Source organism: Rhinoderma darwinii, chromosome 4, assembly GCF_050947455.1.
Source record: "Rhinoderma darwinii isolate aRhiDar2 chromosome 4, aRhiDar2.hap1, whole genome shotgun sequence".
Taxonomy (NCBI): domain Eukaryota; kingdom Metazoa; phylum Chordata; class Amphibia; order Anura; family Rhinodermatidae; genus Rhinoderma; species Rhinoderma darwinii.
Genome location: NC_134690.1, coordinates 103,356,683 through 103,492,749, shown reverse-complemented (window position 1 = coordinate 103,492,749; position 136,067 = coordinate 103,356,683). Strand labels below are relative to the sequence as shown.

At 44.2% G+C, this 136,067-nt stretch overlaps 2 protein-coding genes and 1 long non-coding RNA gene across 3 annotated transcripts; 2 read left to right on the top strand and 1 right to left on the bottom strand.

The window, feature by feature from the left end:
* Positions 1-23,635: 23,635 nt before the first annotated feature.
* On the top strand, positions 23,636-37,946 carry LOC142759352 (transmembrane 4 L6 family member 4-like). The gene is made up of 5 exons (XM_075861438.1): positions 23,636-23,903; positions 28,169-28,258; positions 30,465-30,613; positions 32,673-32,892; positions 36,568-37,946. The coding sequence occupies exons 1-5, from the start codon at positions 23,730-23,732 to the stop codon at positions 36,583-36,585; spliced, it is 651 nt and encodes a 216-aa protein (XP_075717553.1). The 5' UTR covers positions 23,636-23,729; the 3' UTR covers positions 36,586-37,946.
* On the bottom strand, positions 37,772-81,162 carry LOC142759354 (uncharacterized). Its single transcript, XR_012883126.1, has 3 exons — positions 81,072-81,162; positions 39,204-39,266; positions 37,772-38,093 (listed from the first exon to the last, which is right to left on the bottom strand). It is a non-coding gene; the product is annotated as an uncharacterized LOC142759354 (long non-coding RNA).
* On the top strand, positions 49,409-72,289 carry LOC142759353 (transmembrane 4 L6 family member 4-like). Its single transcript, XM_075861439.1, has 5 exons — positions 49,409-49,846; positions 53,801-53,890; positions 55,129-55,265; positions 65,943-66,132; positions 68,888-72,289. The coding sequence occupies exons 1-5, from the start codon at positions 49,673-49,675 to the stop codon at positions 68,903-68,905; spliced, it is 609 nt and encodes a 202-aa protein (XP_075717554.1). The 5' UTR covers positions 49,409-49,672; the 3' UTR covers positions 68,906-72,289.
* Positions 81,163-136,067: the final 54,905 nt, after the last annotated feature.

The window sequence follows — 136,067 nt, the reverse complement described above, 5'->3', positions numbered from 1 at the left end:
AAAAGTGACCCCATTTTGGAAACTACATCGCTCAAGGAATTTTTCTAGGGGTATAGTGAGCATTTTGACCCCACAGGATCTTTTTTCGAGCTAAGGTGACCAAAAAACAGCGATTTTGGCACTTTAAATTCTTTACTTCTTACAGCGTTCACCGTGCGCAATAAATTACGTTTTACTTTATTTTGCGGGTCGGTACGATTACAGCGATACTATTTTTTTTAAACGTTTTCATTTTTTCCCTATAAAAAATGACTTATTATAGGAAAACAAAAACTTTTATTTTTACACTTTTCTAAAACATTTTTATTAACTTTTTTTAAAATTTTTTACACTTTATTTTTTTGACCTGAAGCTCTGATCGCTGCTAGAATACATTACACTACCTAGGTAGTGTAACGTATTCCAACTGTCATTGTGACGTCACAGTCACTCTGACAGTTAGTCTACGAGGATCAGCCAGAGGCTGGTCCTCATAGGCTTCCATACATGGCAGACCTGGAGGCCGTTGCCTGGCCTCCGGATGCCATCACAAGCATCAGCAGCCCCCACGATTGCATGGGGGCTACCGCATGTAACGGGTTAATTGCCGAAATCAGCGGCGATGAGCCGCTGATCTGCAACACTGGAGTGTCAGCTGTCGGGGACAGCTGATCTCCCAGTTCCCGATGCACACCTTGTCGCTGACAGTGTGCATCGGGAACGACAGTGACTTTGTAGCGTCCATGGTCGCGGGCCGTCGGGTTTACTCACCGCCCGACGCCCGCAGCCATGGATCTGTGAGCGCTGGTCCCCATCTCCTTCCTAGGAGACGCCAACGCTCACTTCCGCTCTGTTCTGCTGTGTCCCGTAGGGTGCGCGCGGCGCACGCTCGTGCCCGGCCTTAAAGGGCCAGCGCGCGCAAATAGGAAGTCATCATCATCATCAACTGCCACGATTTCCTGGTCTATAAGAAGGCCCCCAGGCCTTCTAATCCTTGCATCAGCATTGTTAATCTTTCCCAGTCTGTCTCGCAAATGGTCCCTTAGTGTTTCCCCGTTCCAGTTGTTACCCGTGCCCTGTTACCCGTTCCCGTGTTCTGTATTGTTCTTGTTCCTGTGCCTACCAGTGTTGGAGTTGTGTCTACTGCACCTGCTGTCGTTTGCCACGTCCAGTGTCTTCTGCCACGTCCAGTGTCGTTTGCCACGTCCAGTGTCTTCTGCCACGTCCAGTGTCTTCTGCCACGTCCAGTGTCTTCTGCTACATCGGATACTGCCCGCCACGTCTGGCGCTACCTGCCGCACCGCCCTCCATCCGTGCTGAAGCCACAGCCACCGTCTGGACTAGTTGAGGTACCCAAGCATTGCTATCTGCTATTGACTTTCGTATAGACTGTGACCTGGTCAGCTGCCTCCCCGCTACGGCGGAGCGGCCTAGTGGGTCCACATACCCTGTGTCCGTGACAGACTTCCTGTCACTCTGACAGGAAGCCTATCAGGACCAGCCGAAGGCTGGTCCTGATGGGCTTCCGTCCATGGCAGACCCGGAAGCCATTGTTTGGCTTCCGTTTGCCATATTAACTATCAGCAAAACCCGCGATTTCGGACCGAGGTCTGCCGATATGCTAGAAACCCCTAAAATTTGGCGATTGCAACCGATCGCCGAATTTAAGGGGTTAAGTCGCCGAAATCAGCGGCAAAGGACCGCTGGCCGGCAAGAGTGGAGTGTCAGCTGTCGGTGACAGCTGACCTCCAGGTTCCCGGTGCACACTGTTGCCGACAGTGTGCACCGGAAAAAACTCAGTAACTGTACGTCCTCGTGCGAGAAGTAACCTCCTGCAATGACGTACAGTTACTTACTTGTGCGGATAGGGGTTAAAATACATAGGAAAGTGTGGAAAGTACAGACAGATCATATCCATTTTGATTTAAGGCAGATGCCAATTAGAGTGATATTTTTTCAATTGGAAATGGTGTTTGGAATAATATTTAAATTAATATTCCAAAAGAAAACATTAAGAGACATAGAAATGCAAGAAATGTGAGTTTGCTGCCAAATGTATAAACAATAATAACAACACTATTTGGTCAACAACATGATAGTAATAAAATTGTTAATAATAATTTAAAAAAAAGAGGAATAATAAAAAAGAGAGACTAAAGAAGAGAATAAAAAGAAACAGCACTAATGATAGTAGCAATACTGGTGCTAAAAAGGTACAGTATGAATATACTCATATATATCACAGTACGTACAGTATCCCACTTAGGATAATAGGTAACATTTCTATAGTGTGTTCCTGGTGTTTACAGAGATTACTCATAAACAGAATTTTAAAAACATTGATAAATCAGTGTATATAAATATATATAATACACATAGTATTTCACTTTTAACGATAATTAGTAGTTGGTGATAAGTAGATAGTAGTTAGTAGTGAAACTGCCGTCATGTGTTCTTAGTGATTGGCAGAAAGTGCACATAATGAAAATTTTATTATATTAATGATACTTCAAACCCTGTTTCTTCCTTATGCTACACTAAGGACTAACAGCCAACTACGCTCCAAGAAATCAGCGCCGCTCCAAGCGTTGAATATTTTGAGGTTCATCACCTTCATTGGTTTTTTTTCTCCAGGGTTTTTCCTCCGGCATGACCTAGCAGGCATTCACTACAGGCAGACCTGGGGGCCTTTATTAGACCCCCGGCTGCCATCGGAGACACACACACACACTCGGCGATCTTATCGCCGGGATCAGTGGGATGAGTGGGAGCTCCCTCCCTCTCTCCAAACCACTCAGATGCGGCGCTCGCTATTGTGCGCCGCATTTGAGGGGTTAAACGGGTCAGATCGATACTTATATCGATCTCACACGTTCGAGCAGGGATGCCCCCAGCCCTCAGCTACCTCTAGTAGCTGAGAGCAGGGAGATTTAATGCCTCCCTGTTGTCATGTCCTTTGCTGCGGGCCGTCAGGTTCACTCTCTCCTGTGGGCCGCAGCCATGGGTCAGCGAGTGCTGGCCCCAGTCTCCTCAGGAGACGCCAGCGCTCGCTTCCACTCACCTCGGCCGGATCCCATAGGATGCGCATGCACGCTCGTGCCCGCTCTTAAAGGGGCAGCGCGCGCACTGGAATTTAATGAATTATCAGCACATGAGTGCTCTGGACTATAAGAGGGGTTCAGCCCCTCACTTCTATGCCTGAGCGTTGTTGTTGTACCCTAAGTTTTTCTATACGATGGTCTCCTAGTGTGTTCCTGTTCAGGTATCCCGTGCTATCCTGGTCGTGTGCCATGCTGAGCCAGAGTCGTGCTGTGCTGTATTCCACGCCTTCCTGCTACTCCACGCCTGACGTGTACCTGCTGCCTAGTCCCAGCCGAGCCTGCCTTGCTACTGTCCAAGCTGCCACAGGTACCCTATACGAACTATAGACTTTAACCTGCGCCCTGTTGGCCAGCTGCCATACCGCCCAGGCGGTACGGCCCAGTGGGTCTATGAACCCTACGTGACAGTACGCTCAGGCCATGGAACCCCGCTGGTCGATTCAAAACCATAAACCATGACAACGTCACAGAAGATGCGAGCGGATATGCTAGACCTCCGGTCTCGACAGGACCAACTCCTCCAGGCGTTGAACATTCTCGCACGTCGGCAGGAGGCACAAGCTGCCGTTCCTCCTACTTCACCTCCTGGCGGTGTTGATCCTCAGACTACACCTCCTGGCAGTGTTGACACGCGTTTTTCTTTGCCACTTCCTGACCGCTATGATGGAGACGCAGGTACCTGTCGTGGATTCTTGAACCAGTGCCAGATCCACTTCAGCCTGTATACTGGGACATTTTCATCTGATTGCGCAAGGGTCGCTTTCATCATCTCTCTCCTCACTGGCAAGTCCCTTGCATTGGCGAACCCTATCTGGGAGAGACAAGGACCAGAGACCCGTGACTTCCAGGGTTTCCTCCGGACTTTTCGCGTTGTGTTTGAGGAGCCTGGACGGGTCTCATCTGCAGCGGCTTCCTTGATTAACCTATGCCAAGGAGACACCTCCGTGAGCGAGTACGCCATCCACTTCCGCACCCTGGCGGGAGAACTGTTATGGAACAATGAGGCCCTGGTGGCTGCAAACTGGCATGGACTGTCTCCTAAAATTAAGGACGAACTTGCCGCTCAAGATTTGCCATCTACCCTGGTTGACCTCATCCTTCTGTCCACCCGGATTGATATGCGGATCCGAAAACGCCTCCAAGAGGTTAGTTGGGAGGGAGGCCTTCCTAGTCTGACTCCTACTTTGCAGCAATCCCTGCTGTCCTCAGATGTCGATCCTCCTAAGGAGTCTGTGATGATGGACCAGTCTAAGCTATCCATCCAGGAGAGACAACACAGATGCACTTCGGTACTCTGCCTATATAGTGGCCTCGGTGGCCATCTTGTGCATCTGTGTCCCCAAAAATCCCAAAGCCTAGGGTTGCTAGGAAGGACTACCTTGGGTAAGAAAGGACTTCTGTCTAAATTGTCCATACTAGTGACCATAGTGTCCAGCGAGAGAACGCATCAGCTCTCTGCGAATCTGGACTCTGGATCTGCTGCTAATTTCATCCGTAGAGACCTGGTGGATCTTCTTCAATTACCCACCACCCCCCTGGAGAGGCCGGTGACTGTTGCATCTGTAAATGGACTACCTCTGCCAGACCCAGTTATAGCTATGACCAAGCCGCTGAGTCCCAAAGTGGGAGCTCTTCACTTCGAACTTCTGTCGTTCTATGTCCTATCCAAAGCTGTTAACCCTGTGCTGCTGGGCCTGCCTTGGCTCCGACTACATGCCCCAGTCCTGGACTGGAATTCTGGAGAAGTACTCCAGTGGGGCCCTGAGTGTCAAAGCCGATGACTGGTGCAGATTCGTCCGGCTCAGCTTTCACTGCCTCGGTCTTTGGCTGGATTGCTGGGTCATTATGCTGCATTTTTGGACGTCTTCAGCAAGAGGGAGGTGGAGACATTGCCTCCACATCGGGCGCATGACTGTCCTATCGAGCTGTTTCCTGGTGCATCCCTTCCCCGTGGTAGGGTATATACTCTCTCCTTGCCAGAGACTCTGTCCATGTCCGCCTATGTGAAAGAGAACTTGGAGAAGGGCTTCATACGGAAGGCTTCATCCCCGGCAGGAGCCGGGTTCTTCTTCGTCAAAAAGAAAGATGGTTCTCTTCGTCTTTATATTGACTACCGAGGTCTCAACCAGATCACGGTGAAAAATAAATATCCATTGCCACTTATCTCAGAACTGCTTGATCGTATACGTGGTGCCAAGATTTTTTCCAAACTACACCTGCGCGGGGCTTACAGTCTAGTCCGGATTCGCATGGGTGACGAATGGAAGACTGCATTTAACACCCGTGATTGACACTATGAATATCTAGTAATGCCCTTCGGCCTGTGTAATGCTCCCGTGGTCTTCCATGAGTTTGTTAATGACATTTTCCTTGACCTCCTCTATGTTTGTGTAGTAGTCTATCTTGATGATATCTTGATTTTTTACTCCAGATCCTATGATGCATCAGAGACATGTACATCAAGTTTTGCTGCGGTTAAGGGAGAATCGTCTGTACGCTAAGTTGGAGAAGTGCGTGTTTGAAAAAGATGCTCTACCCTTCCTGGGCTACATCATCTCAAATCGAGGTCTCGAGATGGATCCTGAAAAGGTAAAATCTGTCCTGGAATGGCCACGCCCTCAAGGCTTGAGGGCCATATAGCGGTTTCTGGGATTCGCCAATTTCTACAGACAGTTTATTCCAAACTTCTCACTGACTTCTCCCATCTCTAACCTCACTAAGAAGGGCATGAACACCAAGGTGTGGACTCCTGAGTCCGCATTCAATAGCCTGAAGAGTGCCTTCACCACAGCCTCTATCCTCCATCATCCAGATGTTTCCCTACAGTTCTCGTTGGAGGTGGACGCATCCTCTGTCTGTGCTGGTGCACTCCTGTTCCAGAGAGGCTCCAAGGGCAAGTCAATGGTATGTGAATATTTCTCTAAGCTCTTCTCTTCCGCAGAACGCAACTACTCGATTGGGGATCGGGAGTTACTGGCCATCAAATTGGCCCTGGAGGATTGGAGACATCTACTAGAGGGCACAGCTCATCCCATCCTGATTTTTATGGACCACAAGAACCTCACCTATCTTCAGACGGCCCAACGGCTGAACCCTCGTCAGGCCAGGTGGTCACTGTTCTTTACCATGTTCCCGTTTGAGCTCCATTATCACCCGGTCGACAAGAATGTGAGGGCCGATGCCTTGTCCAGGTCTTTCGAGACAGATGACACCATGGAGATTCCACAGAACATTATTAATCCGTCTTGCATTGTCTCTGTCAATCCCCTGCAAGTTGGGGACATTCCTCCAGGGAGGACTTTTGTGCGCCTGGCTGATCATGGAAGAATCCTCCGCTGGGGACACTCCTCTAGACTGGCAGGTCACGTGGGGGCCCGTAAGACCCGAGATCTGATTGCCCGTCATTTCTGGTGGACCGCGCTGTCCAAAGGCATTATGGACTTTGTTTCTTCCTGTTCTGTATGTGCAGCCAACAAGGTCGCTCACTCCAGACCTGCTGGTCTGCTCCAGCCATTGCCTGTGCCCAATGCTCCCTGGCAGCATATAACTATGGACTTTATTAGGGACCTGCGCCTCTCTGACGGATGCAGTACTGTCTGGGTGGTGGTCGAGCGATTTTCAAAGATGGCCCACTTCATTCCTCTGACCGGTCGTCTTCCTTCTGCTTCTCAACTGGCCAAGCTGTTCATCCAACACATCTTCCGCCTGCACGGCTTGCTGCAGCATATTGTGTCTGATCGGGGGGTTCAGTTCACCTCGAAGTTCTGGAGAGCCCTCTGCGGACTCCTAGGTATAAAGTTGGACTTTTCCTCGGCCTACCATCCTGATTCCAATGGCCAGGTCGAGAGGATGAATCAGATCTTGAAGAACTACCTTTGCCACTTCATCTACAAGCAGCATGATGACTGGGTGCAGTTGCTTCCGTGGGCCGAGTTCTCTTACAATAATCACAACAGCTGATTTGCTGTGCCGCACGCTCCCTGGCCGCAATTGATTCCCCGTGCACATGCCCCCCTTCATAAGCAGGTGGGGCCGATGACCGAAACAATGCAGCAGCCAACTGCTGGATAGCTCTTTTTTAACTGATGTGCGGTTTGGGCAGCCGTAGGCCCCCTGGGAGCCTTGGGCTCCAGACGGCCGCCCACATGAGGATCCGCCACTGCATGCAACACTCTTACATAATGGTAAAAAAACAAAAAATTTGACCCCAGAGCCGGAGTCCCAGAGCAGAGCGCTAGTATAGGCTTTGCTCCGGGACTCTGTGGAATCCCCAGACATCACTGTCCATATATGGAGAGTGTTGTCAGGGTCTTCCCCAGAGTCCCGGGCAGAACGCTAATATAGGCTCTGCTCTGGAACTTTGTGGAATCCCCTCACATCACTGTCCATATATCAACAGTGTTGTCAGGGGCTTCCCCAGATCGGAGTCCCGGGCAGAGTGCTAGTATAGGCTCTGTCCGGGACTCTGCGGAATCCCCTAACATCACTGTCCATATATGGACAGTGTTGCCAGGGTCTTCCCCAGAGCCGGAGTCCCGGGAAGAGCGCTAGTATAGGCTCTGCTCCAGGACTCTGTGGAATCCCCTGACATTACTGTCCATATATGCTGTTTGGGGATAAATCGCTAAAGAAGATTCTCCATGCAGGATGTGGTTTTGTATCCAGGAACTCCATGTCTATTGGGAAATTAATTTCCCCAAGTGATTTCAATAGTCGAAATATAAAAAAAAGATAGAAGTTGGCTCACAATACGAGGCTCATATAAATGTGCAGGTTTACAATGTTGACTCTCCCATTTTATGTGTAACATTGATTTCTTTCAGTCTTACACTAATCAATAAAAATATAATATTAAAACATTTACCAGTTGTAACACCACACATGTTGTGAATATTGTTCAGTGTGATATTTGTAAACTACAATATGTGGGTTGCACCACAAGACCAATAAAAAGACGTATTGGTGAACATCTGTCTGACATCCATCACGCAAGACAGCGCAATATTTCTGGTGTTTCTAAACACTTCATTGAAATGGGACTCTGGATTCCACTGACATCACTGTCTATATATGGACAGTGTTGTCAGGGTCTTCCCTGGAGCTGGAGTCCCGGGCAGAGTGCTAGCATAGGCTCTGCTCCGGGACTCTGTGAAATCCCCTGACATCACTGTCCATATATGGACAGTGTTGTCAGGTTCTTCCCCAGAGCCTATACTAGCACTCTGCATGGGACTCCGATCTGTGGAATGCCCTGACATCACTCTCCATATATGGACAGTGTTATCATGGGCTTCCCCGGATCGGAGTCCCGTCCAGAGTGCTAGTATAGGCTCTGCTCTGGGTCTCTGTGGAATCCCCTGACATCACTGTCCATATATGAACAGTGTTGTCAGAGTGTTCCCCAGAGCCGGAGACCCGTGCAGAGCGCTAGTATAGGCTCTGCTCCGGGACTCTGTGGAATCCCCTGACATCACTGTCTATATATATATATATATATATATATGGACAGTGTTGTCAGGGTCTTCCCAGGAGCCGGAGTCCCGGGCAGAGCGCTAGTATAGGCTCTGCTCCAGGACTCTAGAATTCTTTCACATCACTGTCCATATTTGGACAGTGCTATCAGGGTCTTCCCCAGAGACGGAGTCCCGGGCAGAGCGCTAGAATAGGCTCTGCTCCGGGACTCTATGGAATCCCCTGACATCACTGTCCATATATGGACAGTGTTGTCAGAGGGCCGGAGTCCCGGGCAGAGCGCTAGTATAGGCCCTTCTCCGGGACTCTGGGGAATCCCCTGTCATTACTGTCCATATGTGGACAGTGTTGTCAGGGTCTTTCCCAGAGTCCCGGGCAGGGCGCTATTATATGCTCTGCTCCGGGACTCTGGAATCCCCTGAAATCACTGTCCATATCTGAACAGTGCTGCAGGGGCTTCCCCAGAGCCGGAGTCCCAGGCAGAGTGCTAGTTTAGGGTCTGCCCCGGGACTCTGTGGAATCCCCTGACATCACTGTCCATATATGGACAGTGTTGTCAGGGTCTTCCCCAGAGTCCCGGGCAGAGCGCTAGTATAGGCTCTGCTCCGGAAATCTGTGGAATTCCCTGACATCACTGTCCATAAATGTATGGACAATGTTGTCAGGGGCTTCCCCAGAGCCGGAGTTTCGGGCAGAGCGCTAGTATAGGCTTTGCTCTGGGACTCTATGGAATCCCCTAACCCCAGCGCCGGAGTCCTATTAGCAACTGGCTACTGACATCTGATTTCTTCTGATAGTTTCCGGTCCGCTGCTAGGGGGGAGAAAATTACGTGCAGGCGCTGTGATAGCGCAGGAGTGGGCATGCGTGGTAAACACTGCTAGTAGAAAACACGCATGCTTAGAGACTAGCAGTGTTTACCGCGCATGCTTTGAGACTAGCAGTGTTTCCTCTAGCAGCAGACCGGAAACTATCAGAAGAAACGGAGTATCCTGTCCACCACTTCCCTCAGTGTACAGTGACGTCAGGAATGACGTACCCATACATTGAGCAAGCCGGAAAACGGAACTCAGATCATGTATGGGCTAGTGCCGGAAGTAAGGATTTTGCTACTGGACACACATCATGTGACCAGCGCTGGAATCGGGTGTTAGAAGATTAAATAAAAACGTAAGTATATTACAAATTACATTATTTTTATATGTGCAGTGAAATAGAAATGAGTTAATCCGGAAAACCACTTTAATGGGTCGGCTGTTGGAGCAGGGTGTCAGTTAACAATACACAACTGACACCGGTAGCGTATAGAGTGGGCGCAGCCTGTGTATATTTCACCATACATGTACGGTCGTTTTTGGGAAGGGGATAAAGGCTCAATTGTGTCGGATAATACTACGACAGTGGCCCACATAAACAGGCAAGGTGGGATTAAGAGTTCCACATCTTCTGGAAATAGCACAGACATTTTTTTCTCTGACAGAGACAGATCTCTACTTAACAGAAGTTTATCTAAAGGGGGAAACAAAAATGGACAGCAGATTTTTTGAGTTACAGTCTCCTAGATCAAGAATAATGGAGTTTACACAGAAAATATTCTCCAATATACTGTAGTAGCTCATTGGGTCATCCCATAGATAGACCTGTTTGCGACCTGACAGAATTGAGAAAAAGGAAAATTCTTCTCCTTAAATCCTCATGATCACCCGACAGGGAGAGGCACATTCTCCGAGGATTGGGGATTCAGTCTCACACCTTTCCTCCCATTAGCATTAATATGCAGGGTTCTAAAAAAAAATCAGGGAAAACAAGGCCACTGTTATTCTGACAGCTCAGTTTCTAGGAGGTCCTGGTCCCCCTGGTTGAGGGACTTGTGCCTAGCAGATCAATGGCTATCACCAGAAAGTCCAGATCTGTTATTTCAGGGCCAAGTACATCAAAATCTGGAGGGTTTACATACAGTTTCTTCTGATGTCCAGTGAATAAAACCTGATATCTGTAGTGTATTAGTTTTTCTGCAGGAAGATTTGGCAAAAGGGTGAAGACCAGCTACTCTTGAGGTTTATTGTCTGCCTTGAGCACCCCTTTTAAGCAAAAGTTGGGCACAGATCCTTGGATTGTGCGATTCAGTTAGTTTCCAAATTCCTTCTTGGGATCTTAATATTGTACTCAGAAGTTTAGTAAAAAGCCCTTTTGAACCTTTACTTGAGACTTTGATTAAACATTTTACCCTCAAATTATTTTTTTAAGGTTGCTGTTACCTCGGCTAGGCGGATAGGGGAATTACAAGCTTTATCTATTAAAAGTCCATACTTGCAGGACCTGAATGACAGGATTTTTTTTAAAAACAGACCCAGCTTTCCGCCTTATTGTCGTCACTGAGTTTCACAGATCTGAGGTAGTTGTCTTAAGTCACGGCTGTGAGGTATGTGGACCCACTAGGCCGCTCCGCCATAGTGAAGTAGCAGCTGGCCAAACATGAATCAATAAAAGTCTTTAGGACTAGAGTACCTGGTGTGGCAGACACTTGGTGTAGATGACACTTGGTACAGATGACACTTGGCACTGATGATGTGTAGAAGTCCGAGGCCCACGGGCCGGCATGTGCACATATGGTGAACTCCACCCTGCCACTAGACTTTGCACTGGAACAAACACAGTTATTGGATACGGGAACACTGGGTACAACTAATGGACCATTTTCTAAACAAGCATGGGTAGCCACAATAACGCTCAGGCACAGGAAGGGAGGCAGGACGACGTTAAGTAGAACAGGATGCACAGGAATAGGCTAGGGAAGGTTAGAGTGGTGCACGTGCTGGCCCTTTAAGAGGTCACCATGGTGCACACGCATACCCTACTGTAGTGAGCAGCGGGCGGGAGCAGTACATGCCGGGGAGGAGGGGAACAGAGGTAATAGATGCTGGCAGCCCCCAAGGGAAGCCAGATAGTGGCGATAGGCGCCCGCCAGCGTTACATCTTATATTCCTTTTGTGACTATCCCATGCTATTAAGGATGCCATTGATTGTTGGTTCAGACAGACTATCAGTCTGGCCTTCTCATCATTGGCGGTTTCTCCTCCTGCTGGTCTCAGAGCACACGCCACTTCCTAAGCCGAGTGTCGGGAGTCCAGCATCGAAAAAAATCTGCAAAGCTGCTGTTTGGACTTCCTCAACATTACTGACTTGACGTTTCTTTTGGTGCAGATCTTTCCTTTGAGTGCAAGCTTCCTAAGGCTGTAGTCCCACCTTGACTTTCCTCTGGTATATCTCTCATGGTGGTGTCCTGGGGAAGGGGGTAATGATAATTTCTCACTGGTAATTTTTTCTTTTTTTTCACCCTGTGGTCATTGGTGTTGGCTCACTAGCAAAAAAGATAATATTTTTTTTTTGCACTCTCCAATGGGAGAGAGAGAAGTTTATTTTATTTGTAGGTTTGTTGTCCCTATGGGGGATATCCCTCTCTATTGGTGCTGTCATGAGATTGAGAAAATCAAGTTACCGGTGACTTAATATAGTTTCACTAACAGGTGCCTGGTAGCATCAGCCTCCCATACGTCATGTATTTCTGTTATCAAGATTTTCATACTGATCATATATAAAGTTTGCCTTTATCTTTTCTAGTTAAGTGTATATTATCAATGACCTGCGTGTGACTATGATAAGCAAAAATAGAGATGAGTAATACTGTGTCCTTGAGTTAGTCACTTAATTCCATCATGCTTGAAAAGTCTGTTTTCTTGCCATTCTGGATTATGTTGTGAATGGTGGACCAATGGATTGGATTGCCATTCCCAAAGTCCGTTGGATCCTCTCCATAGTCCTCCCTAAACATTAGCCAACCTACCTACCACCTTACCTACATAGTCCTAAACAGGCTAATTTTATTTTAGTGAATGTGTTTCTCTGAGTTGCCCACAGCCATCATACAGTCTCAATTTACTTGCACAATACAAAAAGTATAACTATATTCACTGTCAGATTATTTGTAATTTCACCTCTTATATTCCTTTCTAGTCTGGGCCTTTGTTAATTCTCACAAACAACCATTTGCATAATAGTTTTGGGATCTTATTGTCTTATTTATTTAAAAAAATGTAACCGTTGAATAAAACCAACAATAAATATTTGTTTGCAAGTTTCAATACAATTTTTTGGGGCATAGAGAGAGGCCAAATAACTGCTATCAAACTCATGGGGTTTAAGAAAACCCAAGTAGCATCACTGAACTAGTAGGAATTGTTGGGGGCAGGTGGCGACTGTATTCACTGTTCATCCATAACAATAACAATAAATGACTGGTGAAGTGAATAACATTGATTATCTCGTTACAATGGCATCCTCAGGGTGTGGCCTAGCCTTGCATGTAGCCGGACGTGTGTTACAGGAGCTCCTGCCAGCCATCCTGATTCATCATTTTTAAACTTACCAGATACTATTCCACGAGGTCCTTTCGGTGGTGGTCGGCTGTCGGAGGTTCTCTGGGACCGTGGTGTGTGGAGATCAAGGGCTTTCTTGCTGATCTGGTGTGCTGTTTGCCTCGTCTTCCTGGGCCGGTGGAGCTGTCGGACGCCATCTTGCAGCCACGTGGCGGTCGTGTGCAGGACTTTCTGGTGCTGCTATGATCGGGTATCATGAGTACATGATATCCCGACTATCCTTGGGGCCACGAACAAGACGTAATTACAATGTGCCCGCATTAAGCCCTCAGTGTGTTCTTAGCTCTATACAGACTTTCCTGCCGATGGACAGTATGTCTAAGAAGAGTAAAGGTGGCCAGGGGACAAGGGAGAGAGGCACTCGGGATGGGGTAGTGCCGGTTAGAGAGCCCAAACGACATGATGCGCAGAGTGAGATAGGTACCCGCCTTCAGCAGTTTTCCCATTCTTCACCTACGCCTTCACAGAGTTGGTCTCCTGTTAATCCTGTACCTGGCACCTCACGTGTTACTGTGGAGCTGGAGGGGACTACCCCTGATATATCTGATGCTGGACTGGGACTGCCATCCTCAGCTGCTGTTTCCTTACCAGGGTCATCTACCCAGTCTGATGTTAGCCTTGAACCTACGCTCAAAGATGTGTTTATGGTGGTCACTCAGTGTAACTCTGCTTTGTGCGCCCTTCAAGTGCAAGTGGGGGGCATTATGGAATCTTTGGCTATCAACAAGCATGACATACAGAGAGTGCCGGAGCGTACGACTGCAATGGAAGGTCGGGTCTCAGAGTTGGAGGGTACTGTGACTCCAGTGGTGAGAGATGCCAGACAGCAAGCACAAGAGATTGCGGCTTTAAGGGCGAAAACGGATGATTTGGAGAATAGATCACGCCACAATAATATTCGCTTGGTGGGTGGCCCTGAAAGAGCTGAAGAAACTAATCCTGATGATTTTTTTGAAAAATAGCTTCAAGAGAAAACTGGTTGTGATAATTTAACACCGTTATTTGCTATTAAAAGGGCTGATCGGGTCCCCACCAGGCCATTTCCACCTGGAGCTCAACCCCGTCCAATCTTGATTAAATTGCTGCATTTTAAGGACAGACATGGTGCTTCGTAAGGCTCGAGATCATACCGATCTTACTAACCAAGGCTCAAATGTGTCTATCCTGATTATTCTTCAGAAGTGCAAAGGTAGAGAGACAATTTTCTGGAAGTTAAGCGTAAACTACGCAATTTGAATGTCGCATATGGTATGATATATCCAGCCAAGCTTCGTGTGGCGGCGCTGGGGGAGACTCATTTTTTTTCTACACCACTGGACGCCATGTCTTGGATAGAACATCATGAGAGGCGTCTGCGACGGGATGATAGAGGCGATACTTGAGATCTTCCGACTCTGTTTGGCCTTGGATTGTGCCTTTTTTGTTTGAAGATGCGGCCTGTTGATTCTACCCTGTCTATTACTTCAGGATTTTGTGTTGGATGCTATACAGATTTGTCGTAATTGTTTACTTCTGCCAAAAACAGTTATATTTGTATTTTATGTTTTCTTTTTTCTATCTGCATATTTACTTCTGACTATTGCGCACTTGTAAAATGTGAATCTGGTAACTATTTTCCTACAAATGGTGGGAGAAATGTTTTTTTTCTTGACTACTGCCTTGTTGTATGTTACACATGGTTTTTACTAACAGCACTGCAGTCCAAGGTAGTCTATTGCTATTCTGGTGTCTCCTATTTCTGGATGCTGGTTCATTTGGAGATTTGTATTGGTTACACTACCAGATTTTTGGCTGGGGCTATATTTCATTACCCCCCGCCTTCTCACTTGGGAGGCTGAAAATGCTTGACCTGCCTAAGTAGAGTCGTGTGTTAATGAACCTTCCCTTACCCATCTTATCCCTCCACCCCCACCTTTAGGAAGACACGTGACACCGAGGTTGGATGTGAAATGGCCACAGCAGCCGTTTATTAATTTCACAGTTTTATAAAAACAATTTAAATCCGAAACATTCGGATAACTAGTTAGGAATCCACCAGAGAATTCCTCCTAATAATTCACATGACCCAACATGGGTCAGAATCGTAAATAACAATTTTAACGTTAACATTAACCCGAGCAGAGGAAGTCCTTGAAGCCCTTTCAGATATTCCTTTTTTAAGAACACACCGAGTTAGCCATCTGCAAACCACCAATTACCTCCAGCCGTAAACCAGCTCGGAAGCACCGTTCACCTCAGCAGATGGCTCCAACCACTAGAAGTCCACTTCAAAGGGATAACACCCGATGAAGCCCTCAAGTGATATACCGACCACTAGAAGTCCACTTCAAAGGGATAACACCCGATGAAGCCCTCAAGTGATATACCGACCACTAGAAGTCCACTTCAAAGGGATAACACCCGATGAAGCCTTCAAGTGATATACCTTCCACCAGAAGACCACTTCAAAGGGATAACACCCGATGAAGTCTTCAACCATGTACCTTTTTTGGGGGACGCATACCCCCGATGCGACCCCCCCACCATTTTGTACTGACTGGCCTCAAGGACTCCCCCCGCCACAGCGAAACAGGCCTTGACCACCTTAAGCCTGTGAGTTCCGCCACACCACCACCGCCCTTTCTATTCCTTCTGCTATCGCCAAGCTCCAAAGATCAATGCCAAGCTCGGTCAGATGAACCCCATCACTCCTCCAGAAGTTCCCCACTCCTGACTCCAAATCCCTGTGCCGCACACAAATGCCCCCGTTTTTTGCTACGAAACGGGACACCGCCCGATTAACTTTAATGCGAGCCTTATTGACTCTCTCCACTGACCTAGCCAACCGCCAATGTTTCCTCGGGACTATGTCCGACCACACTATCACCAACTTGGGATAAGAAACCCACAAACACAACATATCGTGTTTGATATCCCGCACCAACTCACGAAAAGGGGCGGGCTCCTAAGTCATTCCCACCCACGTGCAACACTAAGACCTCCGGAACCCTATCGAGCCGGGCATATGTCTGGAATTCCGCAAACACCCTGCTCCACGACATACCTCTAAATCCCAGCCAATGCACAACCGCATCCTGTCGCGGAATGCGCAACTGGCGACCATCCGGGCGGACGTCTGCCCTCAAAGCCCCCCAGTGCACGTAAGAATGACCCATCAACCACACCAAACACGGAGGCGAATCTGAAACGGAAAAAACAGTTAGGCACCACCATACAACACTTTAAAAGCGTTACCCACAAACCTCATAACATATGGGGCGGACATAGGACTTAAACCTGTTGGACTCCCAACGACCAATACGCCGCACCCCCTCATCATCCAACCCCCAGCGCCCCGCTTCTGTTGCTGCGCCAATCCTGAAGGAATGAGATGAATATGAGCCTGCCGCAACCCCAACCGCCGTCAAACATTTTTTTAAATACAGCTCCAAACTGAAACCTGGACAAAACGACCCGTCCTCATGACGTAACAAAGGCAAATCTGGAGACCCCCTTTTTGGCGTAAAACCCCCCATGCACTCTACTGGGCACATAACCGACCCCGGGAGGGCGAACAAAACTATCAGTTTACCCTTCCCTACTTGGTCAGTTTTTTGACCGACGCAACCATACCTCCAGCCGATCTGCGAATAGGCTCACCTCCCCAGATCTCAGCCCCCCTGCCTGTTTGGTACTTGGCGACAACCACTCACCTATTCTAAATGCCAAGCCAGTACAAAAGTGCCACCAACCTGTCTCTATCCGTATTGACGTCACCCAACTCTCTTACCCACTCCTCCCACTGCCTCCAACAAGCAGCATAAGCACTCCACGTCGTGCGCGCCAAAGACCTTTGTAACAGTTGTTCTACGGGACCGATACCAGATCCCAAAGATGATCCGGACAAGCCAAACCGAGACGATCCGCTCCCGGTGCCAATTGCCGAAACCGGTCCCACTGCGAGCGAGAAAGAGCATCACCGATACAATTCCGTACTCCCGGGACATGCACCGCCACCACCCACGCGTTCAACGACAAACACACCAACACTAAATGTCGCAACAATTGAACTACCGGAGGAGAGGACGCCGTGATGTTATTAATGGCCAGCACCACCCCCATGTTGTCGCAGTAAAAACGGACCTACTTATCCCTGAGCCTGTCCCCCCAAATGGTAGCCGCCACCACGATGGGAAACAGCTCGAGCAGGGCCAGATTCCGCGTGAGTCCACTGGACACCCAACTAGCCGGCCATTGACCTGCGCACCACGGACCTCCCCCGTAAGCTCCAAAACCGCCCGCCCCAGCCGCATCCGTAAAAATATTCAAATCACTCGTATCCCGCGCTGGGGCCATCCATAGCGAGCGACCATTGTACCGGCCCAAGAAGTCATCCCAAACCTGAAGATCAGCTCGGTGCTCCTCCTTGAGCCGCACAAAATGATGTGGCGCACGCACTCCCGCCGTTGCCGCCGCCAACCTCCTACCAAACACCCTCCCCATCGGCATAATCCGGCAGGCGAAATTCAACTTCCCCAGCAGCGACTGAAGCTCCCGCAGCGTCATTTTTTTTCAGTCTACAAGCCCGCCGTACCTCCAGCCTCAAAGCACCCAACTTATCCGCAGGGAGACGACACTCCATTGCCACCGAGTCTATTTCAATACCCAAAAAACAAATCGTCGCTACCGGGCCCTCCGTTTTTTCCGGCGCCAAAGGAATCCCAAAATCCCTCGCCACCTTCTGTAGTGTATGAAGCCAATTACCGCAAACCGGCGAACCCCCCGGGCCAACCCACAAAAAATCATCTAAATAATGGATCAACGAGTCGACCCCGGATACTCCCCTCGTTACCCACTCCACGAAGCTACTAAACGCCTCGAAGTATGCACAAGAAAGGGAACACCCCATCGGAAGGCACCGATCCACGTAAAAAGCCCCATTCCAAAAACAACCCAACAGCCGTTGGCTTTCCGGATGAACTGGCAACAACCTGAACGCCGCCTCGATGTCGGTTTTTGCTAGCAGCGCACCTGGACCCGCAGCCCGCACTAAACCCACCGCCTTATCGAATGAGGTATAGACTACGGAGCACAACTCGTGATCAATCCCGTCATTCACCGACGAACCCTTGGGATACGATAAATGTTGAATCAAACGAAATTTTCCGGGCTCGCGTTTAGGGACAATACCCAACGGGGACACAACTAAATCTTTTACCAGGCGACTCAACAAACGGCCCCGACATGCGGCCCAACGAAACTTCTTTTAACAACTTTTCCGACACGACTTTTGCATGCAAGTAAGCCGATTTTAAATTCCTCCGCGTAACCGGAACCTCATAAGGAGGCGGAGGAATAACAAAACCAACACGAAACCCTTCGTAAAGCAACTTAACCGCCGCCCTATCCGGATACTCATTTAGATAAGGGGCCATCTTTTCCACCCTCACCGGCGACACCCCCTTGACCAGCCGCGGAGGGCTGGTTCCCTGACCTCTTTTTTCGCAGACATTTTGCCGCCCCGTGTGATGCACCATTACACTCGGAACACACGTGCTTGAACTTGCACGTGGCCCCGAACTTACACTGGCCTTCATTAAATTGCCAGCAAAAACCCGCCTTTCCCCCGCCGCTTTGTCCAACCTGACTAGACTGGCCTCCCTGGCCGCCGCTCCCGGGAAAGGACTGCCTAACCGGAGCCGTAACCCGTAACCAGAGAGCAATATCCTTCTGGTCCCACCGAATCGCCGGCCGAACCGCTTTCCGCTGACGGAATTGCTCATCGTATCGCAGCCACGCCTGACCCCCATACGCCCTATGAGCGTCCCCAATGGCATCAAAATAACAAAACAACGCCGAGCAATTTTCCGGCGCCTTTTCCCCTATCACACTAGCCAATATGGCGAACGCCTGCGACCAATTAACGAACGTCTGCGGGATAAGCCTATACCGCCGCCGTTCCTCCTCGTCCTTTTTACTCTCGTCCCGCTTGCTCTTATCCAAATTAAATTTAGCGAGCGGCAAGAGAGAAAAAATCTCAACATATTCGTCCTTCCAGATCCGCTCGCGCACCTCCTGCTTTAAATGCGCCCCCAACGGACCTTCGAAACAAACGTACACCTCGCCCCGAGCACGGTCATCAATACGCACCCGATCGCCATCCTTTTGTGCCTCGGTCTGTACCGACACCGCGACCGCCTCCCTAACCGCCAGCATGGGCCGCGCCTGTACCCATCCCACGTCCCTGGGGCCCTCCCACACTACCGCCGGGGACACTTCCGTAGCTACCGGCGCCGCCGCCCTGTCTAGGCGCCTGACCAGCTCCCTCAAGCAACCCATTAAATCTGCCAGACCCGCGCCATCGCGCCCGCCCGTGCCACTACCGGCCACCGATGCGACGCTAGCAGCCCCCCCGCCGACACCCGACATAAAATCGCTGGATATGACAATGATGGAGTTACACACTCACCGGGCCGCACAGGCGCTGTGTTCCCGTCAGCCGGACCATCCTGACCTCGACGATACACGTCCAGTTCACCTTCCTCCAGCTCCTCTCTCGCAGACGACTGGCCATCCCACCGACATCTTCGGATCGGAGATGATGAAGCGCTGACTGATGGGCCGGCAACCTGCCGCCCGACCGATGGAACCCAGACTTCCGACTGGACCTGTTGCCTCAACGTCGCTGCAGATCTAGGCGTCCGTCTCGATGATCCTGAAGAAGCCTGCCCCCTGGCCGGAACATCACCAGGCGGGGCGGCCGTACCTCGTCCTCCAAATCTTCCATCCGACGGTGGAGGGGTGACAGGGAGCCCGGCCTGCGACTCCCTGCTCACCGCCGGACCCCGTCGCGGCTTGGGATTCCTGCCAGGACGCAGGGCCTGGGAAGGGGCGGTCCCCCCAGCTACCTGGCCTGCAGCGTCCGAGATCGGGCTCCCTCTGCGACGCCGTGTCCGCGGGACTGCCTCAGGACTGAGGCGCTCTGGAGGTCGAGACCGCCGGGAGGGACGAGTCGACCCGGCCTGCATCGCCCTCACCCCCGGCAACTCTCTCTGCCTGCTCCGGACAGGAGCAGTTGTTGCCGACTCCCCCCCCGCCGCCATGCTAGGAAGGGGGCCGGGGGAGGGGAGCCTGTCTCCTGCAACAGACCCCGAACGCCGTGCCTGACGTGGCAACACGGCGTCCGGGATCCTTGCTAATGCAGCCACGGTCTCCTCCAGCCATCCGGGACCGTGGTGCACAGCAGCAGCACGCAGCTGCTCTAACAACCCTGCCTCTGCCATACTGAGCGAGCGCGTGCAACGGGGGGCTTGTCTCTCCCTGTGTTACTCCTCCCGCTGCTTCCGGCTCAATGCCGCAAACAGCGGGAAGCTCAGCAACGGCCCCCTGACTCCTCCTTGTCCCTCCTCCACCTCCTCCTAACTCTCCCTCCAACTCTCCCCTACCTATTAACCCTTTCCCTACCAGTGAGGTCATGGAGGCTTCCCCTTAAGCCCTGCAGTCTGCGTCCAGCCTCTTCTGTTCTATGTTTTTTGTGTGTCGTGTTGGGTATGTTCAGGGGTGGGGGTGGGATGATGGGGTTGTCAAAGAGTATTATGCACTGCTGAGAGAGCTTTTCTCTGTTTCGTTTTGTGGTAACAGGATACTACATTGGTTATTCTTGATATGTCTTTATGGCGCGGAAGGTTAATCTTCGGATGTGGAATTTTCGGGGTTTGGATGATGCTACCAAACGTTATGACATCTTTAATGCCTTGCGGGATCATTTACCTGCTTTGGTGTGCTTGCAGGAAACGCATTTATTACCTGATTCTGTGCACTTACTTAAATGGGCATGGATTGCACATGCGTTTCATTCCAAGTTCTCCTCTTACTCTAGGGGGGTTAGTATTTTGGTTCATAGAAATTTGCCATTTGAATGTTTTAAGTCGGATATTGACAAAGAGGGACGATATGTCTGCTTATATTGTAAACTGTATGGTATTATCTGTATTGTCATTGCAATTTATGTTCCGCCTCCATTTTCTAGTACAGTGCTTCGGTTAGCTCTGGAATTTTTGGTTCATGATCCGGAGGCTCCACTGGTCGTAATGGGTGATTTTAATAATTATCTTGACCCAACATTAGATAAATTTCCAGTGGCTGCTACGACTCTTTCTCCAGGTCTTACCAGATTTAGTCATTTTCTGAGGGAGTTGGACCTGCAAGACCTTTGGAGGCTCCGGGAGCCAAATGTGAGGCGCTATTCATGTTATTCTGCTTCTCATAATTCCATGTCTCGTATTGATTTATGTTTGGGAAATACTCGATTGTTATGATATGTTGAAGATGTACGATACCTACCACGTTCTCTATCTGATCATACTCCTGTTTTGGTAATATTGGGCTTTTAGAGGGTGGCTTGTAATAGGCGTCCGGGCTGGAAGCTTAATCCATTTTGGTTAAAGTGGATGGGTGGGGAGGTATTGGTTAGATTGGAGGAATTACTTTCAACAGAATGTGGCATCCACCTCTTTGATCGTTGTTTGGGATGCTATGAAGGCCTTCCTTAGAGGTATATGCATTCAAGAGATATCTAGGGTTAAGCGGAAGAATAGGGAGTTAGGGGAACTGAAACGATCTAGACAGTGGAGGTATGTGGTAGACCCTACCCAGGACAATTTGAAACATTGGAAGGAAGCGCAGGAAGCACTTACAGCTCATGATAGACAGCGAGCGGAAAATAAGCGCATGTTTATGAGACAGAGATATTTTGAGGAGGGGGAGCGTACTGGTCATCTCTTGGCTACTGTGGCTAGAGCGCAACAGGGTGCACACTTTGTGTCAGGTGTTCGGAATGGGCAAGGTTCTCTTGTCACGGATTCGGAGGGTATACTGACTCAATTTTGTGACTATTATAGATCTCTGTATACTTCTCGAGTTGGGGCCACAGCCGAGGGTCTGGCTGCTTACCTAGATGGTATTTCTTTGCCGTCTTTATCGGCGGAACAGTGTTATTTGTTGGAAGCGCCGATCACGCTTGAGGAGCTAACGATGGCATTAAGTCACATGTCTAATGACAAGGCCCCTGGGAGGAATGGGTTTCCCGTTGAAATGTACAAACAGTATAGTGATTTGTTATTACCACATATGTTGTCAGTGTTTCAGGAGGCAGAGGAGAGGGGGAGACTGCCTGCTTCTATGATGGAGGCGATCATTGTTGTTCTTTTGAAACCGGATAAAGACCCAGGGTGCACGGATTCTTACCGTCCAATTTCCTTACTTCCCACGGATATAAAACTTCTAGCTAAAGTCCTGGCACTTCGGTTGGGGGGGGGGGGGGTTGTTACTTCCCTGGTAGACGATGATCTAGTAGGTTTTTTGCCGTCTAAATTTAGTGCTATTAATATTAGACGCTTGTTCCTGAATCTCCAGGCGGCCCCAGATAATCCTGGGGGTAGAGTGTTGTTGTCCCTGGACGCTGCTAAGGCGTTTGATAGTGTGGAATGAAGTTATTTGTGGGCCGTCCTAGAGAGAATGGGATTTGGGCCCCGATTTATTTCTTAGATAAAGATGATGTATACTGCGCCCCGAGCACGGTTTCGGGTGAATAATTTGGTTTCTGACGTGTTTGTTCTGGAAAGAGGCACGAGGCAGGAGTGTCCTTTGTCCCCTTTACTCTTCGCTCTGGCCATAGAACCTTTGGCAATTAAACTTAGGATGACTTCAGAAAATGGTGGGGTTTAAATATGGAAGGTTTGAGGAGAAAATGGCCTTGTATGCTGATAATCTTCTTTTGTTTTTGGGGGATGCGGGGGAATCTCTGTCTCAGGCTGTCCGTGTCATCAATCTGTTTGGTGAGTACTCATGTCTCACTATCAATTGGAATAGGTCTGCTCTGCTTGCAGTGGATCCGTTAATAGATTCCCTGCCGTCTAGTCCAATATTGTGATTATATATGATTAAATAACCAGTTCCGATTTTTTCCATTTTTTAATGGCTAGTTGACTACACACATATGCACCATGTCCAACCATTTTACTTCAATCTGTTGGACGAAGTTCACACATATGTGTTGAATTCATGCTAATTTCATTGCATTCAAAATTGAACAAAGTCTCAGTAGCCAGCTTTAAAAATTATTAAAGTATTATTTCGTAACATAAAAGAGGTATGGAAATACAATAAAAAATCAATTCAATATACTGGCAAACTTTATCTAGCACCTTGTGGAATAGTCCCACATTTTAATCCAAATCTGCTTTGTGTTCCATAATTTTCAGTTTCTAAACTTCAAAATTGTTTGATCGGTGTCAGGTCATGAGGTAATATTTTCCTGCATCAATTGTCTAAAAAGCAGATGTTGACTATGAAAGTTTTGGTAAATTGTTTTTGTTTTTGAATACATTAAAGCGTTTTTCCAAATTGGACTTTTTGTCCGTTTTCTGTGAAACAAAAACAACATTATGTCTTTGTGGAAGCATCACCAGTGCTGCAGTAGAGCTCTGGAGTTAATATTATCACATGTATCTTATGGATAAGGAAATCCTTCGCCAGTATCTTGTCTGTTTGAGTAGAATATTAACAGGGTTATCCGTTGTTATGACAAATTATTACCCTGAACAATATGTCATAGATTTTTATTCATTGGATGTGTGACATATAAATTGTCTGGTCACCATAAAACCGCAGGCAGTAGCAGTACCTCAAAAGGATTACACTGGATTCCTACAGTCAACGGTGTCCCAGTTGATAACACCTAGTAACCAACTTGTATCTTCCAAGATGTGTTCAGGGGGCTGTGCAAAGTGCTTGGGCATTGCCCTAATCCCCCTTGCAATTCTGTCTGTACTGGCCAATATTTTGCTTTTTTTCCCAGCTGGAAAAGTTGCAGAGAGCAGTGACCATATCTCAAAAGAAGTATTTTACCTTGGGGGGCTCATGGGTTCTGGCGTTCTGGTGAGTGCACAATCTGTTAGTATATGTGAATTATAAAAGTCATTTTATGAACCTATGATAGTTGTGATCATCTGATCAATCTGGAACGGAAAGTGTTAAATATTTTGTCTGCTGGGGATTTCAGTGTAAGAGTCTTCTCTTACATCCTGCAGGATTTTTCCCATTCAGGGTAAACTTTAAAACTTCTATATCCAGATTGCTTAGCTAACAGAGGACAATAGAAGTGTTGGAGATCAACAAACTATGAATTGAATGAGAAACATTAGTAACTAGATTTATAGATTAAATAGTCACTAATTTTTTTTCCCAAACTTTGCATAAATCAATAGTACAATCGATTATAAGAAACTTTGTAATATATCTTATTAGAGAAAAATGGCTCCACTTATCAGGCTCCTCCCCCTCCCCTCCTAACTGTTCACTTACCCTGAATTCACTGGTAAATCCATCTCCTTAAAACAAGATGGATCATCAGTTTACTCATGGATCAGGTTACAGCTGCCTATGGAGAGTGGTGAGGGGAAATGTGGGCAAAATGAGACAGATGCAGTGTTAGTTATTACCCCAGTGCTGGATTCTCAGCTACACTTCTCATTACTGATGTATAATCTCCATGCTGTTGCAGTGTATATATATATTCCCTTGGTTGAACTTGATGGACATGTGTATGTCTTTCTTCAACCGCGCTAACTATGTAACTATATATATATATATATATATATATATATATATATATATGCACATAATAGACATAGATTGGGGAGCAGGATGTTCTCTTCTATATCTGTGCAGTGTATAGAAGACATGATAGCCGTTGGGCTCCAGAGTAGCTCCCTCAGAGAAAACTGAGGGTTAGAAATAGAGCCTGCAGAGGGGAAAACTGCTAAAAAAAATTCTTATAAATGTCACATAATGGCCAGCAATAGTGGTGTTCCTCATGTACACACATATGACAGCCTATTTTGAAAGTCACCTGAAAGGTTAGGTACACTTTAAATGTATAGTTTATTTCCTTATTATTTCTATTATAAGCATTACTGTATACAATTTAGGTTTATTCAGAATTAATGTCACCAACATGCAAAATCTTATAAGACAAAGTATGAAGTGAAGCTCGAGTTTAGGCCCACTTTGAATATATAAGGGAAGGGCTGCAATATGAGAGGGGGGCAATGTGGCCCTTGGTACAAGGGTTTTGTAGCAGTTAGCAAAATGGTGTGAAGACTGGGTGTAGAGAAGATGGCGCAAGCCACATGACTGTTGGCGTCGGAATGTCTGCAGAGAGTGGGAGAAGGAATAATAGGGGAGGGTTTAATTGTAGGTAAGGTGGGCAGGTAAGGGGGTTTTGGAAGGGGCAGTACAGGTATGGGTGATCAGTTTAACCTAAAGGTAATGTTATAAAAGGGCCCTTTGTAACGATAACTAGTATAGATTTGCTAAAGTATCCATAGAATATACAATCTAGTCTTTGAGCAATGTGCTGTTTGTTACTTTGCAACTAGAGGAAAAAAAAGTTTTTGCAAAGCAATGGTATATATTTATTTCAGGTTTAAACATATTATTATTGGAACACAACAATAAATCCAGTGAACGTATAAACCAGTGTACTCCAACTAGGGGTTCCCCGGAAGAAAGCGTCACTTTAAATGCAGGGAATGGTGTATAGTCAAAGATGCTTGGAATGGGGTGGACAAAACTTTCTACACCTTTGAGCCATTTAATGCTTTCTCTTCCCTCAAATTGACGGTCTCTGATCACGCGGAGATAAGTGCAATGCACATTGGGGTCAATATGTCCCAGTCTTATGTTATACAGCAGTATGGCAGGGAGCATGAGAAGTGTGTGTAGCAAAGACTATTTTTCTGTCATCAGAAAACAGTACATTCTCCATATGTTCAGCTCTAGGCTGTTAAATGGCAGGGATTTGTTTTCTAGGACCCTCGTCCTGAGGCGGTGCAAAGGACCCTCTAACAAAAAACTAGAAAAGCAGTGCTGGAGGTGAAATGACATCTCTTGTTAAGTGCTTTATACAAATGAACTCTTTTTTAAGTTTTTATAGACTCTAGGATATCTTCCTATAATTAAGTCATTGTACAGCGGCATGTGAAAGCATTTCCATTTCCAATTTCCAAAATTGTCCAATTTTTTTTTTTTAGTTAAACAGTTAGTGTATAGGTGATTAAACATTGTTCTACATTTTTTTAATTTTTTCACGAGTCAGGAAATATTATAAATTAGATTCTAATTTATAACATTTCCCAGCACTGGTCACTAGATGGAGCAATTCCCAAAATTTCAGCATTGCATGTGGTAAAGCAACCACATTGCTTTATGCTGCAAAATTTGAGAAAACTCACTTGCTCTAGTGAGCTCTCAGAATCCCCCCTCCTTTATCCTGGCTAGTGCCGGGAGAAACTAGGGGTTTGAACGGTCAAACCTCCTACACTGTGTGTCGCCATTTTTTGAGCTAACACACAGTGTAGTAGGTTAACATACAGTAGTAAACACACAGTAAAACACGTACATACACAGACCTAACTTACCTGATCCTGCCGCCGCCGCTCCCTCCTGTCCGTCCACTCCGTCTGCTACCTCCGCTCCAAGTGCACAAGTCCGGAAGCCGCGACCGGAAGTAGTAATCTTACTAAAATCGCAATTGAAACCAATGGTAATGCAAAAAAAACAAAACGCAATATTAAGTGCGGATTTTACCTGCGCAGATTTACCTGTGGATTTGTAACCCAATCATGGTTTTTAAATTTTCCATTGCTGCTGTTTTCCCCATTGACGTCTATGGTGTGATCACCTGTGTTTATGTTATCTGTGGTTTTGAAGCAGATTTTCCACATCAAATTCTGTGTGCATGTAACCTAAAGGGCAAAGTTCTACTACCAATAGCCCAATCATGTTTTTGCATGAGATTTTCATTGTTGCTGTTTTTCCCCATTGAAGCCTATGACCATAACTTCTGTTTGCATTACCATTGGTTTCAATGGTAATGCTTCCATTGCAAATGGTTTCTGTTTGTCTCCGTTCCATAAGGTTTCGGTTTTTCGTGGAAACAATAGCGCAGTCAACTATGCTATTGTTTCCGCTAAAAAATGGAAACCTTACGGAATGGAAACAAACAGAAACCATTTGCAACAGAAGCATTACCATTGAAACCAATGGTAATGCAAATGGAAGCTATGGTTTCTGTTTGCCTTTCCGTTCATGGGTTCCTCCGACGGAAAGGTCTAATGGAATCCTGAACGGAAGGGTGACGCTAATGTGAACACACCCTTATTGCAGCTTCAAAACATTGTTATATATATTATAATCTAGAAAGTTATATAACTTTTCATTATAATATGAATAAGCTTTCCCCACTAAAGTAAGTGTTGGTATATCGCTACTGATTGGTGGGGGTCTGACTTCTCACATCCCTTCAATCCTTAGAAGGAAGAGGCGTAGCGCTAGTTAAATGCTGTCGCTCTTTCACTGATTTCCCTTGAATGGGGCTGTATTGCAGTTACCCTGCATGTAGGGTGGCCAGTAGCACGTCTAGATTTAGATTCCTCTAAATCTCCGTTGGTCGCAGAGGTCAGACCTCCAGTGGTCAGAATGCTGAGGCATATCCTAACACTATCCTAAAACATTCCAAGTTGGGAATACCCCTTTACCAATGTTTATATAATTATACTCCACACATTCTGCTATAGCAAATCGTATCTGTACTTGTACAGAAAAAGGAATGTCACAAGATTGCCATAGGAAATCAATGTGCCCTATGTAAGCAAGATATAACAAGCATTCTTTCTTACATTAAAGTCACCAAAGCAAATAGGAAACTCCTGGCACCACGTTCTCTGCAATCACATGCCCCTTGAGTGTTTAGCTCTTGTGATAATGTATGTTTGCAGCATATACAGCACCCATAGAAGTACTTCAGTATGCCTCCAATTTCACACAGATGCATTACAAGATTTTTCTGTTGGATTCCGTACGAGTCAGACAGAAAATAAATTGTGCTATGTTCCATTAAATACTGTATTACAGAGATATTCTACCTTAGAAGCATCGCATCTAGAGGGGAATATCTCTACAACGCACCACCATATGGAAGCAGCAAATGGTGGCACATGGAGTGCCTATGGTTACATAGGATGCAGTCACAGGGACTCCATGTGTTTCCGTATACAAGCTCCATGCATAGACCTAAGATGCTCGGTAAGTCAGACTGGACAATAATGTAGTACTTATTTTTTTTCCTTCTATTTATGTAGATGATTTTTCCAGCTCTAGTGTTTTTGGGTATGAAGAAAAATGACTGCTGTGGATGCTGCGGCAATGAAAGTTGTGGAAAGAGATTTGCTGTAAGTATTTATGTCAAATGAAGGCATTCTAGATCTATCTCTGTTCAAAGTATCGAATTTTGGAAATTCAAAGCAACATCACACTATCAGAGAGAAATGTAAAGAAAAAAAATGGTAAAAGACTAGTTTTAAAAGATTTTTGGCACTTATTTCTTACCTTGTCACATTTATCCAGTGTGGATGCTACAAATAGGGAGAAAGTAGATATTTGTCCCAGAATGATGTAAAAAAAAGATTGGAACAGATATATCAATGTTTTTACTCTTCAGGAAAAATATGGCATTAGAGACGAGCCCCATATTTATGAAGCATAGGTGCCACTTTTACAGACACATACTAATGGAGTGTGACTCTTTATCAATATTTTCTGCCACTTTTCTAATTAGAAAAATTATGGAAAACAACACAAGGCCTAATCTGGTGTTTTATTCCACTGTTTATATCCCGCTCACAATGCATGAAAGAGAGAAACTGGCGCACTGTTTGTATAGTGCGCCAGTATGGATAAATCTCCCCCATTGTTTTTAAAAATTGACAGGATTTTATATTTTGTAGACTCTTTCCTTGCTTTGGATTTTTATGTAAAAGTAGAGTAGGCAGAGTTGTCCCTGTTCACTTAGGATTCTGGAATTCTTATGGCTAATTGCCTACAGCGGGATTAGTGGATGTTAAAAAAGGTATGTCTGACAAGGCTCTGTACTTGGAAAGGAGGTTTAGTACAACCAATAAAGTCACATTGGAAAACTGCTTATGAGTAAAGGCTGGTTTTATTTTGTTGGCTGTGGAGCAGTAGGCTCACATCCTACTAGTAAAAAAAAAACACGACATAGCAATCCTGCTGCCATTGAACCAGCCAGGTTACACCATGTAAAAATAAATTGACATCACATTTTTCACACGTGTTGATATTTAGTGGTCATACCGGCGGGACTCCATACTGGTAAAAAAAAAAAAAAGCAACTCCTTTTACAACCTACAGTAAAATTAAAAGCTATCACTTTATTATCATGAATATGCGGATTATTAATAACAGGATGACAGATCTGTTGTAGTTCTTATTTTCTAGGGGATTTTTTATGCAATGTGACAAGTTGATATAAGCAAATTCACAATTTTTCCTTTGCACTAGTTTTGATAAATATCCCCTAATATGTCTTTCTACTGATAGATAACACTTTATATATGCAAATCTCCCTGTCCGTACTTAGAATCTAGCCACATTTTTAACATTTATGTTTTTCAATTACAAACAAAAAAGCGAAAAATGCTAACAAACATACATAAGTATAGAAAGAATGTAACCTTGATACACACGAGGACGAAAAGCCAGAGAAATCGCAATTTTCAGAAGTTCACATGCTGCATTAGTTATTGAGATGGTAAGACTAAATTATAGTGGTTCAAAATATTGCAATAAGAAATGTTAGTGATAGAGAAGATTAATGTACAGCTTGGTCATATAGAATCCACATAGTCAATGACTTAAACCCGGTTGCCAATGGACAAAACCATTTTAGGTGAGAACCGTTAAACCTCAGGTGTCCATGTTGCAGTCGGTAAAAATACTAACAACTTTATCTCTAATAAAGTGTGTATATTTACTCTATGGCTGCCACATCTGTAAAAAGATGCTTCCTGTACGCAACTCCTAGTGTGATATTTCTACAAATTAGTACAATTGGTCTACCATAGTTATCCAGTGGTCCAATGTGGGAGTTACATCAGCGAGTCCGCGTTATCTAGCCATATTTTAATATGACAGACTTTGAATAAGACTAGCTGAACTGCATTATTATCCAGATGTAACCCATTCATACAAGCACAATATGAAAAGGACCGATTCCAAAGCTATTTACATCAAAGTAGTAAATTAGGCAGGTTGCACACTTGGTGCCCCATGGGTACAGTCAAACCTGGGACGATGCCAGAGCCCACTGGAATTTGGGGGTGGGTATTCATGGAGATCTGGGTAAAACTGCTCTACAATTGTCAGTAGGGCAAATAGGGGACCCACTGTGACTCTATTGTCTAATGACATGCATGTACCTTGAGCAAGTCATGCCCATAGTCCTGAATAAGAACGGGTTGCAGTTCAATACATTCCCTGTCTTGATTCTACCTCTATGTGCCAATCATTTTATTACAGTATAATTAAATAAAAAAGTAATAATAAAAAATACGTTTCTGTTGTGGCTTTTTGTTGCAGATGTTTTCTTCTATTCTTTTTGCTGCCATTGGATTTGTTGGAGCTGCTTACAATTTCATTATTTCTGCAGTTGCTATAAATAAGGGGCCATTATGTTATCTGGGACAAGGCCCTGACGGGCATGTTTGGGACTATCCTTTCAGTAGTGGGTATGTATGTGTATGGTTATATTAAAATGATTCTAAAAATAAATAAATTATAATAATGTTTGATTTAGGCTATTCATGTTATTTATGTATGTACATATTTTTAAAACAGAAATAGTGATATAAAATTTCATTTTCAACATATTTTTGATTTTATAAACCTGTGGCAGAGGTTACGCAATCACTGCCATATTCCTTCTGACCATCTTGTTTTATTTTATGTGTCTACCTGACAATTCCCTATATAAGCACACAACCAAGCAGGTACTGTACTAAAAGGGGCTGTCCTAGAATCTAACGTTTTGTAGGAAACCAAAGTACCTGCGTAACGCTATGCACTGTCACCAGCAAAATGGCGCATGCGCCATGTTTCTGCACAGTGAGAGAATAGAGAATAGCAGATCTCACTGCGCAGGCTCGCACAGCCGCAAGAAAACTACTGGAAGATATAACCAGTAGTTACCAGCAATCAATAAACACTGACACTAGGGTACTTTGAAGGGGGGGGGGGATAAGTGCGCTACAAGATGCAATTTGGTTTATGGAATTTATTTGGGCATATTATTAATTTTAGTTATACAGAACAATCAGCATTACTTTAGATTGTGGGAATACCCCTTTAAAGGGGTTGTCCAGTTCTTTCAAATTGATGGCCTTTCCTTAGAATAGGCCATCAAAATTAAATCTGTGGGCGTCCAACGCTCAGCACCTCCACCGATCAGCTGTTTTAAGGGGCCGTGGCGCCTTATTGTTTATCAGGCACACCGCCTTAGGCTATGTTCACACGGGGTATTTTGCCGAGTTTTTTGACGCGGAAACCGCGTCGCAAAACTCGGCAGAAACGGCCCGAGAACGCCTCCCATTGATTTCAATGGGAGGCGTCGGCGTCTTTTTCCCGTGAGCAGTAAAACTGCCTCGCGGGAAAAAGAAGCGACATGCCCTATTTTCGGGCGCTTCCGCCTCTGACCTCCCATTGACTTCAATGGGAGGCAGAGAAAGCGTACCTCTCGCTGTTTTATGCCCGCGGCGCTCAATGGCCGCGGGCGAAAAACGGCGCGATAATCGCCGCGAAAATCGGCGTGCAGGGAGAGGAATATCTGCCTCAAAGTTCCATACTGAATTTTGAGGCAGATATTCCTCCCCCAAAATACTCCGTGTGAACATAGCCTTACTTTTAGTAGCTTCTATGCAGCTCACTACAGCTTTGTAACATTCACATGAAAGGAACTGAGCTGTAATACCCGGCACAACCGCTACTAAAGTACGGAGCTTTGGAAATAATTACATGGGTGCAGCGTTAGCCAGAGTGCTGCGGCCCCTTTAAACAGTTGATCGGCAGACCCCCACCGATTTTCAAAGGGATATTCCGGTTTAAGCAAATAAAGGTTATTCTTTGCATAATAAAAAGTTATACAATTTTTCAATGTACTTTTTGCGTTAATTTCTCACGGTTTTCAAGATTTCTTTTTGCAGTCTTCAATAGAAAGCTCCATTGTTTACTTCCAGGGGATACAATTCTGTCCTGGCCATGGACACACAGGTGCACAGCTCGATAGAAGACAAAACAATGAAGGTTCCTATTGAATGACTGCAAGCAGAGATTTTGAAAACAGAGAAATTTAAATAGAAAGTTATATTGGAGAATTGTATAACTTTTCATTATACAATAAATAACCTTCGTTTGCTGAAACCAGATTATACGTTTAAAGAGAAGGTCTGTTTTAGGTCTAAGGTGTTAGACAATCTCATATGTAATACACTAATTAGTTATGAAATTTGTAAAAAAAAAAAATGTTTCTCCCATTAAGCCCTTTAAGATGTGTTACATAGAATTAAATATTTATTAAAGAGGTCTCAACTGAAATGCATCATTTATACATACATGTGTGTGCAAATATATATATATATATATATATATATATATATATTTATATATATACTGTGTATATATATATATATATATATATATATATATATATATATATATATATATATATATATATATACACATATACTACAGTATTATAAATATAAATTTATTTTCTTAATTTTTCATTTTTAGAGATTATTTAGGAGACGATTCATTACGGAACAAATGCACAATATACATCATCGATGGAAAAAGTGACTTTGACACCAAAACTATTATCACTTGGAATTTGACCCTCTTCTGCATTCTCCTGATACTAAGTGGAATACAAGGTGTTCTCTGTGCAATTCAAGCTATCAATGGTCTGATTGGAACAATCTGCGGGGATTGCAAGTGCTGTGGATGCTGTGGGGTATGTTCATACAAATATAATGATTTTCACAGTCATAAAATACTTCTCCATGAAATAAATGCGTATAAGTGAATGTAATAAGGTGGTTTTTCTTTCATGGTCCTGAAATATGGTACCTTGATGTTTTCAAACATCCCTTAGCCTGCATGTGCCATCTATTCTAGCTATGAAAATGTTCACTTTATGTTTAAATGTGGTAGGGAAATGACAAGCACACACTACGCACACATGACTCACATGCAGCTGTCAGTTTTCCAACCAGCACAGCCATCATATGAGGAGTCGTGGGCTGTAGTTAAAGGCTATGTAAATATTTGAGGGCATTTTTTTTGTTATTAAATGTATGTATTAATAGGAAAAACATTGATTCTAATATATTTTTATTAAAAATATTACTTACTTGTACAGATGCAGCTTCTATGTATCCACTTTACATAGAAGCTACATCCCGCCTCTTTCAGCCAAATTCGTCAGTGTGTTGCACAGACGGCTCGTCTGACAGTAGCTACTTCGTGCCTCTGACAGCTTATCAAACCTTGAGGGTATGTTCACACGCTAGCTGTCATTTACGGCTGAAATGACAGCCTGTTTTCAGAAGAAAACAGCTGCGTCGTTTCAGCCGTAAATGCTCCTCCTCGTAATATACGAGGCGTCTGTGACGCTCGTATATCTTGAGCTGCTCTTCATTGAGTTCAATGAAGAACGGCTCAAATTACGTGGCAAAGAAGTGCCCTGCACTTCTTTGCCGAGGCAGTCAATTTATGTGTCGTCGTTTGACAGCTGTCAAACGACGACGCGTAAATTACAGGTCGTCTGCACAGTACGTCGGCAAACCCATTCAAATTAATGGGCAGATGTTTGCCGACGTATTGTAGCCCTATTTTCAGGCGTAAAACGAGGCATAATACGCCTCGGTTACGCCTGAAAATAGGTTGTGTGAACCCAGCCTAACACTAACTTGAACAACTTAGATGTGATTGGTATTATGGTTTGATAAGCTGTCAGGGGCACACTGTAGCCGGTCTCAGGGGAGCCGTCAGTCCAGCACACTGATAGATTCGGCATACATTTAATAAAAAAATAAAAGAATGCCCTAAAACGTTTACACAACTTTTAAAAACTATAGTGCGGTCTTTATTTACTCTGCTAGATCTGAACTGCCTTGCGGCTTAGATTGTGGAGTGTTTATTTTACAGTCTGTTGAAGGAAAATGGTCATGAACTTCACTACAAACAAACAAACTAACGTTGTAATTTATTAATTTATTTGTATTAAACTTTGTGCTGTCCTTATGATAAATCCAGGCCTTCTCACTTACTGCATGTAAAGAATAGAGCCCATACATTGCCCCCTCCACCTGTATATTGCATGGAGTACAGCAACGTTCATCAGCCACGTAACATGGCCACTTTATTCAATAGATCTATCTGAGCAGCAATTGCATTGTTTTCCGTTTACAAATTAGACAGTTACCTTATTTTTTTAACTGTTCAAAGGGTAGAAAACGTGAAAAAAAATATTTTACGCTGTACATATTTATATTACTAATGGCGCATTCTTTGAGTGACAAGGTGACAGTGGTTGGTGGGGCAGCACATGGGACTCTTGGTTTCTGATTTCCTAGCAGACAGTAGTTGAGAAAGCCGTGCTTGGAGAAAATCTTTATGGTCACTGTGGCAGAAAGTTAAAGGGGTTGTCCACAATAAATACTTGTTAGTATTGGCTATAAGTGGTCATATGAATACAAATAAATGACTGTATTTTTCATACTTTACGGGCTTATTCACCTGATAACATGTTGCAGAAACACCCCCATTCAGATGTCTGGAATGGATTTTTCGCAGATATTTCTAGTGGAGCCATAAGTCACAGCTTTAGAGTTACAATTTTTATGGGTTGAACCTAGTAAAAATGGATGTTTAATTATTCCACTTTGATTGTGACAACATTCATTATCTTAGTTCAGTCACTTGGACCCAGTCAAGATAACCGAGTCGTATGCCTATGCACTGCACAGCAACAATACATTGGTGCTGTTTACAGCTGCTATATAGAAGACCGCTATAGGCTGCTGCAAGCGATGCGCAAAATATCGCTTTGTTTGCCTTCAACCATAGAGAATTGTGATACATAAGAACAATATCTACAGGCAAACATTCTTTTGTGTACTGTCACACTTCTTGTGACACCCTAATGCTGTCCAAAGGGACAATGGGAAGGTGAACAGGAGCTCCACCATCTACTGTCCTATGTGTATTCATGGTGATCAGCAGTGACATATGGCTTCAATTCTAATTGGCATTCAGACTTCAAGGCTATGTTCACATGGGTCGGAAACTATCCCGCAGGGAAATCCAGCCGAATATCCGCACCAAATGGTGTGCAGATATTCAGCCAGATTGACCGTGGCAGAAAACAGGCAATATATATATAAAAAAAGATTATACTTGTTGCACCATAACAAAATGTCTGTGCTTTCCCGGCCGGTCTCTGTACTACCTGCCTCCTGTGATGATGTTTCATCACATGTGACTGCTGCAGCCTGTGATTGGCTGCAACAGTCACATGTGGTGAAATGTCATCCCAGGAGGCCGTCTGTGCACAGACCAGCCAGAAGAGCAGACTTAAAATCTGCACTGCAGGTCAAGTTTTCCTGCAGCATGTGGAGGAGATTTAATCAAATCTCATCCACTCTGCAGCTACTGTAATACGCTGCAGATTTTCCGTCTGCAAATACGGACGGAAAATCCGCTGCATATATGTTATGTGTGAACAAACCCATAAGATGAGCACTTCTTAGCAAGCTTTTATCCTGCGAAATGGTGAATCATATAGTTTGAAAAATACGGTAATTTATTTGGAACATGACTTCAATAATAAAAAATAATTTCATCTTGGGCAACCGCTTTAAATACCAAACACAGAGACCATAAGTACCTACTTCAATCACTGTTTTCTCAACTGCTGTCTGAAAGGAAATCAGAATCCCCAGCTAACAACCACCACTGCATAGAACTTATGGCAGAATGGGCTCCATGAATCTGAAGGTAGACTGGCCAAAGCCACCCCCTATCCTGCCACAGTAACCACGGGGAGCAGAACAGTGTTCCTCTCTACACTGTTAGGCCGGATTCACACAAGCGTTGCGCATCTCAGACGTAAAAAACTGCAGTTTTTCACGTCCGAGGTGCATCCGTGCTCTGCGCTGCAGGACGCGATATCACGCATCCTACATAGATTAGAGTCTATGGAGGGATGCGTGAAGCATGAAAAAATAGGACATGTCCTCTTTTCTCACAGACTCTTCACACGGTCCATTGAAACAAAGGCCATGTGAACGGCCACATTGAATTACAAAGGTCTGTGGGACGGCCATTGTTACAACGGCCGTCACACAGACGTTTAGCACGCTCGTGTAAATAAGGCCTAAAACTAACAGCACTATATTTGCAATTTTTGCACAAATGCCGTTGCCTGAGTTATTTTGTGAGGTGTGGGTGGCTATCCCTCTGCAGTCAGAGAATGGTGTTGCCTGAGAAGTGTTCACTTTGCCTCATGGTTGGTGCATCCCTGTGGAAAAAAACAAGGCTGTATATGTAAAAAAAAAAATTTTTTTAATCTAATTACGTTACCTGCAATTTTAATACATGAACTATTGTCTGTTCTTGTTCACAGAATGATGGACCTGTTTAACTCCAGATGACTTATTTGATATACCTTCATTCAAACCGTCCAAAACAAATGTGAACCTCAAAGAGGAAGGCTGAGAATGAGGAATTTTGATAAACTTTGACTGCATCTTCTTTTGTAAAACAATAATGTAAAACTTTATAAACCAATTAATAAGGTTCTCGGGGATAAACAAAAAAAATATTGACCAATATGTTCAAATTATAACATTTTTAATATTCTTACCTTTGGAATGCAGAATGCACCGTTCTCCGCTGTCGCTATTTGGGTCTCCCAAAGCGTCTCTGTTTAAATGCAGCATGGAGACATGCCGTCCATAGATGTCTTGTGATTGGGCCAGCCAGTCGCGGCCCTCTGCTGTGATGTCACTAGTCAACATGTCACTGATATAAACAGATACATCTGGGAAATCCAACAGAGGCAGCAATTCTGAAGGTATATATATTAAGAATTTTATTATTTTGGGGAATACCTTGGGCAATTTTTTTTTTATCACCGGAAAACTGAATAACTATTGAATCACTCTAAGTTGGACCTCCGGTAGTGCACCACAACTTTGCTGGACAGAAAGGCACATCCGCTTTTTCTTACACCTACAAAAATATCTTGCGTGGGTAAACAGTAGTAGCGGTGCTTGATGAATATGAATAAATGTGTGAATGTTGCCCAAAGATAGATCTTAATTGATGATAAATGTCCAGTTTCGTCATACATGAGGATGATCAAATTGTGTTAGGTCTGTTAACAGAAGTCTTCAGTTAATGTATGACCACATGCACACACAGCACAACAAATACTTATCAACCATATTATACAGGTAGAGAGGTTCATTATTATGCAATCGGGAAAAGTAAACGCAAACATGCAATAATAGCAGACCAGTTATCTAGTATCAACTGCAATATTGAATGCAGAGTATACAGGGATCCATCTACCTTTTTAGCAGAGAATTTAGAGATTGCAATGTAATACATATAACAGTGGCACTGTATGATAATTAAAAAAAGAAAGTGCAGGCAAAAAGTGTAAGTGTTGCCTATAGTATTGCTTTCAAATCTCGAATCTGATTGTCTGCTATGGATAACGCTGGCAATAGACATGGTTTAAATATCAGTAGAACTGACTGATTTTGACTTTTTGCCCATATATCTGCCATTAATTGGTTTTCATGTAGAAATTTTATTGTCTATTTATTTATAAGTAATACAGTTGCAATGAGGCTGTGTTCTGCAGCAATGTTCATGATCGATCGCACTCCTCCCACCTTTGGAATCGCAAAGAACCAATGCTTGATAATGCTTGTTTGCTGTTTTAATCACAAACACATCAGTAAACATGCTTGTATGTTTTTTAAAGCACAATAAATAAACTATTGAATTTTTGGTTTGGTTTGGGTCCGGGTCATGGCTCTGGAGGAAATGTACTACTTATGGAGGGGTCCCTCTCAGTGGTCATCATTGTCTTACCATTACCGAGATGGAACATGTGTCACACTATCTATGATAGCATCTCTATAGGAAATTAAGAAATAAACCATATTAAAGAACAGCAGAAAACAAAAACAGAAAAGTAAAACTATATACAGTAGCAATTCATTGTAACTGGAAATTAAAGAGGCTCTTTCACCACATTATAAGTGGTCTATCTTGTACATGATGTGATCGGCGCTGTAATGTAGATTACAGCAGTGTTTTTTATTTAGAAAAACGATCATTTTTGACAGAGTTATGACCTATTTTATCTTTATGCTAATGACTTTCTTGACCAAGTGGGCGCTGTGGAGAGAAGTGTATGACGCTGACCAATCAGTGACCAATCAGCGTCATACACTTCTCTCCATTCATTTACACAGCAGCATCATGTTCTTACTAGAACACGATGTGCAGCCACACACACACACACACACGCACGCACACACACACACACACACATTAATGTTAATCAAGTGTCCTGACAATGAATAGACATTACCTCCAGCCAGGACGGGATGTGTATTCAGAATCCTAACACTTCTCTGCACTTCTTTGTCATTTACAGCGAGATCTCGTTGTGCTGTGCTGTAGTCTCATACAGACGCTACAGACGTGGTCAGGATTCTGAATACACATCACGTCCTGGCTGGAGGTAATGTCTATTCATTGTCAGGACACTTGATTAACGTTAATGTGTGTGTATGTGGCTGCACCTCGTGTTCTAGTAAGAACACTGCTGTAATCTGCATTACAGCGTCGATCACATTATGTAGGAGATAGGCCACTTATAATGTGGTGTCAGAGCCTCTTTAACCAGACAGCGTTAAAGGGGTTGTCCACGACCAAACAACTGATGACCTATCCACAGGACCGTCCGGACCCCGTACCGATCAGCTGCTCCGACTGCCTCTGGGCACCGGACGTACATGCTGGAAGCAGATGGCTCTGGTCATAAAATAGCGGCCGAGCTCCATCTGCTTCCAGTTCCATCTACTGCATACTCTTCAAAACATAAGGAGAAGCTGATCGATGCGGGTCCGGTTGTCGGACCCGCACCAATCATATAGTGATGACCTACCCTGTGGATAGGTCATCAGATGTCCGGTCGTGGACAACCCCTTCAAAGGAATTTCATGTGTCATTTCATACCTGTTCTTTTCTTGCTGCTTCTATCACTATATATTTAGGTCTCCTCAGCAGGCAGAACTGGAACTTCATGAGATAGCAAAGAAGAGAAAGCAGGGTGAATATGCACTGGATTGTAACATACACAAAAAATGTCCAGAGTTTAATGGGCAATCGGTGTGTGTGTGTGTGTGTGTGTGTGTGTGTGTGTACTATTATGAAAGTTGTGTTTCTGCTCAAAGTCTTATATCTTGTCAGAGGAGCAGAACAGCGAAAATACAGGAAGCGCCGGTTTCTGTTGCATGACGAACACCATCGGTGCCGATGGAACCCATTGACTTTAATAAGTTCTGTTGGGTTTTCGTCATGGTGTCGGTCATTTTACTAGAAACAGCATTTTGTGCAGTATTTTCGGCCAGATCTGTTGCGAAGGCCCCTAACAGAGCCTTAGGCGCAGATGTGAACGAGGCCTAAACATACACTACATAAGCTCATATTAAAACCTAGGAGAGAAAAAACAGTTGCAATAAACATACATAATAGAAATGAGGCAGTCACTAATAAACTGCTGGGTAGAAGAGTCACTATAATTTAGGATATCCTATTGTATTTGATGAAAAAAAAAACATTTCCACATGCTATAATTTCCTCCATGTTGAACCTGCCTGATAATGAGAAATATGCACTATTAAAATGTAACACCAAATAGCAGGTGAATACCTAGAAATGTATCCTCTTAAATGGTTGGGTGTCTAAACAACACACAAGAGACCTTACAGACCATTAAATATGCCACTAATGGGGAATACCAGATAAAGTATTATTTTATGTATGGCTCATGTATATATGGATTCTTGTTTTAATCATTTTGATGCTATCAGGTTACATACATTATGAAATCTTTGTTCTTTTACTTTTTAGTTCCATTATTGATGTTGATATGATAAACTAACTGACCCTAGCTCACCACCTGATAGGGTCAAGAGACCCTTTATTAGCCTCTTACTTTTAAAGAGGCTCTGTCACCACATTATATGTGCCCTATCTCCTACATAAGGAGATCGGTGCTATAATGTAGGTGACAGTAGTGCTTTTTATTTAAAAAAACTATTTTCACCACTTTATTAGCGATTTTAGATTAGGGATGTCACGATACCAGAATTTGGACTTCGATACCGATACTTCGTTTAGTATTGCGATTTCGATACCAATTTCGATACTTTGCCAACAGTAATTAAAAAAAAAAAGTTCTTCCGTTTTCTGAGGTGAGGCGCGACGTGTGATGATGAATTTTGAACGCGCCTCACATTAATAGTAATTAATCCCATCATGTTTCTCAGTCATAATGGGTTAATGTGTGAGGTACATGATGGGGTTAATTACTATTAATGTGAGGCACATGGAGGTTAAATTCATCGCACCTCGTGCCCCACATTAATAAGTGAATGAAAGCCGTGTTTATCTCATTTTTTTACAGCGCACACATCATAAATGATGCAAAAACATTGTTGTGCGCGCCATTACTGAATGTGTATATTTTATGTATTGAGACTTATTTTAATGTTTACTGTAAAAAAGGTGAATGTGTATATTTTTTTAATTTAACAATACTTTGTTTTTACTTTATTTTAAAACTTTAATGTACTGACATATATCAGATATGTGCCAGTACATTAGCCTGTGGACGAATAGCACACAGGCTGTTAGGACATACCTAAGTATGCCCTAACAACAGGAAATATGGTAAGACAGTCCTGGGGTCCGTCAATAGACCCTGGGCTGTCTGCCCATATATGGTATGGCCCTCGATCGCGTCACAGGAATTCCCTGTGACGCGATGCATGGGCATCCCCCTTCTCATTTTCTCCTGAATGCTGCAGTCAGCTTTGATGGCAGCATTGAGGGGAATAACGGCGGAGATGAGAGGTTTCTCTGATCTCCGCCGTTATAGAGCCATTGCCCCGCTCCTGACAGGAAGTGCGCGCGCGGTCAGCATGAAGGAGATGCGGCCGGCGCTGCACTAATGTGCGGCGGCACTGAAGACAGAACATGGGGGTGTTTTGCAGTGCGCCTGCCATGTTCTGTCTTCAGTGCCTTAGATCATTAGTGCAGCGCCGGCCGCATCACATGATGCTGACCCCGCGCGCATATGTCAGGGCTCAGGAGCGGGGCTGTGGCTGAATTACACAGCTGCAGTACCGCTCTCATACAGTCATGTATTACTATACTTAGCTGTGCGGCTGCGCAGCTTAGTATCGAAATACAGGAAATAGCGGTATCGAACCGTTTGGGGATGCACAGTATCGAAACAGTATCGAAGTTTCGATGCACCGTGCATCCCTATTTTAGATTTATGCTAATGAGTTTCTTAATGCCCAAGTGGGCGTGTTTTTACTTTAGACCAAGTGGGCGTTGTACAGATGAGTGTATGATGCTGACCAATCAGCGTCATACACTTCTTTCCATTCATTTCCTCAGCACATAGGGATCCTTTTAGATCAGTATGTGCTGTCTTATACTAACACATTAACGATACTGTAGATGACCGGTTACAACGAGATTACGCTTGCTCTGCTGTAACTACCACAGAAACAGTAACGAAGTGCAGGGATTGTGAATAGACATCCAGTGGAATGTCTATTCACTGTCTAAACACTTCAGTACCGTTAATGTGTTAGTATAAGACAGCGCATAGTGATCTAAAAGGATCCCTATGTGCTGCCTAAATTAATGGAGAGGAGTGCATGACGCTGATTGGTCAGCGTCATGCACTCCTCTGTACAACGCCCACTTGGTCTAAAGTAAAAACACGGCCACTTGGGCATTAAGCAACTCATTAGCATAAATCTAAAATCGCTAATAAAGTGGTGAAAACAGATTGTTTTTTTTTTAAATAAAAAGCACTGCTGTCACCTACATTATAGCGCCGATCTCATTATGTAGGAGATAGGGAACTTATAATGTGGTGACAGAGTCTCTTTAAAGCTGTTTTTTTAAAGAGGAAAAATAATATATTTGTGACACCAGATATCTCCCTGAGCCAGATAGAGAAACGTCGCATGTTCTGTCCAGCTATTGCCTGGACAGGTGCACAAAGTGCAACGTTTTTCCATTAGTTGTGTCTGGCTCAGGGAAAAAAGAACTAATACGCCTTGTTCATACAATGCAGATTTGCTGTAGATGTTGCATTCATTTTTTTAAGCCAAAAGCAGTATTGAATCCAGGAAAGCAGACCTATCACACCTTTTTTCTGTTAGGTTTCATTCCTGGCTTTGGCTTACAATACATGCAAAATCTGCAGCAAATCTAAATTGTAGGAACAAGGTCATATATGTAAATGCACTCTAAGGCTGGGTTCACACGAGGTCATTACGTCCGTAATTGACGGACGTATTTCGGCCGCAAGTCCTGGACCGAACACAGTGCAGGGAGCCGGGCTCCTAGCATCATAGTTATGTACGACGCTAGGGGTCCCTGCCTCGCTGCCGGACAACTGTCCCGCACTGAAAACATGATTACAGTACGGGACACTTGTCCGGCAGCGAGGCAGGGACTCCTAGCGTCGCACATAACTATGATGCTAGGAGCCCGGCTCCCTGCAGTGTGTTCGGTCCAGGACTTGCGGCCGAAATACGTCCGTCAATTACGGACGTAATGACCTCGTGTGAATCCAGCCTTATGGTTCAATGAAACCAACCGTTGATAGATACAAATACAGGCACCATAGATGAGGATAAGCAATAACACCAGGTACTACTATACCCAACATTGTGTCAACAAGTATATTGAGCCTCTCATGGTAGCCAGGGGAATTCATGCTGGTGCCATAGCTGAAGGAAATTGAACATGCCATTTATGACAAACTCCGATATAAAGAAAAGTTTATACAACATGAAAGAGTTGCATATGGGAAAGAAAAAGGATTTTTAAAGGGAAGAAGTGTTTGTACTTTAAAGGTAAGGGAAGATGTAAATGAACAAAAAAAAAAAAATAACAAATTGATTTTGCAAGAGTTTATTAAACAAAAAAAATCACAGATATGTTATTAGGCTCTAATACCTGGTGTTGCCCCTTTGGCAGAAACAACCTCCAAGAAGCATTTCTTATGTCTACCAGTCTCTGACATTAAAGGTATGTGCACACAACCTCTTTTCAGACGTAATAGAGGGGTTTTACGCCTCGAATTACGCCTGAAAAGACGGCTCCAATACCTCAGCAAACATCTGCCCATTACTTGCAATGGGTCTTACGATGTTCTGTGCAGACGAGCTGTCATTTTACGCGTCACTGTCAAAAGACGGCGCGTAAAATTACGGCCGTGTCAAAGAAGTGCAGGACACTTCTTGGGACGTAATTGACTCCAATGAAAACCAGCTCCAATTACGTTCGTAAAGACCCCGCGAAAAACGCGTGCACTTGTAAAAACGTCTGAAATTCTGGAGCTGTTTTCTCCTCAAAACAGCTCCGTAATTTCAGACGTATTTGGCGTTGTCGTGTGCTCATACCCTTACTGGGAGAAATTTTATTCCTAATATTTCATGGAGAATTTTTTCAGCTCTGTGATGTTCCAGGAGTTAGCCTGTTTCAAATCCTTCCATAGCATCTTGATGGTATTTAGATTCTGGCTTTGGCTTACGAACTCTCCATTTTTTTTTATATGGACAGTGAAGGCAGGGACTTCTCCTGGATCTGAATTGCCGGCCACAGCACCGGGGATTCCGCTTCAGAAGTCCCTGACGTAACTGTCCAAATATGGACAGTGAAGTCAGGGACTTCTGGATCGGAATCACAGGCCACAGCGCAAGGGATTCCGCTTCTGAAGTACCTGACGTCACTGTCTTTATATGGCCAGTCAAGTGAGGGACTCCTCCTGGAGCGGAATCCCCGGCCACAGCTTCGGCAACGATGCGGCCGGAGATTAGGGATTCTGCTACTACAGGGAGCAACAAAATACCCTCCTCACATGCACTTCACACTGTGAGGAGGGGAAGAGAGCATGCGGCAGAATGCACGGCCGTCACTCGGATCACATCCGAGTGACAGCCGTTCTTTACATGGCCCCATAGACTTCTATGGGGGCCGGGAGAACGGCCCAAAATAGGGCAAGTCACACTTTTTGACGGCCCGGTTTAACGGGCCGTCAAAAAGTCGGCCGTGTGAGTAGCCCCATTTGGGGTCTATTGTTCCTATTTCAAAGAACGTCCGTCACACGGCCGAGAATTCCTGCCGTGTGAATAGGGCCTTAGTCTGGTATTCTTTCTAGAGAGCAAAGATTTCCTCCTGTCATACTTCATGTGTAGATCTATTTTGTGCAGCCTGGTTCTAATGGTAAACAGCTACGCCTGGACAAGTTGGCAGTTGTTTGAAATCTTCTCCACTTGTAGATAAACTTCCAAACAGCTGAATAATTGATGTCAATCTGTTTAATGACCTTCTAAAATCCATTTCCAGACTCATATGCATCTCAAACCTTTTTCCAGAAGGCCTCATTCAGCTCTTCGGATCTAGGCACGGTGATATCACGCATTTCAACAAGAAATAGCAAACGAAACTAAATGTCTGAGGTTGAAATAAGACAGGTTCCCCAAAGATCCTCTCTAATAATGTTCTAATTTTTTGCCCCTAATGCGGGGGACCGGATTCTAATTTTTGGTCTTTGGTAAATGTTAAAAAGTAAAGGTGAATTAGTTAGAAATAATCTGTCACTAATGTCAATAATCATGCAGCATGCACCTCCGTAACTTGGAAGCTCCTGGTAAGAACAGTGGGTGGTTTGCTCCCTTTATGCAAATGATTGCACCATTGTAAAGTTGCCATCACATTTGCCATCACATTTGCCACACTAAAAGCACTAATGTTGCTGTCTGCAAGCAAATGGACAAATAGTGTTTTTCTTTATTTTAAATTTTCTACTGCTATATTTATATATACTGTATATTTTAACTCCATGTGCATCCTATGTCAGACACAAGTAACTGAAGTTTTTTTTGCCTTCTATTGCAAACTGTGCTTGGATCCACCTGCAATTAAGTCCTATCATGAAATAAAGAAGTATACATTGTTTGTTGCCCAGAAAACTGTTGTAGCTTTTCAGAACAGTATACTGTATGTTTTTTGGCATATTGATGCACTGTATATGTATTACGTAGGCCAAAAACACTGTAAATAGAACATAGGTAATATGTACGTTCAGGGCCGCCATCAGGGGGGTATTAGGGGTACTGGTGTGAGGGGCCCGGCCAAACCTAATTGAAAGGGGGGCCCGGCAACTGCCGCGACTTGCCTTTGGTAGAAAAAAACGGGCCCCTGCAATGGGGCCCGTTTTTTTCACCACAGGATGTCGTGAGCTGCGGGCCCCCCCTCTCGTCATGGGGGCCGTCGAACCGCCCGCGCGCGCGACCGATCGCGCACACAAGGAAACTCCCACGCCTGCGCACTCGCGAGCGCGCACCCACGAACGTCCGCACTGGAGACCGCGCACGCACCCGCGACAGCCCGGGCGCTCCCAGATGCGACAGCCCGGGCGCTCCCAGATGCGACAGAACATGGACAGACACACATGGACAGAACTTACCTGGAGCCTGGTTGGAGGTGAAGGACTGGACTTCTGGACCGAAGACATTGCCTGGAAGACATCGCCTGACGAGGACTGGAGTGGGAGCCAGCAGCTCTTCTGACACTGAATAAAGTGTCTCAAAGTGCTGTTTAAGTATGGCCCTGTTCACACAGAGTATTTTGCAAGCAGAAAAAAAAATCTGCCTCAAAATTCCTTAAAGAATTTTGAGACAGATTTTGACCTGCCCACACTATCTTGCCGCGTTTTTTTGCTGCGTTGTTTGCCCGCGGCGATTGAGGACAGCAGACAAAAAACGCAGGGAAAAATGCATTTTCTGCCTCCCATTGATTTCGATGGGAGGTCAGAGGCGGAACCGCGGCAAGAAAGGACGTGCTGCTTTTTCTTTTTTCCGCGACTGGCTCTCATTGATTGCAGATTAAATCAATGGGAGGCGGTTTTGGAAGTTTTTTGGTGCTGATTCTGACGCAGTGTCCGAGTCAATATCAAGGCCCAAAAACTCTGTGAACTGGGCCTTATTGTTAGGGCTTATTCAGACGAACGTGTAATACGTCCGTGCAACGTGCGTGATTTTCACGCGCCTCGCACGGACCTATGTTACTCTACGGGGCCATGCAGACTGTCCGTGAGATTCATGCAGCGTGTGTCCGCTGCGTAAAACTCACGACATGTCCTATATTTGTGCATTGTTCACGTATCACGCACCCATTGAAGTCAATGGGTGCGTGAAAATCACGGCCAACACTTCCACAGCAGTATAAACTATGAATGAAAACAGAAAAGCACCACGTGCTACAAACAGAGTGTCATAATGATGGCGGCTGCGCGAAAATCACAAAGCCGCGCATCATACGCTGCTGACACACGGAGCTGTTATGGACCTTTTGCATGCGCAAAACGCCACGTTTTTGCGCGCGCAAAAAGCACACGCTCGTGTAAATCCGGCCTTAGGGTAGGAACACACTAGGCATGAACACTGTAGATTTTATGCAGCACATTTTATTGTGGAAAATCCGCAGCATATTACAGTTTCCATCGGGTGAACCCCGCAACGGAAAGTGACAGCACAGCTTCCGTTTCAGTCACCATTGATGGTGACAGAAACATCGCTAATTGTTTCCGTTCGTCACCATTCCGGCTGGTTTTCGGACGGAATCAATAGCGCAGTCGACTGCGCTAATGGTGGCGGAAGCGTAAGCTGTGCTGTCACTTTCACTTTCCGTTGCGGTGTTCACCCGACGGAAACCTCAGACGGAACCCCGGAACGGAAGCGAACGGTGATGTGAACAGGCCCTAACACAAAAGTTTTGTATTTTTTTAAGCTGGTTCACAAAAAAAAATAATTCCAAATTCTACTGGACCAACTGCCTATTTAGAGACCGGCAGCAGCTCCAGGAGCGACATCATAAGGGTAGGACCACACTAGGCGGATACGCTGAGTAAAACTACACAGCTTATCCGTCCCAGTAGCCGCAGGGAATTCTGCCAGCAGTCACATGGGATGAAACGTCATGACAGGAGGCCGAGCTGCGCTAAGAATAGAGGATCGCGTCACCAGGACTACGGCCGGGGTATGTCTAAACTTTTTTGTAAATTTAAAAAAGTGCCTTTTTTTTTTCTCTCATTTGTGATTTTTGCGGCACAACCGCAGCATTTCCGCAACAGAGGAGCAGCGATTCCACAGAATAAATTGACATGCTGCGGCTTAAAAAGCCACACTGCAGGTCCATTTTTTTTGCAGCGTGTGGATGAGATTTGTTCACATCTCATCCACTCTGCTGCGACTGTAATACGCTGCGGATTTTCCACAATAAAATCTGCTGTATAAAATCCGCAGTGTTCATGCCTAGTGTGTTCCTACCCTAAGGCCGGATTTACACGAGCGTGTGCTTTTTGCGCGCTCAAAAACATGGCGTTTTGCGCATGCAAAATGTCCATAACCGCTCCGTGTGTCAGCAGAGTATGATGTGTGGCTGCGTGATTTTCGCGCAGCCGCCATCATTATGACACTCTGTTTGTATGTTTGTAGCACGTGGTGCTTTTCTGTTTTCATTCATAGTTTATACTGCTGCGGAAGTGCTGGGCGGGATTTTCACACACCCATTGACTTCAATGGGTGCGTGATGCGCGAACAATGAACAAATATCGGACATGTCGTGAGTTTTACGCAGCGGACACACGCTGCATGAAACTCACGGACAGTCTGCACGGCCCCGTAGAGTAACATAGGTCCGTGCGAGGCGCGTGAAAATCACGCACGTTGCACGGACGTATTACACGTTCGTCTGAATAAGCCCTAACAAGTTCACAGAGTTTTTGGGCCTTGATATTGACTCGGACACTGCGTCAGAATCAGCACCAAAAAACTTCCAAAACCGCCTCCCATTGATTTAATCTGAAATCAATGGGAGCCAGTCGCGGAAAAAAGAAAAAGCAGCACGTCCTTTCTTTCCGCTGTTCCGCCTCTGACCCCCCATCGAAATCAATGTGAGGCAGAAAATGCATTTTTCCATGCGTTTTTTGTCTGCTGTCCTCAATCGCCGCGGGCAAAAAACGCGGCAAGATAGTGTGGGCAGGTCAAAATCTGCCTCAAAATTCGGTGTGCGGTTCCAGGCGGTCGCGGGAGTTTGCTTGTGCGCGCGATCGGTCGCACGGGCGGCGGTGTTTGACGGCCCCCATGACGACTCCCATGCTACCCAGGGCCGCCATCAGGGGGGGTATTAGGGGTACTGATGTGAGAGGCCCGGCCAAACCTAATTGAAAGGGGGGCCCGCAGCTCACGACATTCTTTTGGTGAAAAAAACGGGCCCCATTGCAGGGGCCTGTTTTTTTCTACCAAAGGCAAGTCGCGGCAGTTTGCCGGGCCCCCCTTTCAATTAGGTTTGGCCGGGCCTCTCACATCAGTACCCCTAATACCCCCCATGATGGCGGCCCTGGGTATCATGATATAGTGCTGGACGGAGTACCGTTAACAGGCGGTGCCACGGTAGGGGGCCCAGAAAATTTAGCTGTAGGGGGCCCTGAAATTCCTGATGGCGGCCCTGTGTACGTTGTATAAGAGGTCCTCCATTTGGAATCCCCTTGATAAGTCAGAATGGAGAGCCTCTCTGGCAGAACTAGCCTGTCCCTGCATTACCTGGTCGGCTATTCATTTGTAATGTCCAGGGGTTAGAGAAGCTGACTTCAATGTAAATAAGGGATGTCTTTGGGAAACAACCCCTTAAAATATTCCATAATATAGTTATTGAGGCATCAGTTGTATGGCATATAAACCATACAATCAACCAGAAATCAACATCATAATAACATAATAAAATGCAACTATTCGTTCTATTACATCTGTGACATTAATATATGTTCCTGTTGGGTATTTTTAGTCATTGTTGTCCAAGGTAACATAAACTGTTAGTATCTAATGATCCAACAACAGAATCAACCACCAAGAGGATTTCACCTTTATTAGAGGGTGAGTAAGGATGACAATCCCTGACAAATTCCAACCAATAGTTAATCATTGATAAAGGTTAAAGGCAGTAGGATTTAAGGTTACGTATGTTGAAATTTTGGGCTGTAACATGGGAGGTATCTTAATATCTATATCTGTATCAGGGTGGGAAAGGCAGATCAATAAAAGTATCCTGTCCTTTCAAGTAGAATATTAACAGAGAATATTAGTTGTCATGGCAAAATTTAAGGTAGTTACATACGTAATTTCATTGATGGGATTCCATTTACTGTGGTCATATAAATGGCTAAGTCACTGTGCAACCACAGCGAAGGGAGCATCAGACCAGCTGCCTAGACGCACCGCATATCACTGGGACTATTGTACGTTGGATTCTATCACCATACGCACTCCAGACGCTTCAAGTCTAGTAACGGACTGTGTTTTACAACAAAACGTTTATACATTGCCAATATGTGTTCTGGGGGCTGCGCCAAGTGCCTGGGTATTGCCTTGATTCCCTTAGCTATCCTGTGTATTCTTGCAAACACACTGCTGTTTTTTCCGGGAGGGAAGGTCGCAGAGAAAAATGAGCACATCTCAGATGAAGTCTGGTATTTTGGTGGAATACTGGGATCGGGGGTTTTGGTGAGTAATGACGCTCAAAACTGTATTTACTTACTTTACAAAGGCTCAAAGGTTTAACTTTTTATTATTTCTAATGATTTGTCTGGGACATTTCTCAACCTTCATAATTGTATAATTATAAACACATTTTTTATCTTTTAATTATAATAGGCTGGACATAGTAAGATAATGATTGTGTATTATTGTGGTCATATGATATTCTATGGATAGGTACGTATGATAATTCGTATGTTACCATCTTAGGGGGGGGGGGCAGCAGGGGTCTTTACAAACATTGCATTTGAGGAATACAATTTACTGAACCAGGCCATTATTAGTAAGGACTTGTATTATTGCATTATTAAAGCTTGTGAACTTTAGCTACAATGTCAAGCGCTTTTACTGAACCTTGATAATTCATCTTTATGAAAATATGGATGGAAATTACTATATATGTAAGTATGTTACTATGTTACTCAAGCCTTTGTTTGCCATCTATGGCAGAGAAAATGTTGCAACGAAATAAAATGTTAGTGAGAAGACCATAAAGGATTAAAAGGGCTGTCTTATCTGGACAACCATTTTCCATATGCCATGTTAGGCCATATGGAAGTCATAGAAGCGGGTCCCAAAGTCTTTGCCACTGCAAAGAGTTCCTTCCACTTGAGTGGTGACACGTTCAGATGAATGCCATATAATATATTTGATGAATAATATATTTGTTATTGTCAGTAGATCGTTGAGGAAGTTTCAGTCTTAGAAATGGTTATCCAAATGGGATAACCCATTTAACAAATGACCAGTTTTAATAACTTTTCAATGTCTTCCAGTTATATGACTTTGCTGTTTTTATACACAGCAATTATTGCTACATTCTAACCAAGAATGTATTGCTCCTGTAATAATCCATTGAATCAGATTCTTTACCTACATGAACATACTCCTGATTAAATCGCTATAATGGTTGGGCATGTTAAAATGCAACATACCCAATCTTGCTGTCCCCCATACATACCCGAGCTTTAGCTAAATCTCGAAACATTCAACCGGCAAGCCCTGTAAAAGCCCGTTTAAGTGTAGACATTTTTAAAACCTCGGAACCACAGACAAACAATCAGTGATTTGAAAAATTTGCAACGTTTATCTGATAGACATTGCACCAATTTCATTTCGCCATCTTTAAACGCAAATTTCAATCGTATTTAAAATACATTTGTATATATTGTTAATGTGTTACTTTAACGGATACTTTAACGACAATTATAATTTTTATGTAGGAAAAATCAATTTTGACAATAGCTGTATTGTTGATCTTTTTGTTAATTTAGACTAGGCAATAATTGTTACAATTGCTTGGAAACTAACGAATCGTAATGATATTTGATGTGTAAATGCCTAAGTAAACTCATGTTACATCACATACAGGATCTGAGATAAGCATCCTAATATCTGTACTCTCAGCGAAAATATTCAGGTCATTCTACTCAGTAGTAATGCCCTTTTCTTCTGTACACATTACCTGAGGGTATTAACCTTGCCTATATGTTGAGAAGGGTCACTTAAAAAAAAACTTGCATTGCAGATAGTTATCAATGTTCTTTATAGCACAATTTTTTAACAAGAGGTGTATTCTGGTTTATGAAAGATTTATATTTTGGAGGTTTTTTTCCCGTATACTTGTACCCCAACTGGCAGAGTAACTTTTTTTTTTACTACAGAAGTGAGATATAACTAGCATACAGTGACCAAAAACACTTGGCTTAGAATAAATTCTGTAAGGTCAACAATACATATATAGAAATATATTGTTCACGAATAAGAAAACCAAATGACAATATGCTACATATGATAGCTTTCTTTTTTTTGTTATTTTTATTTAATATATTTTTTAAGTTCATTATAGAAAAGGTGGGACCATGAACGGAGTGGGAGGAAAGGGGGACATCAACTAGATAAAACCAACAAACACTTTCAGGTATCCTCAGTATGTTCCTGAAAGCAAAGGCAGATATTTATAGAGTAGGATCCCAAGCTGACAAGGGGCAGCAGGATCCCGCTAAGCATAATCTTCTCAAGATATATTTCTATTATTGTACTGAAGAAGAGTGAGATGTAAAGTTTGTGCGATAGCTGCGGAAATGAACAAGAAGTCCAAGTTGGTTCACCCCACCCAAACAACATTATTGATAAGCACTATGTACGTAAGGAGGGAATATATCATCTATTTTATTAATTATTTAAAAGTATATCCTGAAACATTCTTTTTTTTTTTATCTGCTTTTTTCTTATTGTATATTTTTTTATTCTATTTTCTTTAACTGAAAATATATTCCAGAGATTTGCTTTACAGCAGGCAACTGCACATAAAACTATCTGAAGACGGCAGACTCCACCGTAGTGTACACAGCACGAGCTGAAAACCGAACTCTACAAAGCAGAAAATCATACCCCATTATGAGAGCTCAGGGAAACTAGAATATTCCAGAATTGTTTTCTTATAAATAGATTTTATATAGATCTTTAAAAAATATATATCCAACATAAAAACTTGATTAATCGCCTTGGCAAAAAGAATCAAATTGAAAAAAACAAAAATGGCTGCAGCGCCAAGGGGTTAAACAATAGGGCTTATGTAAGGGGAGGTGCGCATAGAGAGAAAATGGATTTAGGGAAAAAGAAGAAAAGGATAGAGGAAGGACATGTGGATCTACTGACAGTATCTGAAAGTGAATTTACAAAGGGGCTGAGATTTACTATTCAAAATGGTTCAGAATTCGTTGATAATGAGCACCAGATTTAATAATAATTTTAGATACTTTTTGAGCCACCGTCCAAAAGGGGTCATAGTCTAGCAAAAAAGGGTCACAGCTTAAAATGCAACGCCGTGTGCCAAAATTGTGCCAATATTTTGACACAAAATGCTAGTTTGAACTTAGCCATTCAAAGAGAAAATTGTCTAAACTGTTTTCAAGAGTCGTTTTTGGAGCCGTTTCTCTATAGAGTCAATAAGAAACGGCTCAAGAAGTAACATGCATTTCTGTTTTGCGGTGATTTTTTAACACGTTTTGAAAAATGGCTGCGTAAAAAAACGACCCGTCGAAAAGAATGCCGTATTTCCCATTGAAATCAATGGGCAGATGTTTGGAGGCGTTCTGCTTCAGTTTTTTCAGCCGAAAAACTGCCAAAATAAGCTGTGTGAACCTAACATAACATGCTACAACAATGTGTTTTTTTTACCTCGTTCATTTCTTTTGGTTTCATAATAAGGTGCGGTTTACTAAAATAATAGGTTGTCAGCTTTCAACATTCCATATTTGTTAGAAGGGTCCCCTGTCAATAAGTGATCACAAGGTGTCCCACTGCTGGAACCCTCAGTGATCAGTTGTACTCGGCAGCTAATGATCAGGTTCCCTACAGCACCCCTGCAGGTGAAATAATGTATTATACTATTCTGTTCACATAATGCTGCATGTGCGGTGACCTCCAGAGCGAGAGATGCTGTTGGGGACCCCCTTTATTATCTCATTATTCTCTAACAGAATATTTGAGCATAAACTGGGAGAGGAATATTGCACCCCTACAAGAAACAAAGTCTATAATTGGAACTTTATTAACGTAGAAGATAATATCTAGCGCATGACCTTGTCTTTACGGAACCACACGTCAAATTCTAGTCAATGGATCCTATTTGTATTGAGATTGAATGTAGCAGATCTAGAAGGATTATTGCACTTGGTCCCAAGCTGTTACCTCAAGCACCGATATTATAATAAGTTACCGTCCTTCCTTCTTTCCTTCCTTGTCCTTCCTTTGTACAATACTTTCCATAATAAAATAAAAGTCTGCATAGTTTAGTTATTCTAACAATTTTCTTTGAAGAATCAAACAAAACTTTTTAGCAACATATTTGTTTTCCGTTCTCTCAGTTGTGTGGTCACTATGATGTATACCAAATATCACAATATTTCTTTTTAGATGGTGTTCCCAGCTTTGGTATTTCTCGGGTTGAAGAATAATGACTGCTGTGGATGCTGTGGAAATGAGAAGTGTGGAAAGAGATTTGCTGTAAGAAAAAAAGTTCTAGCTTCAATGTAATGTAGAAATGAATGGAAATCTAACAATCTAACTTGATTTTTTTTTGCACTGTTTAAGTAGTTATGTTCTTATACAATGTGTACACTGGGGTTCAGCAGGGGTGAGAGGTGTCACTTTTACTTTAAGACCACATGCACACGTTGTGTAATTTGATGCGGTATATTCGCATCAAAATCACTAAACACGGATAATTCTGCGGGTAAAATCCGCGTTTCTTTGTGCGTTTTTAGGTGTGTTTTTTAAATTTTGATGCGTTTTTAGACATAGATTTTATGCTGTGGATTTTGGTGTTTTTTTTTTTTTACAAACTTGTCAGATACAATTCTGAGACGGAAAGGCAAGTTAAATTGACATACTGCACCGCAGGTCAATTTATGTGCAGAAAATTCTGCAGCGGTAGATGATATTATTTGAAATTTGCCACCCAGCAAATCCACACACATTATGCATTGAGTCATGTAATCCCAGCCGGCTCATTTTGCATGAGTGTGGGCAAAGCAGTGAACAGGTTTGGGAACTCCCACTGGTAGAGGCATAACTTAAAGGTACTGGGCCCCAATGCAAAAATACTATTGGTGTCTTCTTATGAGTCAAAGGGACTTTTGGACCCTCAGGCACAAAGGCCCCAATGCAACCTCTATACTTCTGCCCACTGGAATGATTCTCCTCTCTCCAAACCAAAGTTCTTTAAGGTAGGTCAGGAGTAGGGGTTCCCCAGAATGGAAAACAATTTCCAGGCTCACCATGATAAAAATGTTTAAATATTACTGCTATATTCCCCTCAGTAGTTCTGTAGCCAGTGAGTGAAATTGTATTACACTGCAGATTTGCCGTGTGCATTTTGTCGAAAAGTCCAGGGTCCTCCCTTATTTCATCACATTCCATTATAATACATTTACCTGCTGTATTGCAATAACTACTATGTTCTGGTGTCAATAAATATGTACAAATTCTTTATTTGCATAGTAGGGACATCCAAGATTGTCAATATATAATGGAAATTAGAAAGGGAACATAGGCACAACCATGTAGATTACTCATAAACTGAGTTTAAAATAGAATCACCCCCTCGAGTAGACAAATTCTCACTACAATTTGGGGTGGTCTTCATAGGGATAAAAATTTCTCTGAACAATTCTCAATGTGATAAGGATATGATACTCAAATTGTTGTGACTCACTATTTCTCTCTATTTATTCCTTTTGAAGATGTTTTCTTCTATACTGTTTGCTGCCATTGGGTTTGTTGGTGCTGGCTACAGTTTTATCATCTCTATAGTTGGAATAAACAACGGTCCGAAGTGTGATATTGGCGCTGGAAACTGGACGTATGCTTTTAATGGGGGGTAAGTATATTGGTTCAGTAGTTACCCCAGCTCAGCTACAGTACTCATTGTGGTCTACTGGAGTTAAACATTCAACCTCTGTTGAATTTCTCCTAATGTCGAAGGCTTAGGTTGTTCTTCATTCCAGTCTTGTTCTTTCCCTTGTGCTTTAACTTGCAGCTCTGCTTGTTTGCATATAATGAGACAAATGAGTTTAGAGAATTGCTCTAAAGCAGGGGTATCAAACTCGGCCGGGTAAGTGGGCCGCATATAGAAAAAATGGGAAGTTGACGGGCCGCATTACTTTCAAATTTGATACAATACAAAATTATTGTTAATCAATTAGTTATTTGAACTACTATAACACTATATTACTAGAATAATAATACTACATTACTATAATACCACCGCTAGGTTTAAAATTTGAGATATTTCTCCACGTGCTTATTTCAACAATCCAGCTTTCCAGTTTAAGTGTCGCTAAATGCAGTCCGGCGGCTCAGTTAGCACACATGTCAAGATTGGGCAGCCCCTTTTTTAGATAGTGCCGCAGTGCCCTCTGTGGATGCTGCCGCAGTGCCCTCTGTGGATGCTGCCGCAGTGCCCTCTGTGGATGCTGCCGCAGTGCCCTCTGTGGATAATGCAACACACCCCTAGATAAGGCCACAGTGCCCTCTGTAGATAAGGCCACAGTGCCCTCTGTAGATAAGGCCACAGTGCCCTCTGTAGATAAGGCCACAGTGCCCTCTGTAGATAAGGCCACAGTGCCCTCTGTAGATAATGCAACACACCCCTAGATAATGCCAGTGTCCTCTTCAGATACTGTCACACACCCACTTGTAGATAACGCCACAGTGCCCTCTGTAGAGGCTGCCACAGTGCCCTCTGTAGAGACTGCCACAGTGCCCTCTGTAGAGGCTGCCACAGTGCCCTCTGTAGAGGCTGCCACAGTGCCCTCTGTAGAGGCTGCCACAGTGCCCTCTGTAGAGGCTGCCACAGTGCCCTCTGTAGAGGCTGCCACAGTGCCCTCTGTAGAGGCTGCCACAGTGCCCTCTGTAGAGGCTGCCAAAGTGCCCTCTGTAGAGGCTGCCCCAGTGCCCTCTGTAGAGGCTGCCCCAGTGCCCTCTGTAGAGGCTGCCCCAGTGCCCTCTGTAGAGGCTACCCCAGTGCCCTCTGTAGAGGCTGCCCCAGTGATGTCAGGGGCTTGCCCAGAGCTGGAGTCCCAGGCAGAGCGCTAGTAGGCTCTTCCTGGGACTCCAGCTGTGCTCCTGACATCACTGGGACTCCTGCTCTGGGAAGCCCCTGACATCATTGTCGATGTATGGACAGCGATGTCAGAGGCTTCCCCAGAGTCCCGGAGCAGAGCCGATAATAGCGCTCTGCCCGGGACTCCGCTCTGGGGAAGACCCTGACACACTGTCCATATATGGGCAGCGATGTCAGGGAATTCCACAGAGTCCCTGAGCAGAGCCGACACCAGCGCTCTGCTCGGGACTCCGGCTCTGGGGAAGCCCCAGACATCGCTGTTCATATGTGGACAGCGATGTCAGGGAATTCCACAGAGTCCAGGAGCAGAGCCGACACCAGCGCTCTGCTCCGCTCTGGGCAAGACCCTGACACACTGTCCATATATGGGCAGCGATGTCAGGGAATTCCACAGAGTCCCGGAGCAGAGCCGACACCAGCGCTCTGCTCGGGACTCCGGCTCTGGGAAAGCCCCAGACATCGCTGTTCATATGTGGACAGCTATGTCAGGGAATTCCACAAAGTCCCGGAGCAGAGCCGACACCAGCGCTCTGCTCGGGACTCCGGCTCTGGGGAAGCCCCAGACATCGCTGTTCATATGTGGACAGCGATGTCAGGGAATTCCAGAGTCTCGGAGCAGAGCCGATACTAGCGGCTCTGTTCCCGCGGGCCGCGGATGACAGCCCCAGGGGCCGCATGCGGCCCGCGGCCCGCGTGCTTGAGACCCCTGCTCTAAAGGAACACTAAATGTAAAAAATAAACAAAAGTATACTAGCAAAATCATTATGACATCCTACTCTTCTTTGGTATTGCTCTGTACCACACACAATGCAGTTGGAGATAAAGAAAAAAAGCTATTCTTCCATATATGTTCCGTGAAGCATCCATTTTGTCTTCTACTTCTCACAAACCTTTGATCAGACCCATCTTTGGCTGGGAGTGAGCCTGCAGGAACAGGAACCTTCACCCTGCACTCTATCAGAATGGAGTTGTACTCTACCCCTTTAGCTATACTCCTCTCTAGCTTATAGAGGGGGTTCCCAAGCAGGGGACCCCCCCCCAACCCCCCCCCCCCCTATGACATCCATATGCTGTAATAGGGCATATGGAAAGAGATTGTCTTCATGAGAAAATCCTTTTAAGTATCTCTATTTTCCAAAAGTGACAACCAGTAATTTAGGGATTACAACTCCTATAGTAGTGTTAGCTCATTTCCCAGATAAATATCAAACCTCTTTTTTTCATTCAGTAAGATCACCACATTATAAGCACATACAATATTTAGCCATAACATTAACCCCTTCCCGCCGCAGCCCTTTTTCAGATTTTCGTTTTCGTTTTTTCCTCCCCACCTTCCAAAAGCCATAACGTCTTTATTTTTCCGTCTATATAGTCCTATGAGGGCTTGATTTTTGCGGGACGAGTTGTAGTTTTTCATAGCACCATTTATTTTGCCATATAATGTACTAGGATACTAGGAAACAGGAAAAAACTATTTGTGGGGTAGAAAATGAAAAAAACAGCAATTCCTCCATGTTTTTTTGCGCGCCGTTTTTACGGAATTCACTGTGCAATTAAAACAACATGTTAACTTTATTCTGTGGGTCCATACGATTACCGCGATACCAAATATATATAGTTTTTTCTATATTTTACTACTTTTACAAGTAAAAGTGTAAAAAAGAAAATGTATTTTGTGTCGCCAAATTCCGAGAGCCATAACTTTTTTATTTTTCCGTCGATTAAGTGGTATGAGGGCTTATTTTTTGCTGGATAAGCTGTAGTTTTTAATAATACCATTTTGGTGTACATGCGACGTTTTGATCACTTTTTATTTCATTTTTTGTGGGAGATTAGGTGACCAAAAAATAGAGATTCTGGCGTTTACAATTTATTTTTTTACCGCGTTCACCGTGCGGATTAAATAATGATATATTGTAATAGTTCAGACTTTTACGGACGCGGTATACCAATTATGTTTATTTATTTATTTTTTACTATGCTGGGAAAAGGTTTTTTTTTTGTACTTTTAATTTAAAAAAAAATTTTGACATAAAAAAAACAACTTTATTTAACAAATATTTTCTTTTTTTATTAGTCCCCCTAGGGGACTTCAACCAGCGATCGTTAGATCGAGTGCGATGCCGCTAGTTACTCTGAAGTGTCGGCTGTAACAAACAGCCGACACCGCCATCGTATGGAGCGGGTTCACTCTGTGAGCCCGTTCCATACATCCCCTACCCGACTTTGGTGTATGGATACGTCAAATGTCGGGAAGGGCTTAAGACCACTGACAGGAGGACCGGTGATATTGTCATGGGAGGCCAAGGCTCGTTGATGCGTGTAGGGAGCGAAGTCTAGCCCATCTGATCTGATCCCACAGAAGAGCTACTGTAGCACAAATTGATGAAAAAGTTAATGCTGGCTATGATGGAAAGGTTTTTGCAGATGTTGCGTTTGCGGTTGCATAGCTGCAGTCCGGTTAGTGTGCCCATGCTTACCCCTGCCCACCATTTTGGCATTCATGTAGATGTTACTTTGCCATGCAAATAATCTGATTGCCCGGGTTAGCACAGAGGACTGGTACAGCACGAGAAAAATCTTGGAGACGGGAGTGGGAGGTTCGGATTATGGGGGGTGTTAGTCATAGATTGTTAGCAAAATGTAGAGCGCGGGTAGGGTGGTAGACAGAGATGAGAGAGGGGATGTAAGGAGGTGCAGCACTGTGGAGAGCATTGTGGGTTAGTGTAATAGTCTTAATGGGGTTGTCCGAGATAAATTTTTATTTAAAAGTTAAACACACAATACACACATTAAATATTCCCTAATATACTTACCTGTGCAATCTTGCTTCTGTTCTCCGTTCTGGCAGCTCTTTTCTTCCGATCACCTGTCTTCTGACGTCACGTTTTCTTCCTCCTCCACTGTCGTGTCGTGTCCCGATCACATGGTCTCGCCCCAGCGAGACCTCGGATGGGACACGACACGTCACTGGAGACGTGTCGTTTCTGCGGGTGCCCGCCCAGCCTATGCAGCTTTTTTTCACTGTGAGCGCGCCTATGCGTGTTCACAGTGAAAAAAGTGAAGAGGGACGGCACCTGCGGGAATGTCGGGTCTCCGGCTGTCAGTGACTGCCGGGGACCCGGAGGAGAAGATAGAAGCAGCTTTCGCTGCTTCTGTCTTCTCCGATGTCTTTTTACACAGCGTTCAATGAACGCTGTGTATAGGAATAGAGACAGCAGCAGCGGCGCTGTCTCTATTCCTCCCGGTGATCATGTGACTGGTCACATGATCACCGGGTACCGTTAGTGGCAGACTGCTGCTGGGTCTAATCAGACCCAGCACAGCCCTATTAGTGACAATCGTCACTATGAGAGGGCTGATTTCCCCTGTAACTGGGGCTGCTGTGCAGCTCCAGTTACAGTGGAAAAGATGGTGTAAAAAAAATATATAATGTTCCCCAAAGGTCTTTTTTGACCTTTGAGGGACAGACAATAATAATAAAAAAATAGTAAAGTACAAAAAAAATTTAAATAATAAATACACATAAAATACCCCAAAAAAATACCGTTCCCCCTGTCAATCATTGTTGTAACGCTAGCGCTGACCCAATTACCCTAATATAGACATGTAATATATAGAAATTTACGGTAGACAATGACGATCACAAATAAAAGGTCTATTTTAGGGTAAAACTATGTTATTACCCAAAAAAATAGCTGAAACGTAAAAAAGCTTATTTTTTTACTATTATTTTCAAACTTTATGAATGAAAATTCTAAAATGGCAAAAAAGGTGTGCATAAAAATGATAAAAAAATAAACCTGCATTGTCTACGGAAAAAACGCCGCAAAAATAACGTCGTTAGCGCAACAAATAAAAAAGTTATAGCCATTTAACTAACACGTGCTAAAAATGGCTAAACGGTGTCTGGTCCTGAACTAGATAAGATCTTCTGGGGTCCTGTATCTAAGCCTATATTGTTAGGCTTAGATACAGGGTCTAACAAACAGTGTCACACATGGAGCTTGTATCTAAGCCTAACACAATGTAGGCTTAGATACAGGACCCCAGATGACATTCTTTTTATTCCTGTATAAGGGTATGTTCACACGGCCTATTTACGGACGTAATTCGGGCGTATTAACACCCGAATTACGTCCGAAATTACGGCTTGAAATCGTTGGCAAACATCTGCCCATTGAAAGCAATGGGCTGATGTTTGTCTGTTCACACGAGGCGTATATTTACGCGTCACTGTCAAAAGACGGCGCGTAAATAGACGCCCGCGCCAAAGAAGTGTCATGTCACTTCTTCAGACGTAAATGGAGCCGTTTTCCATGGACTACATGGAAAACCAGCTACAGTTACGTCCGTAATGGACGCGGCGTTCAAGCGCCTGCACATGCCGTTACGGCTGAAACGACAGGGCTGTTTTCTCCTGAAAACAGCCCCGTAATTTCGGCCGTTATGGACGCTGCCGTGTGAACATACCCTAAGATTAGTGTTTTGGGGCCCTGTATCTAAGCCTAACATGTGGTATTCTTAGATACATGGCCCATGTGTGACACTGTCTGCTTGGGTAATGTTACTAAGGCTACCTTGTGGTAGGCTTAGATACATGGTCTAACAGTATCACACATGAGCAGTGTATCTAAGCATCCCTCTACAGTTTGGGTCCTTGGTACTACATCAAGTTCAAGGACTACTTCAATGACACCTTTTTTTATTTTTAATAAAATCGTTAACCAGTGTTGTGTGTGTTATTTTATTACAATATTTTTTCTATGTCCTTCTCATTTATTTAAAAATTTATTATTAGTTCATTATTAATGGCCACTGTCTAACAGCGTCCATTAGTAAGGCTTCATGCACACTAGCGTGTGTATTTTCCACGCGTGAAAAACTTGCGTCAATCCCATCCGTGTGTTTGCGTTAGGGCGGATTAACACGAACGTGCTATACGTCCGTGCAACCCACGTGGTATTCACGCGGGTCGCACAGACCTATGCAAGTCTATGGGGCAGTGCAGACAGTCCGTGAGTTTTACGCAGCGTGAGACCGCTGCGTAAACTCGCGACATGTTCTATATTTCTGCGTTTTTCAAGCATCACGCACCCATTGAAGTAAATAGGTGCGTGAAAATCAGGCGCATCCCATGGAAGCACTTCCGTGGGACGAGCGTGATTCGCGCAACAGCAGTAAAATAATGAATGTAAACAGAAAAGCACCACGTGCTACAAACATCCAGAGTGTCATAATGATGGTGGCTGCGCGAAAACCGCAGCCGCACATCCGTATGAACATGACACGGAGCTGTCAAGTGCATTTTGCGCACGTATTTGTGTGCGCAAAACGCACACGCTCGTTTAAATCCGCCCTTATGCATCAGTGTGCTTTTCGATTGTCATGTGTTATTCACGCACTCACAAAGCCAGCCCATTTTTACCTTCTTTTTTACAACAAATTGCTGTGTAAATCACGCACCAAACACGTGTGTGCTGTTTGTGGTTTTCATGCATGCATTGACTTCAATGTGAGTGTAGGTGATTGATAACGCGCCAATAGAGGACATGCAGTATGTTTCACGCAGCGGACTCTCGCTGCCTGAAAAGTCACATGTGTCAACGGCCCCATTGAAATAAATGGGTTGCGTGTGTTGTGCGTTTTTTCAAAGCACAGCACACAGACTTGATTCACGCTAGTGTAAATCGCGCATAAGGCCCCATTCACACCACGTCGAAACCACGCACAGCACACGCGACCCATTTATTTCAATGGGGCCGTTTTCACATAGCGAGAGTCCGCTGCGTGAAACATACTGCATGTCCTCTATTGGTGCGTTATCATGCACCTACATTCAAGTAGATGCATGCGTGAAAACCATGCACCAAACAAGCGTGTTTGGTGCGTGATTTATGCTGCAATTTGTTGTAACAAGCATTAAAATCGAGCATTAAAACTGCCTTGCGGGAAAAAGAAGCGACATGCTCCATCTTTGGGCGTTTACGCCTCTGACCTCCCATTGACTTCAATGGTAGGCAGAGAAAGCGTATTTCGCGTTGTTTTATGCCTGCGGCGCTCAATTGCCGCGGGTGAAAAACGCCACGGAAAACAACGCAAAAAACGCATCAAAAAAAGCCACAAACAATGCCGCAAAAAACAGACGCAAAAAAAAAACGCCGAAAAGGCTACGATAAATGCCGCGAAAAACATCACAAATAAAGCCGCAAACAAAGAGGCAAAGAACGCCACGAAAAACGACAGGGAAAACGACACGAAAGACGCAATGAAAAACGCCGAAAAAAACCCGCAAAAAAAGACGCGAAAAACGACGCAAAAAAGGCTACGATAAACGCCACGGAAAAAGCTTCGAAAAACATAGCGGAAAAAGACGCGAGAAACGCCGCAAACAGAGGCAAAGAACGCAGCGAAAATCAACTGGGAAAACGCCACGAAAGACGCAACGAAAAACGCAGCAAAAATAGGCGCAAACAACGACGCAAAAAAAGAAATGATAAACGACGTGAAAAAGGCTACGATAAACGCAATGGAAAACACAGCAAAAAACATCGCAAAAAAAGACGCAAACAAACAAGCAAAAAACGGCAAGATAAACAAAGCGAAAAACACCCCGAACAAAGCGGCAAACAAATACGCAAACAGCGCACAAAAAACGGGTAAAAACGACGCAAAAATCAACGTGCAGGGAGAGGTAAATCTGCCGCAAACTTCAAGACGGAATTTTGAGGCAGATATTCCTCCTGCAAAAAAACTCTGTGTGAACATGGCCTTAGTGGAGAGAGACATGAGATAGAAGAGGGTGGACGACGGTTGGGGGAGACACGAAGAGGTTTATAGACCTGAAAAGAGAAAGAAAACATAAATGTGAAAAACATATTGGGGGGGAGAATATTTGCTCATCATCCTTCAAGAATGTCAGCAAGGAGACAAGTCCAGTGAAGGAGGTCAGCGGGGAGGAGCAGGGACAGCTCACGTGAACTCTTGGAAGGTGCGTGCACGCTCATTGCAGCCTGCAATGAGCGTGCACGGGAAAAAAGTTTCATAACAAGGAAAGATCAACAAACCAGAGCTGAACTGCATGTAAACAAACCGTGCTAAATTCAAAGAAGAAATGTGTTAAGTAGAATTTTTTTTAAAAATAATGCTTTATTTAGGTTGTCTGTATAAGGGGTAATGTATGACACAGTTTTTGAAAAAATGTTGGTATCTCGGACAACCCCTTTAAATTTTTTTATAAAGTGGTTGGGCAACCAGTGCAGTGACTGGCACAGGGTAGATCCAAAGGTTAGAGATATGGGTAACACAGCAGAACAGCAAAGCCTCCACGGCAAACAGGTGCAGGCCTCCAGGAATCCGACTTGAAGATCCCACAGTATCCAGACAAGAACAAGAGGAAGAGGCAGCTCTCCAAGTTAAAAATATCAAATAGATGGATTTACTCTCCCATATGTGCAATTACTCTCCCAATGCAGCCTTTGTCATTCAGTATTACACAGGTGTATTGAGGGTTTTTATACAGCACAGCGCATGGAGTAACAGTGAAAAATGTACATAAAATAACTTTAACCACGTGCAGCCCGCTAATAGACTATAAACATCCGGGCGGTCTGCAATTAACCCTGCAGGGCCGTTCTAGAGCGTCCTACAGAATTATATGTTTTTTCACTCTGTGGCGGCATTTAGCTCCGTGATACTGCTGTCTTCAGACAGCTGACATCACGGAGCTCTGCGTGGTCTCTAGGCATGTGATCATTGTGACAACTTGTCACAATGATCACAATTCTATCCCCGTCGGCGGCGCTTCCCCATACTCACTGCACCCCCCCCCCCCCACTCGCGACACACCCCTATAACTTTTTCCTCTTTCCCTCTCCTGGCAGGCTGTCAGGGAGGGAGAATAATAATAATAGTAGTAATAAAACACGCACACTTTTTTTCCTTCCAATAAATAGTTTCTATCTATCTATCTATCGATCTATCTCGCTGCATATCTATCTGTCTGTCTGTCTATCTCTCTCTCTCTATATGGCCGTAATTTTCAAAGTTCGTGCTCCTGAATTTACAGTCCGCAAATGCGAGTGTCTGTCCGCGGCCGGCCGTGCCTGTAATCACCGGCCGTGTGATTACAGGCCGGTGATTACGGGCACAGCCGTGTGCAGGGGGCCTTGGGCTGGGGCTACACGGCGACTTTGGCTGCCACACTGGTCGCATACACAAAGATCGCTTTGGAACCAGCTTTGGAAAATTTGCTCTCCAAAAGCCGGTTTGTAAACTCCGCCTTGCGCCCAGTGTGTAAGAAATGCACACACATTTAGTATCGCTGAAGTCGTCAGAAGTTGCCAAATATGTATTCAGGCGTGTTTACCGAGTGGCTGCACCAGATGTCAAAAAACATCATCGAATTCACATATTCACATTTTTTTTTTAAATTTATTTCCCATTTTTACTTTTACATTTTTTTAAAAGGAAAATGTATCTATTATTTTTGTACAAAATATGGAAGCCCAACATGTTCTGAAAAAAACAAGACCAAACACATGTAAGTTGGCAGAGTAATAGAAGAACAATTCGCTTTTAAATTGGCGCATTGGCTAAAACGTGAAAAAAGGCCTGGTCAGGAAGGGGGGTAAAGCCTCTGGTCAGGAAGTGGTTAAGAGTGCACAATGTCGTATATCATGATAGTAAAATTAGTGGAACACACATAATGGTAATAAGCGAGCACCTGATCAGAAAATACCGTATAAATAATGATCCAATATCATTGTACATATAGTTTCAAAATACAGACATCACCTGAAATCATTATTTATTTAAGTCAGGTTAAGAATGCAAAACATCTTGGCACTCGCCCAAGCTGAAGACACATAGGGCTATGTATATATATATATATAGCACTAAAACTGAGCCGGCTCCGGCATCTAACAGTGGCAATTGCAATGTCAAAAGATTGGTCATGTGACTAAACATAGTCACATGACCATACGCTAATCAATAGTGACTCAATAGTCATCTGACGTTCAGTCAGAGGAAAGTTAATGCCGTGACCATGGCAACGGCCGCATGCGCACCCATACATACGAGAAACACATTCAAACCACTCAGACTTAAATATTAGCAAAGGGAATAAAGAGAATAGTAACCATTGCGGTCTAATATTACCAGCATCCTCAATTGTACAAGATGATCCCGACATCGACCGCCATTATTACTAGAAAAATGTGGCTGGTCATATGTCAGATGAGAGCAGTTTCTTTGGAGCCAATCGGGTGGAGCATACTGAGTAGGAGTTGGTGGTCTACAGTGTCAAATGCTTGAGAGAGATCCAAAAGAATCAATAGAGAATATTTGCCGTTTGATTTAGACATCCGTGAAATAACTTGCTTTGCTGCTTGAAAATGTTCCGTTAATCATTTTAATCTTGTTTTACAGAAATTACCTAGGGCACCCAAATACGTGGAGTATATGTGAAGCACCTAAGGACATAGTCCCATGGAACCTGACGCTGTTCAGCTTGCTTCTGATAATGAGCGCAGTCCAGGCTGTTCTCTGTGCCATTCAAGCCATCAATGGTCTTATTGGGACAATATGTGGAGACTGCAAATGTTCTTCATGCTGTGGGGTAGGTTGAAGATTTATTATAATGTCTACACAATATAAACAGTTATTTGGGATTTTGTGTACTGCAAGGTTTCGTGTACAGTCACTTCAGCAGGAGAATGTTACTTTGCAGCTAAAACCAAGTAATGTCTTATCTCATTGGTTTAAATTGGCTCCTACAATGGGTGTAACAGACCAAATAATACATTTCCAATAAAAAGCAGTGGAGTTCTATTGGAATAAAAAAAAAAGTCACATAACTTGAATTATGGGAAAGTCCTTTTATAACTTGTCTTGTTTGGTGGTGGGGGGGGGGGGGGTGGGGGCAACAACATCCATCAGGCTATAGATAGATAGTGTACTGTAATGTACTTTATTGCTGCTGCAACAAAGCCGCAACATCTGAACTTGGACTAATAATGATCGAGTAGTCAACAGATGTTAGATCACTATTACAATGTCACGAAGGGTCTGTGGACCCACTGGGCCGTACCGCCTTGGCGGTAAGGCAGCTGGCCAACAGGGCGCAGAGCAATGTCAATAGTTCATATAGGGTACCTGTGGCAGCTCAGACAGCAGCAGGGCAGGCTCGACTGGGACTAGGCAGCAGGCAGACGTCAGGCGAGGTGGAGCAGGACAGCCGTGGATGCAGCACAGCAGGACTTTGGCACAGCTCAGTGCTAGACCAGGGATGTATGGTTTGCTAGGAACAGGAACTGGAAACAGGTATAGGTACAGGGACAGGGACTGGAACAGGGAACACACTAGGAGGCCATCACGTAGACAAACTAGGGAACACAACAACGCTCAGGCATAGAACTAGGGGGCTGGACCCCTCTTATAGTCCAGGGTACTCACGGGTCAAAGTTCAACAAGAATGTACGGGATCCGGCTGAGGTGAGTGGACGCGAGCGCTGGCGTCTCCTGAGGAGGAGGCTGGGGCCAGCGCTTGCCGACTCGTGGCTGCGGCTGTCAGGGGGAGGTTGGAGCTGACAGGCCCGCAGCCACGGACAATACATACAATATATGTCATATGCATACAGAGAAATGCTGGGATAGCAGTATAGCAGTGTATTTACATGTACCATGTCCATGTGTCTTATGATCAAAAACTCTGTGACCAAAAACTGCCTAAAAACCGCTGCAGAGGAGTTATTATCAATGTTATCAGCTTAAGGCTTTATTCACATGTCTTATTTTTTGCTGTACTTTTCACAAAAGGTGAATACTGATAATGCAGTCTTACTTGACGGGGAGGGCGGAGCTTTTTTTTAATGGTCACCCGGTCAGCAAAATAGAAACCTCCCCATGGGTCAACAACCTTCATCGATCCAGCTGTTGTGAAACTACCACTCTCATCATGCCATCTAATATTTGCTCTCTAGCGCTTGATATATGGTGACCTGTAGGCACTACAGGGTCCATATATCAATGCAATTATACCAGTAATCTGACGTAATTGTATAAAGAAAAGGTCATTCGGCATGAGTCCATTATATATAAAGGTCCGCCACCACTTTTCTCAACATAAACATTTGTATCAGGAAAAGGTGATTTAACCTTCGTATGAGATTTTTCCAAAACATTGTTTTTTTTTCTTGTTTGAAAATTGGTATTGAACAACGTCAGAAGAGGTCTGCCATTGTTCAGTAGGGTGGGCTGCATTCCCCAATAGTCAATGTGGTTTTGAGGAATACAGCAGACATCACACAACCACTGGATTACCAATCTTCATACATGACCCAGATTATGTTTAGGCACTCTACATTATTTTCTTCTAGGACTAGCTGCTGTAAAGAGAACCTTTCACCTGCCCATACATGTGCAGCTGAGGGCAGCATGTAATAGGCAGGGCTGCACAAACACTGTCTCACTTCAAAAAATGTTCCTATCTTTCTCCGTTATTTAGATATCGGTGCCGTTATTTTTGGATCCCGATATTTAAATGAATGAACTGTCAATGGGACGTGTAATTGTCAAGGGGGCGTGTCACATTGCTGTGACACTAACCAATCATCTACGGACAGTGTCACAGCAAGAGCTGGGGAGAGGAGGAGGAGAAGAAGAATGTGAATTCTTCTTCTTCTGTTCCATGGCAGCGGGAGTATCTTCGGCAGCAGCATCGGAGCTGTGCGCACGTGCGCACGCTTTCACTCACTCTTCAGCTCTCAGCAGACAAGAATGACAAGACTGTGCGATGTCTCACTATATATCACACTGTCTTGTCAACCTTTTCTGCTGAGAGCTAAAGAATGAGAGCGTGCGCGCGCATGCTCGCACAGTTCCGAGCTTCGTGTGCGCGCGCACGCACACGCTCTCCTCTCTCCAGCTTTTGCTGTGACAATGCCCGTAGCTGATTGGATAGTGTCACAGCGATGTTACACGCCCCCTTGCCAATTATACGCCTCATTGACAGCTCAGGGTATTATTTAAATATTGGGCGCCAAATATAACTGCACCGATATCTAAATAACAGAGAAAGATAGGAACATTTTTTAAAGTGCCCCAGGGTTTGTGCAGCCCTGCCTATTACATGCTGCACATGTATGGGGAGGTGAAAGGTTCTCTTTAATCGGGTATTAGAAGTAAATCAACAATACATACCACCAAACAAATACATTGGAGTATTTACATAACCAGACCTTCATGGTATCAGCAGTACACTTATATATTATGGGGTCCCTGCCGACATTACTATAAAAAATGTGAGAAGACAATTTATATATTACTTAATGTTATTAATAGATTTTTCATTCTATTGTTTTTTCAATCTGCAGGGTGAAGGAGCTGTTTAAGTCTAAATCCCCCTGAACAACTGTAGGAACCCTGTACCTCTAATATAAGGATATCAAAGGATGAAGAGCTTGGTCACCGCTCTGACTAAATACCTTATCTGGTGTACTTAAACATAAGACAATAATATGTCTCTACCTTAACTCCTCCTGTCAATGTATAAAATGTATTTATTCACTAAAGCAGAATGCAACTGAACTTTGTTAAACGGGCAGTTTGCCATCATCTGTCGTATTTATTTGCATCTGTCGTGAAATCAGACTTTGACTTGTTCTGAAAGTAAATTTGATCTCTTTCTTTGTTAAAGTGCGCCTTTAATCTCACAATAAAGGCAGACATTTAGTGATACATGAGAACACACCCGGTGAATTCACAAAGATCCAGTGCCAATACTGCGGTAAAGTAGATGTAGGAGAGGAGTTATTTAGTCCAGCAGAGCAGTTTGTTATTTGGCACAACTTATTGTGATACTTTACTCAGTTATTATTGTTAAATGACAAATTCAGGTCTGCTACATTTATGTGACCAGTATTAGTTATGTCCCTGATTCCTGTATGGTTTATAGGATGATCCCTGTAACCTTATGCACACGGATGTTTTTAGAGTCCAAGCCCAGTTTGGTTTTCTTTCGTTATACTTAGGCAATTTCGGCCAGTAGAGCCATGCACATGGTCATATGCTTAAAGCGTACCTAACTTTTTCCTCTGCAGGCTCTATCTCTAATTATCAGCTGTCTCTGAGCTAGTGGTTGAAATCCAATGGCTATCATGTCTTCTGTACACTGCACACATAAAAGAGGAGAATCCTGCTATCCTTTCTCTAACTATCACATATATATAGAAGGCGCAGCAGCATGGAGGAGATTATACACAGTAATGAGCAATGTAGCTGAGAATCCTGCACTGTGGTGGAACACTAACATTTACCACAAACTGACATCTGTGTGTGTCTTTCTCACACGGCTCCCCTCCCCTGTCTAAAGACTTGTATAGGCAGCATGTCTGTGTCTCTTTCTCTCCCTGCTCCCTCCACCTGATCCCCCTCCGCTCTCTATAGTCTTGTATAGGCAGGCAGTGAGGAGACATACACCTACTTTCTGCAGTCTGTTAATTCTGCTCTGTAACCAGGGACCGATTTTGCTTGACAACAGGGGGTGGACAGCAGATAACAGGAAGGGAGACACCAAGTGGCAGTAATTTCACAGAATTTGAATGTATAAAACAACAACATTTTAACAGTAAGTAAATTACAAAGTTGATATATATCAGGTATACTATTAGATTAGCATAAGTTATTTGAAAAGTTAGTGTCCATTTAAATATTAGTTTTTCCGACGGATTTCACATATTCAAAACGCAGCATGATGCCATATATCGTTCTGACTTCTCCCCTAGAAGCATTAAATTCAGGGCTTGTAGAGGAAAACTTGATCTGTAGAACAGACCCTCACTCACAACTTAGCGGCTACATTATTATGTGTCATACAAATATGTTTTGTGTACCATATAACGAGCCAAAATGCAACGAGCCTAAAGTACAGTCATAACAGAGCTGGATTTGTCATTTGCATTTTTTGAGACTGCATTATTTCTGCATCCTGATACTGTATCTCAATAAGATAAGATAGCTCCGTTAGTTTACCTGCAGTTCTTAGAAAAATGACAGATAAGGGCCCTTTCAAATCAGCATTCCTTTCTGCTGTGGGGTTCTGTCGGAGGTTTCCGTCGTGTTAACCGCTCAACGGAAAGGCAAACTGAAACCTTAGCTTCCGTTTCCCTCACTATTGATCTCAATGGTGACGGAAACATTTCCGTTTGTCACTGTTGTGACAGGGACGGAAACCATTAGCTAGGTTTTCATCACCATTGAGTTCAATGGTGAGGGAAACGGAAGCTAAGGTTTCTGTTTGCCTTTCCGTTGACGGGGTTAACCCGACAGAAACCTCAGACGGAACCCCTCAACGGAAAAGAACGCTGCTGATGTGTACACAGCCTAAGGCTTATATATATCTGCAATGTACTATCATCGTATATGGCAGAAAAATCTCCCGCCATTTACACTGATGTGCTTATTGACGTCAATCACCAAACGTATGCCAATAGGGTGTCCTTTTGGCATACCTTTGTCTCAGATAAGTCAGGATTCCACAGCCTCAACTGTTTTGAAAATCACAGACGACTAAACTTTTAAATACAACTAGATACAAAAAAAGAGTGGTGTATCCTGCATGTTGTACTTTTTTATGGGAACCTATGGCAGACATATGCAACTGTATAGACATACGAAAGCACACAACTGGACAGACGTTTCGCGGGACCCTTTCAAAGGCTCTAGCCGAATGTAAACACTGATTGTGGTGTGAATTAGACACTGTGGTATAACAATGAGTTATGAGAAACTCAGCTCTGCTGCATCTGCATAATAGCTTTGCCATAAAAATTGTAGTCTATCGTAAGCACAATAAGTCGACCATATCTACACTGCTACTAAATACATTCCTCTTGTACAACCTTTCCATTGTTTTTCTTCTTCAGCAGCTTGTTAATAAATTGCTTGCGCTTGAATGAACGTAACCTTGGAACGCTAGTCTATTATTTACTATGCTTACACTTCTATATACTGCATTATGTCCCTTCCTAGAGGTATCCTACATGTGAAACACAGCACACATTGAGTAATATTTATTTGTTTTTATATAAATAGACACAACCTTGTTGCTTCTTCTCTCTCTTTTATACACACACAGTTAAAGGGGTTATTCAGTCGCTAAAAATTGGAGGCCTATCCTCAGGATAGGTCATCAATAGCTGATGGGTCAGGGTTCGACTCCCAGGACCCCCACCGATTGTTCGAGGGCTGCGACCCCTTCAAAACAGCTGATCGGCGGGGGTCCCGGGAGTCGGACCCTGACCCATCACCTATTGATGGCCTATCCTGTGGGTAGGCCACCAATTTTTAGCGGCTGGATAACCCCTTTAAAAGGTAACTAAACTTTCAAAAACCTTCTGACATGGCATAGTGATATGTCAGAAGTTTTGATGTCTGGGGGTCTGAGCACTGAGACCCCCACCGATCTCTAAAATGTAGAGGCTCAATAGAAAGTCTATGAGCTTATACACTAGTTGCTCTTCTTTCCAAGGAAAGCCAATCAGAAACTAAGCGGATCAGCGCTTCTGCCGCTTCGTTTTAGTGATTGATGGGGTCTTAGTACTTAGACCCCCACTGATCAAAACTTCTGACATGTCCCTATGACAGGTCAGAAGTTTTTTTGAAAGTTTAGTTACCCTTTAACAGTACATACTGTACAAAGAAAGAAACGTGGCTTAGCCTGTATCATGTGAGGTTGCATGTCATGTATGTTTCATTCAATAAAGATTTCCACTGTATGAGTCTGCTTGTGGGTTATTAACGTGAAAAATAGTTATATTCTAATATAATATGCAGTAATTGTAATTCTGCATTCATAAGTGGTCTACGTCTAGTAGGTTTCACTTCAACATGGTTCCGGTGAACTATTGTACTACTCAACATTGAAATTGCAACACCAAGAAGGGCAAGATGTAAGGTTATGCAAATTGAAAAAGTAGCAGGTGTCGCTAAGATCTGCAAATGATGACATTTTCAAGCACCTCGTTCCAATCTGTGGCACGCTGGAGGGGCATAAATCCCAGATTGAAAGTAAAGTTTTTTAGCCACATGAAACCTCAAAAAGATCAAGTGGTTTGGGATGATTGTGCGATGCCTCCTGTTCGCCGGCATGCCAGTTATCACCGCTTGTCACAAACTGAGGGGGGCAGAATCTTTGAACTGAGAGACCTTGGTTTATCACTCCAGCAGTTGGATACGCGCCTAGGCCGAGATGTCAGCACTGCTCAATGTTGCGTGTCCCGGAGGTTGGGAGAACAACAACGAATGGGAATGACAGCAAAAGGTGCGCGGAGGTGAACCTCTGCGCGGACAGATCGTCTGATTGGAAGAATGGCACGTAGTGATCCATTCTGTACTGCAAATGAAATTGGACGTCACATCCTTAGCCTAGGGCTGCAACAAGTGTTGACACAAACCATCAGAAAGCATTTGCACGACATTGCGCTACGTGCCAGATGTCCAGCTACAGGTGTTCCATTGACCACATGCCACCGCTTTCAAAGGCTATCAGCAAGACGGCAATGGAGATCTATCCTCTTCAGCGATGAGTCCCGCTTTTGTCTCGAACACAATTATAGCCGGAAATTGCTAAGGAGACCACGTGGGCAACGCCATGAAGAGGCCATCACAAGGGAACGTCACACGGTCCTACTCCCAGGATCATTGTGTGGGGTGGCATACTGTATGATAGCCAAACCCCTCTACTCTTCATTTCAGGTACACTAACAGCTCGGCGTTATTTTGAGTTGGTCGTGGAACCAGTGGTACGGTCATTTCTCTAAAGTGTCCCAGAAGCCGTTTTTCAACATTACAACGCCAGGCCGCATGTTGCTCGTGCTACTGTGAACAGCCTGCGTGGCATAAACGTGCTACCATGGCCTGTAGCATCTCTGGACTTGTCTCCCATCAAGCACATCTGGGATGTCATTGGTCGGCAATTGCAAAATGAGCTGCCAGCAGCCAATCTCGATGATTTGCGTGCCCAAGTGCATTTAGTGAGGCATAAAATTTCTCAGACAACCATTAATAACCTCATTGATAGGTGTGACAAGGCATGTAAGTGCATATATTTCTGCGCGTGGCACTCATACTCGATACTGAATAAAACAAGATGTTTGGAATATTTTGTTTCCATTTTTCTATCTTTTGCATACTATTAATATGTCTATCGATCCTGTGATTTCCACAATTCCAAAACGTTTCCTTCTTGGTGTTGCAATTTCAATGTTGAGGAGTGTATATACAAAACACAGTGTATCCTGAGAAACCTAGCTCAATTATTACCCCAAATTGTCCTGTAAGTGGCTTAGATGCCCCAAACAGGTTCTCAGCCTCTACTGTCCCCACACAGTCCCTTGGTCCCAGATGCCCCCATGTAGTGCTTCTTCCACAGATGTACCACAACCTCCTCTGTAGTATTCAGAGAATTGAAGCTGCTGGAATTGCTAATACTAAAGGGGGAAGGGGGGACTAGAAAATAGTCCTAGCTCAGTCTATAGCTACACACTCAATATGGTAACATTATAATAGAATGCAGCCTGTAAATATACACACATTATTGTGACATAACCACAATGAAGTGCAGACTATCACTAAATACACACACTGGAGCCAAGAGTAAGGACGCAGAAGCATCCGAAACACGTAGGCTTTGAGGACACCACTCCCCACTTATTTCCACACCTGGACTATATACCTCTGGACTAACTTTTAAACAAGGACCATTAAACTTGGAATTTCGTTTCCGTTTTAAAGCGCATACAGCGCTGGATCCAAACACCCATTTCTCTCCTGCTTCAGACCGTGTGCCGACACGAGGATCCGGGCGCTATTTGTGACACAAACCCACAGTGTCAGGTGAGCTGGAGGATTCCTCCCCCCTTCTTTTCCTATTTTTGCTAAATACACACACTGTTGTGAATTCATCAGAAGAGATCACCACTTTGAAAAACACAGACATACTATACGTCATCACAATATAGTGGCGGCCGTAAAATGTATTGTAGAATAAAGCACCTCTTTTAAATAGTCGGGTCCAGAAGTATTTGGACAGTGACACAATTTTCATCATTAAGCCTTTGTACACCACAATGGATTTGAAACAAATCAGTGAAGATGTAATTAAAACTTCAGACTGTAATTGAAGGGGTTCATTAAACATATTGCGTTAGGCCCTGTTAACACAAGAGTTTTTTTATGTGGAAACCGCGTAAAAAAAAACGCACCTGAAAATGGCTCCAATTGATTTCAATGGGAGGCGGAGGCGTTTTTTCCCGCGAGCGGAAAAACCATCTCGCTGGAAAAAGAAGCGACATGCCCTATCTTCGGACGTTTACGTCTCTGACCTCCCATTGACATCAATGGGAGGCAGAGAAAGCGTATTTCGTGGTGTTTTTGCCTGCGGCGCTCAATGGCCGCGGGCGAAAAACGTCGCGAAAAAGCCACAAATATCGCGGCAAACGGCGTGCCGACAGATCAAAATCAACCTCAAAATTCCAGACAGAACATGGACTTAAAGAGGACATCACTGTTTTAGTAAATAATTATATTCCCAATGTTACCAGTTAGGGGTGTGCCCATACACAGACTGACACTGACCAATCAATGCTGACAGAGAGAGACTGTAGGGACAAGGGGAATAGTAACACCTAGTTATCAATTTAGGAATGGCACGACGCAGAGTTCTAAGGAGAGGTGACAAGTCCCCTTTAAACATTTAGTAATAATATCCATTTTTTACATAGTTCCTCTAAGTTCACAGACTCAAAAGTAATTGGACAATTGACTGGTAAGCATATAATCAATCGTATGTTTAAAAGTTTGTTCTCTCCTTTGAATTCCACATAATTCTAAAAGCAGCTTTAACCCCTTTCCGCAAATGGGCGTTACTGTACGTCCTTTTTAGCAGGGCGTTCCCGCAAATGGGCATACAGTAATGCCATGAGGACGATGTGCTCGCTTCATTTTCAACGAGAGTCGGCTGTAATATACAGCCGACATCCCACTGCAACGCGGGGCAATCACAATTATCTGCGATCGCCGCTATTTAACCCCTTAAATGCATAGCAATGGCTTCCTGGTCAGCCAGGTACGGAAACCAAAGGCAGGACCTAATAGACCGACAGTGTTGTAAAATGACAGCTACAATACACTGCACTACATAACTAGTGCAATCTATTGTACTGGGGATCAGAAGATCAGATCTTCAAGTCCCCAGTTAAGTGTAAAAAAAAATGTTTAAGAAAAATAATTAAATAAAAGTTTTATGTAATAAAAACAACAATCGCCCTGTTTCCCTGATCAAGTCTTTTACAATTAAAAAAACCTGAAAAGAACATAAACAAAACTATACATAATAGGTATCGCCGCGTTCGAGTCGGCCTGAACTATAAAAATATCATATTATTTATCCCACATTGTGAACACTGTAAAAATTTCCTTTTTTGGTCATGTTGTTTCCAAAAAAAATTAATCAAAATGTCGCAAGTACCCCAAAATGGTACCATTAAAAACTACAGTTTACAACGCAAAAAACAAGTCCTCATTCGCTCTGTCAACAAAAAAATAAAAAAAGTCTAAAACATTATTTTATTTAGAAAAAAGTGTTTTTATTGTGTAAAAGTAGTAAAACATTTAAAAAACTATATAAATTTGGTATTGCCGTAATCGTATCAAACTGCAAAATAAAGTAAACATGTTGTTAATACTGCACAGAGAACGGCGTTAAAAAATTATAAAAAACAGTGAGAGAGTTTCAGTTTTTTGGTCTCCTCGCCACCCCAAAAAATTGAATAAAAACTGATCAAAAAATCGCATGTACCCCAAAATGATAGTAATAAAAACTACAGCTCGTCCCATGAAAATCAAGCACTCACACAGCTCGTCAACGGTAAAATAAAAATGGTGACTCTCGGAACGCAATACTGCAAAACGAAGGCCCAGACTAATTTATATGTGCAGCAGTCCTTCACCTAAAACCCCACGTCATCATTTTCTAGCCCCGACTGGTAGACACTGTAAATGCAGCGGAAACTATGACATTTTGGGGTCTGAGCTACATATGGGGCTAGCGAAGAAGTCAAAGATTAGGCGATGCTGGAGTGCGGATATTTTGTACAATACCACGGACACACTTTACAAGTGCGACTCCTGCACCCAAGTACGTCACTATCCATGGATAATTCATTTTATTATTCATTTACCCCATTATTACATCATCCTATTATTACCTGATACACTCCGCCCTGCTTACATATACCCTGATGTACTCTGCCCAGCTTAAATATACCCTGATGTACTCCGCCCAGCTGATATGTACCTTGATGTACTCCTCACAGCTAACATATACCCTGATGTACTCCTCACAGCTAACATATACCCTGATGTACTCCGCGCACCTTACATATACCCTGATGTACTCCGCGCAGCTTACATATACCCTGATGTACTCCTCACAGCTTACATATACCCTGATGTACTCCTCACAGCTAACATATACCCTGATGTACTCCGCGCAGCTTACATATACCCTGATGTACTCCGTGCAGCTTACATATACCCTGATGTACTCCTCACAGCTAACATATACCCTGATGTACTCCGCACAGATTACATATACGCTGATGTACTCCGCACAGTTTACATATACCCTGATGTACTCCACTCAGTTTACATATACCCTGATGTACTCCGCACAGATTACATATACCCTGATGTACTCCGCCCAGTTTACATATACCCTGATGTACTCCTCACAGTTTACATATACCCTGATGTACTCCTCACAGCTTACATATACCCTAATGTACTCCTCACAGTTTACATATACCCTGATGTACTCCTCACAGCTTACATATACCCTGATGTACTCCGCACAGATTACATATACCCTGATGCACTCCGCCCAGTTTACATATACCCTGATGTACTCCGCACAGATTACATATACCCAGATGTACTTCGCACAGTTTACATATACCCTGATGTACTCCTCACAGCTTACATATACCCTGATGTACTCCGCACAGATTACGTATACCCTGATGTACTGCTCACAGTTTACATATATCCTGATGTACTCTGCACAGTTTACATGTACCCTGATGTACTCCGCCCAGCTTATATATACCCTGATGTACTGCGCACAGATTACATATACAATGATGTACTCCGCCCTGCTTACATATACCCTGATGTACTTCTCACAGTTTACATATACCCTGATGTACTCCGCACAGATTACATATACCCTGATGTACTCCGCACAGCTTACATAATACTGATGCACTCCACCCAGCTTACAAATACCCTGATGTATTCCTCACAGTTTACATATACCCTGATGTACTCTGCACAGATTACATATACCCTTGATGTACTCCGCCCAGTTTACATATATCCTGATGTACTCCGCCCAGTTTACATATACCCTGATGTACTCCGCCCAGCTTACATATACCCTGATGTACTCCGCCTAGCTGACATATACCCTGATGTACTCCACCCAGCTTACATATACCCTGATGTACTCCTCACAGATTGCATATACCCTGATGTACTCCACCCAGCTTACATATACCCCACATTATAAGCTGAAATACCAGTAAAACACTAAAAAAAACGATTACCATGCAAAATCCACGCTCCAAAAGCCAAATGGCGGTCCTTCTGAGCCTGACAGTGTGCCCAAACAGCAGTTTATGACCACATATGGGGTATTACTGTACACTGGAGAACCCGCTTAACAATTTATGGGGTGTGTGTCTAAAGTGGCACAAGCTGGGCACAACATATTGGGCACTAAAATAGCATATCTGTGGGAAAAATAGCAATTTTCAATCTGCAACATCTATTGTGTACTAATTTCTGCAAAACCTGTGGGGTCAAAATGCTCACTATACCACATGATAAATTCCTTAAAGTGGTGTAGTTTCTCAAATGGGGTCACTTCTAGAGGGTTTTCACTGTACTGGTACCTCAGCGCAATGCAACATGGCGTCAAAAAACCAATTTGGTTAATATTTTTTTTTTATAAATAATGGCCGAATGTAAACAACAAAAAAGAGGAGGGGGAGAGAAGAAGAGAGAAGATCAGATCATGGAGGACAAAGGGGACTATTGCAGGTTCAACTCAGTCATGAGGGTATTAATAGGTGCTGTGCAGGTTAGAAGTCCTACCGGAGAGTCTTAAAGAACTTTATTATTTTGTAAAGTGATGGCATATCACTAGGATATGCCTTCACTTAAAGGGGTTCCCCGCCATGGACAAACCCTACTTGTTATAAGGGTCCCTTGTAAATAAGCTGATCACAAAGTTTCCTCCTGCTGGCCTCCTCAGCAATCAGCTGTAGTCTCTGGGGACATTTTGCATTAAGTGTTCAATTCCCTGCAGCACCACCACAGGAGAAATTAAGTATTACATGACAGGTCCTCCAGAGTGAGATACACTGTTTATAATCACTCTTCACTCTGGCCAAAGGATAAGGATCCTGAACAGAAGACCCCCCTCTATTAACTCCCTAATAATGTGTATGAAAATGGATTTTCTAAACTGGACAACCCCTTTAATGATCGTCGGGATCTGAGCTCTAGGATCCACCATGATCCTGAGAATAAAGGGCTGCAGTGCTGATTTAGCACTGCTTCCCACTGTTTTTCCCTGCACAGCAGCGCCCTGGCTAAATCAGCGCCATGTCCACTTCATTGTTTAGTAAGCACATCACTGTACTTTTAGTAGCAGATGTGCGTGGTATTACATCTTAGGGCAGCTCAGTCCCATTTAACCCGTTAGTGACCGCCCCATAGTGTTTTTACGGTGGCCACTAACGGGCTATATTCCGATGCAATAGCCTTTTTACGGCGTTGCATCCGAATAAATAAACAGAGCAGGAAGCTGTCAAATCTCCCTGCTCTCAGCTACCAGTATCGATATTAGTATCGATCTCACACGTTTAACCCCTCAGATGTGGCGCTCAATAGCGAGCACCGCATCTGAGTGGTTTTGGAGAGCGGGAGGGAGCTCCTTCTCTCTCCCACCGACACCCGGCGATAAGATCGCCGAGTGTCTGTGTCTCCGATGGCAGCCGGGGGCCTAATAAAGGCCCTCAGGTCTGCCTGTAGTAAATGCCTGCTAGGTCATGCCTCTGGCATGACCTAGCAGATGCCTGTCCGTTTTACAAGGACAAGCATAATACACTGCAATACAGAAATATTGCAGTGTATTATAAATGCGATCGGATAATCGCATAGTGAAGTCCCCTAGTGGGACTAGTAAAAAAAAGTTTAAAAAAAGTTTAATAAAGAGTGGAAAAAAAACGAAAAACCCACTTTTCCCTCTTACAAAATGCTTTATTATTAAAAAACAAAATAAAGTACAAAATGTTACACACATTTGGTATCGCCACGCCCGTAACAACCCCAACTATAAACTTATTACATAATTTAACCCGCACGGTGAACTTCGTAAAAAATAAAATAAAAAACTATGGAAAAATTGCTGTTTTCTTTGAATCCAGCCTAAAAAAAATTGATAAAAAGTGATCAAAAAGTCGCATCTACTCCAAAATGGTACTGATAAAAACTACAAGTCGTCCCGCAAAAAAAAAGCCCTCACACAATTGCATCGGCGAAAAAATAAAATATGGAGACACAAAAACAAATAATTTTGAAAAAAAAGTGTTTTCACTGTGTAAAAGTAGTAAAACATACAAAAACTATACAAATTTGGTATTGTTGCAATCTAAACAACCCACTGAATAAAGTTATTGTGTTACTTATACCACACGGTAAACGTCGTAAAGTTAGGACGCAAAAAAGTGTGGCGAAATTGCAGGTTTTTTTCTATTCCCCCCCAAAAAAATTCATAAAAGTTAATCAATAAATTCTATGTACCCCAAAATGGTTCTATTAAAAATTATAACTTGTCCCGCAAAAAACAAGACCTTATAAAGCTATATCAACGCAAAAATAAAAAGGTTATAGCTCTTTGAATGAGACGATGGAAAAACGTCAAAAATGGTTTGGTCATTAAGGTCTAAAATAGGCTGGTCATTAAGGGGTTAAGTGAATGGCACTGAGCTGTAATACCAGGCACAGCTGTGACTATACTGTATATGACTATAATATATATGTATATGATATACTGTATAGTCATGCTGTACTCACCACACCCTCTCATAACCTACAAGTGCACAAAGGGAGTTCACATTTACCGCACAGCAAGTGGGCCTGTGAGCTTTCAAATGCAATGGCTGAATTTGAGCCGCAGATCGGCCTTGGAAATTCCTTTTCTGTTTCTGATTAGGTCTGGTGAGCTTTTTTGCACTTTTATCTAAGAAAATACATTTTTTGAACTATGAAATATCTTTTATTGTGATTAACTAATAGAGACTTCTAATTTTTGTCATTTTTAGGACTTTGTTTATAGGTTGTTTAAAAAGATTTTATGCATGTAAGAGAGTACAAAATGTGTAAAATTTATTAAGAGACATGTGCATTGAAATAATATGGCGCAACTCTTACCAACTACCCCCTCCATTTTGATTGGCATAAGGAGGTTACAGATAACCTCCTTATTTTTGGTACCTGCGAACAAGATGGTGGCCTGACATCAAGATTATTCTGCTTGTGTCATCCTGTGGTGTAATGTACAATATATAATCATTGTGACATCACAGGATTCCAGAACACTAATGCTGCTCTGTGTAACCGGAATTCACAGCTCAGATCAGGAGATGAAGACGCGGAGAGAAGACAGAATACAGGTAAGTCCATTACACAACATACAACATCTACAGGATGAAGAATTAGATATCAATAGAATTTATCATTATTATTCTAATATTTATTTATTGTTTGACTCCAATCCATTACCTGGAGGATGACACAGTAGTATAGAAGATATGTGTATAGTACAGTAGGGAGCATTGTTGTCCTATAGCCGCCAGCAGCCTTAAATTCACTAATTGATTCATGTTGCAATGTATATAATACATAATTTAATATTATAACCTATGCATGATCAGCAAATACGTAAAAGATTAGTGTAGCCAAACAGTCGTGCTGCCCATAGCAACCAATCAGAATCCAGCAATATTATTGGTTGCTATGAGCAACACATACAGTGAAGGAAATAAGTATTTGATCCCTTGCTGATTTTGTAAGTTTGCCCACTGTCAAAGACATGAGCAGTCTAGAATTTTTAGGCTAGGTTAATTTTACCAGTGAGAGATAGATTATATTTAAAAAAAACAGAAAATCACATAGTCAAAATTATATATATATATATTTGCATTGTGCACAGAGAAATAAGTATTTGATCCCCTACCAACCATTAAGAGTTCAGCCTCCTCCAGACCAGTTACACGCTCCAAATCAACTTGGTGCCTGCATTAAAGACAGCTGTCTTACATGGTCACCTGTATAAAAGACTCCTGTCCACAGACTCAATTAATCAGTCTGACTCTAACCTCTACAACATGGGCAAGACCAAAGAGCTTTCTAAGGATGTCAGGGACAAGATCATAGACCTGCACAAGGCTGGAATGGGCTACAAAACCATAAGTAAGACGCTGGGTGAGAAGGAGACAACTGTTGGTGCAATAGTAAGAAAATGGAAGACATACAAAATGACTGTCAATCGACATCGATCTGGGGCTCCATGCAAAATCTCACCTCGTGGGGTATCCTTGATCCTGAGGAAGGTGAGAGCTCAGCCGAAAACTACACGGGGGGAACTTGTTAATGATCTCAAGGCAGCTGGGACCACAGTCACCAAGAAAACCATTGGTAACACATTACGCCGTAATGAATTAAAATCCTGCAGTGCCCGCAAGGTCCCCCTGCTCAAGAAGGCACATGTACAGGCCCGTCTGAAGTTTGCAAATGAACATCTGGATGATTCTGAGAATGATTGGGAGAAGGTGCTGTGGTCAGATGAGACTAAAATTGAGCTCTTTGGCATTAACTCAACTCGCCGTGTTTGGAGGAAGAGAAATGCTGCCTATGACCCAAAGAACACCGTCCCCACTGGCAAGCATAGAGGTGGAAACATTATGTTTTGGGGGTGTTTCTCTGCTAAGGGCACAGGACTACTTCACCGCATCAATGGGAGAATGGATGGAGCCATGTACCGTCAAATCCTGAGTGACAACCTCCTTCCCTCCACCAGGACATTAAAAATGGCTCGTAGCTGGGTCTTCCAGCACGACAGTGACCCGAAACATACAGCCAAGGCAACAAAGGAGTGGCTCAAAAAGAAGCAAATTAAGGTCATGGAGTGGCCTAGCCAGTCTCCAGACCTTAATCCCATCGAAAACTTATGGAGGGAGCTGAAGATCCGAGTTGCCAAGCAACAGCCTCGAAATCTTAATGATTTACAGATGTTCTGCAAAGAGGAGTGGGCCAAAATTCCATCTAACATGTGTGCAAACCTCATCATCAACTACAAAAAATGTCTGACTGCTGTGCTTGCCAACAATGGTTTTGCCACCAAGTATTAACCCCTTCCCGACATTTGCCGTACATGTACGTCATGGAAAGCATTGACTTCCCGCATCTTGCCGTACATGTACGCCGAATGTTTGGGACCGGCTCAGAAGCTGAGCCGGTGCCATCATCACCGGATCTCAGCTGTATCTTACAGCTGACATCCGGCTGTAACGGCGGGGACCGAAATTAGCTTTGATCCCCGCCATTAACCCCTTAAGTGCAGCGCTCAAACGCGATCGCTGCACTTAAGGTGTTTGCAGCTCATCGGAACCCCAGTAATGAAATTGCCGAGGTTCCGGTGGCTGCAATGGCAACCGGAGGCCTAATACTGGCCTCCCGGTCTGCCTAGCACCGAAGCCGGTCAAGATCCGCCCGGCGGCGGAGCCTGATCGGCTTCCGTAGCTGCCGGCAAGATGGCGCCGGGTCAGGAGCTGATCCGGCGTCATCAGCGGTGGAAGTCAGCTGTACTGTACAGCTGACATCCACCTGTAATGGCAGGAACCGGAGCTAGCTCCGATCCCTGCCATTAACCCCTTCGATGCAGCAATCGAAAGCGATTGCTGCATCGTAGCGGTTACTAGCAGATCGCCAGCCCTGACAGACAATCAGGACTGGCGACTGCTGTTATGGCAACAGGAGACACAATGGTCTCCTGCTCTGCCATTACGGAAGCCGATTTAGGCCCCGCCGGGAGGCGAAGCCTAATCGGCTTGCTGTCAGTGAATGACTGACAGATCTAATACATTGCACTACATAGGTAGTGCAATGTATTGGACCTTCAAGTCCCCTAGTGGGACTTGAGAAAAAGTGTAAAAAAAGTATCAAAAATTGTAAAAAAAAGTGCAAATAATAAAAGTTTGAAAACAATAAAAGTTTCAAGTAATCAAATAAAACACAATCCCCCTTTTACTCTTATCAAGTCCTTTATTATTGAAAAATAATAATAAACCATATGTATTTGGTATCGCCACGACCGTAACGACCTGAGGTATCAAAATATTATATTATTTATTGCACGCGGTGAACAGCGTAAAAAAAAAACGTAAAAACCGTTACCAGAGTTTCTGTTTTTTAGTCACTTTGCCCTCAAATGTTAGAATAAAAAGTGATCAAAAAGTCGCACGTATTCAAAAATGGTACCTATAAAAACTATAGCTCGTCCCGCAAAAAACAAGCCCTCATACACCTCCGCGACAAAAAAATTAAAAAGTTATGGTTCTCACAACTTGGCGACAGAAAAAATACATTCTTTTTACAAAAGTAATTTTATTGTGCAAAAAATTGTAAAACATAAAAAAGTGCTACAAATTAGGTATCGCCGGAATCGTACTGACCCGCAGAATAAAGTTAACATGTAGTTTATAATGCGTGGTGAACGCTGTATAAAAAAAAATGAAAAAAGCTGTGCCAGAATTGCGTTTTTTTGTTTACCTGGCATCCCAAAAAATAGGATAAAAGGTGATCAAAAAGTCACATGTACCCCAAAATGGTACCAATAATAACTACAGCTCGTCCCGCAACAAACCAGCCCTCATACCACTACGTCTATGAAAAATAATATTAGTTATGGCTTCAATAAGTCAGGAAATAAAAAAATATGCAGTTGTGCCCGAGGGGAACATTTCTTCTGTTTCAAGAGGCGATTTATCAAGGACCTAAAATTAGGGAACCAGGAAAGGGAGGGCCCAAACATATCCGCTGGAAGCGACGGTGCCCGTATTATACCAGGACAACACTTCCTAGCAAAATTCCCCAAACTACAAAGGCGCGGAGTGTGGATCAAAAGGGGGATAATAAAGGACGCCATATATCAGTGCGACACCGGCCTGTGCAGAAAGGATTGCTTAACAGCGTAACACACATCTATGGATTATTTTATTGTTTTTTTTTACCCCATTATTATACCACCTGACTATGCCCCTTATATACTCCGCCTGGCTTACATATGCCCTACATTATAAACGGAAACACCAGTAAGACTCCAAACAAAACTACTACCAAGCAAAATCCACGCTCCAAAAGCCAAATGGCATTTCCTCCCATCTGAGCCCTACAGCGTGCCCAAACAGCAGTTTCCTTCCACATATATGGCACCGTCATACCCGTGAGAACCCTTTTAGCAATTTTTGGGGTGTGTGTCTCCAGTGGCATAAGCTGGGCACGACATATTTGCCACTGAATGGCATATCTAGGGAAAAATATAAATTTTTAATTTGCACCATCCACAGCGCATTCATTTATGGAAAAGACCTGTGGGGTGAAAATGCTCACTACACCCCTTAATAAATGCCTTGAGGGGTGCAGTTTCCATAATGGGGTCACTTCTCAGGGTTTTATTTTTATTATTTCACATCAGAGCCTCTGCAGTTGTGAACCAATACTTTGTAAATCGCCAAATTAGGCCTCAATTTTACATGGTACGCTTTCACTCCTGAGCCTGGTCGACTGTCCAGGCAAGAGATTAGGGCCACATGTAGGGTGTTTCTAAAACCAGCAAACCCGGCATAATAATTAGAGAGCTGTCTTGTTATGGTGGCACAAGCCGGGCACCACATATTGTCCACATATCTGTGGAAAAAATCCCATTTTCACTCTGCAACATCGAGTGAACACTAATTTCTACAAAACACCTGCAGGGTTAACATGCTCACTACACACCTAGGTAAATGCATTGAGGGGTGTAGTTTCCAAAATTGGGTCACTTCTGGGGGGTTTCCACTGTTTTGGGCACACAGGCGCCCAGAAACCAATCCAGCAACATCTGCACTCCAAATGGCGGTCCTTCCCTTCTGAGCCCTGCCGTGTGCCCAAACAGCAGTTTATGACCACATATGGGGTATTGCCGTACTCGGTAGAAATTGCTTTACAAATGTTGGGTTCTTCTTTTTCCTTTATTTGTTGCGAAAATGAAAAAATTTGCGCTAAAGCTACGTCTTATTGAAGAAAAAGGATTGTTTTTATTTTCACTGCCCAATTCTAATAAATTCTATGAAACATCTGTGGGGTCAAAATGCTCACTACGCCCCTAGATGAATTCCTCAAGAGGTGTAGTTTCCTAAATGGTGTCACTTTTTGGGCGTTTTCATTGTTTTTTCCCCTCAGGGGCTTTGCAAATGTGACCTGGCCTCCGCAAATCATTCCTGCTAAATGTGATCTCAAAAAGCCAAATAGCGCTCTTTCCCTTCTAAGCCAAGCCGTGTCTCCAAACAGCCGTTTATTACCACATGTGGGGCATTGTTTTACTCGGGAGAAATTGCTTTACAAATTTTGTGGTGCTTTTTCTCCTTCAGACCTTGTGGAAATGAGTAAAAATAAGCTAAACCTACATTTTCTTTGAAAAAATGTTGATTTTTATTTTCAGGGCCTACTTCCAATAATTTCTGCAAAAAACCTGTGGGGTCAAATCGCTCACTATACCCCTAGATAATTTCCTCAATGGGTGTAGTCTCCAAAATGGGGTCACTTGTGGGGGGTTTCCACTGTTTTGTCTCCTCAGGGACTTCGTAAATGTGACATGGCCTCCGCAAACCATTCTTGCTAAACTTGAGCTCCAAAAGCCAAATAGCGCTCTTTCCCTTCTCAGCCCTGCCGTGTCTCCAAACAACCGTTTATTACCACATGTGGGGTATTGTTTTATTCGGGAGAGATTGGTTTACAAATTTTACGGTGCTTTTTCTCCTTCAGTCCTTGTGGAAATGAGAAAAAATTAGCTAAACCTACATTTTCTTTGAAAAAATGTAGATTGTCATTTTCAGGGCCTATTTCCAAAAATTTATGAAAAAAACCTGTTGGGTCAAAACGCTCACTATACCCCTAGATAATTTCCTCAATGGGTGTAGTTTCCAAAATGGGGTCACTTGTGGGGGGTTTCTACTGTTTTGTCCCCTCAGGGGCTTTGTAAATGTGACATGGCCTCCGCAAACCATTCCTGCTAAACTTGAGCTCCAAAAGCCAAATAGCGCTCTTTCCCTTCTTAGCCCTGCCGTGTCTCCAAACAACCGTTTATTACCACATGTGGGGTATTGTTTTACTCGGGAGAAATTGCTTTATAAATTTTACGGTGCTTTTTCTCCTTTAGTCCTTGTGGAAATGAGAAAAAAAATCGCTAAACCTACATTTTCTTTGAAGCAATGTTTATTTTAATTTTCACGGCCTACTTCCAATAATTTCTGTAAAAAACCTGTGCGGTCAAAATGCTCACTGTACCCCTAGATAATTTCCTTGAGGTGTGTAGTTTCCCAGATGGGGTCACTTTTGGGGGATTTTTACTGTTTTGGCACCGCAAGAGCCCTTCAAACCTGACATGGTGCCTAAAATTTATTCTAACAAAAATAAGGCCCCAAAATCCACTAGGTGTTCCTTTGCTTCTGAGGCCGGTGCTTCAAGTCCAGTAGCACGCTACGGCCACATGTGGGATATTTCCTAAAACTGCAGAAACTGGGCAACAAATATTGAGTTGGATTTCTCTGGTAAAACCTTCTGTGTTATAAAAAAAATTGTACAAAAAATTTATTTCTGCAAAAAAATATGAAATTTGTAAATTTCACCTCTACTTTGCTTTAATTCCTGTGACATGTGTAAAGGGTTAAGACATTTTCTAAATGCTGTTTTGAATACTTTGAGGGGTGAAGTTTTTAAAATGGGGTGACTTTTTGGGGGTTTCTAATATATAAGGCCCTCAAAGCCACTTCACAACTGAACTGGCCCCTGTAAAAATGGCCTTTTGAAATTTTCTTGAAAATGTGAGAAATTGCTGCTAAAGTTCTAAGCCTTGTAACGTCATAGAAAAATAAAAGGATGTTCAAAAAACGATGCCAATCTAAAGTAGACATATGGGGGATGTTAATTAGCAACAATTTTGTGTGGTATAACTGCCTGTCTTACAAGCAGATACATTTAAATTGAGAAAAATGCTAATTTTTGCAATTTTTCGTTAAATTTTGGTGTTTTTCACAATTAAATACTGAACATATCGAGCAAATTTTGCCAGTAACTTAAAGTCCAATGTGTCACGAGAAAACAATCTCAGAATCGCTTGGATAGGTGAAAGCATTCCGGAGTTATTACCACATAAAGTGACACATGTCAGATTTGAAAAATGAGGCTCGGTCAGGAAGGTCAAAAGTGGCTAAAGAGGGAAGGGGTTAAGTCTTGTTTGCCAAAGGGATCAAATACTTATTTCTCTGTGCACAATGCAAATAAATTTATATAATTTTGACAATGTGATTTTCTGTTTTTTTTTAAATATAATCTATCTCTCACTGGTAAAATTGACCTAGCCTAAAAATTCTAGACTGTTCATGTCTTTGACAGTGGGCAAACTTACAACATCAGCAAGGGATCAAATACTTATTTCCTTCACTGTACCTTTTTTTGTCCTAATTTTAACTCCTTCCCGGCGTCAAAGCCGGGTAGGTGAAGAAGGAAGCAGGTTCACGGGCTGAGCCCGCTCCATCCAATGCGGGTGTCGGCTGTATGTTACAGCCATCACTTCAAAGTAACGAGCGAGATCGCGCTCATTTAACCCATTAAATGCCGCGGTCAAAAGCGACCGCTGAATTTAAATCGTTAGAAAGAGGGGGCGACTCGCTCTAACAGCTCCTCATCCCCCACCCCCGCAATGCTATCACGGGGTTCCGATATTTGCTATGGCAGCCTAGAAGCCTAATGAAGACCCCCCCAGGTCTGCAATCTCTGTGCACCTATTATGCCCTGTCTTCTATTAAGCCCTTAATAGAAGCCTGTCAGAAAGACTATATACTGCAATACATTAGTATTGCAGTATATAGTGCAAGCGATCCAACGTTTGTTGGTTCAAGTCCCCTAGGGGGACTAATAAAAAAAGTAAAAATCTGTTAGATAAAGTTTTATTTTCTGTACAAAAAAATTAAAAGTAAAAATAATTCCCCCCTGAAGTATTGTACATAAATAAATAAATAAACAAACATAATTGGCATCACCACGTCCGTAAAAGTTGGAACTATTAAACCTGCACGGTGTATATTGTAAAAAATAAATAAATGTAAAACCCTGGAATCTCTGTTTTTTGGTCAAAACCTGGCATGTAAACCAAAATGGTACCATTAAAAACTACAGCTTATCCCTAAAAACATATACCCTCATGAGGGTCAGGACCCACTATGCTTGCTGTCAGTGAGCAGCTGACAGCTCTAATACACTGCACTACGTATGTAGTGCAGTGTATTAGAATTGCAATCAGGGCCTCCTGTGTTCAAGTCTCCTAGTGGGACAAAATAAAAAAAGTTGTCTAAAAATAAAAATAAAAAAGTTTGAAAAGTAATAAAAAGTAAAAATCCCCCTTTTTCCCTTATCAGTCATTTATTATTAAAAAAAATACATAAATAAATAAACTATACATAATTGGTATCACCGCACCCGTAACGGCCTGAACTACAAAAGTATTTAGTTATTTATCCCACACGGTGAACGCCATAAAAGAAAATAATAATAAACCATACCAGAATCACAATTTTCTGGTCACTTCACCTCCCAAGATCAAAAAGTCTTATGTACCCTAAAATGATATTAATCAAAACTACAGTTCATTACGCAAAAAACAAGTCCTCACACGGCTTTCTTGATGGAAAAATAAAAACGTTATCGCTCTTAGAATATGGCAACACAAAAAGTAAATGATGTTTTATAAAAATTATTTTATTGTGCAAATGCCCTAAGACATAAAAAAAACTATAAACATATTGTATCGCTGTAATCGTATCGACCCACACAATAAAGTGAATATGTCATTTATAGTGCACGGTGTGAACAATAGTAGAATTGCTGTTTTTTAGTCACTATGCCTCTTAAAAAAATAGAATAAAAACTGATGAAAAAGTTGCATGCACCCCATGAAAACTACAATATATTCATCAAGGGGTATAGTTTCCAAACACTTTTAAGGGGTTTCCCCTGTACTGGTACCTCAGTAGCTCTGCAAATGGGACATGGCGCCCAGAAACCAATCCAGCAAAATCTACATGCCCTGCTGATCCCTGCCTTTTGCCCAACCAGCAGTTTATGACCACATATGGAGTATTGCTGTATTCAGGAGAAATTGCTTTACAAATGTTGGGGTGCTTTTTCTCCTTTAGTTTAATTTAAAATTTATACCTGTTATCAGAAAAATGGGATTTTCAATTGCCCAGCCTAATTGCACAAAATGCAGTACAAAAGCTGTGGGGTCTAAATGCCCACTATAACCTTCGATAAATTCCTTGAGGGGTGTAGTTTGCCAAATAGGGTCACTTTTGGGGGGTTTCCACTGTTTTGGCACCACAACACCTCTTAAAACCGGACATGGTGCCTAATAAAAAGGAGGCCTCAAAATCCACTAGATGCTTCTTTGCTTCGGAGGCCTATATTTCAGTCTATTAACACACTAGGGCCACATGAGGGATATTTCTAAAAACTCCAGAATCTGGGAAATAAATATTGAGTTGTGTTTCTATGGTAAGACCTTCTGTTTTACATAATAAAAAGTGGAATAAAAATGATTTTCTGACAAAAAAAAGACATTTGTAAATTTCACCTCTAGGGTTAAGAAACTTTCTAAATGCTGTTTTGAATACTTTGAGGGGTCTCGTTTTTTGAATGGGTTGTTTTATGGGGGTTTCTAATATAGAAGGCACTCAAATCCACTTCAGAACTGAACTGGTACGTAAAAAAATGAGGCTTCTGAAATTTTCTTCAAAATATGAGAAATTGCTGCTTATGTTCTAAGCCTTGTAACGTCCTAGAAAAGTAAAAGAATGTTCAAAAAATGATGCAAACTCGAATCCTCAATTCTTTATACTATGTTCTTTTAAAAACCGTCACTCCACCTCGTCCCTCCATCTGACTGGCCTCTTTTTAACGGTACTTTAACCCGAGGTCTTTGAATTAAGTGATCATTTTGATGACTTACCCCGTGCACGGTGTACAGTCCTCGGGTGGACGAGGGTCTAGAAATATTGGTTTCCGGCTTCGAAGGACCAAGATGTTAGAAGAATTTTCCATACTTTATCAATAATGATTCAAGTTTTCATCCCAATAAGAGTTTTATGCACACCGGTGTGGAAACCATGTCTGACTTCATTACATAAGCACAGGTTTATATACACATATCAATGCATATTGCAGTACAGACCAACTGAAAAACCGTTTGTGGCTTTCCTGTCACATGAAATGTTATACTTCAAAATGAGATTAGGTCATTTGGACTTCCTCTGGAGATTGCAATCTTTATTAAGAAATCCAACCGTCTCACACACTTAAGAATATAACATATTTAACCCTTTGTTAACTAAAGCATTTTCTGAGAAACCTGCAGGCACATTTAATATCTATTACATGAAGTAAGAATAAATTTGAAATAAAACTTTTCTAGCAGTACCATGTAATGTACTAGGAAATGGGAAAAAAATAAATTATTTGTGGTGTAGAGAATGAAAAAAAGTGATTCCTCCATTTTGTATTTGCGCTTCGTTTTTACAGAATTCACTGTGCAATTAAAATTACATGTTAACTTTATTTTGTGGGTCAATACGATTACGGCGATACCAAATTTATATAGTTTTTTTCTATATTGTACTACTTTTACAAGTAAAATACGAACTGAAAAATATAATTTTTTTTGTCCCCAAATTCTGAGAGCCATAACTTTGCTATTTTTCCGTTGATTAACCCCTTAAAGTGTAGCTAAACATTTGACAAACTTCTGACATGTCATTGTGACATGTCAGAAGTTTGGATTGGTGGGGGTCCGAGCACTGAGACTCACACCAATCTCTAGAACGAAGTAGCTGAAGCGCTCGTGTGAGTGCTCAGCCGCTTCGTTTCTGTTTGGCTTTTTCTTCTAACAGGTACAATAAATGGTGCCATGAAAAACTTTAGCTCGTCCCGCAAAAATTGAGCCCTCATATTGACAAAAAAAAAAAGTTATGGCTTTTGGAATGTGGGGAGGTAAAAATGAGATTGAAAATCTAAAAAATGGCTGTGGCGGGAAGGGGTTAAGGGAGATTTACCGGAACTAGTGCAATGGAAAAGTGAACATGTTACCTACAGAAACCAATCAGATTGCTGCTTTTATATTCCAAAAGGCCAATGAAAAATAAGAGCTGATTGATTGTTCGGACAACTCCACCACTTTTCTCTGGCATCTTTACATAATAAAATATGATATTAATCCATGCATTTATATAAATACATGCTGCACTAATACTTAATAATATAAGCACTAATGCAGCAAAACTGTCAGTCAGGAGGATTTCCCGTTGGATACTGTACCGTCAATGGTTACCTCCAACAGATGCCACTGTAAAGATATACAGTGACATCGATAGCCCATGGACTCGCATGTTAATAAAAAAAATGAATACCGCGTAGCATAGGTTTTTTTCACTGGATGCCTCAGTATAGAATAGCGAAGCAGACTGATATTTCATACAGAAAAAAGATATACCAACGTATACCAGCCCACTTATGGATATGCCTATTGATATGTTTGATGTACACGCCAGGAGCTTTCCCAGCAGCCTGATACAATTAATAACACTAAAAACATCTCATAAAATAAAAACAATAAAACCATCACTACAATATAATATCTCATAATAATGTGAACCCTAAAAACTTGCATTAACCCTTTCATGCCGACATTCTGTACATAAACGTCCTTTTCACACATACCCCGTGCTGCCAGGACGTGTATGTACAGATGTCTGTTCCAGCCGGCATAGCGCTGTGAAAAGCGCTCGGACGCCGGCTGGGTCAGTGTCTGCGGCTCCCCAGCAACCTGTTCTCTGACAGCCGAACCGATTGGTTCGGCTGCAGAGAATACGATCACTGGTATTAACCGCTTCCTGACCGCCCACAGTAAATACACGTCGGCGCTTGCTGGGCTCTGTGCAGCGCCGACGTGAATTCACAGTGGGTGTTAAAAGCGCGATCCGGGTGTCTCAGAGTAGCGGTGACACCCGGATCGCGCTTTTAAGCCTTGCCTCTGGTCCCGGAGACATGATCGGGACCTGATTGGTTCAGGTCCCGATCATGTGATCGCAGGGAAAGTTTGTTGTAGCAACAAACTGGAAAGTTTTTTTTGCTACAACAAACTTTCCCGAGGACCGATTGCGGGTGCTGCCGTCGGTTGCATGGCAAAACCGGAGGCCATACAATGGCCTCTGGGTCTGCCATTCACGGAAGCCTATGAGGACCAGCTGGTCCTCATAGGCTTCCTGTCAGTGTGACTGTCAACGTCACACTGAGTTTATAACACGTTACACTACCTAGGTAGTGTAATGTATTATAGCAGCCATCAGTGCTGCAGGTCTTCAAGTAGAACAAGTAAAAAAAAAAAAGTAATAAAAAATGTTTTATAAAAGTGTAAAAATAAGTTATAAGTTAGAAAAACATTAAAATGCTTTTTTTCCTATAATATGTCTTTTATTATAGGAAAAAAAATAAACCGTTAAAAAAGTACACATATTTGGTATCACCGTGTTCGTAACTATAAAACTATAATATTATTTTTCTCGCCCGGTGAACACCGCAAAAAATAATTAAAAAACAATACTAGCATCACTATTTTTTGGGTCATCACCCCTTACAAAATATAGAATAAAAGTGATCAAAAATTTGCATGTACCCCAAAATAATACCAATAAAAACTACAACCCGTCCCGCAAAAAACAAGCCCTTACACAGCTTTTTTGACTGAAAAATAAAAAAATTACGGCTCTCACCATCCTGCTGCCGCCCCAGTGCCCAACCATCCACAGACGATCGGGTACTTGATCGTACCCGGCACCCCTGGTGGCGGTGGGTATTGGGGTAATAATGGGGGTGAGTGTTAGCCTCTGCACCGGCTAACACTAAGCCCCGCCTTAGTAATGGATGCTGTCAATCAGCCAGCAGATTAATAAGGCGGTAGTAATAAAGTTTAAGAAAATACAAGGACATAAAAAACCCCCATACAACGCTCATTAACCATTTTATTGAGATTAAAAATAACCGTCATCGAAGTAGTCTTCAAATCCGACGTAGTTCAATGACCAAACCTGTAAAAAAAAAAACACAAACACACCCAAAAAATTTGTAACACATAAAAAAGCAAAACAATTATTATTCTTACCTTTCCTTGGTCCAGCGCTGGAGCCGCAATGTCGCCTCCCTATATCTAAGCCCATCATGAGTGATACTGTCTGCTGAGCCACTGTATCTAATCCTATTCATACAGCACACAAAAAAAAATTTGTAGAGTAGGTTCTCACCTATGGAGGACGCCTTGTTGTGGCAGGTGGGCTCACACAATTTGCTCAAAATGTGCGCTAAGAACCTCCCTATTGTAAGTAGATTTAGCAGTAATGCATATTTATTTATATTTAGCGGCTTAGGTGACATTGGTGTTCGCATGTGTTCTGTCGCCATTTTCTTGTGTGCTGTATAAATTTGCTATTACAGGCGTTCTGGCACCTGCATACACATTTTATTTCATTTTGTTTGAAGGTGCTGTTCAAACTTTTGTGTTGTTTATGTAAACCTATCCATAGCTATAGGGTCAGAGTGCTACAGATATGCGATCTGATATACATATACACACATATACAAACACACAATTTTTTTTTGGGTTGGTGGACATATGTTAGTACAAGGATACTTACTGCTGGGGCCCTGTATCTAAGTCTATCATGTGTGATACTGATTGCTGGGGCACCGTATCTAAGTCTATCATGTGTGATACTGATTGCTGGAGCACTGTATCTAAGTCTACCATATGTGATACTGTCTGCTGGACCATGTATCTAAGCCTATCATGTGTGATATTGTCTGCTGGGGCTATGTATCTAAGCCTATCATGTATGATACTGTCTGCTGGAACAAGGTGGGTATGTGAGACTACCTACAGGGGACTGCATGGCACTGTCTACAAGGGGGATGTATGGCAGGGGGACTGAGTGTGGAACCATACAGGGGCTGTGTCACTATTTACAGGGGTATTGTGTGGAGAACTATCTAAAGGGGCCTTTGAGTAGAGCCACAATACATATCTTTGCTTGGGGCCCCAGAAATGCCAAATTTGCCCTGAGTGTTAGTACAAGGATACTTACTGCTGGAGCCCTATACCTAAGGCTATATTCACACGTTGCGTTTTGCATCAGTATGCTTTGCGTGTGGCATGTGTTTTTCACTCACTTGCAAGCCCTTTGTTTTTTTTTCAACTAAAATGATGAGTGAAACACGGAAAACACAGGGATTTCATCCGTGTGTTGTCAGTGGTTTCACGCACCCATTGACTTCAATGGGCGACTAGGTGCGTGAAAACGCACCAATATAGGGCATGCAGTGAGTTTCACACAACGGACACTCGCTGCATGAAAACTCACGCATGTCTGAATAGCCCCATTGAAATCAATCGGTCCATGTGCTGTACGTTATTTCAACACACAGCACATGGGCGAGAATCACGCTCGTCTGAATGAGCCCTAAGCCTATCATGTATGATACTGCCTGCTCAGACAATGCATCCAATTCCATCTAGCGGTGTAGTTATAGGAGCCTTATAGAGTCTTATAGATATGCTATCTGCCATATATATATAAAATATATATATATATATTTCAGGGGGGGTTAAAAATATATTTCTCAGGGCTCGTGCCGCTGATCTTTTAAGACCCTAGCAACGCCCCTGTTATAAACTCTGATACTTCACTATAATACAATGACTAAAATCTTTCTATGATATAAAATTTGATAACTTACTGTAATATAAACACTAACTTGTATAGAAAACCTGTTACACGGGTTTGCTAGCAAAAGGAATGCAGTGGTCTGTTAATATATATAAATGCTCCCCATAGCTGCCCCCACACCATATAATGCCCCCCCATAGCTGCCCCCACACAGTATAATGCTCCCTATCGTAGCCCCCACACAGTATAATGCCCCCCTACATGCCCCCACACAGTATAATGCCCCCATAGTTGCCCCCACACAGTATAATGACTCCCATATCAGCTCCTCCCACAGTATAATGTCCCTCATAGCTGCCCCCACAGTATAATGCCCCTCATAGTTGCCCCACACATTATAATGTCCCCATAGCTTCCCCCACACAGTATAATGTCCCCATAGCTTCCCCCACACAGCATAATGCCCCCCATAGCTGCCCCCACACAGCATAATGCTCCCTATAGCTGCCCCCACACAGCATAATGCTCCCCATAGCTGCCCCCACACAGCATAATGCTCCCCATAGCTGCCCCCACACAGCATAATGCTCCACATAGCTGCCCGACAGCATAATGCGCCCCTCCCTCCCATACACAGTATAATGCCCCCTCTCTCCCATACACAGTATAATGCCCCCCTCTCTCCCATACACAGTATAATGCCCCCATATGTACGGACCAAATAGAAAAATAATAACATACATACTTACCTTTCCCATGATGGGTGGAGGATCCTTTGCCTCCTCTGCACTGTGCTCAGTGTGCTGTGAGCGGCTCGGCGAAGGCAGGCGCGATGTAGTGACGTCTGTGTGGGCGGAGCTCTAGGTGAGCTTCGGACACTACGTCCTTCTCGGTTATATAATAGATACCTCACAATAATATGAATGCTAATACCTCACTATAAAGATAAACATTAATACCTCAAAATTGTATATGCACTATTACCTCCCAATATATAAATTCTGATTCTTCACTATAATATAAACATTTATATCTAAGGGCCTGTTCACATCACCGTTCATTTCCGTTCCGGGGTTCCGTCGGAGGTTTCCGTCGGGTGAACCCCGCAATGGAAAGTGAAAGTGAAAGCACAGCTTCCGTTTCAGTGACGGAAACATCGCTAATTGTTTCCGTTCGTCACCATTCCGGCAGGTTTCCGGTTTTCTGACGGAATAAATACCAAAGTCGACTCCGCTATTGATTCCGTTGGAAAACCGGAAACCTGCCAGAATGGTGACGAACGGAAACGATTTGCGATGTTTCCGTCACAATTGCTATCAATGGTGACAAACGGAAGCTGTGGTTTCAGTTTCACTTTCCGTTGCGGTGTTCACCCGACGGAAACCTCCGATGGAACCCCGGAACGGAAAGCGAACGGTGATGTGAACAGGCCCTAACTATTATATAAACACTAAGGCTATATTCACACGACAGTTTAAAAAAAGTTCATTAAAAACTGATCAACTGTCAGTTTTTCATGGCCGTTTTGCATCAGTGTGTCTCTAAATTTTCATCCATTTCCAGTACGTCTGTCCGTTTTTAATGGTCGTTTGACATTCGTTTTGCATCAGTTTTTCATGGCCATTAAAAAAACTGATGAATTTCATTGGTCAGGATTTTTTTGTCCCAGCCCCCTGAAAACACCCAAAGGAAGGTCACATGTTCACCTAGACACTATTTACAGCCTCCCTGTATATGATGCCATACACCTCCCTGTATATGACGCCACACATTTCCCTGAATATGATGCCACACACCTCCCTGCATATGATGCCACACACCTCCCTGTATATGATACCACACACCTCCCTGCATATGATGCCACACACCTCCCTGTATATGATGCCACACACCTACCTGCATATGATGCCACACACCTCCATGTATATGATGCCACACACCTCCTTGTATATGTCAAACAGCCTCCCTGAATATGATGCCACACACCTCGCTGTATATGATGCCACACACCTCCCTGTATATGCCACATAGCCTCTCTGTATATGACAGCCTCCCTGTATAAGATGCCACACACCCCCTGTATATGCCACACAGCCTCCCTGTATATGCCACAAAGCCCTCTGTATATGATGCCACACACCTCCCTGTATATTCCACACACCTCCCTGCATATGATGCCCGCACAGCTCCTGTATATGATGCCACACACCTCCCTGTATATGATGCCACACACCTCCCTGTAAATGCCATACAGCCTCCCTGTATATGCCACACAGCCTCCCTGTATATGCCACACAGGCCCCTGTATATGATGCCACACAGCCCCGATGTAGATGATGCCACACAGCCCGACATGAATGCCCTACATACTCACCGGTACAGCGCTGTCTTCTTCAGGTAAGGTCTCTCGTGTTCACGGGATCTGCAGCGACGCGACACTCACCCATGCAGCTCGTCTTCACGCGTGGTCTCTCGTCTTCACGGGATCTGCAAAGGCAGCGCGATGACGTCATCGCGTTGCCTTCGCAGAACCCGTGAAGACGAGAGACGACACCTGAAGATGTGGGTGCCGCATCGGTGAGTATGTGAACTAGTAGTTCCCTTGCCAATCCCCATGTCTCAGATCCATTTTTAACAGCTTTTACATGTATTGATAGCCGTTAAAAACTGATCCATTGACTTCTATGGGGGCCGTCAGGCAGTGAATACGTCCAAAAATAGGACATGTTAAAAAAACGGGCGTATGAATACACCCATAGAACATCATTGTTCTGAAAACGGCCGTGTTTTTCTATGCCAGTTTATCTGCAGGAAAAACTTTTGTGATTTCTCCACATCACACCATGTTTTTTTAAAGTGTGAGGAGCTTTGTGATAGGGGCGGACTACCCAGGCCTGACACATTTACTATAATTTACATCAGAATCTATAAGGGTACCCATTTCTTGTGGGTTTTTCCGCATCAAATCCGCTGTGAATTCGCACCGAATCAACAATTTTGTTGTGATTCTGCTGCGGATATTATCCCTTCTACATTGAAAAGGGTGAAATCCGCTGTGAACATCCACAACAGAATGATTTTAACCCATTAGTGACCGCCCCATAGTGTTTTTACGGTGGCCACTAACGGGCTTTATTCCGATGCCATAGCCTTTTTACAGCGCTGCTTTAGCATAAATAAACAAGTTAAATCTCCCAGAGGTAGCTGAGGGCTGGGGGTGTCCCTGCACTAACGGGTGAGATCAATATCAATATCGATCACACCCAATTAACCGCTCAGATGCGGCGCTCAATAGCGAGCGCCGCATCAGAGTAGTTTTGGAGAGAGGGAGGGTGCCGGTGTCTTCTATGGCAGCCAGGGGGCCTAATAAAGGCCCCCAGGTCTGCCTGTAGTGTATGCCTGCTGGGTCATGGGCCTGGCCTGGGACTTCAGCTCTGCTCCAGTCATCATTATCTATACATGAACAGTGATGTCAAGAGCAGAGCAGGAGTCCCAGGCAGAGTGCTGGTAGTGCTCTGCCCGGGACTATGGCTCTGGGGTTGCCCCTGACAACACTGTCCAAATATGGCCAGTGATGTCAAGGGTTTCTCCTGAAGCGGAATCCCCAGCCAGAGCATCAGCAAAGCTCTGGCTGAGGATTCCACTCCTAGAGGGAACCCCAAAGGCGCTACCTACAGGGAGGGAGGCTGTGTGGCGCTACTAGGGAAGGGGGCTGGGAGGTACCACCAGCTAGGGGGCTGTGTGGCATTACCTAGGAGGAGGGTGCTGTGCGGCGCTACCTGAGAGGAGGGGTCTGTTTGGCACTACCTGGGAAGAGGGGGCTGTGTGGCACTACCTGGGAGGGTGGCTGTGTGGCACTACCTGGGAGGTGTGGGCTGTGTGGCGCTACCTGGGAGGTGGGGGCACTACCAAAGAGGTGAGGGCTGTGTGGCACTACCTGGGAGGGGGGGTGTGGCACTACCTGGGAGGGGGCTGTGTGGCACTACCAGGGAGGGGGGCTGTGTGGCACTACCAGGGAGGGGGGCTGTGTGGCACTATCTACAGAGGACATTACATTTATGGGGTTACAAACTGGAGGCCTAACTACAGGGCCTAAGGTCTATATGGGGGCACAAAGTGGCATTTTCTGCCATTTTACTGCCGTCGTGAGATCCCACGCAAAGGGGCCTACTAAGTCTGTGTCGCCCAAGGGCCCACATAAACCTGGAGCCGGCCTGTGTACATACAATAAATGGGACATCATCAGAATAGAGCACAGCCTGTCAATATACACGCATACTGTTGTCACGTCATTATAAAACAGCCTTTAAATTCACACTCACAGTGTAGAATGTTTCATTTAAAGGAACTCTAAACATAAAGTCAGCATTAACCATAAGTGAAATTTATAAAAAGCAGTGACGCTAACATTTACACATATTGGGGCAGAAGTACTACTGTGTCTGCATCTAGAAAGTGTCGAAAAATGTGGCAAATTTTGGTGTAAGTTGGCACAATGTGGCGCAATTTTGATGTTTGCACTTCATTACATAGTTTTTAAAAGTGTTATGAAAAGCTTTACTTCGCAGGAAAAGGTTGTGGTTTGTCGGAAAGTGGCATGGCTCAAATGCGCCAATGTGGTCCATAAAACTGCTACAAAAATATGGTAAATCAAATGTGGCATAAGGAAGAGAATAGTTTGTAAGAGGTCATACAAGATGGTCAAAATGATCAAACAGCATGCACCACTGTGATAAATTTGGTGCATTGTGTTCCTGCCTGGGGCCCTTTTACACGGGCCAATAATAGTGCAAACGATCGTTCATATCAACGCTCGTTCCAAACATTGCCCTGTGTAAACAGGGCAACGATCAGCCGATGAACGAGAAAACGCTAGTTCGTCGGCTGATTGTGTCGTAAATGCAGCAAGAAATATTATCGATGTCGTTATATTTGTAAACAGGGAGAAGTGCTGCTGACATGATAGAAATGTATGGGGACGACAATCGTAGTAACAATTGCTCATCCCCATATACAGTGAAGGAAATAAGTATTTGATCCCTTGCTGATTTTGTAAGTTTGCCCACTGTCAAAGACATGAACAGTCTAGAATTTTTAGGCTAGGTTAATTTTACAAGTGAGAGATAGATTATATTTTTAAAAAAACAAACAGAAAATCACATTGTCAAAATTATATATATTTATTTGCATTTTGCACAGAGAAATAAGTATTTGATCCCTTTGGCAAACAAGACTTAATACTTGGTGGCAAAACCCTTGTTGGCAAGCACAGCAGTCAGACGTTTTTTGTAGTTGATGATAAGGTTTGCACACATGTTAGATGGAATTTTGGCCCACTCCTCTTTGCAGATCATCTGTAAATCATTAAGATTTCGAGGCTGTCGCTTGGCAACTCGGATCTTCAGCTCCCTCCATAAGTTTTCGATGGGATTAAGGTCTGGAGACTGGCTAGGCCACTCCATGACCTTAATGTGCTTCTTTTTGAGCCACTCCTTTGTTGCCTTGGCTGTATGTTTCGGGTCATTGTCGTGCTGGAAGACCCAGCCACGAGCCATTTTTAATGTCCTGGTGGAGGGAAGGAGGTTGTCACTCAGGATTTGACGGTACATGGCTCCATCCATTCTCCCATTGATGCGGTGAAGTAGTCCTGTGCCCTTAGCAGAGAAACACCCCCAAAACATAATGTTTCCACCTCTATGCTTGACAGTGGGGACGGTGTTCTTTGGGTCATAGGCAACATTTCTCTTCCTCCAAACACGGCGAGTTGAGTTAATGCCAAAGAGCTCAATTTTAGTCTCATCTGACCACAGCACCTTCTCCCAATCACTCTCAGAATCATCCAGATGTTCATTTGCAAACTTCAGACGGGCCTGTACATGTGCCTTCTTGAGCAGGAGGACCTTGCGGCCACTGCAGGATTTTAATCCATTACGGCGTAATGTGTTACCAATGGTTTTCTTGGTGACTGTGGTCCCAGCTGCCTTGAGATCATTAACAAGTTCCCCCCGTGTAGTTTTCGGCTGAGCTCTCACCTTCCTCAGGATCAAGGATACCCCACGAGGTGAGATTTAGTCATTTTGTATGTCTTCCATTTTCTTACTATTGCACCAACAGTTGTCTCCTTCTCACCCAGCGTATTACTTATGGTTTTGTAGCCCATTCCAGCCTTGTGCAGGTCTATGATCTTGTCCCTGACATCCTTAGAAAGCTCTTTGGTCTTGCCCATGTTGTAGATGTTAGAGTCAGACTGATTAATTGAGTCTGTGGACAGGAGTCTTTTATACAGGTGACCATTTAAGACAGCTGTCTTTAATGCAGGCACCAAGTTGATTTGGAGCGTGTAACTGGTCTGGAGGAGGCTGAACTCTTAATGGTTGGTAGGGGATCAAATACTTATTTCTCTGTGCACAATGCAAATAAATATATATAATTTTGACTATGTGATTTTCTTTTTTTTTTTTATATATATAATCTATCTCTCACTGGTAAAATTAACCTAGCCTAAAAATTCTAGACTGTTCATGTCTTTGACAGTGGGCAAACTTACAAAATCAGCAAGGGATCAAATACTTATTTCCTTCACTGTATTAGTGATTATTGCCCCTTTTGAAAGTAGCAAATGAGCTCCATGTAAATATGGCAATGATAAAGCTCCATGTAAATATGGCAATGATCAGCCGATTAACGAGCAAATGCTCGTTCATTGGCGGATTGTATCGTTTATACAGCAAGAAATATTATCGTTGTCGTTATATTTGTAAACAGGAAGATTTGCTGCCGACATGATAGAAATGTATGGGGACGAGCGATAATAGTAACAATCGCTCATCCCCATATATTACTGATCATTGCTCCTTTTGAAAGTAGCAAATGAGCGTCATGTAAACGGCAACATCGGCTGATTGTATTGTTTATGCAGGGCAAAATATTGTCGTTGTCGGCAGCACATCTCCTTTTGCAAACAGGCAGATATGCTGCCGACATGATGGAGTAACGATCGCTTGTCCCCATACATTAGTGATCATAGCTCTTTGTGAAAGGTGCTAACGAGTGCCGATCAACGAGCCGTCTCGTTGATCAGCTCTCGTTTTTACAGATAGAGACATCAGGAGCTTCTCCTAGAGTGGAATCCCCGGTCACAGCGTCGACAACACTGTGGACAGGGATTCGGCTTCAGGAGTTGCCCCTGATGTCAAAATCCCCGGCCACAGGGGGATTCCGCTCCTTCAGGGAGCTACAGTGGCGCTATCTACAGGAGTGTGGGGGGTGCTAGCTACAAGGGGGCTGTGTGGCACTACCTACAAGGGTGTGTCTGGCACTACCTACAAGGGGGCTGTGCGGCACTACCTACATGGGGTGTGTGGCACTACCTACAAGTGGGCTGTGTGGCACTAGCTACAGGGGGCTGTGTGGCACTACCTACAAGGGGGCTGTGTGGCACTACCAACAAGGGGACTGTGCGGCACTACCTACAGGGGGCTGTGTGGCACTACCTACAGGGGGCTGTGCGGCACTACCTACAAGGGGGCCATGTGGCACTATCTACAAGGGGGCTGTGTGGCACTACCTACAAGGGAGCTGTGTGGCACTACCTGCAGGGGGCTGTGTGGCACTACCTACAAGGGGCTGTGTGGCACTATCTACAGGGGGCTGTGTGGCACTATCTACTGGGGGCTGTGTGGCACTATCTACAGGGAGCATCTGTGAGTGGCGGGCTGATGGTCATTTTAGTGAGAGTGGGGGGCTCATGGTCACTTTACTGTGGGTGGTGGGGTGATGGTCATTTTACTGTGAGTGGGGGGGCTGATGGTCTTCAAGTGGTTTCCACCTCTGACCTCCAATTGAAATTAAGAGGAGGCAGAAAATACCTGCGGCGCTCGTTTGGAGTGCTTTTTTGCCTGCGTCTTTTGCATTAGCTTCAAAATCTTAAAGAAAATGCGGAAAAAATTCAAATAACGCTGTCAATTCAAAATCTGCCTCAAACTTCCTGAAGGAATTTTTAGGCAGATTTTTTCTGCCTTACAAAAATTGATGTGTGAACATACCCTAAGAGTGTAGTGCTTGTTTTAAGCCGTTTTCCGTCTTACCCAAAACTATTTTTGGCAGGGGTGCCCCGAGTCTGAAAAGGTTGGGTATCTCTGTACTAGGCTACAGGATCATGCTGGCCTATGCAAGGATCCCGTCGTGGAGCAGCTCAGTTTGTTGCGGGAACGGGGCCTAGGTTAGTACAATTTTTTTTTGTTTGTGGGGCACTGTCTACATGAGGGAGTTGGGGGGCTGTATGGCACAATCTACATGGGGGAGGTGGGGGATTTATGGCACAGCCTACAAGGAGAAGGTGCGGGATTATGGCACTGTCTACAGGGAGGCTGAATGGCACAATCTACAGGGGGGCTGTGTGTGGCAGCCAGGGGAGGGGGGCATTATACTCTGTGGAGGCCACTAAGCGGACATTATACTGTGTGGGGGCACAAAAGGGGGCAATATATTGTGTGTGGTACTTAGGGGGCATAATACTGTGTGGGCACAATAGAAGACAAAATACAGTGTCCTTGAAGGGGTTATAATATATTATTAAATATTATTATTATACTGTATGGGGGGCACTAAAGGGGCATTATACAGTGTGGTGGCACCATATAGGGCATTATACTGTGTGTTGGGAAATTATTTTTATGATGGGCGGGGGGCGCCAAAAGATAATTACGCACAGGGCGCCATCTATCCTAAGTCCCAACCTGCTCACACATACTATTGTCAGATCATCACAGACCATAAAAATACACACATTATTGTGATATTATCCAAAGAGAGCGCTGCCTAATAGTATACAGACATAGGGCGGAATTTATCAACTTTTTTATGGCAGTTTTACACACTATACATCAGCATGATAGTGTTCTGCCTGCAGCCACCACTAGAAGAAGCTCTCTGCATTTGGATTTATACAACTCCCGTTGAACTCAATACTAAGTGTTTAAATCCCTATGCAGCAAGCACCCTCTAGTGGCAGCTGCAGGCTATTCATTAAATATCCAGACGATAGCTTGAGAAGGATAATAATAATAATAATAATAATAATAATAATCTTTATTTATATCGAGCAACGAAGCTAATTAGGGGCATGGAGAATCTAAGTTATGAGGCAAGATTAAAAGAATTAAACCTATTTAGCCTTGAAAAAAGACGACTAAGGGGGGGACATGATTAACTTATATAAATATATTAATGGCACATACAAAAAATATGGTGAAATCCTGTTCCATGTAAAACCCCCTCAAAAACAAGGGGGCACTCCCTCCGTCTGGAGAAAAAAAGGTTCAACCTGCAGAGGCGAGAAGCCTTCTTTACTGTGAGAACTGTGAATCTGTGGAATAGTCACCGCAGGACCTCGTCACAGCAGGGACAGTAGATGGCTTTAAAAAAGGGTTAGATAATTTCCTAGAACAAAAAAATATTAGCTCCTATGTGTAGAAATGTTTCCCTTCCCTTTACCCGTCCCTTGATTGAACTTGATGGACATGTGTCTTTTTTCAACCATACTATCTATGTAACTATGTAACTATGTAATATAGCGCCAACGTATTACGCAGCACTTTACAATATAGAGGGAACATAAACAGACAATATCAGACATTACATAGTGACAAAGCTAATTTACAATTCAGACAGGAGGATTGAGAACCCTGATCATAAGAGCTTACAATCTATGAAGAAATAAGGGAGACATAAAGTGTAAAAGTGCTTGTTCAGTACAATGGTCCAGCCATCTTTTATACACATTTGCTGGTACACATAAAGCTGCATGAGCCGGTCACCAGCCAGTATCCGTGTATGACTGACATGAAGTACAGTACGATGCAAGGAGTGTAAGGGTATGTTCACACGGCTTATTTACGGACGTAATTCGGGCGTTTTACGCCTCGATTTACGTCCGAAAATGCGCCTCGATAGAGTTGGCAAACATCTGCCCATTCATTAGAATGGGTCTTACGATGTTCTGTGCACACGGTCATTTTTTTTACGCGCCACTGTCAAAAGGCGGCGCGTAAAAAAGACGCCCGCCTCAAATAAGTGCCTGTCACTTCTTCAGACGTAATTGGAGCCGTTTTCCATTGACTCGATGGAAAAGCAGCTCCAATTACATCCGTAATGGACGCAGCGAAAAAGCGCCTCAACGTGCCATTACGGCTGAAATTACGGAGCTGATTTCTCCTGAAAACAGCCCCGTAATTTCAGCCGTTACGGACGCTGCCGTGTGAACATACCCTAAGGGAATCTTATTCTGATGACTAATGGAGCCAAGGAAAGGAGTCAGATCAGGGAATGTTATAGGCCTGTCTAAAAAGATGTGTTTTCAGGGCACGTTTAAAACTGTGGATATTGGGAATTAATTTGATTGTCTGTGGTAGCGCAGTCCAGAGGACTGGTGCAGCACGAGAAAAATCTTGGAGACGGGAGTGGGAGGTTCGCATTATGGAGGATTTTAACCACTTCCTGACCAGAAGCTTTACCCCCCTTCCTGACCAGGCCCATTTTTAAGTTTTAGCCATGTGCCAATTTAAAAGCAAATTGTTGTTCTATTATTTTTCAAACCTACATGTACTTGATTTTTCAGAACATATTGGGCTTTCATATTGTGTAAAAATAATAATAGATATATTTTACTTTTTTTTTTAAATATATGGAAGGAAAAATTGAAAATAAAGTTGCAAAAAATTTGAATGTGTGATTTTAGGTGATTGTTTTTTACATCTGGTGCATGCCACTGGGTAAACACACCTGAATACATATTTGGCAACTTCTACTGACTTCAATAATACCAAATATTTGTGCATTTCTTACACGATGGGCGCAAGGTGGCGCTTACAAAGAATGGTGCGCAAACTGGCTTTTAGAGAAAAAAATTCCCAAAGCTGGTTCGCTGACACCATACGACCATTACAGATGTTGTGGCGTTTCCACTCCACAAAAACTTATGGCCGATCCTCAGGATAGGCCATCTATATCTGATCGGTCCGGGACCGACACCCGGCACCCCCATCGATTGGCTATTTTGAAGGGGCCACAGTGCTTATACGAACGCTGCTTCCCCTTCATTTCCTTTACTTCTAACACTGTGAATCGCAGATACACATGTAGCGGCGGTTCACAGTATTACAGCCTTCTCCCATTCAAGTGTATACTGTAATACTGTGAACCGCCGCTACAAGTGTGTCCGCGATTCAGCAGTAAAGGAAATGAAGGGGAAGCGACGATGGTATGAGCATCGCGGCCCCTTCAAAACTGCTGATCGGTGGGGCTGCGGGGAGACGGGCCCCCACCAGTCAGATATTGATGGCTAAGGCTCTATTCACATGACAGGGTCCGAGTGTCAGCTGATAGAAATGTATCTTTTTCCCCGGCCGTTTTGCATCCGTTTTGCATTCGTTCCGGGCCGTGTTTCCGTTTTTAACAGCCGATTTTGACTCGTTTTGCATCCGTGTTTTTCCCTGTCCGTTTTAAAATCGTTAAATCGTTTTGCCACACACTTCCCTCCGTAGATAATGCTACACACTGCCCTCTGTAGATACTGCCACAGCCCCTCTGTAGGTAGTGCCACACAGCCCCCTTGTAGGTAGTGCCACACAGCCCCCCTGTAGGTAGTGCCACACAGCCCCCCATGTAGGTAGTGCCACACAGCGCCCCTGTAGGTGATGGCACACAGCACCCTGTAGGTAATGGCACACAGCCCCTCTGTAAGCAATGCCACACAGCCCCCTGTAGGTAATGCCACACAGCCCCCCTGTAGGTAATGCCACACAGACCCCCTGTAGGTAATGCCACACAGCCCCCCTGTAGGTAGTGCTACACACCCCCCTTGTACTTCCTGTAGGGGACGGCTCCAGGAAAAGTCCCTCACTTCACTGTCCATATATGAACAGTGAAGTGAGGGACTTCTGGATCGGAATCCCCGGCCACAGCGGTGGGGATTCCACTTCAGAAGTCCCTGATGTCACTGTGTCCATTTATGGACAGTGAAGGCAGGGACTTCTCCTGGATCGGAATCCCCGGCCACAACGGTGGGGATTCCGCTTCAGAAGTCCCTGACGTTACTGTGTCCATATACGCACCTACAGGGAGTAAACAAATACCACCCTCCTCCTCCTCCTCACATGCACTTCGCACGGCGAGGAGGAGGAGAGAGAGAGAGCGATGGTAGACACGGCCGTCACTCGGAACTCATTCAAATGATGGGCGTGTATTGCCCGACCCCATAGACTTCTATGGGGGCCGGGAGAACGGCCAAAAATAGTGCACGTCCCATTTGTTGACGGCCCAGTTATTTTATGGAAAGCAGACCCCAAGGTATTAATTTAACGACATATCAAAGATTTGAAAATCTGCCGTGTAAAATGTCTGCAGCATGCAGATGAGTTTTGTAAAATCTCATCTACTTGCCTTGTACTGTAATCCGCTGCAGACTTTGCCTGCGCAAATCCGCAGGCAAAATTTGCAGTGAATCCGCCACATCTAACGTCACCCTAAGGCCCAATTCACACAGAGTTTTTTGGTGCTGATTTTGACGTGGAAACCACGTAGGAATCAGCACCAGTATACAGCCAAAATTGTTGTTTTTTCCCGGGCGGCTGGGAGGCAGAAAAAGCGTTTTACGCCCGCGTTCCTCAATGGCCTCAGGCGAAAAACATGGCAAAAAAGTGCAGGCAGGTCAAAGTCAATGTGGTCGCGTTGCAACCTGTAAGTAACTGCGACACGACAGTTTGGATTTCTTGCAACTGTCATGTCGTGGCAACTTGCGCGTTGCGACACATCTACATTGACTTTTATTACATGTAATGTAGGCTACGGGACATAGCGATGTTTGGCCGGTCGACTTGTGTCGTGCGTGGCCAAAGTCACTGTGTAGCAGATAGACAAATTTATTTATAGCGAAAATTTGTGTGTGTTTTTGTTTTTTTTACATTACATTATTTTTCTCCCTCTCTGGCAGTCTGCCAGAGAGGGAGAAGATGCAACTGGTGATCGCTGTTATAGGCTGTCACATCGATCACCTGACCAGAGACCACTCTGAAGCTCGGTGATACAGCTGTCTCTAGACAGCTGTATCATGGAGCTCCTTACCATCAGCACGCATGTGATCGCTGTGGCAGGCTGTCACAGCGATCACATAGCTGAGCCCCTTACCGTCAGCGCGTAAGCACTACTGGGAGGAACAATGTGATCGTTGTGACACGCTGTCACAGCAATCACATGACCGGAGACCACACTGAGTGGTCACCGGGTGAAAGCTCTGTGATATCAGCTGTCTCTAGACAGCTGTACCATAGAGCTCCTCACAGTCGGCGCGTAAGCGCTGCTGTTAGGAACAATGTGATCGTTGTGTCAGGTTGTCACAACGATCACATGACCGGAGACCACGCTGAGTGGTCTCTGGTTAAAGTTCCATGATACAGCTGTCTAGAGACAGCTGTATCACGGAGCTAAAGGCCGCCGGGGAGCGGCAAACCTGCTAACTCTGCAGGATGTTCTGGAACGGCCCTGCAGAGTTAATTGCTGACCGCCTGGACGTTTATAGTCTACGGGCAGTCCGGAAGTGGTTAATCTAAGGTCGTGGGCAGAACGTACAGCGCGAGTAGGCTGGTAGAGATGAGGGAGGAGATGTAAGGAGGTGCAGCACAGTGGAAAGCTTTGTGGGTGAGAGTAATAAGTTTGAATTTAATTCTGAAGGGGATGGGCAACCAGTGAAGTGATTGGCTTGGGGTAGCGGTTGGTCAGAAAGATGAGCTTGGCTGCTGTATTCAGGATAGATTGGAGAGGGGAGAATTTAGTGAGTGGAAGACTGATTAGTAATGAGTAACAGTAATCGAGACGAGAGTGAATCAGAGCGACAATGAGAGATTTGGGTGTTTCCTCAGTAAGAAAAGGGTGGGTTTTCGAGACGTTTTTGAGGTGAAAATTACAGGAGCGTGAAAGTGATTGAATGTGAGGAGAAAAGGTAAGATCGGAGTAAAAAATAACCAGAGACAGCAGGCGTGCTGCCCAGGAGTTATAGTAGTGCCACACACTGAGATGGAGACATCAGGTTTAGGTGGGTTAGTAGACAGTGGGAACACAAGGAGCTCAGTTTTAGAAAGATTAAGTTTCAGATAGAGAGAGGACATGATATTAGAGACAGCGGACAGACAATCACTGGTGTTTTGTATTAGAGTGTGGGTGATGTCATGGGAAGAGGCTGTAATGTCCGTGGCTGCGGGCTGTCAGCTCCAGCCTCCCGCTGACAGCCGCAGCCACGAGTCGGCAAGCGCTGGCCCCAGCCTCCTCCTCAGGAGACGCCAGCGCTTGCATCCACTCACCTCCGCCGGAGCCCGCATGGTGCGCGCGCACTCTCGTCCCCGCTCTTAAAGGGGCAGCGCGCGCACCGGACATCTTGAACGACCTTTGACCCGTGAGTACCCTGGGCTATAAGAGGGGTCTAGCCCCCTTCGATGCCTGAGCGTTGTTAGTCTTTCCCAGTCTGTCTCGCAATGGTCCCTTAGTTTCTCCCGTTCCAGCTGTTACCCGTGCCCTGTTACAGTTCCTGTATTCCGTATTGTTTCAGTTCCTGTGCCTACCAGCGTTGGAATAGTGTCTTCTGCCACGTCAAGTGTCTTCTGCCACGTCAAGTGTCGTCCGCCACGTCAAGTGTCGTCCGCCACGTCAAGTGTCGTCCGCCACGTCAAGTGTCTTCTGCTTCATCGGATACTGCCCACCACGTCTGGCGCCACCTGCCGCACCAGCCTCCATCCGTGCTGGAACCACAGCCACCGCCCGGACTATTTCAGGTACCCAAGCATTACTGTCTGCCATTGACTTCCGTATAGACTGTGACCTGGTCAGCTGCCTCCCGGGTATGGCGGAGCGGCCTAGTGGGTCCACATACCCTGGGTCTGTGACAGTACGCTCAGGCCATGGAACCCGCTGGCCAGCCCAAGACCCCAGTACAGCAGAAGATTCAGACAGAGATGCATTACCTACGCACACGTCAGGATCAACTCCTTGAGGTGGTGAATTCTATCCTGGTCCGCCTGGATCTACTCGCTGTTCCACCTCCGGTTCTTCCTCCGGAAGCTGTTTCCGTGCCACTGCCTGTTGCTCCCCCTGTTTGTTTCGGATCCTCAGTTCCTCTGCCACTTCCTCCATGCTACGACGGTGACCCCAGAGCATGTAGAGGATTTCTCAATCAATGCACGGTGCATTTTAGGCTACAGCCTCATCTCTTCCCCTTCGAGGAGGCCAAAGTGGCATTTATTATCTCCCTCCTCGCTGGCAAGGCCCTCGCATGGGCGAACCCAATCTTGGAGCAACAAGGACCTGTATCCGCGGACCTAGCCTTGTTCCTGCAGTCCTTTCGTGCCGTGTTCGAGGAGCCGGGTCGAACATCCTCTGCCGCAGCTACTCTGTTGACCCTCAAGCAAGAGGGCTCCACAGTAGGGGAGTATGCTATCTCCTTCCGTACCCTAGCAGCCGAGCTGGCATGGAACAATGAGGCACTGGTGGCGACCTTCTGGCAGGGACTGTCCTCTCACATCAAGGACGAACTGGCAGCCTGCGACCTTCCTTCTACCTTGGATGCCCTCATCCTGTTAGCCACCCGGGTTGATATGAGAATCCGGGAGCGCTCTCAAGAGGTTCGTCAGGAGAGCCCGGGCCCACAGACAAGCACCCTCTGTCCAGAGACCACTATTGTCCACTCCTAGTGCGCTACCTGAGGAACCCATGCAGGTAGACAGAGTCCGGTTATCTGAACAGGAGAAGCAGCGCAGACGCTCCTCTGGACTTTGTATGTATTGTGGCCTCAAGGGTCATTTTGTGCGCCAATGCCCACAGAAACCGGGAAACTCCAGTACCTAGGGTTGGTTAGAGAGGCAACTCTAGGTGGAACATCTCCAAACGTTAAAACCTCTTCCAGATTATCGATACCTGTGGCCATCGTCACCGGACAGACATCACATCCTTCCTCCGGCCTATCTTGAATCTGGGGCAGCTGCTAATTTTATCCACCAGGATCTAGTGGATCGGTTTCGACTACCCACAGTCCGTCTAGAGAGACCCCTGGCAGTTGCCTCTGTGAATGGTCTACCATTGCCTGATCCGATCATGCTCATCACTGAGCCGTTGACACTACGTGTCGGAGCTCTTCACTCGGAGCAGATCACCTTCCTGGTACTACCCAAGGCTATCCACCCTATCCTGCTGGGTCAGCCATGGCTCCATCTACACGCCCCGACACTTGAGTGGAATTCTGGAGAGGTTCTTCAATGGGGTTCCAGATGCCATAGCCATTGCCTGTCACAAGTCCGTCCTGTTGTGCCCCCGCTGCCTCAGTCACTTTCCGGCCTACCATCTCAGTATGCCAGTTTTGCAGATGTCTTTTGCAAAAGAGAGGCTAAGATGTTGCCTCCACATCGGAATTATGACTGTCCCATTGAACTTGTTCCCAATGCTTCTCTTCCCCGTGGACGAGTATATCCTCTCTCCTTGCCAGAGACTTTATCGATGTCAGCCTATATCAAGGAGAACTTGGAGAGGGGTTTTATTCGAAAATCTTCCTACCCGGCCGGGGCAGGCTTCTTCTTCGTTAAAAAGAGAGATGGATCTCTCCGACCCTGCATTGACTACCGTGGTCTCAATCAGATCACGGTCAAGAACAAATACCCGTTGCCACTTATTTCCGAGCTGTTTGATCGCATACGAGGAGCCAACATTTTTTCCAAGCTAGATCTGCGGGAGGCCTATAATCTAATCCGGATTCGCCGGGGTGACGAATGGAAGACGGCATTTAACACCCGCGATTGGCACTACGAATACCTAGTGATGCCCTTCGGACTGTGTAACGCTCCCGCAGTATTTCAGGAGTTCGTTAATGATATCTTCCGAGATCTCCTCTATATGTGTGTTGTAGTTTATCTCGATGATATTCTAATTTTCTCCCCAGATCTGATGACCCATCGGAGGCATGTTCGTCAAGTTCTCCTGCGACTAAGTGAGAATCGCTTGTATGCCAAGTTAGAAAAATGCACCTTTGAAAAGAGGTCTTTGCCCTTCCTGGGCTATGTCATCTCGGATCAAGGCCTTAAGATGGACCCTGAGAAACTAAAGTCTGTCCTGGAATGGCCACGTCCTCAAGGCCTAAGGGCCATACAGCGGTTCCTGGGTTTCGCCAATTTTTACCGGCAGTTTATTCCGAACTTTTCTTCTCTGACGGCTCCCATCTCTACCCTTACCAAGAAGGGTGTGAACGCCAAGGTGTGGACTCCAGAGGCAGCCTCAAGAAAGCCTTCACTTCAGCTTCAATCCTCCATCACCCTGACGTATCTCGGCAGTTCTCACTAGAGGTGGACGCTTCCTCTGTTGGTGCAGGCGCACTTCTGTTCCAGAGGAGCTCCAAAGGAAAGGCAGTTGTATGTGGCTGCTACTCAAGACTGCTTTCTTCTGCTGAGCGCAATTACTCCATTGGAGATCGGGAGCTACTGGCTATCAAATTGGCCCTGGAGGAGTGGAGACATCTTTTAGAAGGCGCAGCTCACCCCATCCTGATCTTCACCGACCACAAGAACCTCACCTACCTTCAGTCCGCCTAAAGACTAAATCCTCGTCAAGCCAGGTGGTCACTGTTCTTCACCCGTTTCCAATTTCTGCTCCACTACCGTCCCGCTGACAAGAATGTGAGGGCCGATGCCCTGTCCAGATCATTTGAGACGGAATACACGGTGGATCCCTTCAGACGATCATAGACCCATCCTGCGTTGTCACCGCCAATCCTCTGCAGCTTAGAAATATCCCTCCGGGGAGAACTTTTGTTTGGTTGGCAGACAGAAAAATAATTCTCCGCTGGGGACACAGTTCTAAACTAGCTGGGCACGCTGGTGCCCGTAAAACCCAAGACCTGATTGCTCGTCACTTTTGGTGGCCCACACTACCTAAGGATGTTCTGGACTTTGTCTCAGCTTGCACGGTGTGTGCCTCTAATAAAGTGACTCACTCCAAGCCTGCTGGTCTGCTTCAACCTCTGCCTGTACCCAGTGTCCCCTGGCAGCACATCGCAATGGACTTCGTCACAGACCTTCCTCTCTCAGCAGGATGCAACACCATCTGGGTGGTGGTGGACCGGTTCTCTAAGATGGCTCATTTTATCCCGCTGACCGGCCTACCTTCTGCTCCCCGACTGGCGAGTCTCTTCATTCAGCACATCTTTCGCTTGCATTGCTTGACTCTTCACATTGTGTCCGACCGGGGGATTCAGTTTACTTCTAAATTCTGGAGAGCACTCTGTAAACTCCTGGATGTGAGTTTGGACTTTTCCTCTGCATATCACCCCCAATCCAATGGGCAAGTTGAGAGGATCAACCAGATCATGGAAAATTATCTCCGCCACTTCATCTCTTCTCAGCACGATAACTTGGGCCGAGTTTTCATATAACAACCACACAAGTGAGTCCACCAGCTCCACTCCGTTTCACATCGTGTACAGTCAACATCCCAGAGTCCCTCTTCCTGTGTCGACTTCATCTCAGGTTCCCGCTGCTGACTCTGCATATGGGGACTTCCTGCAAATCTGGCAACAGACCCGGTCCTCTATTTTGCTGGCAGTAGATCGCATGAAGCGAAAGGCAGATACTAAGAGAAGAGAGCCGCCTCAGTATCTTCCGGGGACTAAAGTCTGGCTGTCCTCTCGGAATATTTGCTTGAAGGTGCCCTCATACAAGTTCACTCCCAGGTTCCTTGGACCATTCGAGGTCCTGCAGCAGATCAACCCTGTCGCCTACAAGCTTTGGCTGTCTCCTACCCTCAGGATTCCCAACTCCTTCCACTTCTCCCTCCTGAAGCCTGTGATCCTAAACCGCTATTCCAAGACTCCCAGCCCTGCGGTTGCTCCCAGCGGCTCCTCGGACATCTTTGAGGTCAAGGAGATCTTGGACATCAAGAGAGTGAGAGGAAAGACCTTTTATTTGGTGGATTGGAGGGGGTTTGGTCCCGAAGAGAGGTCCTGGGAGCCAGAGGAGAACCTCAATGCCCCTACTCTTCTAAAGAAGTTTCTCTCTCGCTCCGGTCCCAAGAAGAGGGGGCGTAAGAGGGGGGATACTGTAATGTCCGTGGCTGCGGGCTGTCAGCTCCAGCCTCCTGCTGACAGCCGCAGCCACGAGTCGGCAAGCGCTGGCCCCAGCCTCCTCAGGAGACGCCAGCGCTTGCATCCACTCACCTCCGCCGGAGCCCGCAGGGTGCGCGCGCACACTCGTCCCCGCTCTTAAAGGGGCAGCGCGCGCACCGGACATCTTGAACGACCTTTGACCCATGAGTACCCTGGGCTATAAGAGGGGTCCAGCCCCCTAGTTCGATGCCTGCGCGTTGTTAGTCTTTCCCAGTCTCGCAATGGTCCCTTAGTGTCTCCCGTTCCAGCTGTTATCCGTGCCCTGTTACTGTTCCTGTATTCCGTACTGTTCCAGTTCTTGTGCCTACCAGCGTTGGAATAGTTTCTTCTGCCACGTCAAGTGTCTTCTGCCACGTTAAGTGTCGTCCGCCACGTCAAGTGTCGTCCGCCACGTCAAGTGTCGTCTGCCACGTCAAGTGTCTTCCACCACATCAAGTGTCTTCCGCCACGTCAAGTGTCGTCTGCCACGTTAAGTGTCTTCTGCCACGTCCAGTGTTTTCTGCCACATCCAGTGTCTTCTGCCAAGTCAAGTGTCTTCTGCTTCATCGGATACTGCCCGCCACGTCTGGCGCCACCTGCCGCACCAGCCTCCATCCGTGCTGGAACCACAGCTACCGCCCGGACTATTTCAGGTACCCAAGCATTACTGTCTGCCATTGACTTCCGTATAGACTGTGACCTGGTCAGCTGCCTCCCCGCTACGGCGGAGCGGCCTAGTGGGTCCACATACCCTGTGTCCGTGACAGAGGCATATAATTGGGTGTCATCAGCGTAGAGATGGTACTGGAAGATAAATCTGCTGATAGTTTGTCCAATAGGGGCTGTGTAGAGAGAAAAGAGGAGCGGACCTATGACTGATCCCTGAGGAACCCCGATAGCAAAGAGAAGAGGACAAGAAGTGGAACCAGCAAATGACACACTGAACCAGCGGTTAGAGATATAGGAAGAAAACCAAGAGAGAGCAGTGTCTTTAAGGCAAATAGAGCGGAGCAATCCGGAGCACGTTAAGTTGGAGTTTGTGGTCTACAGTGTCAAAGGCTCCAGAGAGATCTAGAAGAATCAGGAGAGAGTATTTACCGTCCAATTTAGCCGCCAAGAGATCATTTGAGAATTTAGTAAGTGCAGTCTCTGTGGATCATATTAGCAGGTAATGGAGGCTAAATCTGGGTGTGTCCCTGGAAAATTCATTAGAGTTGACAGCTAACTAATCATTACAAAACAAAGTACTCTATAAATACTCACAGTAGACTGCAGCCTAGGGGCGTAAGGCAAATTTTGTGAAAGGGGAGTTCATGGGATTAGCAATGCTTATGTATCACCATTAGGGTATGTGCACACGTAGTGACCAAAAACTTCTGAAAATCCAGAGCTGTTTTCAAGGGAAAACAGACCCTGCTTTTCAGACGTTTTTTGACCAACTCGCATTTTTCGCTGCGTTTTTCGCGAACCCAGCCTAAGATTGCCCCCACTAATAACACCATCATAGCCAGTAGAGTGCCCCCATAAAGAGTGCTTCTAGCAAAGTTTCCATATAAACAGTGCCAGCAGAATGCCCCCATAAACTAAAGTGTCATTCTAGTGTAGTAACACTATCTAGGGTTAATGGATACATACCATTTTATTTCTTTAAATAGATCCAAATCTCTGTGCTGATAAATGTAATAATATAACTTTATAGGGTCAGAGTTCCGTTTTTCGGAAACAAAGCTCCAAATCCTCTCCTTCCAGTCTCACAGCCATCACATGCTAAATTTGTAACTGCCTACAGATACCACTTGGGGAGCTGTATAAATGCAAATATAATAGTCTCCCCCTAGTGGAGGTTGCACACAGACCGGCTGTAGCAGAGATCTGTCAAGACTGAGGCAACCTAAAACTGCACACCCACTGACAATATCACAATAGTACACAACCTAGTAATGGATCGATAATGGCGTCGATAAGCTGATTGCCATGGCGACTGTCTTAAAAGAAGAGGTTGTCTTTACAAGACAACCCCTTAAACTCCTTCCCACTATGAATCTACTATTACATCCTAACTGTGGTCTCCTAACTACAATAGTAATTTTATGTTCTGGTGATTGTGCAGGCACAGAAGCTGTGCCCGCGCGATGACTGTAAGAACCTGGTTGTGACTGACAGCCGCGAACAGAGAAACCTCTAATCCTAGCCGATTAACCCCATAAATGCTGTGGATTACAAAACTTTTGACAGAGGGAGGGGGTTCTCTCTGTCAGCCCATTTGCACCAAGCAAAGTGGTGCTGATGGGTTACCATGACAGCTGGGGGTGGGACTAACAAAGGCCCCTAGGTCTGCCATTGGTATATGTCTGTTAGTGGCATAGTGAAAAGCAAAAAAATCCCTCAAAAACCATAGCGTATATTTGCTGTTTTTTTGCCATCCCCCCAAAAAAAAATTAAGTTGATTAATAAATTATATGTAAGCCATATTGGCGCCCATTAAAACTACAACTCGTCCTGCAAAAAACAAGCCCTCATGCGGTTACGACAACAGAAAAATAAAAATTATGACTCTCGGTATGCAACAACAATATTTTTTATTAAAACATGCTATTATTGTGCAGTACTGAAACATTAAAAAAAAACTACATATTTAGTATCACTATAATCAAAAATTTTAATGTAAATTTCAGTTCAGAAGTATTAGAAAATCGGATGCACAGTACATTTTGAGAAAGCATTTCCCCTCAATTCACAAAGGTTAGCACTGCCCTCTTCTGTTGGCAGTACGAATGACAATTCAAATAGAGATATTCACATTTTTTACATATGACTCCAGTGTTTTAGTCTATCTTTAAAACTTCTACAGATTTCGGAATATGGGGACAAAAGAGGATTTTTATTTGGGGCTACCAGAGTTGGATTACGCCTATTAAACTTTCTAAAAATTAAATCTGCCAGGGAGATTAGTATATACATACCTCCCAACCGTCGCGGATTTAGCGGGACAGTCCCAGATTTCAGGCGGTGTCCTGCTGTCCCGGGCAGCCGATGGTTTGTCCCAGTGTCCTCAGGAAGCAGATACAGTTGAATCCAATGCTGAAGAAAGGAAACGTCAGCTCCCTGCTTCAGCATTCACTCGGCACAGACAGGCGCAATGCAGTGACGTCATCATGGTTGTCTGCACCGAATCACTCATAGCACAGAGCGGAGGTGCAAAGGGATCTCCTCCACTTGTCGTGGGAACGAGGATAAGTAAGTATTTTTTATTAGGCACTATGGAACATTATACAGTATGGTGGCAGCTAAGGGGGTATTATACTGTATGGGGGCCGCTCAAAGGGTATTATACTGTATGGGGGCAGCTAAGGGGCATTATACTGTATGGAGGCAGCTAAGAGGGCATTATACTGAATGGCGGCAGCTAAGGGGGCATTATACTGTATGGGGGCAGCTAAGGGGGCATTATACTGTATGAGGGCAGCTAAGGAGCATTATACTGTATGAGGTAGCTAAGGGGGCATTATACTGTATGGGGCAGCTATGGGACATTATACTGTGTGGGGCATTATACTGTATGGGGGCAGCTATGGGAACATTATATTGTGTGGGAGGCAGTATGGGGGTATTACACTGTGTGGGGGTGGCTATAGTGGCATTATACTGTTTGGGAGGTTTTATGGAGGCATTATCCTGTGGGGAGGCACTATGGGGGCTGTCATGGGGTTCATTAAGTTAATACACGATCAACAGAGCCAGTGACGACAGGGCAACTCCAACACGATTTATTGCATCCAATGCTGACAGAACAAGTAGCCTTCACTGCAGGAACAGGGCACAGTCCACAAAATAAGGTAATCACAGGAACATCCTCAGAGCGCCGGCCTCAGCTTCAGCTCCCCTGAAGGTCTAAATCCAGAACCCCCATCCTCCCCAGGACAAGCCCTTATATACCCCTCAGGGGGGAGGAAAATCTTGGCAGTTTCTAGTCACCATCATTATAATGACTTTAGTTTGTATCTCTACTGTCTGTAAGTGAGTTGTGTCTTTTGCACTATTATGTGTATTGCCCGTCTATTGTCTGCCACAGGCGGTATGAGGACACAGGGGGGAAGATAATTGGATCTGCTTGGTTTGCTGTTCTGCACTCTAGCTGAATAATGGTGGTGCCTCCTGATGATCCCCTGTGGGGACTGGACAATGAGAACACTTTATGTCTTGTGGACTTCACCTCTGACTCGTCTGATTGTCCATAGGCTGGAGACACGACCTGTGGTACCTGATTACAGAGTCATTCCTCTCTGCTGAGGGCTTACAATAAACCACACATAATGCACCATCACGGGGGCGTTATACTGTGTGGGATGAACCGGGTGTGTATGAGCGGGGTTTAGGCAGGGTAAGAGGCGTGGCATAATAGGGAAAAATTTGCTGTGCTAAACCAATGCTTTGTCCCTCTTTACGATACTTGAAAGTTGGAAGGTATGGTAGATAGGAGGGGTCAGACTGGCCTTCTTGCCTTGAAAAAAGAATAACAAAAACATTTGTTTTTGACCGACATAGAACATTAAGTATCGGGATAAAAACATAAAATTGGTAAAGGATCAGGTTTACAGATTCAAGCAGTAGTGCAAGTGAATGGCATGGGGGAAGTCAGAATTCTGAAGAGGAGCATAGGGATGCTATAGTAGTACTAGAACAAATTACGTGACACCTACATAAAAACTCTACATACAAAAGTGCTTCTGGTAACATAGATAGGATATTTTCCGGCATAGCTATGGTAAAGCCTGCCTGTTGTGCCACCCATAATACCATAAGCAAAGTACAGGGGCCCATTGTGTAATCCTACCTATTTTCTAGTCAGATGTGGTGCGATGCTTTATGCAAGGTATGATGTTGCTTAGTGACAACATTTTTTAATTTGCTCAGTAGCCCAACAAAGATGTCCTTAAAGGAACAGTGTCACGACCAACTTTTTTTTTAATATGTTATGTGTTTTAGTGTGATAGATCAATAAATTTTATTAATGTATGTTGCTGTGTTGTACTTTTTACGTTTTTAATTGATTTACTTCTCTATGGGGGCTGCCATTTTTGTTTCCATTACTGTGTGTGTCGATTAACGACACACACAGACATGGAATACGGCAGCCACAGTCCCATAGGGACTGCGAACGGCTCCCGTCCCATTGACTGCCGTGTACGGCGTCTGTGTGGGAACTGCGCATGCGCCGCTCCCACACAGTCCTATTCGAAATTGGCGCCGTCCAGCGCCATTTTCCTGTGGACCGGAAGTCGCGGCCGGACAGTAATATTACTACTTCCGGTCGCGGCTTCCGGACTTGTGCACATGGAACAGCGGCAGCAAACGGAGCGGACGGGCCGGAGGGAGCCGCGGCGGCAGGAGCAGGTAAGAGATTTCAATGTATGTTCGTGTTTACTACTGTATGTAAACCTACTACGCTGTGTGTTAGCTCAAAAAATGGCGACACACAGTGTAGGAGGTTACACCGTTCAAACCCCTCGTTTATCCCGGCACTAGCCAGGATAAAGGAGGGGGGGATGCTGAGAGCTCACTAGAGCGAGAGCTTTTAACCCAATGTTGCAATGCTGCAATTTTGGGAAATAGCTCCATCTAGTGACCAAAAATGGGTAGTATTATAAATTAAAATTAATTTATAATATTTCCTGACTATTTCCTGACTCGTGAAAAAAATAAAAAAAATTTGAACAATGTTTAATCACCCACACACTAAATGTTTAATTAAAAAAAAAAAAACATGTTTTTCGGTCAACACCATGCCTTTAAAGGGCTTGTCCACAACTTGACTTGGATAAGTAGAGTCGAGTGATCCATAATACTTCCTTAACCTTTTAGGAATAAACACACCACACAAAATTGGATTTTAATGGCCACAGCAGCCGTTTAGTAATACAAATTTTATGAACATAAAATTTTATAACCCAACATTAAATAACCAAGAATTCCCCAAAATTGGAATTCTTCCGAAATACACATAACAGACCCTTAACAGGGTCAATATAAATAACATCAATAACATGACCAGGGGAAGCCCTTGAGGTTACCGCCACTTAGAAAAATAGCCATCTGCCACCACCACTTGCTTTTACCTCCAGCCGTAACCCGGCTCGAAGGCACCGCTCACTCCTGCAGATGGCTTTGCCCATAAAGCGCTTCAAAGGGGTAACACCCTAAGAAGCCTTCCACATATTTTGGGGGACGCATACCCCTGATGCGACCCCCCCACCAGTTTTACTGACCAACCTCAAGGACTCCCCCCGCCACTGCGACATGGGCCTTGACCACCTCAAGCCCATGAGCTCCTCCACACCAACACTCTTTCAATCCCGTCTGCCAGGGCCAAACTCCACAAATCCATCCCCACCTCATTCAAATGCACCCCATCCTGCCTCCAGTAACACCCCACACCCGATTCCAGGTCCCTGTGCCTGACCACCACACCTCCATTTTTTGCCACAAATGCTGACACCGCCCTATTGAGCTTTATCTTGGCCTTATTCAGCCTCTCCACGGATCGGGCCAAACGCCAGGTCCTTCTGGGCACAATATCCAACCAAACTATAAGAAGTCTTGGGTGTAACGCCCATAAGCACAACAAATCGTGCTTAATGTCCCTAACTAAATCCCGAAAAGGGCGAACACCTAAATCGTTCCCCCCAACATGCAACACTAATATCTCAGGAACCCTATCTAGCTGTGTGTACACCTGAAATTCCTACAACACCCTAGACCAAACCATCCCACGAAAACCTAACCATTGCAGCACAGCATCATCCCGCGGAATCCTCAGTTGGCGTCCATCCGGGCGAACGTCTGCCCTCAGTGCGCCCCAATACACAAAGGAGTGCCCCAAGATCCAAACCAGACAAGGGCGTGAACCTGTAAAAGAAAACACATACCACTTACCAATACCAATCACACTCCATCAGACACAGGCAGAACGCACCCAAGCCATCTTTGAACAGACTTACAGCAATTGAGGCCGCACGTAAGAGCAGAAACGGTTAGACTCCCATCTCCCAATACGCCTAACCCCCGCCTCATCCAACCCCCATTTCACTGCGTCAGTCGCCGCGCCAATGCGAAAAGAATGGGAAGAGTAATCAGTCGCCCGTATCCCAATTGCCAGCAAACAGCGCTTGAACACCGCACCAAACTGAAACCTAGATAAAAAAGACCCATCCTCATGTCGCAATAATGGAACCCCCGTTACCCCCACCTGTATCCCCAAGGCGGAAACGCAATGTACCGGACACATCACCGAACCCTCAGTCGCAAACAACACTACCCGCCTCCCCCTGCCTGTCGGGTCAGTTTTAGACCTGCGCAGCACGATCTCCACCCTATCCGCAAACAGCTCCACATCATCCTGACAAATGCCTCCCATACGCGACACACTCGGCGACACCAATTCACACACTCTGAATGCCCCAAAAAAAGCTAACGAAAAAGCAAAGCGAAACAATCGAGCTTCGAAACCCGAAGTACACACCCCCTCCACCGCTGTACCCAACAAACAAAGAATCCGGAACGAAACTGGCCGCCGCCTGTCAATCGACGCTCTCCCCCTTCGAATCCCTTTCAACGCTTGCACTGCTAGAAATTCTTTAGTCACATCCGAGACCCCATTCAACTTCAGACCAAAAGCCACCGCAGATACAAACTTGTTCACTTTCGCCACTGACACACCTGATTCATACGCGTCCCCCAGCCAATACAACAGGGCCACCAATCTGTCCCGGTCAGACCGGACGTCATCTAGTGCTCCCAACCAACGCTCCCATTGAGCTCAGCCTGCCCGATATGCTGCCCACGTGGAACTCGCCAAAGATCGCTCAAACAATGCTTCTGCTGCAGAGAGACCAAATCCCATAGATGATCCGGGCACACCTTGCCGATCCGATCTGCTGCCGGCGCCAGCTGATGAAAACGATCCCACTGCGAGGGAGAAAGGGCATCAGCAACACAATTGTCCACCCCCGGCACATGCACCGCCACCACCCAAGCATTTAATGACAAACAAACTAGCACTAAATGCTGCAACAGTTGAACCACCGGAGGAGACGACGCCGAGATATTATTAATAGCCAAAACCACCCCCATATTATTGCAGTGGAAACGGATCTTCTTGTCCCTGAGCCTATCCCCCCAAATGGTCACAGCGACCACGATAGGAAATAGCTCGAGCAGGGCCAAGTTTTTTGTCAGACCGTGCTCCACCCAGCTATCAGGCCACCCCCCAGCACACCACTGGCCCCCACAATAGGCCCCAAAACCGCCCCCTCCCGCGGCATCCGTAAACAAATCCAAGTCCACGGAATCAAGAGCCCCGACCATTCAAAGAGACCGACCGTTGTATTGCCCCAAAAACCAATGCCACACTAACAAATCAGCCCGATGCTCACCGCTCAACCTCACAAAATGATGTGGGGCCACCACCCCCGCTGTTGCAGCCGCCAAACGCCTACTAAAAACCCTGCCCATGGGCAATATCCGGCACGCGAAGTTCAACTTCCCCAAAACAGACTGCAAACTGCGTAACGTAACCTTCTTAAGCCGAGACAACGCCTGAACCTCCGCCCGCAGAGCCGTCAATTTGTCCTCCGGGAGCCTGCATTCCATCAGCACCGAGTCAATTTCTTTTTTTTTTAAACTCGTTTTATTGAAAACATATAGTACAAATGCATTTACACCATACATTGTATGCAAAAAGGAATGCAGAGATGTGCACATTACAACGCGTTTCAATTTAACATATCAAGAAAAATACATACACATTAACATACAAACAATATACATCTCCCGTGTCACATACTGAGCCAAGCACAGAACCGGAGGCTATGATGATTCATTACCCTTTAATTTAACTAAGTGTCAGCGATCTACGGATGTCATGATATCTGTGTGGGGTATATTGAGTCACTGCTGATTCACACCATGCTTCCCATATTTTATAGAATTTATCAAGGCATCCTCTTTGTTTATAAATTATCCGTTCGTAAGGGATGATCGAATTTACAAGTGATTTCCACTTATTCACCTTGGGAGGACGTGGGTCCATCCATCTAAGAGCAATAGCCTTCCTTGCCATAAACAGTATTTCCCTGAGAAATATTTTCATGTAATGCGGCCAACATTCGTCTTGGAGAACACCGAACAAGCAAATCTGTGGAGTTGACAGGAACAGGAATATGCAGAATTCCAGCTGCTACCCCAAGTACCTCATCCCAGAAAGAGGAAATAAATGGACATGCCCATATCATGTGCCAGAAGTCGGCCCTGGGAAACCGACACCTGTGACATTCCGTGCTCGGATATCTACCCATTTTTTGTAGCCTAACAGGAGTAAGGTAGCTCTGATGTATCATGGATAGTTGTATCATCCTGTTATTGGCCGCTGGGGACACATAGAGCGGGGAAGAGAGAATCTCCTCCCATTCCTCCTCAGTGAGGTTGGGTATCTGTGTTCTCCATTTGTCCTTTACCGGTAGTGGTATGCTAACTTTGTCCGTTATGAGAGACGTGTATATGGCTGATATTAACCCTCTGGGTCCTTGGGATCGAAATACTTCTATCAATGGAAATTTTGAAAATGCCGTATCTGGGGCAGGGAACTGGGCCCTGAGAGCATGGCGCAATTGCAAGTACCTGTAAAAGGCAGTCCTGGGCAGTGTAAATTCCGACTGCAGCTGTGTAAAGGATTTAAGGCTGTTTCCCTCATATACATCCCCTATATTGTGTATCCCAAGCTGAATCCAGAATGTTTTAGCCAGGTCCTCTGATACCTGTGTGAGGAGTGAGTTTGACCATAATGGCATGTCTGTCTGCACGTCAGTGTACCCGTAAATGCCCTTTGCAGCTGACCATACCTGGGAAGCCACCCTATGAACAGGTAGTACATTCTTGAGTGCATTCATGGGACCTTCCAATACTGGCCAAAGGGTAGGTATCTGCAGGCATACCGCCAGGTGCTGTTCCCTATTTGTCAGCGTCGTGTCATTTACCCATGCCTGTAAATATCGTAATTGCCCCGCTAGATAGTACAGAAAGAGATCCGGCAAGGCAGCTCCCCCCTGTGTTTTGGGTCGTTGCAAAGTAGTGAGGCTGAGTTTTGACCTATTTGCACCCCATATGAATGTTGGGCATGTATCTGCTTAAAGAAGGTTTTGTACACCAGTGTCGCTGCGTGCTCTAGGATATATAGGCATTTGGGGAGAATGACCATTTTAATTAAGTTAATCCTACCAGTTACAGCCAGGGGGAGAGTACTCCAGATCCTGAACTAGCCCCTTACATAATCCAGCAGTGGTAAGATATTAGTATCATGATCATTTCTATGGTCCCGATTTATAATGATACCAAGGTATTTAAATGAAGAGACTACTCGTAGACCCTGTATGAAGTCTGGCCATCCCATTCCCTGCAGGGGCATAAAAAACGACTTGGTCCAATTAATGTGAAGTCCCGAGAACTTCCCAAATGATTCTAAAGTAGTGATCGCAACGGGTAGCGTCTCCCTGGGTTGGGACATAAGAAGGACCATATCATCTGCATACAAGCCAATTCTTTCCTCCTTTCCCCCCAGTCCTATCCCTTTGTATTCAGGGTGCTGTCGAATTCGTAGGGCTTGTGGTTCAATAGCGAGGGCAAACAGTAAAGGAGAGAGGGGACAGCCCTGCCTAGTACCCCTCTGTAAACGAAAATGCGGGGATAACACCCCATTCACCAGAATTTGTGCCCGTGGTTCCTTATATAGAAGAGAGATCCACCTAAGGAATTGAGGCCCAAATCCAAATCTGTCCAGAGTCTCCAACAAGTATGCCCATTCAATGGAATCAAAGGCTTTAGCGGCATCTAACGAAGCCATTGCCCAGTCTGCCTTCATAGCTTCTCCTATCTGTGCAAGTATCTGTACCCTGCGGATGTTGTCGGATGTAGATTTCCCTGGCATAAAGCCAGATTGGTCCTCGTGAATTACTTGGGAGATGACTTTATTAAGCCTATTTGCTAAGATTTTGGAAAGTATCTTGTAATCGCTGTTTAATAGAGATATCGGCCGATAGGAGCCACAATCCATCGGATCCTTATCAGGTTTTAACAGGACTATTATAGTTGCGTCATACATGCTATCAGGCAGCCGCCCCCTATCTAGTGCATAGGATAACATAGCGCGTAGGGAAGGTATGAGATGTTCCGAGTATTTGTGATACACCTCTATAGGAATCCCATCTGGGGCCGACGCCTTCCCTTTTGACATGTCCCCCAGGGCCTCCCGTATCTCCTCCTCCGTCACATCGGCCTCTAATGCGATTCTGCCTTCTGTGCTCAGTGTAGGGAACGTTATACCATCCATATAGGTTTTAAACTCTGACACATCGTATCTAGAATGGGAGGTGTATAACTCTTTGTAGAATTGTACAAATGTCTCGGCTATACCTAGGGAGTCCGTCAAGCTCTCCCCCGATCCCCCCTGTATCTTGAGGATGGCTGGACTTTTAGAGTTCTGGTGGATTAAGTGTGCCAGTAGCTTACTAGACTGGTTGCCCAATTAAAAATACGATTGCCTGGTAAAAAATATTTTCCTGTTTGCCTTTTCCTGAAGCAGCATAAGGTATTTCCGCCCTGTTTGCAGCCAGAGATCCCTGTTCGTGTCTGTAGGGTCATCTATGAATTTACCCTCTAAAATTTTGCATTGCTGCTCTAGTTCTAATTCAATCCTGGTAGAATCTTTTTTAATATATGAAATCGTGGACCTAAGACACCCTCTAAGGTAAGCTTTCAAGGTGTCCCATGCAATACTGGAATTCTCAAATGTACTGTGGTCCGTGTTAAACACCTCCAATTGATCTGGGATTCTATCTTGAGGGCCTATCAGGGTCAGCCAAAAGGGGTGTATTTTCCACATCCCAGGCCTAGTAGGGCCGGGTAGCCTAAGGCTGGCCACCATAGGGGAATGATCCGACGCCGCTCTGGACCTATAGGAGATAGAATCAACCATGGGCAGAACAAGAGCATTACCTATCATATAATCAATGCGTGATAGGGAGTGTCTGCCTAGTGAGTGACATGAATACACTTTAGCTGTCGGATGTTTATATCGGTAAAGATCCATCCACCACATCTCATCCAACCATAAGCCCAATACAGACGTGTCGGGTGCCGCCCTATCCCCCTCAGAGGAAGTGTTAAGTCTGTCAAGGCTGCAGTTCACTACCATATTAAAATCTCCCATTCCCAGTACTTTAGCGGTCGGATGAGTTGCGGCAAAGGCAGCAGCCATATGTAAAATTCGCATAGATGTACATGCCCAGTATTACATATGGAACATTTTCTATGAGGGCATACACAAATACATATCTGCCTTCACTATCAACTTTGGTATGGATGGCCTCCCACCTCACGGATTTGTGCACCAGGATTGAAACACCTCTTGAGTATGAAGTATGACAAGAGTGGCTAGACCACTGAACCCAAGGTCGGGTCACTGTTCTCGTTTTGGCGGGTATTAAGTGAGTCTCCTGGAGGCACAATATATGAGGGTTAACTCTACGGATGTGGCTATACAGTATAATTCGCTTCTGCGGATTACCCATACCCCTCACGCTCCAGGACATTACAGTTAAAGAAGACATCTATACATTGCGTTCTCCATTTGCAGGAGTAAGCCATATTTCCTGATATACAGTAACATTCTCGTCTGTTGCCGAGGTGGGTATAAATGAATCAATACATCTCTTACACGGTTGCATCTGTACCTTAGTAGTATTAAATCTATCCGCATCCGCGGCACATTCCAACTTATAACCAAGATAAACCAGTTGTAAACATTATAACAATACCGACAATGCATGAAGATGCATATTACATTGCCGTTGCATGCCCAGAAACGTGGCATTTAAGTAATCGGGGGTAATCCCCGCGCCAAACAGCAACTGTTCAAGCTTCTAACTTTAAGGATACGTGCGGTAGTCTCCTCAGGAGTGTCGTCTCACATATTTAGCTGACGTAGAAAGGCACCTTGGCCAACCGATCTCCATCCGGCCCCATCCGCATCACCGTCAGGATTAGACATACCGAGAGTCCTTGCGAACTGTCCCACGGTTCCGGTGATACAGATTGAGTCGACAGCATCAGTCCGCCTTGTATCAGTCCGCCTTGTATGAGTCGTTGACTGCGTTGATCAATAATATTAATTTCGGCGTGCCAGTCGTTTACTTCTCACCCAGTCGTCAGCTTCTTGCGGGGAGTTGAAAAATATGGATCTTTCCCCATCCACAATACGTAGTCGGGCTGGATATGACATGGAGTAGGGGATGCCCAAATCTCTCAGGCACCTCTTGACGGCCAAAAATGTCGCCCTCCTCTTTTGCAGGTCAGCAGAGAAATCAGGAAATATAGACACCTTTGCTCCATTATAGGTGATCTCCGGTAATCGACGTGTCAGGCGTAGAATCATGTCCCGGTCATTACAATTGAGCAGGCGTGCCGGCAGCGGTCTAGGGGGTGCTCCTGGGGGTGGTGGTCTCCCCGGCACTCTGTGGGCTCTTTCAACTGCCAAGGCCTGCGAAAATGGTGCGTCTGGGAGCAGGTCTTTAAGCCATTGCAATACAAATTCACCTGGATTTTAACCTTCTATTCGTTCAGGCATGCCAATTATCCTGATGTTGTTGCGCTTTAGCCTGTTTTCCATGTCGTCAGATTTTTGTCTCCACAATTCTGCTGCCGATTCCAGATCAGCGATTGCCCCAGGCAAGGATGCCGTTCTATCTTCCAGCCCAGATACCCTTTCTTCCGCATGCGTTATGCGCTCCCTCATGGCTTGCATGTCTTGCCTCATTAGCCCTATGTCAATCTTTACCTCTTCCAGCTTTCCGGTGAGTGAGGTTTTACAGGCCACAATAGCTGTCAGCAGCTGGGTCGTCATCTCAGACAGTGTGGGCTCCGGGGCTTCCTCTGTAGTTGTGTCCTGACTGCCTGAGGCTGCTCCTCCACCTCCTCCCTTAGAGCGCTGGGGAAGAGGAGTGCGGCCGCCATCTTGCCCTTCACCTCTTGCAAAGCCTTGCAACTTTTCCGCGGCCGACTGACCTCTGGTTGGACTCATTTTTGCTCCGGTAGTCGCCTTCAACCGCCTGGATCGTTTGGAAGGTATGTTTATAGCCGAGTCAATTTCAATGCCCAAAAAACTAATAACCGTGACCGGCCCCTCCGTTTTTTTCCGGAGCCAAAGGGACACCAAACTCTCGCATGACGCCCTGCAAAGCATACAAAACATTGGCGCACACCCCAGAACCACCCGGGCCAGCACACAGAAAATCATCCAGGTAATGAATGACAGATCTTACATCTGCGACTTCCCGAACTACCCACTCTAAAAAGAACTGAAAGCCTCAAAATAGGCGCAAGACAGGGAGCAACCCATAGGCAGACAACGATCCACCAAAAATTCCCCTAACCAAAAACAGCCCAACAACCGTTGACTCTTGGGATGAACCGGCAATAGCCGAAAAGCTGCCTCAATGTCTGTTTTAGCTAACAAGGCACCTTCACCCGCCTCCCGAACCAAAACTACCGCCTTATCAAACGACGCGTACACAACTGAACACAACTCCAGATCAATCCCATCGTTCACTGAAGCCCCCCGGGGAAAAAAAAGATTATGTATTAAGCGAAACTTGTTCGGCTCACGCTTAGGCACCACACCCAACGGTATAGAACCGATTCAAGAAAGAAAACAGCAGAAATCTAAATCCCCAAGGGTCCAAGGTAAATCACACATGAAAGTATGTGTGGACCACTGGGTTGATTTCAGGGTGTGAAACCCTAACAGCATCAGAAAATGCAAATTGAGAACCAAAAAAGAAGGATTGACACTGGAAAACTAAGAAGTAGTAAAGGTACAAAAACTTTATTGACAATAATAACACAATATAAAAGAGAATCCAAAAAAACCACAGTAAAAACAGGGATCATTGGCTGGTGAATGGAGTCAGACCATGCAACTATGTGAGAGGCAAGAAAATGAATAAATAGAGAGCATGTACGTCCCTAAAGTAATATGTGCCACCATCCAGTAAATGGTAGTCTGTACAGAAAATAGTACAATAATATCATGAAGTGTTTCAGACTATATAACTATGTGAAAATAGTATGGTTGTTCTCAGACAACAGATATAACAGCACACCAATTGACATAATGACATAATGACATATGAAAGATCGAAAACATGCAAACCAAAATACATGAAAGTTTCACAAAAATCAATAAAATCTCACATACCCATGGTAATTGAGCACAGTGAATGCAGCCAAAGTCCACCCCAACGCGCGTTTCGGCGCAAATGCCTTCGTCTGGGGGTGGTGTAGGGTTGAGGTCAGAAGTCCTTTATTTGAATTTGGGCCAATAGGCTGGAAGGTACGCAGCTGCAGCATGATTGCATCTCATGTTTTATTTGACCCTGTGTAATTACAGGTCGCTGTCTCACTGTGGTCGCGGTGAAGCACCCGCGTCAGTGCCAGCGACGGAGAACCCGGACCGGAAACACGCGACCGAATCAGGGAGGCTCGGTCACGTGGATCAAGCAGAGGCTCCCCGTGGATGACAGAGACGGGGGCCGGACCCGAACCACCAATGGGAGAGCGACACAGGGAACCCGATGTAATGCATAAGGTAAGTGAACAACATGACAAAATAATGCGCAAGATGATATAAGATACAGAGTCTGGAATCACAGAAAATTAGATCGAGGACAATAGATATATGGTTTGGAGCAGCAAGTTAAAGGTTGCGGAAACGTACATGGAAAGTATATATATGGCGCAAATATATACCGAAGTTTATATTAGACAAAAGGATATAAACAAATAGCGCAGTGCAAATAAAAACGCAGCAAAGCCAGTGTGACTTAAGCTTTATCACTATCAATGAAGTGGGCCATATAAATAAAGTGGTTACTGCGTGGCTAAGAAAAAGACGCAAGTGAATAAAAACAGATGTTTGTGCTCAATACATATAGAGCCAACATGAATAAATAAAGAGAGTACTTGAGTTATGAAATGTAAATAAGTGCGGAATAGAATGAAATCACAAATAAATAAGAAAGTGAATGGTGCAAATGAAATAAAAGAACCGTGCGGTAAATGTTAATAGTGTGAACAAAGGGGAGAAAAAGTGAACATAAAAAAATAGATAATTCAAGTGAGCTGAAATATGATAAAGGAGTAGTACAAGATGTTGTGAACACATGTTTAAAACAACTATTGTGAAATCGTAAGCATGAAAAGTGACAGTGCAAGGAAATGAAAATTGAATGGAGTATCGGGAATATAGATGTAAAGAAAAAATAAAGAAAAAATGCATGTGAAGTCCCCTGTTTTATCAAGAAAATGAATAGAAACACATGATGGGGTGACCGTATAGATGGTGTAGAGTAATAAAAATACATAATAAAATGAGTGAGATAAAAAAGAGGGGGGAGGACGAACAAGGAAAAGATAAAAAGGTTATAAAGGGGTCAGACAAAAATAAATATAAAAAAGTAAATAGATAAAAGTAAGCGTAAAAATATTACGTAAATATGAAATATTTTGTAAACTGAGATTAGAAATATTTAATATCATAATAGTGAAAAACCGCCCCATAAACTTAGATGTGATCTAAAAAATAACCGCATGAAAAATCAACAGTAAATTACAGTGGCGTTGATGAGATGACCAAAAGTGGACATCTCCTATGTCAGTGCAAACAAAGATAAGGAATAACAATATTGAAGTTGCTTGTCGTCATGTGTCGTTGCTTTCTGCTGTTTTCTTTCTTGAATCGGTTCTATATATTTGATCTCTGTTTTTTACAGATAATACCAGCAACTCCACCATGGATTTTCGGGCCAGAGAACAATCCTGGCTATCATCTATTTCCAATGTTTTTAAATATGAATCCATTACCACAGGGGTGAGCAATCAGAGCAACCTCAGAGAATCACAATACATTTTTAAAAATCTCATCCATAAGAGGATGAAGGTGTGGTGGAACCGGGCCTTCTTAGAAAACTATTTGTCACGGGGCTTAATTCCACGAGGTTTGCGAATACAGGTCTTTCCGTCATTCCCCATTGACGATGAAAATTTTACTTCCCTATGGGAAGATAATTGTAATTTATGTTCACGTCGTATGATGGAATTATTAATAGACCTCAATCGCAAATCCATAGATCATATGGACAGCGAGTTGGAGAACATTCAACTACGTTTAAAAACAGAAATGTCCATAGATACCCTTGATATTTTTAATAAACAACTAGACCAACAATGTGTAATATGGGAAAAGGAAATTGAGTCTGTCAAGATCAAAAAATTCAGCAGGGATAATGATGATTACACCTCTAAAAGAATGTATCGGTGGAATCAAAAGTTACCTCATATGCCACTTGCCCGTTCCTCATCCATATCTTCAACTTCATCGCTTAGTGATCACCATGAGATGACTCTAAGAAATACAGGGGGTAGACAGACCATTAGTAGACAAAAACGCAAGGTCAACTACAACAACTCTATCTACCCCAAGAGAAAAATCAATAAAGGCGCAGAATTCACGTCCAGATACGATGAGCATGAACCTATTTTGGGCCAACGAGGATTAAAGGTAATCAATTTAACTGATCATACTTTAACTAAAAGTGACAACTCCTTATTGGAGAAAGGCCTGACATTTTCGCCTGCTTCCTCTTTTGATCCCTTCCTAGCAATAAAAGATCTACAATTGTTTGGAAGATCTTTGATCTTTAAGAGGTGGTACTTCAAAGAAGAAGATATCATATTCACAACCACCCAAGAAAGGGAAACCTTGAAAACATTGGAAGCTCTATACAACCAAGATGAAACCACATCTGCAGGTAAGGTACCCGATTGTATTAGGCGCAAATCAACCAAATTCCCCCCCCTTACTATTTGTCCTGCTGTAGACCTGTTTGTAAAATTAGTTTCAAACGAATGGGCCACTATCTCTAGCAAAATTAAAAATGATAATTTGCCAATAGATGAAAGAAAAAGTTTAAAACAAATTAAATCGTGGCATGACACAGTAATCAAACCAGCAGACAAAGGGGGCAACGTAGTATTGTGGCCTCGCAAAATGTATGTGAACGAGGCTAATCGCCAACTTAGAGATCCAGCATGTTACAAAAAACTTACGTTCAATCCTTTACTATCCTTTAGTTCGGAACTGATGCAGATCTTACAACGGGCCAATGATAATGGAATCATTTCTAACATCTTGAAAGACTCTTTGTTTGTCGTGGAACCAACAATACCCACGCTATATCTCATGCCAAAAATCCACAAAGACATCAAAAACCCTCCAGGTAGGCCCATTATTTCTGGTTCCGGGGGTTTAACTGAAAAGATTTGCAAATGGATTGATTTCCACCTTAAACCGCTTGTTGAATGCCTTCCATCCTATCTTAGAGACTCTGCTGACCTTCTATTAAAAATCGACGGGATACATTTAGACCCGGATCACATCCTGGTCACTTGTGACGTTGAATCTCTCTACACGAGCATCCATCATGCTGATGGATTGCACGCTGTGAAGAGCTTTCTACGCATGAGTGATGTTGAGAATGAGGTGTCCCAACTAATTTTAACTTTATTGGATTTTGTCCTAAAACATAATTTTTTTACTTTCAACAATTCCTTCTACCTACAGCTCCAGGGAACGGCAATGGGGGCTGCTTGTGCTCCCTCATATGCCAACCTTTTTCTGGGGCTGTGGGAGAGGGACCTCTTTATGTCGGACCGGCTGTCATCGATGAGTCGAGTCCTTTTCTGGGCACGATTCATCGATGACATCTTTTTGATCTGGCAGGGTACCGTAGATGAACTATCCTCATTCATTGAGACACTTAATCAAAACGTCCTCAATATAAACCTCACATATAAATGGAGCCGAGAAAACATTGATTTCCTAGATATTTGCATCAAACAAGATATTAATGGTTTCTTGCAGACTGACCTGTACCGTAAAGCTACATCGACCAACTCCTTGCTGCACGCAACCTCATCACACCCACGCCATGTTATTGAGGCAATCCCTACGGGTCAATTCCTCCGTGTGAAAAAGATCTGCTCAACCTCTGAAGATTTCAAAATCCGTTCCAAGGAATTAAAGGGTAGATTTGCCCAAAGGGGATATAGCCACCGGAACATCCGTCAAGCGCTCCATCGAGCTCAACAAACCCCAAGAGATCAACTTTTAAAAACATCTGTCAAAAACCAGCGAGAACAAAAGGTGAGATTTGTAACTACATACAACTCACGTTGGGTGGAAATGCGCGACATTATGTCAAAATTTTGGCCTATCCTCCTAACTGATATTACATTACAAAAAATATTACCTAACTATCCCGCTATGGCACCCCGTAGAGCGCCCAACCTCCGTGACTCCATTGTTCATAGTTATTTGACGCCAGCCAAACCGGGGCAAGTTTTTGGCACAATAGGCCCAAAATGGGGGTGCAAACCATGTGGTGACTGTTTCAGTTGCCCCAATATTTTAAGATCTCAGTCCTTTACTGATTCTAGCGGTAAAGGCCAATTTAAAATCTGCTGGCCTATCAATTGTAGAACAAAAGGGGTAATATACCATGCTACATGCCCTTGTCCCAAAATCTACATTGGCATGACTACTCGGGAACTCCGAATAAGAACTAGAGAGCATGTCAGAGACATTGATAATGCAAAAACGGTGACTGACATTGAAGCGTTAAAAACAATTCCCCGACACTTCCTCTCCCATCACGCATGTGACTCTAAATTACTTAAAGTATGTGGCATTGACCACATCAATACTCATATGAGAGGTGGAGACTTAAAGCAACGCCTCCTTCAAAAGGAATGCAAATGGATCTGGAGACTCCAAACGATGGTGCCTAAAGGCCTCAATGAAACCGCCGGGTTCTCTGCCTTTCTCTGATTGCTCACCTAATTTTAGTGGTGTTGGGTGTTTAAATTGTATTCTATCATTTTATGATTTTAATTTTCTATATCTCTCGTTATACAGATGAGACGTATACTTATATGGTTACCCTAACTGCTGAGGTCTTTCTGTTCCTTTTTCATCTGGAATCTTCCATTATTCTGGACACCAATTATGCCTGACGACAAGCAACTTCAATATTGTTATTCCTTATCTTTGTTTGCACTGACATAGGAGATGTCCACTTTTGGTCATCTCATCAACGCCACTGTAATTTACTGTTGATTTTTCATGCGGTTATTTTTTAGATCACATCTAAGTTTATGGGGCGGTTTTTCACTATTATGATATTAAATATTTCTAATCTCAGTTTACAAAATATTTCATATTTACGTAATATTTTTACGCTTACTTTTATCTATTTACTTTTTTATATTTATTTTTGTCTGACCCCTTTATAACCTTTTTATCTTTTCCTTGTTCGTCCTCCCCCCTCTTTTTTATCTCACTCATTTTATTATGTATTTTTATTACTCTACACCATCTATACGGTCACCCCATCATGTGTTTCTATTCATTTTCTTGATAAAACAGGGGACTTCACATGCATTTTTTCTTTATTTTTTCTTTACATCTATATTCCCGATACTCCATTCAATTTTCATTTCCTTGCACTGTCACTTTTCATGCTTACGATTTCACAATAGTTGTTTTAAACATGTGTTCACAACATCTTGTACTACTCCTTTATCATATTTCAGCTCACTTGAATTATCTATTTTTTTATGTTCACTTTTTCTCCCCTTTGTTCACACTATTAACATTTCCGCACGGTTCTTTTATTTCATTTGCACCATTCACTTTCTTATTTATTTGTGATTTCATTCTATTCCGCACTTATTTACATTTCATAACTCAAGTACTCTCTTTATTTATTCATGTTGGCTCTATATGTATTGAGCACAAACATCTGTTTTTATTCACTTGCGTCTTTTTCTTAGCCACGCAGTAACCACTTTATTTATATGGCCCACTTCATTGATAGTGATAAAGCTTAAGTGACACTGGCTTTGCTGCGTTTTTATTTGCACTGCGCTATTTGTTTATATCCTTTTGTCTAATATAAACTTCGGTATATATTTGCGCCATATATATACTTTCCATGTACGTTTCCGCAA

What these genes read in the sequence shown, in the direction of transcription:
- LOC142759352 (XM_075861438.1), top strand. Translation starts at nt 23,730, where the DNA reads ATGTGTTCAGGGGGCTGTGCAAAGTGCTTGGGCATTGCCCTAATCCCC. An exon ending in GTTGTGGAAAGAGATTTGCT is followed by an intron (nt 28,259 to 30,464) that starts GTAAGTATTTAT and finishes TTTTTGTTGCAG; the next exon opens with ATGTTTTCTTCTATTCTTTT. An exon ending in GACTATCCTTTCAGTAGTGG is followed by an intron (nt 30,614 to 32,672) that starts GTATGTATGTGT and finishes TTTCATTTTTAG; the next exon opens with AGATTATTTAGGAGACGATT.
- LOC142759353 (XM_075861439.1), top strand. Translation starts at nt 49,673, where the DNA reads ATGTGTTCTGGGGGCTGCGCCAAGTGCCTGGGTATTGCCTTGATTCCC. An exon ending in AGTGTGGAAAGAGATTTGCT is followed by an intron (nt 53,891 to 55,128) that starts GTAAGAAAAAAA and finishes TTCCTTTTGAAG; the next exon opens with ATGTTTTCTTCTATACTGTT. An exon ending in ACGTATGCTTTTAATGGGGG is followed by an intron (nt 55,266 to 65,942) that starts GTAAGTATATTG and finishes CTTGTTTTACAG; the next exon opens with AAATTACCTAGGGCACCCAA.